Source organism: Ciconia boyciana, chromosome 7, assembly GCF_034638445.1.
Source record: "Ciconia boyciana chromosome 7, ASM3463844v1, whole genome shotgun sequence".
Lineage (NCBI taxonomy): Eukaryota > Metazoa > Chordata > Aves > Ciconiiformes > Ciconiidae > Ciconia > Ciconia boyciana.
Window position 1 is genome coordinate 46,915,944 of NC_132940.1, and position 144,179 is coordinate 47,060,122.

Genomic DNA, 144,179 nt, shown 5'->3' on the forward strand with positions numbered 1-144,179 from the left:
GTAAAGAGTCCGGTGATAGTTTTTGTTGGTGTGTGTGTTTATTTTTGCTCAGGGGATGAGCTAGAGAGGAGGCAAATAACTACCCCCAGAAAGCAAGGTGGTGCCAGGCAGGTGGTACAAGAAGTGGTGCGGAGTCACCTGCCCTCCTGCAGGCAAGGATGTCAGTGATTAGCACGCAGAGTAGTGTCTGAAATGAGGCTGCTGTGCCTCCGTGGCTGGGATCCAGCTATGCAAAGAGGCACACAGGGCACGTCACCCTCCCAGGTATTTACCCACATACCTATGGCCAGGCTGTGAATTCTTCACTTCAGCAGGAGCCAACGCCCACCGAAGCCAGCAGGAGTCTGGCTCAAGCGAGGGATGTAATTTTGCTTTTTAGTTACCAAGTATTGCATCTAACTGAACCTGCTGCAGGGGAGAAAGGCTGATCTTAAGCTGCTAATTCCTTGTTTAGATGTGACTTAAAATAACTGGCTTTGGGGAGCAGCAGTGCCTTCACTGATGCCAGTGAGAATTGTCCTCCTGCCAACGCTGGCTGCAGGTCCCAGAATTACCACTGAGAATGACATCAAAGGCCCACTATCCCATCTTTTCCGTCACGTGTTGAAGGACCGAATGAAAACCAACAGCAAGAGCTGCTCTGAGCCACCAAGAGCTGGAGAAGCAGACTCGGTTTTAACTCCCCTCCCTGTCTCATTTCAGCACAAGCGGTCAGTTACTGGTTAGCCGAGCTAAGGGGCAGGGAATGCAGCCGTTGAGAGGTGATCATTAAACATGTCACGAAGAGGGGCTATTACCACAATTAGTGCCGATGAGATGGGATATGGACGCATGAGCTTCCCATTGTTTTTTAAATATATCCGGTTTTCGGTGGATAACCACTTGTTTGTCAGCTCAGGACATCCATAACTAGCTCTTACTGTCACATTTTGAAATTTTAGCTCATGATGGAAAATAAAAGCACGTAGGGGGAGGTGTCACTAAAAGCAAGTGATGAATCCTGGCACTGTCAGCATTTCGGATGGCGTGAACACATCTCCATGCACTCAAGAGCTAGTAATCTGTATCCTCGTTACTCATCATCATGTGTCTAACCATAACTATGGTTTTAGTTACGTGGCAGCAGAAGCATGCATGTTGTTTTTCAAGTATGAAAAGGCCTTTTCCTTGTGGCTGGAGTCTCCTACGCTAATTTGCCAGCCTCTAAACTTTGATCCTAGTCTAGTGTAACTGCTGTAAGAACAAGGGCTATGTTCCATGTACCACAACAAGCGATGAAGACAAAGAAAAAGGGCAAAGGTGATGGAGAGCAGGGGTTACAGCAGCTGAGTTGGAGCATTTGAGTTATGTCTTGGGAACAGCCTGCTCCAGATAAAGTTGTTCATGAGGACTACAGTTCTTGCAGGAGGGGAAAAATGAGAATTTTCAGGGGACACCGAAGGTTTAGTTAAACAGGAGGATTACCTGTGTGTTGGCCTCTCCTGCCTTGGCACCAGTTTTGTTGTGCTCTCTTAAAAGAGCTGTTGTTGAAATGTCGCACCTTCTTCTTGAAATGGCAGTGGCAGTTCTCCTGCCTGCATTTCCAGCTGGGCACAGCTGGGCCGCTCCGCAGACGGCACTTCAAACATGACTTCTCTGGGACTTCTGTTAGCCAATTCCCATGATATCATAGCATATATATATTTCCTAAATCAAGGACTGGGTTCTGTAGGCAATAAGTGTCTCTCAAAAGCCACATTGTAAGCCTAAATTTTTTAAAAAATCTTTACTTGCGCCACAGAAAATCTAAAAAACGTTAATAGCAAATCGAAGATTGCATCCTCTGCATTCTGGATTCGGACCCTGTCAAGATTTCAGGCTTTGTTTATACAAGCACTGATGTCTTATTTGCTGGGGTTTTTTTAGATGAAGAATAGTTTTTCTTTTGTACTTGTCTCTGGTAAATGAAACGTAGGAAAACCACAGGTTCCCCCAAGGCTGACTGTGAGGGCTAGAAGCGCTTTGGGAGCAGTGTTTTTCAGCAGGTTGGGAGATCATTTGGTGCCTTAGAATTAAGAGTGTGGCTATTTAGTATTCCTCCAGGCAAAAGATATTACTAAATATAATATCAAACTATTAAATAAGGGTGATGGGGTGTAATCTGTTCCACAATGCATGATTCTTTGTATGTTTGCAGAATAGTACTAGTCGACTTCTAAAATCAAACTGCAAGCTGGATTTTTTCCTCGCTTAAAAAATAACTGCTCTTTTCATAGTGTAATGACCATGATGTTGATCTTCAGTCATTACACATTACCTTCAGTGCTGTGTACTGAGGAGGAGATGGATGGAGTAATAAAAAATTATAAAGGGCTTCATGAATTGGTGTTGCAAACTGGTAAAGATAGAAATAAAGATGGATCAGTTAAGCATCTTTTTTTCCAGGAGTTTTGTTCTTTGAGATAGTCAGAGGAAACTTAATAGTGCTATAAAATCTGGTATCCCTTGCACAAGAAAAATAAGGAGGTAATAAGGAGAGTTTAAAGCTTTTTAAAATAAGTTTCTTAATAAATATTAGTTCTCAATGCTTTGTATCATGCTTTCTTTGCCTCATCAGGAACAAAGCAAATGACACCTAATGACAGTTCTTCTAGCTGATCATATCCTAAAGGCAGCCAGATTACACACATTGATTAGACATTCCACAATATACTTTCAGTAACTACATTCATTATTCACTATTACATTTACATCACTGTTAATTACAGTATCACCAGAGTAGTCTAGTTGTCTATTACAGATTTAAAATCTTAAAAAAATAGTGCTCTAATTTATTCTAAGAATACTGTATGCTAAACCAGCCCTATAGTTTGCAGATATTTCTAGCACATCAGCGTACTACAAAATGAATTGCTTTTATTGCTTTAACTTAAGAGATGCAATAGAACAGTAAGTGTATGATGACTTAGTATTTATCAGGCACAAGGTTTTACATCTATGCATATTTTCAATAAATTAACAAGACTTTTATTTAGGCCTCCAGAAAACATCATTCATTTCTACTTGTTTACATAAGAAGCAATTATTGCCAAAGCCTCCCATGGTAAACAGCAATACCTTACTACAAGCAAAAATAATGCTGTTGCCTCTGTTAACATCCTATTCTGGAAGAAAAGGGAGCTGACTCAGTACGTGCAATTGAGCTCTCAGAACTGTCTCCCAGGAGCAAAACAGGTTATTTGAGAACATGACCTTGGTGAGCTGTGCTAATGACTATGATTTAAATTTCCAGGCTTTTGTCTCAACTAGAGAAATAGATGAGACAAAATGCCTTTAAAAACAACCCAAGTAACACTAAACAAAGTGCAGATACAGTTTAAAAATTTTACAGTGAGTAACTAGGTGATCACTAGCTAAAGTATGTCCATTTTTTCCCAAGCTGGCATAAGGATGAAAGCTTAATATATTAAAAACACACTTTTTTTGTTCGTTTGTTTATAGGAGGTCTCTGTGAATACCTGCATTATTGTGTTGTCAGTTGACAGCTGGCTGCACAGGAATGCAATGGTCCTTGTCCGCACTGAGTACTGAGCATATTGTGTCCTTCTTATGCTTAATTGGCTCGCAAAGACCAGCCCAAAATGTATTTTGTGAGTTATTTATGGTTTGAGAGGATAAATTAATGTTCGTTGTCTTCTTGCCAAAGGTAATGGATACTTGGACTGGGATTAGAACTCCTTGGCATGGGCCGTCTCCAGAAAGGTCCAGCATACAGTATTCAGGAGGAAATACTGCTCGTGTTTAAGCTGGATCACCCTTTCAGGACTTAAGACTTCTTTGAATTATGATGTTCTCCTGCAAATGTAATAGAGTTTTGGTCTCCTAAGGGAAAGATTTAGGGAACAATCCCTTAAAAATATTCACTGCACATACAAAGTATTTGTTGTTTCTAATTTTTATAGGCATTTGCATATATTCTACTTTCATTTCTTAGAAATACTCATGTCTTAGAAATTTCAGAGGAGAGAAGAGGTACAGAATGCAGTGTTTTGAAGAACCTGCATATGATCCATTAGCTGATCAAGCAACCATTTTGCAGTGATGCAGATCCGGGTACACAGATGTCCTCTTTATGTGCGGCTAAGCAAGCATGGATGTAGTCTTCCTCACGCATGAACTGTCTTCCTTAATCTTAATCCTTCTAATCCTTAGACCTTTCCTGTGTCAGGTGAGGATGAATGCTCCATGTGCTCCCAAATATTACCGGCCTATTTTCCCTAAACCCAAACCACCCTATATCTGAACTCAGAGTGTTGTATCACTTTAATCATCAAAGAGATCACACTGTCTTTGGTTATTTATGCCTTCTTTGATTTACTTCAGAATAATGCCAAGATGTAGGAGGATTTTAAAATCATACTTGCATTATTCCACCTTCAGCTATGAATTCGTGAATGAGACCTTTCTCTTAAATCCTCCCATCTTTATTGTCTGCATATTTTCTTTTTATTCTCTGTACATTTTCTGATTTTACTTGTTACTGTGAGTGCTCAGGTTTATATGCTTTCTAATGCTTTCTATATGCTTTTTATGCTTTCTAATATGTTTTCTAATATGCTTTTATAACACAGAATAGAATGTTAGTTTGTATTTAAGTACATTAGTATTTGATTTAGAATTTATTTTTCTTTGTTTTTAAACCAGTGATCCCTTTCTCTGGTCTTGCAGTGAGATAGCCTTAAAATGTATTGAATTTTGCAATTACTTTTTAATAGGCATATAAAATCTAGCTGCTAGCGAAGCTCTGTTTCGTTGCCTGCTGTTTCTGATACCAGATTTTCAATATCTAAGTAATTGCTATGCAGCAAAGGAGTATGTCCCTCACTCAAAACTTAAATAAACCTCCTCTTATCATTACGGAGGGGTAACTTGAAGAGCAAAGGTTCCCTTGAGCAGTAGGTTGTATGGATTGTCTGATGCAATCAGTAAGGAACAATGTAGATGTATAATTGAGCAGATCTGACATTCTGCTCAGTATTGCCCAGAAGAACCCAAGGATGTATAAGCCCCTGAATAATCCCTGTTTTTACACATGTACAAATGTCATAAATGAGGCTTTAAGGAAATAGTTACCTTTTTTTCCCCTTCCATCCACTACCAGCATGTCTCGGGTCTACTACTCCGCTGCTGCGTAGCTGCAGTGTCTCCAAAGCGCTCTGCAGAAGTGTGATGGACAATCTGCACTAAATACAACAAACCATTGCCTTGCAGGTGTCAAGCAGCAGACAGCCTGGCAGTGATCAGCATGGCCTACAAAGCTATATCCCTAACTTTTTGAAGGATTCACTATTTCAGCTTAGTGAAATCAGCAGGATGGCTTCCTTTCCATATCTCTGGCAGGGGGAAAGGAGTTGCTCCCTCCTATACAAAGCACGCTGAAAGCCATTCTTTTGAAGTTTCACAATTTTATCGAAGCATTGCTGTACTGCACTACAAAGGAAACCTAAGTGTGTTCAAGGAACTTAATTTTTGCAGACTAAATTTCACGGGTATTAAAATGATTGATTTGTTATGCCAAAATGAAATCAGATGCAGGTGTTAAGATGCAAACAGCCCCAGATTCAAAATCAATTTCATGTATGAATTCATATTGCAGTTTGAATAATCAGACTCTCAGTGGATTGATCAACAGCACCTTGGTGTCTGTGAGTCACAAAACACTTGATTTTTACACACCAGACCTGGGACTTACTGCAATAGCTTTCTTTTTCAAAATATATTCTATACTTTTGGTTCTTACACATCACAAGATAGACAGTACAACTGCCTGTTTGTATACAGAATTCGCCCTTGTTTTTTTCCAGGAATAATTTCTCTATAGTTAAAGGTTCATCTTCTGATGAACCTGCACTGTATGCATCCATTGCTTGAACAATTTCACAGCTTTCTTCATAGTTTAGGCAAGACTCCAAATCGTTTCACTCCTACCTTTATAATTCTATATTAATTTCCAGTATAACCAAGTTCAGTATAAATTAATTCAGTACTGTTACGCTTAGTCACAACTTTGTGTCTGTGTCGTGGTTTAGCTTCAGTCGGCAACTAAGCCCCACACAGCCGCTTGCTCACCCTCCCCCCTGGTGGGATGGCGGAGAGAATCGGAAGAGCAAAAGTAAGAGAACTCGTGGGTTGAGATAAGAACAGTTTAATAATTGGAAAAAAAAAATTGTAATGAAAACAACAGGAGAGAGAGAGAACAAAACACAGGGAAAAAAAGTGATGTAACCGCTCACCACCCACCAACTGATGCCCAGCCAGTCCCCAAGCAGCGATCGCTGCCCCCAGCCAACTCCCCCAGTTTCTATACTGAGCATGACGCCATATGGTATGGAATAGCCCTTTGGCCAGTCTGGGTCAGCTGTCCTGGCTGTGCCCCCTCCCAGCTTCTTGTGCACCTGGCAGAGCATGGGAAGCTGAGAAGTCCCTGACCAGTGTAAGCACTGCTTAGCAACAACTAAAACATCAGTGTGTTATCAACATTATTCTCATCCTAAATCCAAAACACAGCACTATGCCAGCTACTAGGAAGAAAATTAACTCTATCCCAGCTGAAACCAGGACAGTCTGAAATTTGGTCTGCTCTGAAGCATCTTTGTTATTTATCTCTACCTAATATCCCAGAGAAAGAAAATGCATTCATTCACCCTCTCGCTCCTTCTCAGCTTGGAACTTTTCCTGCTGGTTAGGATTCTCAGATTTAAATGTTGGAAGTAATGTTATACAAATGTGATGGGGTAGTAGTGACTAATTTCATGAAATTGTTAAACAGCCTTAGACCCTCTCAAGACAAAAAAGCAAATGTGAGGGAGAAGTTCCACCATGAATGTGGTTTGCACAGGAGACAGGTAAATGGGGGACTTTTTCCCAGAAGACGTCTCGGCTACATTCAGGCACCTAATTATGTCATGGTGTTTCCCAAACGGCCAAATACTAGGTAGTTTACCTCAATTTTCTCAAATAACCCCAAACATCCAACACACACAAAAGCCCGAATTTAAGCTTCTGTTTTGGAAACCCTTGGCCACATTTGTTTCCTGGTTGAAGCCTTAGACTGTAAAATGGTTTTGTTTTATGAAAACTTTGCACAGTAGTTGACTAAACAAAACCCATTAAATAAAAGCAAACTATCAGAAGCCTTTGCAGCATTCACCTGCTACAGCAGGAAAGTGCTCTTGGATTGCTTTAGCCACTCACTGTCACATTACAGGGTTTATAACTACCGGCTCTATCTGTAACACTACTTTACTGTGTTTATTTATTCAGAATTGCAGAAGAAAGTAAGTCTGTCCTGGGAAGTGGCTTTTTTCCTTCTTCCTTCTCAAATATCAGGTGGACACAGGGTAATCCAGACAAATGTGGTGAGTCTTACTATGGTGGTCTACAAAGCAAAAGGGCTCTGTGGCCAGTGGTGCTTTAATGAAGAAGCAATCTTAAATCTGTGGTGTGCCCAGGAGACCCAAGGCTGGAAGGTGTGTGGGTGGACTGGGCTGCAGCATGCCCAAAGCATCCGTGCCCATGGAGCAAAGCCCAGGCGCACAGCGAGGTGCCAGGGAGCCTGGCCTGGGTGGCCACTGGTGTACAAGCAGTGTGGAGGGCTCAGACATGGACTTGGACCTGGACTTGGATGTTTTTATGGTCTATTTGATTATTAAATTGTATTGTAAGACACTGGTTGCTCAGGACATCACTGTCTTTGGAGCCCATAGGGATCACCCCAGGTCACTGTTCATTCTTTGATGCTTTTGATTCCTCTTGGCTGCTTTTGACACTGTCTGCTCCACTGTAACGTTTCGTTGGCCTAGAAAATGACAGGCGGCTTTTGAGCAAGAAAGTTCAAGAGCAGAAATAAATTCTATTTTTAATCCTGTCTCTGATTTTCCATGGGCGACACAATTTCTCATAGCGTGGCGGTTCCAGGGTGCGGCAGTGTTGCAGTGTGCCTTGCAGCTTGTTTTACAGATCCTAACCCATTTACATCCATTTACATGCTTTCCCTCAAGTTGGAAATTTTAGTTTTGGGGAAGTTATCATACTATTAATACCTGAATGGCACTCTGATTTATCGCAGTAGGTTGGCAACGTATCTGTGGTATGAGAAAATACAAGAGAGGAATTTAGAGAAGTACTCAAGCATTGACAAAGCTGAACTGTGTCAAGTGGTGATAAATTTTACACTGCAGCCTTGATGACCTTATTATTAATGTCATCAATCTCTCTCTGTGAAAAGTGGCTCTGGGCATGCCCATATTACCAAATGTTCTACTAAATAATTAATCATTTGGGGCATGTTGCCATAGTTTGCTGCTTTCCAATTTAATCTTAGCAACTTATTCATTTGTTCCTTTATTTGGAAACAAAAAGCTTCATGGATAAAAATTAGTCAAATGTACTGATATGTACGTGGAGACTATATGTATGTGTACTATTTAGCATTGAAACCTCATGCTGCTTGCTGTAGAAATGTTTTTCCATCTTTTAAAACAACACCCCAAAATTAACAGTTCTGGGAATGATCACTTCGGAAACACAAGCTGTTTCTGCTGCCAGCACCCGCATCCCAGCTGGCTCTCCCTGCCCCTTCAGTATTAGCTCAGCCCTCTCTATGTTTGAAGAGGGCATTGAAAATGCCACACTACCAGGATGTCTTTAGAAATAGAACATTACAATGCCAGTTTGGTTGTTTAATTAAAAACGTTCAGGGATATGAGTCCCTTTGTTGAACTGGTTATTTTTTGTAGCTAAAGCAAAGTAAGTGTAATCAAACAGTTTAAAAATGTTATCTTCTTTTTAGTTAAAATTCATTTAATTTAGAGTAATACTGTATTAATTTGCAGCATTCACTTATTTAATGAGTCATGGAGAAAGTTTGCTAATCATAGAGTCATTTATTTTTCACAAGTTTGAAGGCTACAATGAAATATATTCTAGCCAGACCACGAGCTTTGTCCTACCCAAGCCCTTCTTTAATTGCCTCTGTTATTTCACATAAGAAGTCAATTTGGTTTTAGTTTAACCATATGTACCTTCTTGAAGCACTTAATTTTGTTTGTGACCCTCCAGGGATTTTTAGCTAAAAGCTCTCACATCTGTTATATCTATGACACTGTTGGTTTTTTTCTCCCCTCTAGCTTCTTCCCGAGTATCAGCAGGCAGCAGCCTGCTCATCAAAGATTAATGCCAACCTTCCACACATATTTACCCATTCATAGACGCTCCTCTTTCAGTGTGGCTCGTAGTTTTGTTTTTATTAATTCCCCCTGGATATTAGTTAGAAATGGCCAAATATAACATTGGCTTTCTGTTCTCTTTCCTGGTGAGTCAGTTGACTGTACTTCCAAAACAGTATTTTCATAAGATCACTTGCAATCTTCCCTGCTATTTACTACTTGCCATTCATTCCCTGTTGCTGATCAAAACATATGGCAGTGGTTTTTTTTCCCCTTGACTGGATGCCTGAAACTTTTTAAAAGGGAAAGTGAGAATAGCTAATGAGCTTTTCCTTCCAGAAATTAAAAAAAAAATAAACAAGTATTTGTGAATACATTAATGTGGTTAGTAGGAGCCATGAATGTTTTCACAGCTACTCCTTCCCTGCCTGAATGCTCTAGGGTGATACAAGAACTTCTTTCCTGCCTTTAATTGTGCTATTGTGCCTTTTTATTTAAAATATAAACCAGCTACTATTTTAACTTGTCATTTCCTATCAACGTGCGTAGCTTGTATAGGAAAGGTCACCATCTCCCACAGTCACTAGCGTATGTGTCTTGTGGAGTTTAAATTTCCAGTTATAAACATAGCTTATCAATCATTTTATAGCTGACTATTGTGTCTACTATAAATCCCCAAATTCTTTGGTTTCCTTATGGGATGCTCAGCATAGACTCATACAAGAAAAGTGTTACAGTGTAAATGACACATTACAGCAGTATCTTCCAAAGACCTGCTCTGGAAAAAACTACATTTAAGCAAAAAGATGTGGTAAAATTCCTGATATCATGAAAAGTTTTGCCTATGCTATATGTAAACATCAGGAATCTATAAAGAAGCTCAATACTGAATACATGTAGGAATCTGTTTAAATCAGTATGTTGTTGTTTGTTTATATATGTATATATTTTAAAATATTAGGTGTCTCTAAATTTGAAGTTGTTTAATCAGTGTGGACTGCAGATAATCTTTCACCTCTGATGCTCAGCTGAAGTAGGAGCCACGGGGATTGCCAGGGACCAGGCTATCCAGCCTGGGGTACCATCTCCAGCAGCCGCCAGCACGAAACAGTACAGGGGAAAATGGAATAAATGTCGTTGTAGACTAATGGATTGGACACAGTTTAGTCTTTTTAATCATAACTCCTTAGATATTGGTTTAAACACTAATGCATGAAAGCTTCAAAACCTGTTAGGATTTACTAGTTCGTTCTCAGTATTTTTGTTGTTATTGGAATGGCTTACCCCTATCTAAATTATCTTCAGATAAGGAATGCACTGGGCAGCATTTTGGGACATAAATGCTCTGTGATGAATGTCTGATTCGTGGTCCAGCACACAGGAAGATCCTGGTGGGCTTGGTCGGTCGGTATTTGCAGGGCAATGAAAGTATTTCAGCGGCTTTGGTGTCTGTAACAAGCTTGCAAGCTCCTCAGTAACAGGCATGGAGTACTAGTTTGGATAACATGGCTGTTATCTCACTCCAGACAGTGTCAGTAAGAACTGGGGCACATCAACACCGAAGGCTTTACAATTTTTCAAAAAACATCTTGCTGGGGTGGTATTTCATCATGAACTCCTCATTTACCCTGAAGACTATTAGGGATACAGCCAATAGCTGTGTCTATTTGGAATAAATATAGCTAGTTACACAGTTAGCTTTGGGATTTCAAATAACTCAAAAGTTCAGGCAAACTTAAAACGTGCACATTGATGCACCCTGTAATAAAGGTAAGGCTGAAATACAAAGTTTACAACAAATCCATATTTGGAGTTAAAGTTTCTTTGGAATCTCCTGCTCATAAAACTTGATAGTATTCAGATCTAGCAGTTTAATAAGGGTCACATTTAATTTCAAGTTGTGGGTTCCATGCATTTCTCAAAGTGAGACTTTTGCCAAGGTATTTTACTGCTTAGCCGCTGGTGATTACCTGGGAGCAAACAAGAGAACAGGGAGTTCAACATGAGATCTGATGCTGAGCAGATGAGCTCTGCACTGTCTGGTGCTTTATCTCCCATCCTCCTGTATGTAAAATCGCTTTTGTAGTTTTATCCTGAACCTTCCTTGCCTTGAATGAAATGTGAAAGATTGCACGGCACAAATCTAGGACTCCTTTCCTTGTGCTAATATTCACATTGTATTTGTTAAGTTTACTCCGTCTCTACTGATCTAAGTGAATCCTTTGGCAGAAAGCCACCTCAATTCCCTCCTGTTGCAGAAACACCTACATTTTCCATCTTTGAAAAATGAGCTTCTCCCCCTTCCAAGTCTGCTTATCCTTTTTCACTTTTTCCTGTGGGTGTGAAACTGTTTTAAACATAACCTCTCCATACTCCTACCCATATCTCAGTTAGCATCACTCTTGCTTGGGTAGCTCATGACCTTTACAGCTCAGATAACTCCTGTGGATAACGTTTTCCTGCTTTTCAGAACTGTCAGCGGCCATCTCTTCTGCTCCAGTTCTAAACACTTGGAAGCATTTTTTCCAGTGACTGAGGTGACTGATTTAGTTGGTCTTTGGATTAGAAGTACGTAACCTGTTAATTTGCTTTCAGTAAGAGTCAGCCCCACTCGAGGGCTCTGCAGATGACCATAGATGTCAGCAGCGCTTCTTCCTCTGAAACGTTGTTATCTGTGAGGGGAAAGGAGGAAGGGCCGTTTGTGGGATATACGCTATGTGTGGTGGTCAGCTGCATAGTTTATAAGTGGTACAAAGTAACTCACTGCCTGATGTAGGTAAGGTTGCGTTCAGACTACTGCCTTTAGCATTGCAACCTACTCTCCCCTTCCTTGCACCGTGCAGTTCAGATCGCTGGGCTGCTCAGCCCTAAGGGCTGTGCGAGAGGAGCGCTTGACCTGCACGTAGGGAGGAAAACAAACCTAGCCCTTCTGGCAGTGGTGGCTGCCACCACTGCAGATACAACCACACCACCCGCTGTAATTAAATCTTTCTTCTGGGCTTTGAAACATTCTTCACATATGTTGTTTTTATTTTACTTATCTTTGACAGGTGCTCATTTATTTTGTCTTTCAGTATTGCATTATGCTGGTTAAATTAAAACCTTTAATTCTGAAGGAACATTTGCAGCATCTGGATGAGTCAATATTGATAGAAGAGGTCCTCAGTAATTGTTAAATAGGAACCTAGCTTCGAGCAGTACTAACCAAAAACTTGCTCCAAGTGATGCCAGCTTTGATGACAGTCAATGTGAAATGAGCGGTCTTTGTTCAGTTCTGTCAGCAGAGATCCACGTCACAAACCTCTGCAGCAACTGCCACTAATTAAACCTTCCTTTAAAACCTCAAACCTTAACAGCAACCTCAAACTCTGAAGTTCTTGCAGCATTTTAGAACAATGTCGCAAGCAGCTGGGCAGGCAGAGGAAGACAGCTCTCCCCAGCATGCAGGGGTAGCGGTAGGGACCGGCTCTCCGGTGTGTTGTCTCACCGTGGCCTGCATCCTCCAGAGCTCCCCGGTGCTTGCAGCAGATGGGGTCCGACCTTGTACTGCCAGGGGGACCCTGCTCACAGCCCAGGCACACGCCTCTGGCCGCCCGCCACTGCCGCAATTCTGACTGACTCTTCAGAAGGAGCTCTAGAAATTCAACACTTGACATAAAAATAAGTCAATCACGAGGCTGGTAAAAAAAATATGTATTAATGTGCATCAGGGCTCCAGCCAAAATCTGGTAACAGTGCATATTCCTGCACCCAGGGCAAAATTAACTTTTTACATAATCCCGACGGTTCCGCAGTTACCCATCACTGTGGGAGCTCGTCTCAAAGTAATGAAATTTATGGCGGACTAGAGGTAATTAACAGGCGTTTTAATAGAGATGAAGAACACCCAGATTCAGGTAGGAGGAGGCCGGGTGATTTCCAGTTGCGGTGATCCCGGCAGCCCCCGCCCAGGGCTCGCCGTGCCCAGCCCCGGTGGCCGCCGCGCCCCGGCTGCCCCTCGCCTCACATCTGCGGGAGAGCGGGGCGGCAGCCGCGCAGGCGCAGTGGGGCTGAAGCGCGGAAGGGTGCCGCGGATGACGCAGCCCGGCACAGGGGGCGGGCCCCTCCCCGCCCCAATGGTCGGCCCCGCACCCTCGCCCCGCCCACCGCCGCGGGTGACCTGTAGTAACCCCGGTCCGGCGTGGGCTCCCCCCTCACCATTCCTCGGGAGCCCGGCCCCGCGCGCCACCCCGCGCTGGCCAACCAGGAGGTGCCGTGCCGCATACGGAATGAGGGCGCCCGGCGGCGGCGGGCTGCCGAGCCGCCGCTGAGCCCAGCCACTGGCGCGGCGCGGCGCGGCCGGGGGCGCGCACTCGGGCCGCGGCGGCAGGAGCGGCCGCGCCGGGCGGATAGAGGCGGCCGGCAGCGTGCGGGCGCCGGCCGCGGGCGTCCTCTGCGCCGGGGCCCGGTGAGTGCGGGGCTGCGGGGCGTGGGGAGGCCGGTGCGGGGGGTGGCTGCGTGGCCCTGCGCCGCCGGGAGCGCGCCTGGCCCCGTTGTGGTGCGGGGCCGCCGGAACGGGCGGGCGGGCGGCGCCCCGCCGGGCCTCCCGGGGCCGCAAGGCGGGGCGGGGTGGCCTCCTGCCGCCTCCGCGGGGTCGTCCGGGCCGCGGTGGTGCTGAAGGGGCCCCGGCGGGGTGGGGAAGCGGGGGGGCAGCGAGAGCCGCCCTCGGCTCGGCTTGCGGTGAGGGGCGGCCCGGCTGCGCACCGCCGGGTCCCCCTGCGGCGGCTGGTCGGCCTCGCTTGCCGCTGTGAGGTGATTACTGCCCTCGCAGGGCGCCGGGGCGCACGGGAGCGGCTTGCCGGCTAATTAGTGAAATAATAGGCGCTTTTTTCTTCTGCTTTTCTTTGTCTTTTGGCTGTTACGTACGAGGAGGTGGAGAAAGCACGCCGTGAGTCACCTAGCCGGCCGGGGCTGGGGCGAGAGGGCTGCCCGCCGCGGCCTCGGCCCGCCCGGCAGGTAACCGCCCGCCGGTGCAGCGTCGGGGGACGCCGTGTCCCAGCCGCTTAATTGGAATATCCCAGATTTTGGGTTTTGCTACCGAATGGGCGTTTGTGCGTAGTCTTCAGTCTCGACGTGCAGTTTATGGTCTGTAAGTGCGTGTAATGCGAAACCAGCACAGTTGAAGGAGGTACGGATCAGAGTTTCCGGTCATATTTTACTATTTTCATTCTGATTTCTAGGGGTTTGATGCTAGATTTAGTGCTGAGGTACGTTCCCTTCGTGGACTTGCTCGGGAAAGGTAGCAGAAGAACATTCTTCACTTGAAGCGTATGGGAGAGGAGCAAACGTTAAAAGATTATTTTAGATAGTCCCATAAACAGCATGAGGTTCAGTTTGTGGGACCCATGCAAAATCTTTGGGAAATAAGCAAACAGTAACCTTCAGAAAAATTAAAACGGTGACTTGAATAAAAATAGTTGTAAGGTAGTTTATGAGCACTGCTAGATTTCATTTAACTTGCTGAAGAAATAACCCCCACAAAACATGTAATAATTATGTACAACAACTGGTATATAATTTTTTTAAAATGAAAAGTACTGCCTTTTGTTTAGAAGTACCAGATTCTAGAACGTGTCTTTTTTTGGCCTATGAAATGGATTTGATAACGCCAAATGTGAAATTTTTGTATTTAAATAGCCTCACTCTCTAAATTTAAAAGTGCTGTTATCAATACAGGATTTGTAAAAAAGAGCAAAACCAATGATAAATTATTTTGAGTACTTTTAAAAGTTTATTAAGGGTAAGGGCACTCATTTTTACTGAAAATATTTTTACTGAAAATATTTTAGAATATTATGGAAGTCTTAAGGAATATTTGAGTTGACATGAAGTTCTTTTATTATATTGTTCTAAGCATCACGTAAAGAAAAAGCACAGAATGAAACCAAAAAGGCTTAGTGGGACTTTTGTCTGGTTACATTCTGGTGTAGAAATAGTCTTTCTCCAGAGTGGACTTAGCATCTCATTGTGCAAAAATTCACTGTGACATATGATTTTTTTTTTTTTCCTTCCTGGGGGTAAAACGTAAAAGTCAGAAATGGTAGATGTGTTATCAGGTCTTAATTATGTCCTAAGAGAAAGATAATAATCTGGGTGCACTCATAAGACTTTATACTCATAACCATCTGCACCACTGAGGGAGCAAGCACATCTCATTGTATTTGCCTGTCCTGTGTGCTTTGAAAAATTAAGGAAAGGCATTGTTAAGCCTCGTAATTCCTCCTTGTCCTGTGGATTTATGCTTCAGGAATGGTTGAAGCTAAACATTGTGACTGAAAGAATAATTTTCTTTGTAGTTGTTCAGCATGTTTGTTATTGTTAGTCCCTAGAAACAGGAGGTAGGTCCAAATTTCATGTTTTGTTCAGTTTTGATGGCTGGCTGACAAACTCGAGTGAATCTGATGGATCTGCTGATCGAGGTGGTCAAGACTTCTGAAACGTGTAACACGTTCAGCCTGTGGTATGGATCCAGTCCCTATTGGCTGGTTAGGAAAGCAAGCTTCTTACTAATGGAAACAGAATCCCTTGTAGAGAAGGAAACCTACCGAATTTATTCTAAAATAGCCTGTTTGATTCTCAATAAGCTGTCACTCTGTTCTGAAAGTTGTGCCATCTCCAAGTGTCCCATTCCACTCAAAGTGATTGTGAAGATGATAAACCTCAGCCTCAATATTATTATGTGTATTTCACAGTCGTGTATCTGTTGGTGTACTGTGATATTTGGAGAGACATCTAGCTTACAGCTGTGGACAAGGGTAGGCTGTCCATACCTGAGCATGTGGAGTGCTCTGGGGCTTTGACAAAAGCACTATTAATGTCGTGAAGTGAGGTGTCAGGACTGTGGTGTGTTGAATCTAGTTCCTCTTTTCAGAAGTGCTGATGGGTAGTTCCTGTCTTCCCCACTCCATCTCTCTTGCTTGGAGGATCCTCATTACGTAAGACCCCTGAGTAGAGCTTGTTGGGCTGAGTATGCTGCTATGTGTAACTTTGCAATTTGTGACACTTATCATAATGAGAAATGCCTATGAGAAATAATTTCTCCAGTCAAGAGATCTGGTTCAGCCTGAAGCCTAAGAAAATCAGAATGGTATTTCTTGCTGAGCCAGTGAGCATTTAAGCCATTGATTCCCCTAGTCTACATTTAGTGCCCATGTAGGACTTTTAGTCCCCCTTTCTGTAGACCAGTGAATGGTTTGAGCCACAGTCATACTAAAGACCAAATTTTTATCAGTGAATCATCAAGACATCTGGAACAAAGCAGCACACAGGGCTCTGGACAAAATACAAGAGAACTATGGATAAAGCATTCTTGTTCAAGGAGATCCAGCTATGGGGTAAATTTCCAGAAGGTAGCAGGAAGAACTGGATCCCGAATTATTTAGAAATCTACATTTTCTGTAAAAATGTATGTTCCAGTGGAAGAGTAACTAAACTAAAACCTGCCCTGACAAACAAGCTGCTACTTAGACTGCTGTGGTGACAAAACCAAACGAATAATGCAGTCTGATGCTGCAATGTTACCAGACCTTACAGACTAAGTGTAGGTGGCCTGAATTCCACTCAAGCCCCTTTTCTCAGTCAGTGGAGAAATCTAGGTGGTTTTGGAGAGCAGTTAGGAGAATTTACGTAAGATGCTGAATGGGGAGCTGCCTGAAAGCCAGCTAATAAGAAATGGGAGGCAGAAGGATTTATGTGGAATTTAGGCCATCTGAATATGGCCCTAAGATGCGACTTAGTACTACTAAGTAAGGTGTATTAACACTAAGAAGACTTGGCTTCAATTTCTATCCATTTCATCTGCTGCTGATTACTAAGCAAATTTACCATTTAAACAGCTGTTTAAGGGTGGGGGCTTCCTGGCTTTGTTTCCTGGCAGGAGTGACCCCTTGCACCAGCACAGCCTGGGGCCAGCCTGGCTGGGGAACAGCTCTGCCGAGATTGCCCTGCCGGTCGTGGTGGACAGCAAGCCGAGCACGAGGCAGCCGTGTGCCCTGTATTAACAGGAGCACAGCCAGTAGGTCAAGTGAAGCGATTATCCCTTTCCACTTGGCACTCGTTAGACAACATCTAGAACACAGCATCCAGTTGTACAGCCCCCCAGGACAAGGGAAATGTTGATAAACTGGGGTGAGTTCAGTGGAGAGCTACCAAGATTGTCTTGAGGTGTGAGCTTTTACCTTGTGAGGAGAGGCAGAGGAACTGTGCCTGTTGATGAGCCTGGAGAAGGGAAGGCTTGGGGGGCCCTTCCAGCACCTATGGGGAGGTTTTCAAGAGTGTGAAGCCAGGTTCTTCACTGTGGTGCGTGGTGGGAGGACAAGAGACAGCAGGTGTGAATTGAAGTCAGAGGGGTCCATGTCTATAAGGCATTTTTCACCCTGAGGTCAGCCAAGCAGTGGCACTTGCTGCCCAGAGAGGTTGTGCAGTCTCCTTCCATGGAGGTTTTCAAAATCCAACTGAATAAAGCCCTGAGAAGGCAGGTGTGATCTCATGGGTTGACCCTGCTTTGAGTTGGAGGTTGAACCAGAGGCCCCCTGAGGTAATTTCCCACCTGAATTATCCCGTGGCTCTATTTAGTTTCTACCCACGGAGCAGTCGCAGTGGAAGTTTCTGAGCCAGCTTATTTAGGACTGCATGCGGTCTGGCAGTGCAGGTTTACTCACCATACTTGAAGGAATATAGCAAGCACTCAAGCCAATCTTAAGCAGCTCTCAAATGGCAGGACTTTGTTTAGCTATGCAGTTAGAGTTGGAAGAACTGCTCTTCATCTCGAGATCCTGATCTACATCAGGGTTTGCCATGTAGTAAGGCCTGAAGGGCTCTTGAAGGTTTCAGTACTCTGCTTCGAGATACAGTTTGGGATCTAACGATTTTGAGGATGTTGAAGGAAATTACCGGGACAAGGCCATATCCTAATCACACCTCCTGAATGGTTATTACTAAATCCAGGACTATAGGGGAGGGGGGAAAGTGCAGCTCTCTGAAGGAAGCTCAAATCTTATTCTATGTTACCTTCTAAATCAATTAGAGAAAAGTTGTTCAAAATTCAAAATGGTTTTAGAATCAGCCCGTTTCAAAACTTGCAACAGTCTTTACTGACCCTTGGGAAGGAATTACTCACCTTAAGAGAGCCTGCAGCTCACGGGAAGTCAAGGTGCTGACCCAGTGCCTGTAATCCCGTAGGAGGAGGTGGCAGCGGTGGCAGTTTGTCAACACGTGTGCATTGGGAAGTCATGTTTCTCTCAGTGGTTGTCAGTCTTGTTAATTACGAAGATGTGCTAGTTAATTACAATATCTGAAATGGGACAAGCTGGCTTCTCAGTTTTATGGGTTTCCTGGATAGGGAAGATAGGGTTATTGAAAGTTACTGATTTACGGATTTTCACTGTTGATAGTGGAAAACAGCAATAACAAACTGCAAGCCTTTTTCCATTTCACTGAAAAATTGGAAACCTAGTGCTTTGTTTTTTTAGGTACTGTGTAAATATCATCCTTACCCTGAATGCTTGTGTTTACTAGATGAAACCAGTATGAGACCTGGAAGGGGAAAATCGATAATAAAGATTAGAAGTGGCTTGCTGAAGATTAAGTAGCAGAGTAGCAGTAGTACTGCACTGCCAGGTCTAGTTCCCCATCTATTTGCTGTGTTATGTTACTGTCCGTGCAGAACATTCTCTCCTCCTGTGATAAACTGATAAGGATACTGGGAACTGAAAACTATGTAAAAACAGTTTTTCTGCATCTTTAGAGGAAAGACTTTTCTGCCTTTCCCTTACTGTTGACCAGGACAGGGTGTGGAATGTGCCTCGTTCAGGTTGACTACTGAGACACATGAGAAACCTTGACCACCTGCAGGAAGGTTTTGCATGGGTTCTTTGCATCTTGACCAGAAGACTTCAGAGCACTTAGTGCAGTATCATACATCAGTGTGCATGATGACATAAGGTTTATTGGTTTGGACATACAGTATGATTTCTACCAATCAAAGTTTTAAGACAGTATCAGAATATAGTCTGTGAAACAGTGGAGCATGGTCTGCAGTTGTTTCACCAAACAATTATTAAAATCAAAGTTTATAGTCTCATTCTGTGAGAGCCTATGAAAAATGTGGAAAGTTGAGCATCTGTGGTTAGTTTTTAAAAGTTAGACGTGTGTGTAATTTGTATTTGGTAAAGAGGATGTCTGTAGTCTGCGTTTTAAGTGTGTGGGTATGGAGAAACGCGGGAGGGAACAGGAGAAGCAGGAAGTGACAGCTTTGCATGAGGATTTAAGTGGTTATGTAGAGATGCCTCTGCTTTTTTTTGTAAGGTTTTTGCAGATTTTGTAAGGATTTATATGTTTGGTGAGTGCTGAAGAGGAGAGAGGTAAGACAACAGGCATAGGAGGGAGACAGTGGTCCCAGTAATGCTTGGGCAGGGAACTTGATTGTCTATATGGCAAAATATGGGTTCAGTCTGTTCCACAGCAGTAAGTCCACAAACTGCTTGGAAGGTTCTGTTGCCAGGGCTTGTCAGTCATTTTTAGCTGTGGTTTAATTGTTCTGATGAAGTATTGCTGCACTGTATTGTTCTAGGGAAGCTGTGAATAGAGAAATGATTTTCCTAATGGACAGCTTTGAGATGCCTAGAAAATATTTTCCAGTTCTGCAGTGCTGGTAACTGTGTAGATCTTCCCCCGCCCCCCCTCCTTGAGGGGGAAGATGCTTATGGAGTTTTTTATCTGGTTCTCTTACAATCCGCACAAATAGCGTAACCTGATAACATCCAATACTTTCAAGAACAAAGTACAAATCCACTTCCCAATCAAGCGTAGCAGGGCTGTGACCCTAGTGTGTGAGTGTCCTAGCCACAAAGCCAAGGCTGTTAGTGGGTGTTGGAAGGTGGTATGAGGGTTTTTGATCAGGAACGCTAACTAAAATAGACATTCATAAAGAAACTTGTGACAACTTTTGTTTTCAAAAATCTGTCATTTACCAATAAAATAAGTTTTACTTAAAAAAAAAACAAAAACAAAAACCAACTCTGTCCACATTGTGTTACGCATTCACATACGCAGTTGGGGCCAGGTCCAGGGTGTGAAAGAATGGAGAGATCTGCTAGCCTGACTTTTTTTTTTCCGCTATGCATCCGTAGATGCATATATATCTAAGATAACAGAGTCTAAGAGTACAGTGGTTGAAGTTGTATATATTTTAATTACATACTTAGCTTAATCTTTCATGATCTTTTCGGGGATCTTTTTAAAATGCAAGACATAATTCTTTTGGTTTTTGAAATGTTAGTGGCTTATGAAACAAATGAAATATTTTATTTATATTCTTCTTCTAGAAATATTTAATAGTTTATTCTGAACTTCTGATGTGTCAACTTGTATTAATATAATGTGACCATCTGTATAACACAGGCAAAATAATTTTGCCTGAGAATATTCACCAAATTCCTGCAAATGCTGTTGGTACTATGGCACCTTTCTTTTTAAAAAAGATCAATGTTCTTGTTTTAAAAACTTAGTGGTGAAGGTTCTACCCAGCCAGGTACTTCAATAATTTGGTCAGGTGTACATAATCAGAGTCTAAGGGTGTGTTTGTTTTCCCTGAATAGAAAAACAGGATTCCCTTCTGCCAAAAACTTCATTTACCTACATAGTATTTGTACACTGATTCTGAACTACTGGCTTGAATTACCTTCTGTGAGGACTTAGTTACCTCCTCACCTTCATCCCCCTCAGTCCGTATCTGTAGGCACTGGATGTTGTCCTCTGATTTTCAACACCTGTGTTTGTAAGTTTTATTTTTAAGGGTGACACATAAGGACTTGGAGCTGAGGACCACGCTTCTTTAATGCTTCTTCACATAGAATAAAATGGCCTCTGATTTAATGAGTTCTTTTACGTTTGTTTAATGTTATGCAATTGTTGGGCATGTTCATAACCGATCCTGCCTTGCTTTGCTTACAAAAAGAGAGAGAAGAATAAAAAGAGAGAAAAGGATATTCGTTCCAGTGTGATGGAGGAGAGAGGTTGTCCGGATACTCTGTTCCTTCTAAGGTTAGAAAATAGGATGATAACTCAAATGAGCAGGGTGGGCATCCTTACGCGGTTCTTAAATAAATTCCAGTGCTGGATTTTGAACAAAGGAGTCATTTCCCCAAGCAGTATAGAGATAAAACCTAGATAAAGTAGCTCTTTAGAAAAACACTGAATTTGAAATATTCTCTTTTTCCTTTACTATTTCTTTCTTTTGTAATACTGTATTCCCCACTGCCCCTAGAATTTCAGAGCAGCCAAGAGAAATAAAAACCTTATAAAGTGGTTTGCAGTAAAACAGCCTGCTAGTCTTTCTGTAACTTAAGCTTTTGTGTGACTCCCTGCGGGTCACCCCCCCCCACCCCCCACCCCCCACTATTTGAGTGCAAAGAAAGAGTGCTGTCTGCCCATAAATACATGGGGGAATGAGGTTGAAGCAGTAGCAGCTGAAACCTGCTTCTGTGGTAGCCTTCCCTGGACTTCATAAAGTGCTTAGTTCAGGAACCATTTTGGCCAGCTTTGATGTTGCAGAGAACAGGACTGTGCATCTGTGACAAAGGCGGAAAAGTTCCTAAGTAAGTGGCTTCCAGATGACATTCCTTTTGGCAACTTGGTGTTTATAGTGTCATGCTTATATCCATAGGAAACAGTTGTTTAAGTCCTGTTTCTCCTGATTGACTGTGTGTGCAGCATTCCTAGTGTCTTATAAATTACAGTTTGGTTTAGTTTGAGCCTTTTTGAAATCTGGAGTTAAATAAGCCAAGTAATTTTTTAGTGTTAGGTTCTGAAAAATACTAGGAGAAAGGCAGTTTCTGTGCATTGCAGTACAATTGGGGTATATGTTCAAATATACCTAATCTTAAACAAAGTATTTCTGTTAAAACAGTTTAGGAGTCAAGGGTAATCATCTGTAAACCTGTGTGTTTAGGTGATGGGATTTCACAGATACTAATGTCAGCAGTCTAAGAAACAGAAGACTATGCTTTTGAGCATAGATTTATAACTTGTGGCAGAGGTAAGATTACTAAAAGTGTACTTGAAAATTGCATATTCACAGATCTTTGAGCGAATTTCATTTCTCCCTTTCTATTTGTGCTCAGGAAAAGCTCCACAAGTTATTTTCTGCATTTATATAGTTGCTGGAGTGAAGTAGTGCTTTCGATATGTCTGTCTTAGTTGTTGCGGAGAGGCTCACTTCATGAGGTATAAAACACCCAGTGAGTCTTGTGCAAGTGTTGCCTTGAGGCAACACTTCCTGGGTCTGTGATTTTTATAAATTGCATTCCTGTTGCTTTTTTGCTGTGTGGCTTGGAGGGGAATCTCTTCGTTATATTGAGAGTGAATGTTGCAAAACACAGTCTGGAGCATGCACGTGGGTTTGGGAACAGCAGTCTTTCCCTGAAAAGGTGGCAGTCCCCTCTGAGGGACTTGTGACTTCCATCACTGGCCAGAGGAGAGGGATTGCCCCTGTTCTGGAGATGCAGTCACCACAGTGGAAAGTGGTGGAGGAGAAAAGCAGATGTTCCTGTGGAAACTTCTTCATTACATTTTTTTTTGGTAGTAAATCCCTGTAGGTGACTAGACACAATGTTGTTAAAAACAAAACAAAAAAACCCCAAAAAAACCCAAACAACAACAACAAAACCCCCACCAAACCCCAAGCAATTGGAACCTGAAAATGTATTTATCCTTCAAAAGAGAAAGTTTATTGAAAATGTCGACAGCTCAGCCTTTCAAATTAAGTGGTGAAACATCCCACACTATCACTTTGATAGCTTTGATCACACTGTGGGTGTCCTTATTCCTTTGAAATGTATTGTAAAATTCCTCTTGAAAGTATTGTTCATCTGGCTGATGTTTTTCTTGTGAGGAACTTCTTTAAAGACTTGAATAAGTCCTTTACTTTTTCTTCTGAAGCCTATATAATGATTTTGTTCTCTCAGATTTGCTTTGTTACTTGAGTGTATTAATCTGCTGCTTGGTCTTTAAAGAGGTTCTGGCTTAAGGTTATCCCTAACAAAAGCCTGTCAAATATAGAAGAAATCTTACAGAAAGAAGGCAAAGACAAAATACATGGGCTTACCAGATTTTGGAGCTGGCCACCTGGTATTTTTTGAAAAATGAATATAGGGTGGTAATAATGGGTAATAATTTTTACTGTCATACTACATGAACTCTAATTCATCTAAAAGTAAATGAGAACATTTTTATGCATGTATAGCTTCTGCTAGAGAAAAAAACAAAAGCACCTTTACTGCTAAAAATATCAGGTATTGTTATGTTAGATTTTTGTTCTGATCTGACAAATACATGACTAGAATACAGCACGCAACCAGATTGAATATAGGGCAACAGAACATCTATTTCTGCTTTGATTTCTAAGAAACAAACAAACCAAATCTGTTCACTCCTTAGCATTTCAGATTTCCCAGAAATTAGAGAACTGATCTAAGGCTGTATTTTGTAGTAGAAAATGCCATATCAAACCATTCTGGTCGTTCCCTTCCATTCAAATGGAAAGCAGAGTCTGCCTCCCAGTGGAAGTACTTAGGAGGATTGTCTTAAACATTTGGAAAATGATTGTAGGAACTTGGGCAGTGATAAACTGGCAGCGATAACCGGGCTGTTGCTCCACTTCTCCAGTAGCCAAAGGTTGGGGGTAATGATGAGGCTTTTGGGGTTTTTTTTATGCAGACTTTTTTCATACTGTGTGTGTAGTGGTATTTGTGTTCTTGTTTAAGTGCTCTTCCATGTTTAATTAGTATCTGTGGTTTAAAAATCTAACAGTATACTTGGGAAATTGGTGGTTTTGTCTCTGATGGTTAATTTACAGATACCAAAGTTACTCTGAGGTCTTCTCCAGTAGTAAGGTACTTTATCCATTAATTTCTTTGTTTCTCTGACACAAACGTGAAAACGTTTAATTTAGTTTGGCATTAAATAAATCTCTTAAATGCTCTAATACTGCTTATGAGAAGGAATGGAAGCAATGTATTGACAATATCTGATAAATCAAAGTGCCCGAAACGAGTAAGACACTTGTTTGCCATGAAGCAGTATTATGTAGTGGGAAGACAAAGAGACAAAGACGTAGCAGCACTGGATTGTCTTCCTGGCATAGCCATTAGTTTATTGAATGACTTTGAATACTAGTTTTTATCATACTGTTTTCTTCTCTGTATTAGTAGTAACAGTGATGTTAACTTCTTGGGAAGTGCTTTCAGGTTTGCGGACAACAATTGTTACCTTAGAGCTGTGTTTTATTACTCTTGCTAACAGAAGATGTATTAATCCATTAAATATTTAATCTCTTGTATAAGTTAAAAAATCAACTTATTTAAGGAAAATAAGTTTTAAAATGTTTTGAATAGGGAAATTTCTAAGATGCAGAATTGCACCAGGGTTTGCATTTTTGGCTGATTTTAGTATCTTGGAAGGGTATTTGTGTCGTAGGTAATGATAGCTTTAGGAGTGCCTGTTTAAGCATTGCTTCTGAATTACTACTGAACCCATTTTGATTTAGTTTTACTTTTCACCTGTAGCAAAGGTTTAAACTTCGGTTTGTAGCCCATGCAGTCAGACTGTGCATTAAAAGTCCCATAGTTTTTTTGGGAAAAATAAAGCTGTTTCTCTACTTTGTGATTGTCACTTTAGCTTTCAGGTCCTCATAAATATTACTGTTTGTGTTTTGTTAGAAAGCAGAAGATAGATTTATGAACCTGAGCCTCTCACTCTCCTGCAACATGCAGTGATATTTCATACAGGTGGGGCATGGAAGTATGTAGAAGAGATTGATGGCAAACTGACCATTACCTTTTTAAAATAACGGGATATGCCAAGGATCTATTTAAGAGAAAGCGCAGGTCTTTGCCCTCAAGAAATGTCAGCTGCTTCTATCTAATTTAGTTCTGTGCTACCACATTTGTCTCCCTGTTGTCTGCCACCACTAGGTGTGATTTTTTTTTTCACATTGGTGTAAATGGGCCTACTAAGAGGAAAAGAAAATGTTAATGTTTTGCAAACTTTTCTAGATAATAAAACTATTTCCTTTGTTTCAAAATTTAGTTAATATAGTAGAAAGTCTTTCTTTAGGTAAAGGACTTCTTTGGTACATGTAATTTCTACCGTTGTAGTATCTTGGTGTCTACAAGTACGTAATAATATATTTATCCTAATAACATGCCTTCTGGCTACCTCCTAAGGAAATATGAGTATCATGTTCCAAATGTAGCGTTGAGATGTGAAGGATGTAAATTAAACCCCTTTGTATTTATAGCAATATTTAATAGCCTACATCCAAATTTTAAAGGTATTTAGGCTGTAGCACTTGAAACCACCAAGGGTGAGCTCCAAAAAAAGCAAGCATCGAGACCATTAGTAGTGAGAGCTGAAGGTTAATCCTCCAGATCACAGCTCTTCTCTGATCCCACAGGGTACTGGTGATGACCAAGTCACAAGGTGTTTCGTGTATTGGTCTATGCTGATCTTGGTTCTCCCACAGCCGTGTGGAGGTTTGATTTACAGCATGACTGCCAGGCTCCTTCCCTCTCCTCCTCCAGCTGTGTGTTCCCTCTTTGCCGTGGCATTAACGCCTGTCCATTCATGGTTACCCAGTTTGAGATAGCAGAAGAATAACTTCTTTTGTAGTGCTAATTTTCTGTCGATTTAGGTGCCTGCAATGACTCGCCCTAGGCTCAAGTAAGTACCAAAGTTGATACAAACGAAAATCCACCCTTCTGCCCTGAGAAGGAGAGGGTTTAAACTGGATCAGCAAGCTAATCTGACTCATTCCTAGCCACACAGGCACTCCTGTGTTGGTACAATGGAGGGAAAGAGCTGGATTACATTTGGGAGATGAACAGTCTGTTTTTATTAGCAGCCCAGCGTTAAATCTGCTTGAGCCAAACTGAAGCCATACCCTCAGGCCTTGCACTTCATGAGCAATCTTGGCTGCCTCAGCGGTCTGTTAAACACTTACCTTGGAAACTGGTTTCTTCCAGGGCATGATGTGTCTTTCCTAATGGTCTGTGTGCTCTCGTGTACTTTTCAGAAACACACTCGTGCACAGAAGCGCCTGAGTTGCCGTCAGGACTGAAGTTCAGTTGTGGATTTGCTTATGCTGAAGCCTCCCGGGGGGGTGAGTTGTGGGAGTGGAGTGCTTTAGGTGGCTCCGGGAGTCCGCCTGCACGTGATCCGCAGCAGAGCAACGGGAAGCATTTAAAGGGCCCAGGGTTGTCCGAGAGGTGGGACACAGCTGGAGGCTCCAGGGTGATCTGAGCAAGGTAGTTCAAAATTACCCTAGGTGTGCATGCAGAGAGTAGTTCGTCTCCCCACATCCAGAAAAATCTGTGTCCTTTTGAGAGAAAAGCTGTAACTGGTAATTTTGGTCTTGCACTATACCTGTGCAAGCTAATAGCAGTTCACAAGATGTGTAGTGTCGAGGAGGGCAAAGTCCACAAAGAGACAGATAGTTGGAGTGAGAAATCAAGGACTGGAGGTGATGTGGGAATTAAGTTCAGTCTGGGTCTGCCTGCTTGAAAAAGTTTCATGAAAACTTCTAGCTGAGTGTAGGTAAGGCTGTTACAGCTATGCAGTCCTGTTCTCCTAGACCTTTATTTAGCAAAGGCTTTTTAATAACCATAACAAATCCTCCATGGTCAGGTAGAGCTTTTGAGGAAGGTACTGCTGCTAGGTTTGTTTCCAGTGGGTGGTGGTAACCAAAGGGTTGGTGCACGGAGCATTTTTTTTCCTCGCTGTTGCAAGCAGATATTCTTTTGGACAGAGCTGTGGATCTGTTCCTGACTTGACTCAATAGAGGCAGTCCATTTTCACCAGGTCTGCCTGGTGGAGGGCTTTGTGAATGTTTGAGAGGCACGTGGAAGGTCTCCCTTGGTCTAGAAGTGATGCTGAGACCTAGGCACCAGCCTCAGGAACGGTGGCATGGAGGGATGGAGAGGCTGGAAAATAAGCAAGCAGGGGACAAGGACAGTGTTTGCGCTTGCATGGAAACCACTGGGCTTGGGAGAGAGGGGACCACCAGGATGGCTTGGAGGGAGTTGGGCCCTGGGGAGTGACACAGGTCCTGCGAGCAGTCCCGGGGCAGTGGCCCTCTGGGGATGTGGGAGGTGGTGTGGAAAGCAGCAGGGAGGGTGAGTTGGGGAGCTGAGGTGGGTCCTTGTGCTCACTCTGCAGTTGCTTCAAATTCAGGAAAAAGTGCTGAGCACCAACTCTTCTCTGGGGACCAAAGCATCATTTCTGCCATTTTCTAGGGCTTGCTGGGATTTCTGTCTTAAGAAATGTGTGAAAACACTTCTACTGTAGCTGTGAGGAATGTCTCTTTTCAAATATAACGATGCCTTAAATCCATATTTCAAAACAGATCTTCCACTTAGATGGCTATTTAGGATTTTCTCCTCAGTACTCTACCTCGCTTCATAGTCAAGGGAGTTTCCTTGTGAAGCATAGGCTGTTGCTGTGTACATTTGGTTTTCTTTTCTACTTTTATATAGATGAGTACATGACTATTCATAAATGAATAATAGTAATTTTTTTTTGTAAAAGAAAAGCTCACTTGCTGAATGCTAGCAAAGAAATGTTCCCATTGGCAGCTCTAATAGCAAATTCCAGATGTAGTAAAAAACCTGCTTCCTTAGGGTTGTTAATGTTGCTTTTTAAGTCCAAATGTAAACTAGTAGAGGCTAATTTCTGAGACAGTTAAAATTTTATATTACGGGCTTTGTTCTATTGTCTTGAGTACTTGGATTGTTAGTTTTTATAATGAAGATATCAGGCAATACATGAAGATACTCAGTTATTTTGTCCAGTAAAGCCTAACCCTGTAAATAACCTCTTTATCCTTTCTGTGAATGTTAACAAATCCGTTTCTTTTTGCAAGATTCGCTGATAAGAGAGCTCTAATGTGTGTTCCTGCGACTATAAATTGTTGACGGAAATGGTTTTTTGCAACTGTATCTTGGAATCTCTGGGTTTGAGTTTGGTTTTGTTTAATTAGTATGTGTGAAATCATGGAAGTCAAGAAATGGGGCAGTGAGCACCCTGGGTACTTTACTCAAGCAGCAAATAGTCAATCCACTGAAACTGTTTTCTGGAAAAGATTATCTGCATAAGAACTGAATGGGTGTGTAAGTAATAATGTTTGCAGACAGGTAATAGGTATGAAATGTTCACATTTGCTGCATATTTTATATGTGAGTTGCTGGCACGGGTTTTTAAGTAAGATGACTTTCTGCAAAGAACAATAAATAAAACCTTGATGTATAGTAGAGCAAAGTCAATAAATGTAATGATCACTATTTTATGTAGTCTTTTTATAAAGTGTCCAGGAATATTCATACTCAGGCTGAAATGTAGTCTCTGCATAGATAGATATACAAGATAGGTACATTGTTTTCCACCCCAAATGGTAGAACCAGTGTTACACTGAAAGGCACTGGGGAGTTAGAGTTTGTCGGGGAAGCAAGTAGCAAGAGCTGCTGAATTTAACTAATGCTCTTCCAGCCACCTTGATTATACTGGACTTGAGTACGAACCATGACTACGTTGTGTGTTACGGTTGGCTTTATTTTCACTTAGATGTAGTGGGCCTAGACTCTCCGAGGTGATACAGTGCAGTATTAGATGAGCAAAATGTTTTATTTATTTATTATAAAAGACAAGTGAAAGAATGGAGGATGTGTTTTATAATTGCCATATTTAATGGGGATTTTCCATTTTTAGATTTCACGCAGTTGCCTGTGACAGCTCCTGTTGAGTAAATTGAGACGGGAACATCTTGTATCAGCTGTTGTACCTGCACCTGCCATGATGAGAAGTTGCATAAGGTTTCTTTTTCTTGTTAATTCATGCTTTTATTGTAGTGTAATTATTATAAGCAGGTCAATTAGTAAATGCATTCCTTTAAGGATTTTTTTTTTTCCCCTCATTTAACAAAAGTTTTCTTCTAAAACTAAGGGGTATAACAGTATTAGTATAAGTAGTGTATCAGGCCAAATCGCTGATTATGTATTAAGCAGGATCAGTTCTGAAAACTGCTGGTTTACTTCTCCAGACTCATGAATGAGTATGCTGGTTGCTTCTTCTTTTTGCTGTTGAAAAAAGTATATAACTTTTTACTTGTGATCTTACCCTTTCCCATTTGGTGACTACTTAATGAAACAGGATTACATATAAACTCAACAGCTATTATGTGTGTGCAGAAACATTCGCTTGCACAGTTTTTCTATAAGTTGTTTTCTTGCATAAATTAGCAGCTCTTTCCTCCAGGATTTAATCTGCCAGCCTTCCCTGTATCACTAGTCAGGTTTGGAACAGTGATTCCTCAAAAACCCCAACAGGATTATGTGAAACCAGAATGGATCCATGTTCTATAAGAACCTGAGTGTTCACAGCTAATCCGCAGACAAAACCACTAAGTTAAAGATATTTTCACGTGTCATGTATTTTTATTTGTCAGTGATTAAGCAGGAGTTACCTAAGAACAAAATTCTGGTATTGTAAAGGCAGTGGACTTTCTTGCAGTGTCACAGTCTGTCTAATACTTACTAAAACTGCTTAGGATCCTGTTGTCCTCTGCTTTCCATTCCCTGCCCCAAAATGTTGGGTTTACTTACCCTCTGTTTATGGTCAAAAGCAGTCATATACTTCCAAAATTAATGAGGTGACCACAGATTGTATTTCAATGAAATTTTAAAGCTCCAGTATAGTATTTCACTAGGTCTTTCAGAGGTGTTTTTTTTGTTTGGTACTTTTTAAAGGCAGAATATTAAACAGCAAACACTGCATCCCTTTCAAGCCTTTCAAATTTTATATCACCTTGAGAATTTCCCTAAAAAAGTTTCATTTTCAGATTAGTTCTGCAAATTGCTTATTAATTATGTATTTTTGAGTTTTTAAAATACCATACATTAAAGGTTCAAAATAGCAATTGTTATAGAGAAATGCATATACAAACATTGTATCTTAATGAAAACAATCTTTTTCTTTTACAAAGTCATTAAAACAGGTTTTTTGGGGAGGTTAAATGACCTTTTATTTAAAAAAAACAAAACAAAAATGTACTGTTATGTTCAGCTGCATTGGTTTTGCTTGCAGTAAAAGAAAAAGATAATTGTCCTACTGCTAGCACTCCAGTCTCAAGTTAGGGTTAAGTTTTGCTTCTACATTGTCATTAAAATGTTTGGTTTTTTAATTGGATGCTTAGTGGTCCATTTAGGTGATTTCGATGTTGTTCTGCTGGGAATAGCAATGATAAATCTGTTGGATGAAGGCATTTTAAACTGAAACAATGCATCTCGTTTGTTTACCTGGAATTTTTATTTTCAGCAACATAGCAAACGAATAAATGAAATGATGAGTTAAAATGCATCTTGTGTTCTTCAGTTATACAAGGAAAGAGGTGGAGCCTTTACACTGCCACCAAGAAACTTCCTTTGTGTCGTGGCTCAGCTCTCTTTAGAACCATCACCCTACAAAGATATTGGAACTTATCCTTCTAATGAGAATACTAGAATATATTTTTCTTGCTTGTTCAGAAAGGGACCGTGCTTTTCCCGCTCCCAATTACAATTGTAATTGTGATTACAATTAGTTACAAGCATAGATGCTCTGTAAATATCACAGTCTGAAATCAATTGCCAAATTGTTAGAGACTGGCACAGGAGCACTCTCTCTTGCTGAAGTTTGCTATCTCCTAATTATAAGATTTTAAAGAAAGAAAAATGCAGTCCTATTTGGCCTTTAAGGCAAGAAACTGCATTTGCAAAATATACTTTTTTATGCTTAAAAAATTGCATTTTAAGTGAAAAATACTTTTGTAAATGTTAATTTTTAAAATAAACTGTTTGAAATAGATTACTTGTAGCAGCCTCACTTTACTGAAGGAGAAACTGAAATAATTAGCAATTTAGTCAGGGTAAAAGATGTACATCAGAATAGAGTTCTAGAGCTGGGCACTTACTTTTCTGAACCAGGGTGACATTCCAAAATATTTCCCCTTAGTCTGTCCTGTTGGAATGTTCCTTAGACCCTTTCTTGTGATGCAGCCTTTATGAAATGGTGGGCATAGCACAATTTATGATTTGCAATTCAAAGCAAACATTTCCAGGTTTGGGGGTTATGTGCAAGTCTTCAGGTAAGCCAGAAGAGAGAGCTTGACGTGAGACCTTGGTGTGGTTATTTTAGAAATGGTGGAAAAGGTTCCTCTCTACTTCTGAGGTAGGAATAAAGCTGTTGGGATAACTGCAAAATCAAATGGGAAGCTGCTATTCTGGAGGGGCTCAGTGCCTTTCTAACCAAGGAAAGTTATGAAACCCAGAGAAAATATTTTTGAACAGGCTCAGTTGTTTGTCAGACAGGGAATTTCTTTAGAGAACAATTTTCCAAAAGGTATTAAATCAGTTGCCTTCATTTTTGCTTGTAACAGTGTTTGGTTAAATTCTGTTTCTGCTTTGTAGGCACAGAGAAGTTCTCCAGCTTTATAAGGAGGAAAAAAAAGTGTCCCCCCTGAATTGGGCCAGACAAAATTATAGTACAATGTATAACTTTTTGAAAAATGGGTAAACTTTTGTTGTGTGAACTTTGGATTCAGCTTTAAAACATCATGTTCTGTGCTGCTATCAACAACAGCATAATTTTTCTGGACTGCAGTAGCTTACTGGCTGGCACATGATTATTTCCATTAAGTATCCTTCAGTGACAGCCTAAGAACATAAGTCTCTTCAAATGATTACTGAATTTGCCCTTTAGCCTATTTAAGTGTTTTTTTTATTTGTCATAACTTTTTTGCCTTTGATCTGAAAATGAAAATATATACACTTCTCTCTCTTTGTTTTAAATTCCTTTCCCCCTCTGCTGCTTGATTCAGTAAGTCCCTACTAGGAAGAGCTCCTGTACTTTATTTGAATACATGTCTCTGGGTGCTTTGCAGAATAGACCTTGATGTTGCATGGTTCCTTCAAACTGCTTGTAACGATGCAGTGTTAACGATGAGGTGACAGCAGCTTGTTAGGGAAGAAGTTGATGGTGAAATAGTTTTGCTTGGGGATTTAAGAAATTGTATGGTTTAGGGAAATATGGAATTAATCTTACCCTGCAAATGAAGGATACTGGATTGATCTGTTCCCAAAAGGACCTACAAATCTAAGATTAATGAAGCAAGGTTTCTTTCCGTTACTACTGAAGGATCTTATATGATTTAAACATTACTTTTTCAACTAAAATTTCTTTTCATTAGGCTTTTCAAAGAGTCAATGAATGTAAGATATCAGCGAAGAATAATATGGTATTGGCACTGTATCTTATGAATGAAAATCTACTTAATTTAGAAAGAATTATCAAAGTTGTGCATCTTGTGTACACATCATTATTAGTTGCTTGATTTATGGTATTGCTTTTAATACAGTTGTATCAATACATTTGAAGAGTTAAGTGGGTGAAGTGTATTTATAGTTCATTTTGCTTTTATGCACAAAACACTGATTTTTATAACTGGTGGCTCATTCACCGTTGCAGAAATTCATCTTCAGCCATTACGACAAGTGTCCGTGTTGTCCATAATGATTTTAATTATTCTGTTGATTTTTTTTATCTTTTAGATAGATGGCATAATTTCTTGCTTCCACCGTAGAATACATTAGAAAGTTGCATCATTGTGTTCTTTAGATATGATAAATGATGCTTTAGAAGAAGTCAAAGTGAATATCCTGGCAACATTAGAGACCCTGGAAAAAGTTACACATCTCTTCATAGTGCTGTTGCTAGGATTTTGGGGATATTTCTAAGCTATTTTCCAGTATTTACCAAATATTAGTTAACTTATTGTCATATTTATTTATATGACAAGTGTGCCCATTGCATGCTGGTACTGAGGCTGAAATCATAGGACTGATGGAAAATCCCTAGGTATAAAAGAACCAGAAAAGTTCTATTGCATACAGGGCCTTCATGGAGGAAGGTTACAGTTTCCTTCTCTTACGTAGGTGTCGCAGTCTGTGTATCATTTGGAAAGCATTTCAACAAACTTAGTGATCAGGGTTCCCACATACAGAGTGGTGGCATTACTTGTGTTCTTAGCGCTTGTGTGGAGGTTGATGATTTACAGTCAAAGGTCTTAAAGATTGCTAGTGAAGATATGCATGTAAGTATTCTGATGTGGTTGGAGAGAATTTTTGAAATTGTATAATCATATAACATTTTCAGATAAATACATGCCATTCACATGTCATTTAATTAAAAACCCAGCTCCTGAATTCCGTAGGTTCTGTGTTTGTGTTCTGTAGTGTCCAAAGAAATAAAAATATTAGTAAGTACTGAAGTCTGTTAAATGGGAATGGAAGAATTTTTCCTCATGTATTGGTGCCTTGTTTCGTTTGTGTTAGGGGCTAAGACTTTTAGCCTAATTTCTGTATAAAAAGACCTACTTTGATATGGATTGCAGTAATATGTTTGAAAATAACCCCCTTGCCAACAGCTATAGAGTTTACCACTAAAATTTTCTTGTCCCTTTTCAGATCTTTTTGGATCCCTAATTGATCCATGTTTCCGAACTCTTCCTTGTAACCTTCGCAAGCAGCCAAAATGAAGTTGAAGCATAACATCAACCCTGTTCTTCTACAGTTTATAAACTTTATAATCTTGGTGTACTCCTTTGTAACGTACATTCCATGGTACATATTTTCAGGATCAAGGCAGGCTATAGCAAAAGCCAAGCAGGTTAAAGCTAAACCTGTGAATAACAAGCCTGGGGGTGCGTACAGATCTGTTAACAGTCTACATTGCTTAGCTTCGGTTTTATATCCTGGGTGTGATACACTTGACAAAGTTTTTAAATACGCTAAAACTAAATTTAAGGACAACAAACTCTTGGGAACACGTGAAATCCTAAAAGAGGAAGATGAAATCCAGCCATCAGGAAAAGTTTTTAAAAAGGTAAGTCTTTTTGCAGTCTGCCTTCAAGAATTTTTTCAAAGTGTGTTTACTTTCTCTTGCAACACTTATAGTCCAGTAAAGCAAATCGGGGGGGGGGGATTCTCTACTTAGATTAAGTAGTCATGAAAAGAGTTAAATTATCTAATTCCTAACCTTTCATTACTCGGCATTTAAAACAGATCTAAACCTTCTTTTTGCATTCCTGAGTAGATATCCTTTTTTATGGTTTGAGCCAAAGAAAAAACACAAATGTGTTTTAGGTATTTGTTTTTGATATTAAGATGGTGATGTAACTGGCTTTAAAGGAAAAAGTCTCCTTTTGTGTTATTTTGAACTATAATCAGATATAGAAAAATCACTAGATGCCTATACTCAGATGTGCCTTTCCATTAAACTTAATTGTAACTTAAGGATTTACTGTTTTGCCCTGTGAATTCAGGGTTTAAATTAAATTTTTGTTTGGAAAAGGATTGCACAGACTTTACTTGGAAGAGTCTTTTTTTTTTTTTTCTTTTTTCTTCTCTCTCAGTTTCCTTTGAGGTGAACTACTTCTCTGCTAATCTATAATCATGGGGTGTGTGTGTGAGATGTAATTTCAATATAAAACTGTGTTGTTTCAAGTGACTGACTTTTTATAGTCTTTTAAGTTCAAGCCTGTATTGTCAGTTGCTGCTTTGTGTTTGTTCAGAGGCATTTAAAAATGCAGTTTTGCCTGAAGAAGCAAGTCAAGATACCATTAACAGGATACATGTATATATGTGGATATGTGTTAAAAGTCTGCAGTTCTGTATTAAAGTTGTTAATTACACGCTATAAAGACAATTTTTAGTTAAGGTTAATTTTCCTGCAGAAGAAAAATTTATCTCTTCATATAACAAAGGATTCCTTAAATACCGCTAGCTTTAATTGTGATATAGGAATATAATGTCTAAAGCAGAATATGGTTAATATCACAATACATGGCAAAGTTTAGTTCTGTTAAAGTCTTTATAGAAACTTTAGTTGTTAGTGAAACTTCCTCCCAGCTATGGAGTTAATTTTTCAGTATGAAGGAAATGCTAGGAGAAATGGGTACAAATAATCTATCTTGATGAACGTTTTCCTGCCTCATTGCCCTATAAAGAAACAGAAAGTTCATGTTGTACGAAGTGGGCTTCTGAGCACAAATCAGAATTTTGGCTGCTCATGATCTCTGCTCTGTATTTTAAACATACTTAGTAATGTAAGGCTTAAGAACTTAGGAGTTTTAGCCTTTTCCATTAAGCAAGCAAAGTGTTCTGAATATTGGAAAGCTGAAGAATGTTGGTGTTGACCTACTTAAATTACTTGTTTCTAAGTATTTAGACTTAGAAATTACCTAAGTTAGGTAATTTTGTCTAAGCTTGACACAACAGTTCATTATGGTCGATTGCCATACTTGCCCTTGTGATATTTTGTTCCAGGTTGTGGCATTATCACATAAATCTACTTTTAAACTGTTTTTTTCATCAAGGAGTACAGTGTTTCTTAATACCTCATGACATGTTTTAGCAAGTGAAGAAAATAGGAAAATTTCACAAGATACTTTGTTGATTCTAAATATCAAGGCTCTTTTCCTTTGATTTTTGTCTTTCATAACATGCATCTTTTTATTGCCTGGTTCCCTTTAGTAAAGGCAACTTGTTGAGGTTTATTTGGTGCAATTTTTCGAAAAGGTGCATGACAATTTTAATTCTCACATATAATGCATATAATTTCTATACCTTACAGGAGTTGCAAAACTTGTTAATTATTTTTTCCCTTTCAGAAATTGAACACAGTGATGGGAATCACTGCATTTTTCTGAGGTCAGCTGCAAGTCAGGGGCAGATCTGATCGTAGACCATGGGTCTGTGTACTGAATTGCATTACCTGTTAGAAGATGTGTGTCTGTGCAAATTGCAATGGGCTAGATTAGCCTAATTAATGATTCATTAATGGGGTAAATATATATCTCAAAGTAAAATATTAAGCTTCTGATTCTTAGGAGAACTAAGCATGCTCACTCTTCTAGCAAAATTATTTAAAGCTAGGTATTTAACATCTTTAAGATCAGATACTACATTAATTTATTCTGAGAACAATGATATCCCAGATGATCTCTAATTTCTTGATTTTTTTTTTATGATGTTATATTGTTCAAAAGATTTATTTATTCCTGTTTAGTTGCCAAAGTAGCAGAAATTCATGGATGTTAATAAAATACAAATACTTGCTTCTGCTCACTTTGTTGTATTTTATAATATTTCATATGCAGTTAGTTTTTCTGTTGCCTTCTGTAGTGTCCTTTAATACATGGTTTGGAGAGCATACCTAATACTAATTTCATCAAATATGTGTTTAAATCAGGATAAAATAATGTTGAAAATACTTCAGAGATTAAGATATAATTAATTGGAAAAATAAATTAATTTAAGCAGAGCTTAAATTTTATGATGCCCAAAAGATGAACTTTATTCTGCTGATTGATTATTTTATGTCATCTTAGTTATAGGTTATACTGTCATGTGCTTGCTTTTATATATGTTGGTATGTGGATTTTGCTTTGTTTGTGTGTGTTCTTTTGTTGTTTTTTGGGGGCGGGGGGTGGTGTTTGGTTGGTTGGTTTGGAGGTTGTTGATTTGTCTTGTTCTGTTTTAAAAAGGGTTTGTAACCAAGAACAGAATTAATGGAAACATAATAAATAAGACAGTGGGGAAAAGTAAACACGACTTCGGTAGGGGAAAGTGATGGATGCATCTAAAGCCTGTGAGACTTACGTGAAACAGGAAGCACATGGGCAAGCACTTGGGAATTCAGAATGTTACTCATAGCTGATACTGAAACTTATTGTGAAGTGGCAGGAAGGTTCTTGCCATGCCAACTCATTGAGCAGTAAAAGAGTAGCTTATGATGATGAAAAACATAGGGTGCTACGTAAATAATATTTTAGGGTGGGGTTTTTCAGAAGTGTTCAGCTGCAATCCATGTTTTCATGTGAAAAAGGCTGAAAATGGGCATTTCAAATAACCTCCTTTGTATTATTTTTAATATACTTTCAACAAGGAAATGTACTTAATTTGTGATCACTGGTTTCCATATTGTAGTCAAGGTTCTTCAAGCCTTATAAGCTACTTTTAGGAAGACCTTGAAAGGTAACTGAGGTCGGGCGGTTTAATGACTCTCAAAAAATCTGCAGGCACATGTAGAATATTTTGACACCTTCACACTAAAAATTTGAATGTGGTTGCCCTAAAATCCAGATTAAAGAAATCTTCACTGTGCAGCAAGTATTTAGTCTCTCTACTTAGCTGGATTTCCAAATATTAATACACTACTGATATTTAATAATATTTTCCAATGCACTAAATAAATATTTTTAATAACTTGCACTTTATGTTTAAAAGCTGGTGCACTAGAGGGCAGTATTTTTCTATTTAATGTAGTATTTCAAAGTAAACATTCAGAGGTGCTGTCTCTTCTGATTTAGTGTTTGGTTTTATGTGTCAGTTTAATCAATTATCAATAATCTTGACTTCTTGGGTCCTTTTCTTGCAAACTCTTGGACAGTTACTTTCTTTACATGTGTAAGTAGCTATCTAGTAGAAATAAATTCTGAAAGTTGTAAAATTAAACACGTCTGAATGTTTAAAAGATGATGGCATGTAACATCAGTCTTAACAGCTGTTTACAGTAGAAACTGTACATTGGAAAATATTAGCGAAAGCTACTGAGGGAAGGGCCAAGAAGGGAGGTGGATTTGGAGACATACTCAAACATAAGGAAGGATGAGAGAAACCATAACCTACTCTGTGTCCTGAAAAAGAAGCATATAGGGAAGTGCAGAAGAAAGGGACATACGGACAGAGACAGTATATTAATATGTCATAAGCGTATGTCATAAGCTTGTCAAGAATTTCCAAGTCTGCCAAAAATACTGCATTTGGGGGAAAAATGTCCCAAATTGGAATTAAAATTCCAAATTACTGAAATTTGGATGGACAGGAGGAGGTGCAATATTTTCTTTGGAAGGAGTAAAAGTTTTCTATACCAGAAATATCTTGGTGTGTTGAAACAGAAAGGAACTCCCAGGTCTTTCTCCTTGGGGGGCCATACCTTTGGGTGCAGGTAGCGTGTGAGCGCTCTGCCCCGCGGTGCTGTGGCTGTGGTCAGCCAGCAATTCTGCTGTGATTCTCTCGCCAGGTACAGCAGAGAAATTCAGTGTGATCTTTCTTCTCCAGTAAGGTTTTTGGCTCTGTAACAGCCTATTTGCCAATGAAGCTGAGTTTCTGTAAATATAACAGGAAAACCTGAGCAGATATTTGTGTGAGAAATGTTTATTTTTCTGATGAAATTGCTAAGTATTGCTATTGTTGGCAAGTATTGTTTTTTGGTTTTGTTAAATGATATTTTCCCATGAAAACATTTGTGAAATTTCCAAGCAGCTGCACATATACCTGTCCTAAGTTAAGAAGGGTTTCTGCTGCTGAACAAGTAGATTAATGAGCAACATGCAGCAAGGGCTGAGTAGGTACAACTCAGTTACCCAGTAGTAAACTTCAGCAGTTTGAAAAAGTGTTTTGATAAAATAAATCTATTAGATTTTATTTTTCTATTAGAATTTGAGAGAGATTTTCAAATTAATTTTATTAAGGAAGTGGACGTGGAAATACAGACTCATTAGAAATGTAGTTACATGCCAAAAAGTTTTTAGATTTTACAGCCCACAAGTTTGAAATTTAGTTAAAGGTGATAAATAAAATCTGGAAAACACAATGGAAGGAGGAGGCAGAAGTTTGCTTTTCTAGCTTTTTTTTTTATTGTTTGCTTACATTTATTACTAATGCTGTGTAGCCAAAGGAAATGTCCGAAATACTTGACTAATAAAAATTAGTTTTCAAAATTGTCAAGGTGCTTGTATAACTAGACAGGTAAGGTATAAGAATTTGAGTCTGGCTTTTCAGTGCAAAACATCTTCTTTGTACTATATCTGTATATGAAAATTTCTAGGATATCGTCAAAGAAATAATCTATCACTTGGTGAGAAAATAGTACTCTAAGGTGCAAGTGCACACATAGAAATCTCTGACAGATAGTGAACTGTAAATTCAGATCCAATTTTCTGTGCACCAGCTTTCCCATATAGAAGAAAAGTGAGATTGCTTAACTTTTTCCACATGACTTTTCAGTGCTGAGACTTGCCAGTAATGTCCAGTCCAGTCTTCTGTCCCACTTTTGTTTAGCAGTAAAAAAGGGCAAAAAGATTACTCATCTTCCCCCTGACATTTGTTTCGGAACAAAGGGAGAGGGATTTCACAATTTCTGACCCATTGTTATACTGCTTTCTTGATTCCGGTTTCCCTGTTTGGTGTGTTTTGTTTTGTTTTGGTTTTTTTTAAGAACTAACACCTGAGTATCATATTTGTGTAGGAGAATTGTAGCCCAAATATCCAAGAAAGTAAATATAGATTATGTATTGTACTAGCTAGTGCTTGTCACCCTTTATTTAAAATAAAACAAACCTTTGAAAAAAAAAATCTAAAAGCATATGGGTCAGATAACCATGGCCTTTTGGAGGTCTTCTGAAGCTACGAAATACGGTGGGAATCATTTGCTTTCCTAATGCGAAAACAGAAACTGAGGTGATTACATGCGTGGAGATATTGCAGTATTTGTGTTGGAACGTCCACAGTCCCTGTAGTTTTTGGCAAGAATATTATTTGTTATCTTGAATAAACTGCTTTTAGAATTTAAGCAACTTTTACTTCAGACATTTGTGGTTTCTTCACGTGGATAAAGATGTAGTAGGACACGTGTTAAGGATTTTCATTTTATAAATTGAATTTATTATTCTTATTAGGTCATCCTTGGCAAGTACACCTGGCTTTCATATGAAGATGTATATATTAAAGCTGTTAATTTTGGAAACGGCTTAGCAGTACTGGGTCAGCAACCAAAGACTAACATTGCTATCTTTTGTGAGACTAGAGCTGAGTGGATGATTGCAGCACAGGCCTGCTTTATGTGCAACTACCAACGTAAGTATGCATCTTTCCTAAATATTCATGTCTTTTGATCTTACACCACAATCTGAAAACAACCCTTTTTCTTACTTCACTTTACACACTAAGAAAACTTTATATAAAGTTTATACAGAGTGTTTAAAACTACAAATAAAAAATACTGCATAAGGTAGAGACTGTGCACTTTGTAGTGTTTTGCCTTACTGAATGGAGAAATGTGTATCTGTTTGCAGCTGGAGTATGGTTTTGGTAAGTATATCTTGTTCAATGAATTTGTGAGAGGTTTATTTTCTTTTAATCTCAAATGGGTACAGATTCCCAAGTTTCTAAAAAGCAACAAACAAAAATCACAAATGAATTAATTGACTCAGTTTCAGGAATTGATGTGAAACCTTCATCTGTGCCTGTAAGTTTTGTTTTAACTGGATATTTTGTCAACTGTTCAATTTTGATTTTGGTTAGAGTTTATTGTATTGTTATCTCTAAAAAGTGAAAATGAATGAGTAAGTCCTGAACTTATTTTGGACAGCTCTTTCAAATTAAAAAGTTGCTTAGTAACTCCTTTACCAAACTGTAAGTCATTCCTTAACTCAAATCTTAGGCTGAGCCTGATATATTTGTTATATTTTAATATTTTTCTTTCTTTTCTCTGCCTCTTGACTTTCTCGTAGTCCATTGCATGTCATTTAATACATCCTAATTTAACCTGAATGCTGATTTGAGACTATGCTCAAGGACAAGCTTGAGTCTTAGTTATTACTTCAGAAACCTTAAGACTGGGTTTAGTTTTGGTGAGCTATTTAAAGTCAGTCTCACTCTCATTCATAGTATCAGATTTAGTCATACACTAACTGGATCCTTAGCCCTAGCAGTGGACTGAGACTAGGTTCTCTGACCTGGACGATACTCCTCATTTTCTCATGGAGTGGCCGTAAGAGAAGCGTCTTTTGGCCTGTTCTGTCCGATGACAGTCTTAGTCCCATTCTGTAACTTCTAGTTACTTATCCTTTAGTCTTCTCCTATTTTATTGTGGAGACCACTAGCTGCGTTGGGGCGGAGCTGAGTCTGCTCAAGGAGGAGAAGATGCTTTCTTGGCAGGATGTGTACACTGGGCAGTTGCACACTGTGTTGGAGGTGCCTTTGAGGAGTGGCAGAATAGGACAGACTGGCTGGAGGTGTCCTTGCATAGCTTCACGTCACAGTGCAGGGCAGAGACAAATGCAAAGCCAAGTCTGTTCCCTTTTCACTCAAGTCATGTAGAGGGTCACAACTGTGTCCGAGGTACATCTCTGCCACAGTGGAAAGTCTGCTGTATACCCTAACCTACTCTGAGCCTAGGCACAAGGATATGAGTAGGAACTCTAGGCCTGTTTTTCTTTCTGAGAAACCTGTTGAGTGCTGATCCCAACTTGGTATAGGAATTGTTTTCAAATGTCTGTTTCATCATCACTCGTTAATATGTCATTCACCTGACTGTAAGCCCAGCCTGGCTGGGTTCTGTGGTGTTCTCCGGGGGGACATTTCTCATTTTCCCATAGGGCACTCTGGAAGCTGCTGTTCCTCACAGGCTTTGGCCTCTTCTCTCCCATGTCACGTTTACCCTCCTTCAGTAAGAGATAAGCTGTAAAAGCCAGATGGGCAGAAATTCCTGATTTACTACTTACCTACACTAAAGATGTATATCAATTGGACTTTTTTCAGATTTTGGAAGCAAGCCTAACACGAAAATTGTATCTTAAATGATCCCTCTCTTCTCTAAGCACAAGTCTGTTTCAGTTTGAGAAGCCATATGTTCATGAGTATATAGCTGTTTTCATTTAAATAAGACTTTACTGCAGGTCTGTGTGGTTATTTTGTGTATACCTTTACGCTGTATTATTCCCTCAGTTTTAAGGGTGGAGTTGGTTAGAAGATGTACTGCCCTAGCCCATACCATTTCAAAATCAGCCTGCTTGCCTTGTATGATGTCTGGCTCTGCGGACAAGAAGAGAGTGGATGTTGTATACTGTGACTTTAGTGAGGCCTTTGATGTGGTGTCCTGTCATATCTGTACATCCAAACTATTTAGATAGAGACTGGATAAGTAGTTGGTAAGATGGATGGAAAATTCATTGGTCCGTTGGCTGAAAGGATTGTGATCGGCAGGACCAAGTTAGCTGCCAGTCCTCGGGGATTGATACTGAGTCCAGTACTGTTTAATGTCTTTACTGAAGATCTGGGTGATGGGACAGAGTGTAAAGACAGCAGGTCACAGCCTGTAGCAAGTTGGCAGGAGCAGCCAGTACACTGGAGGGCAGGGCTGATGCTCAGAGGGTCCTGTCAGCTGGAAAAGTGGGCTGTTGGGAACCTCATGGAGTTCAATGAAGGCAATTACAAATTCCTGTGTGTGTGCTGAAATAACCTCATGCACCAGTATAGGCTGGGGGACAACTGGATAGAGAGCAGCTTTGCAGAAAAGGACCTGGGGGTCCTGGTGGATAGTGAGTCAACCATGAGCACACAGTGCCTTCTTGCAGTGAAGGCCAACGGCATCCTGGGTGGTAGTAACATGATTGTAGCAGGTAGGTCCAGGGAAGTGGTCCTTCTCCTGCATTTGGACACTGGTGAGACCACATCTAGAGTACTGTGTCCAGTTTTGGGCTTCTCAGTAGAAAAAAAGACCTTGACTTACTGGAGTGAGTCCAGTGGAGGGCTGCCAAGATGCTGAAGGAGTTGGAGAACATGACATACGAGAAGAGGCTGACAGAGCGGGATCTCTTCAGCATTAAGATGAGTGAGTTGAGATCTTACTGCTATCTAAGTGGTTGAATTACCATCCCTGGAGGTATTTAAAAGATGTGTAGATGTGGTGCTTAAGGACGTGGTTTAGAGGTGGACTTGGCAGTGCTAGGTTAACAGTGGGACTTGATGACCTTAAAGGTCTTTTCCAACCTGAACGATTCTATGATTCTAAAACTATCTAATGGGAGTGTACAGAGAGAATGAAGCCAGACTCTGCTCAAAGGTGTGTGTCGTGGTTTAGCCCCAGATGGCAACTAATCAGAAGAGTAAAAGTGAGAACACTCGTGGGTTGAGATAAGGACAGTTTAATAGGGAAAGCAAAAGCTGTGCGTGCGAGCAAAGTGAAGCAAGGAATTCCTTTACTACTTCCCATGGGCAGGCAGGTGTTCAGCCATCTCCAAGAAAGCAGGGCTCCCTGACGCGTAACGGTTACTTGGGAAGACAAACACCATCACTCCGAACGTCCCCCCCTTCCGCTTCCCCAGCTGTATATACTGCGCATGACGTCATATGGTATGGAATAGCTCTTTGGTCAGTTTGGATCAACAATCCTGGCTGTGTCCCCTCCCAGCTTCTTGGGCACCTGGCAGAGCATGGGGACCTGAAAAAAGTCCTTGACCAGTGTGAATACCGCTTAGCAACAGCCAAAACATCAGCGTGTTATCAATATTACTCTCATACTAAAGCCCAAAACACAGCACTACACCAGCCACTAGGAAGGAAATCAACTCTATCCCAGCCGAAACCAGGACAGTGTGTTTTGATAAGACTGGAGGCAACAGGCAGAAGTTGAAACACAGGAAAATTTGATGAGCTATTAGGACAAATGTCTTCATTGTGAGGATAGTTAAATACCAGAACAGGAGCCTAGAATGGGTGTGAAATCTCCATCTTTGGAGATACTTAATACCGGAGTGGCCATGGCCCTGAGCACTCTGCTCAAGGAACTGTTTTGTGCAGGTGATCTTCCCAGGTGCCTTCCAACCTAAATTCGGTGATCTTTTTGCTCCTTTCTTCAGTGAGTGACTGCTGCTAACTTGCCTGCTGGAGCAGAGATCTGCACAGGCTGTTCTCAGATGAGATGCCTGTGTTGCTTTTAAACTACATGTCTCATAATACATGGTGTCAGTTCCCTTTTGTCGCTTTTGGGATCTGCTAGATTCCTAGTGAACTATCCTGGGAATAAAATGCAAAGGCTTGTATCAATTATTTTTTCTTTGGAAGTGAAGTACACTTCCAAGCCTAGGAAGATTTCATAATTTGAGGGGAAAAAAAATAAATCTGAGATAGTGGATGGATGTCGTGTGTAGAATGGTATGCATGTGTTTTTTGGTTTTGTTGGATTAATGTTTTAAATTCCCTTACTGAGACATGCTTCGGCACACTGTCTGACGTGGTATTTAGCATCTAAGCTGTATGTCATCTTACATGAACTTGGCTGACTTGTGTGTTGGCAGATGATGATGATATCATGCAGTATTCCCGTAGTCAGTTTGCTGAATGAATTATAACATTCAGATGATGTTGAAGTAGTGTGGCAAGATATTGCAAATGACTTACATTAGCATTTTATAGTTTACAGGTTTCACAAGAGCTAACTGCTGTGGTAGTGTTGTGACAATCTTTCCGAATGTGAAATGTATTAAATCTGATGGTACATGTCCAGAACCGATGCCAGGGGAGCAGGCAGGTTCATCTGCTTCATACCTGGTGTTGGAGAGAATGCCTTTTGTACTACAGAATTAAAATGGGGAAAGTAATTTTTACGTTATGGATTACTTGCACAAACAAGTGGTTTTATGATTACAAATACTTGCTTAATTGTTTGAAGCTATCTAAGTCTTGTATTGGCAGGAGGTAGAGTGGGATTGCTAGTTCAAAAATGGAAAAAAAAGTACTAACATGAAAACAGATTTTCTTCCAAAGTATCTCTTCTTCATCTGTGTGAAGAGCTCTTCACCAGTGTGGGCAGATAAAACACCTGAGTGTATAAACAAATAACGAAATAAATAGGGAAGGTTATGTTTCATTTTTCAGTCATGCCTTCCTGAAGCTTGAGCAGAACTGGTTTTGTCAGAATTGATTTGGCTGAAGCCTTTGAAAGTATACTTTGCTTTTTATTTTTTATGTATTATGGATGCTGAAATACTCGGTTTAACATTTTAGTTACATTGAAATAGATGGCAAAAGTTCTATTTGGTTCTTTAGGGCAAGGCTTTGTTCTTGTATGTTAGCTGGCAAATTTAGTGGTGTTGAGATTTTTCTTGTTGTCAGACTTTTAGAGCAGTATTGCTAGAAGTCCAGATATCAAAGACTCACTTGTACTGTTGCATGTGCAAAGATGAACACAAAAGATAATCCCTTCTCAGTATGTCTTCAAGAGAGGAAGGAGAGAAAAAAAATTACTAAACTTTCAGATTTGCCTGAAAAAGTTTTAGGTGCCATTGTGGAGAAGTGAGAATTTCATCGATCAGAGTCGTTGCTCAGTTTTTTTCTCTCCATGACATCAGTACACCATCATATAAATGGTATATCTCTCTTTCTCTTTGGCTCTGTCATATAGCTCTAAGTTGTCCTTGATGTACTTGTTTGTAAATGAGTAATTAACTACATAAACGGTTATTTCAGAGATTATACTTTTCTTTCCGGGCAGTGTGTCATCTTGGTTGTGCTTGTTGGCTCGGGGAATCTGAATCTCTGCTAGATGTTTATATAACAGGGGTCACTGCAGTAAGTAGAGAGAGCTCGTGGGAACTAGTAGAGGCACTCTTCTGGACTTTGCTCCCACCAAATTAAAGAAAACACAGTGCATGTGCATTTGCCCTGCAACAGTTCTGAACTATGATGGACTGTTTTAACAAGGAAAAAATAAGTAGAGGCCAACTATTTACTTTTCTGTGCAAGAAAACTGCTTTTGAGTTCTTCCTTAGTATGCTGCACTGGGTTAGTAACTCCCTGGATTTCAAATCTTAGAATACAACAGGGTTTGATTTTACTTTATTTTTATTTTTTATTTTTGCTGCAGTGAACGCAGTATAGTTACAGCCTTAGTGTACAATGAGGTGTCTTGTTTTAATAATTACGTTTTAAGTATTCAGCTAAATCCAGACTAAAATACAAAAGAAATTCAGATACCTAATGTGAACAAAACTTCCAGCACTGATGTTGTAATTATTGATTGCGTTAATTGACCTTACAACTTTTTTGAGATGCTCCTCTTTAGCATTCTGCTTGGAAAATAGGAAATTATTATTTTTTTGAGAGCAATACCTCTCTACCTTTTTGAGCTACCTTTTTCTTCCCCAGTCTTTTCCTGTCTTTTCTCATGCAGCTCCCATAAAAATGACAGGAAATTAAATATGATTTTAAAATTGTTAATATGAAATATGTGTGATTTAACACTCTATTGCTAATAAGCTGTCCTTAAATACAGGAAACAGTGCTTCTAATAGTCAATTTTCTAAATATTTTCTTTCCTTGCTGTTCTGTATTCTCATTATGTCAGTTCAATGTCTGATGATAGTGATGATTAAGCCTTTATAATGTTGTTTTAAATAGGTGGGAGAATATGATAGTCACAGATTTATTACTGTGTGTGAGATTTAATCTGCTGATTACATATATTACAGTGTTATAATAATTTCTTATTAGCAGTCAATAGTAAAAGGCTAGTAAGAGAGCATGTGAATTCTGAAAAGAGAAGTCACGTAAATGAAAGCTCTTTCTTTCCTGTGTACAAGAGGACTGTTAAACAGTGTATTAAACTGAGAACAGATGCCTGCTTTTAAAATGGTGAAAGCCATGAAGGTACAAGAGTAGAGCTAGAAGAGAATTACATAGGGTAATGTGGTTTTGGTCTCTAGTTAGACCTTGAAAAATGGGTTGAAAAATGGTTGAAAAATAGTAAACAGTCACGGAGACAGTGGTTGTTCCTTATTCCTTCTGGGAGTAACTGAAAATTATGCTGTATTTAAATCCATGTAATATGTATTTTTTAAAGCACAAAACTATACCACCTTTATATTAATTGACAAATATTTTTACTGTTTTGCTTTAGAATAGGTTAATCTCAGCCCTTTATTGTAAACTATACTTGAAAGTGTAAAATAGAGATTCACCTTCCCCCCCCCCCCCTTTTTCCGTTTCAGTTGTTACTCTGTATGCTACTCTGGGAGGCCCAGCAATAGTACATGGGCTAAATGAAACGGAGGTGACCACCATCATTACTAGTAAAGAATTGATGCAAACAAAATTGAAGGTCAGAAAACTGTTCTTTGTCTATCTCTTTCCAGTGTATCTGTTCATTATTGTTAAAAGGCCTGGTTCCATTGTAAAGAACAACGATTTATTGCCTTTCTATAGGGCAGACACTTCTTTTAGAATAAGATTTATGTATCTGTCTTCAGGTACAGAAAAAAACATAGTTAGGCTTCAGTGGGATTTAGGCCCCTCAATGACTTTGGAGAACAGGATGAGCAATTTGCACCATGGAAGACTATGGAAGGTTTCTGGGTGGATTTACTGCCTATAAATTTAACAGTTGAAGCAAATGGGAAGAACAGAAAAATGTATAAGCTGTATATGAATAGCTAAATGTGATCATCCTCCTGATTTATTGTTGGATGTTTTCCCAGCAGAGAATGGCTCTTAACTCTAAAGATGGGTGGTCCAAGAGTTAGAGCTGTTTTCCAGTGCCGGGGAAAGCTTATTAAACATTGAGAACAGTCAAAAAACTTTTTTGACTTACTGACCCAGATTGAATACACAAGTGGAACAACTAATCTGCATGATTTTCATCATGATGTGTTTTGGGGGAACTAGACCTTTCACATAAGGGAATTGTTTTAATTAAAACTGTTTGCTGTTGCTGAATTTTGAATGAGAATTTCCCAAACATTTTTTTTTAAAGTTACTAGAATGACAGTATATATACAATGCACATTTATTTCAGCTTGTAGTAAGATAATTTCTTCTGCTAGAGATGATAATAATCTCTTCTTCCGCTGGAACACTGATAATTGTTTTAGAACTCACATTTTGTTTGAAGTGCTTAACTAGTGCTTAACTAATAATTTTCTGTATTTTTGCTAGCTGTTGCTTATTTTAAATAGCATAGTAATCAAGGAGCAACATAAGAATTATTGTGAGCTCAGTGTCGCCAGCTGCCCAGGACCTTTTCCTCTCAGTGTTCTATGAGAGTGGAAAGTCAATTATCTCCACAAATCTTTGCAGTCTTATTTGTGGACTTTTCTCGAAATAAGACCCAGATCAGTAAATGGTTGAAGAGTTTTTGGACTTTTGAGTGGAAAGTTCAATTAGTCCTGTGAATCTAAATGTGGAAAGTTTCAAGCTTTGCAGCCGTTTGAGCTGGACAAGTTTATCTGCTGATACTTCAAATCCTCAGATATTTTGTCAATGCTTTTTTTTTTAATGTATTCAGTAGATAGTGGGTTCCCCCCCCCCCCCCCCCCCCTCTTCTTGGCACAACAAAATTCATATTTGATTTCTGAACACATTTTCATTTCCACAGGAAATTGTTTCTCAAGTTCCACTGCTGCGACATATTATTACAGTGGACGGCAAACCAACAACATGGTCAGAGTTTCCCAAGGGTGTCATTGTTCACACTATGGCTTCTGTGCAAGCTATGGGGGCCAAGGCAGGTACTGGTAGGTTATCTCTTCTTTCTATTTGGATCGTCTCATTTGTTGTCCTACTTTGACCCTGTTGAGTAAGCTTGGGGAAATTGCAGATCTCAAAAAAAAAAAAAAAAAAAAATTATGCAGTGATTAACCTTTCATCACCTGCTTTTTCTTTAAATAAAATCTGGGGTTTTTTTTTATTTGGTTGTGGTTGGGTTTTGGGGTGTGGTTTTTTGTTTTGTTTTTCAACAGAGTAAAATGCTTTTAGTAAAAACTGTCTTCTCCACAACAAGTGTCACATGTTGAAGAATAATTTTTAGGATAAGCATTTAGGCCAGGATAGAAACTTAGAAAGCATTCTTATGATCAGACATATTAAAACCAGGTTATTTAGTGCACACAGAGAAAATTATTGGGCATTGTATAGCAAAAGACATCGGTAATTTGCTACCATTAAGTTTTGTTAAATTCACAAATAACAAAATGTAAAATAGCTATTTAAATCTGATAGAATGTGGTCACTTTTATTGCATTTCTGAAAGTGTCAATCTGCTGTGTAAATTTCTTGAAATCTATTTCCAATCTATGTACCATTTTTAGAATTAGAATTCAGAATTTCAGCACGTTTTAACTATTATCATAACAAATTTGTATTCTTGGCTCTGAAGAGCTGCTAAACCTAGTATGTTAAGATTTCATTATATTCAGTAGTTGCTTTCTTTTGTTCTTATTCTTTGTGTTTTCAGAATCTTTTAACCACTGAAGGCACATGAATGTTGGATTGAATTTTGTTTTAGGAGTAGGGGGGGTGGTTAATCCATCTGCTGTTGATGTTCAGGGGAATGGCAGGTTTGGTCCCAACATTGTGACCTCTCAATTTCTTTAAAAGATGGTTTTCCCTTTTTGATGTACCTGTTTTATGTACTATTAAAACTGTTTCGGACAACACCAACAGAAAAAATTATGGCTATAATTCATTAGCTCCTTGAGATTTGTTAATATATGTGCTATGTAAAAAGGTGTCTAGTCCTTCTTCAGTCTTTTAAATATCACATACTATACACTATAATAAAGGAACATTATCTTTGTCAAGTTAACCATTATAAATTGTGGAATACTACAATGAATTGTTTATGGTCAAGCATGTTCAATTAATATTATATTAAGTACACGAGCTGCTGCTTATGTTTTTTTCCTCTGTGGTGTTCACAGTGCAGGATGGACAGGATTTAGTGAGTGAGAAATTATTAAATACGCTTTCACTCTTCTCATTCAGCATGTATGTTGTACCGCATGTATTGCGCATTATGCAGTTTTTCCTCTAATAAACACAATTGTTTTTGTATTTTCTTGCTCTCAGTGCAAGTATTTAAAAAACACTTTAATCCTATTACAGCTATTGAACTTCCTTTAAATATTTATAGACATTGGACCTCATGTTGGCTCAGCAGTGCCTTGCTGGAGGTGCTGCAAATGAGGCAGTGTGGTGCTCCCCTGCCGAGGAGCACGTGAGAAAGTAGCTTTGCAAACAGGGATTGACCCTGCGGCAGTATGGAACCAGTGCAGCATACCTTCCTAAGGATGTGAAGCTCAGTGGCATTTTGGAGAAGCCAAAGCTCTGCCCATTCTTCTCTCCTCTGAAGGAATATGGGAAACCTAACAGAAAAAGTGTTGTTGTGGTAGACTAGGGCAATCACTCGAAGTATTGCTCAGCTAATACAAAGAAGTTCCTACTCTTTGTGAAGGCGCTTAAGCTTGACCACAGTCTTTTTAACAGAAAGCAAAATGTAATAGCAATAGTCATGCAGTGTTATATTGGAATGACTGCTGAAATACGATAGTATATCAGATCTCCCAGTCTGATATGCTCTCCACACATTATATGTTCTCTTTTTTTAACACAAATGACAGGAAACAAGCAGCAGGCAAGGCCTGTGCCCTCAGATATTGCAGTGATCATGTACACAAGTGGATCCACAGGAGTTCCCAAAGGAGTTATGATCTCACATTGCAACATAATTGCTGGGATAACTGGAATGGCTGAGAGGATTCCAAATCTGGGGTACGTACCAACAGTTACTTACCAGCAAATAAACAAGTCATGTAGTTGCACATAATTTTAGATTAATTACTGTGTAAAATAATAACTGTTTTATATAGCTTTGTCTGTGACACATCATACTATGCACTGATGTCTGAGCATCTTCCAGTACTGCATTAAATGACATGACAACTTCATGTGCTGTTTGTTCTTTCATCTTCTGTATGTGGGCAAGACCAGGACACAAAAGCCTGTGAGGCCGCCTTGCACTAGAGTGGTTGAAAGCTTCCCTAAGCAGTACTTCCTTTGGTTAGTGTTAAATTCTGTGGTTTCTTTCTGTTTGGTGCAGTTTTTAATCATGTTCACAGAATTGCCTTTGCAACCATAATACATGGTTAATTTTCTTGAGATGAGTAAACATCACACTTTGTTGAGGCCTTAACCTACAGTATGTAGTACACAACTTTTGAAACAAAACTCGTGTTATTTGAAATATGTTCTCAAGCTCAAAGGCTTTTTTCCACTTTCGTTAGTTCTGCAGTAAGCTCTGTGTAAATTTAGCTTAATGACTCGTCTAACATCTCCAATTGTACAACATAAACCTATCTTTTAAAAATTTTTTACAGGGAAAAAGATATCTATATTGGCTATTTGCCTCTTGCCCATGTTCTGGAGCTGAGTGCTGAACTTGTGTGTCTGTCTCATGGATGCCGCATTGGTTACTCTTCGCCTCAGACACTAGCTGACCAGGTATGTTGTAGATGTAAGCTCTTATGGTAAAAAAACAACAACAACAAAACCAACTCACATCAGATCTTTGTAATATTTCTTAAAAAAATATTTCAACAAATCTTCTTTTCTACAATTCATGTAACAGGGTATTGGTGGTTATGACTGGTACTCTTGACTAGTTTTAATTGCTAAAATATAATCTAAATGAAAATGATTGTTTGAAAGCTGTGCTATCTCATTTTGTTTCTCATGTTAAAAATCTTGAATGTGTCTGCTAGTAAACTTGTTCTTCGCTTTAGTCCTCTAAAATAAAGAAAGGAAGCAAAGGCGATGTTACTACACTTAAGCCAACCCTAATGGCAGCTGTCCCGGTAAGTAACTGAAGGATAAATAATTTTAAAAATTATTTAAAAAATATAATTCATAATTCAAATTTTTAACCACAAGATTAATGCAATGGTCATTTCAATAAGAAAGGTAGAACTTTTGATGTTAAGCTAGCTTAAAAGAATAGTTTTGGTATTTATTTGTAATGTTGGGGATAAACGTTCATCATATGAGTGTCAACATTTTTCAAAGTTTAAATAGCTGTGGAGATTAGATTGCCATTTTAATTAGTCATCTATGTGTTCGTCATAGTAAATTAATAGAATAAAGATAGTTGGCAGCAGGCAGCTTGGTGTTAACTAGTGCTCCTGCTCAGATGTTTGTCTTCCTCGTTTTCTGTGAACTTCTTGCTATCTGTTAGCAATGGGAAGAGGAAGCAACCTGGGAGTAGGTTGTTACCTGAAATGTACTAGAATTTCTAGATCGTATTTCCTTTTTTTTTGTACTGAATTTAGGATTTCTGTTTCTTTGAGTTAAAGTTAATCTTTTTATGTAACTAGGAAATTATGGATCGGATCTACAAAAATGTCATGAATAAAGTGAATGAAATGACTAGTTTCCAGCGGAATCTATTTATATTGGCCTATAACTACAAAATGGAACAGATTTCCAAAGGTTACACTACCCCACTCTGCGATAGGTAATTTTAATTTTATCTTTAATGACACAAAAAAATTGCTTATCAAAGTCTTACCACATAAGCAGTATCTGATTTTTTTTTTTGGTGCTTTTCTTTGTTTTAATGTTGACACTCTGAACATGAACAAGCCTGTAAGTGTAAATTGAAACAACAAATCAGTAGTTTGTGTGATGGCTGTAAATATTTACTGATGTAATTTAAGTGAGTGTTATTTAACTTGAAACTGATTGGAGATTTATATTCATTGCGTTATTTTCATGGGGACTTTAATAATGGATTTATACAATTCTTGGGTAAGATGAGAAGTCTATTCCTATAGATAACTGTAAACTTCACATTTTCACAGAAGTGAATCATAGAATATCTCAAGTTGGAAGGAACCCATAAGGATCATCGAGTCCAACTCCCAGCTTTAGTGAGACTAAAGGATAATATAATTGCAAAATTTGTACAGCTTATTTAAATTATTTTTGAGGAGAAAATTACAGAACTTTACTGTCTTACTAAATCTACGTTCTCAAAACATTTAATCCATCTTCAAATTAGAACGTGGAAACAAGCTTAGAAATCTGCGCCTGTGTTTTTGAAAACTTCAATGTGCTCCTTCAGAGTTTTCCATGAATGCCATAAATGTTTATTTGAAGATGGTGGAAACTTTCAGTTCAGATACAAAATTAGGTACTCTCTTGTTTTGTTTTTAAGCAACAAATATATATACTCTTATCTCTCTGCATTTTAGCCTTATTTTCCGGAAAGTACGAATGCTGCTAGGTGGAAAAATTCGCATCCTGCTTTGTGGAGGAGCTCCACTTTCTGCAGCAACTCAGCGGTTTATGAACATTTGTTTCTGTTGCCCTGTAGGACAGGGGTATGGACTAACTGAATCAGCTGGAGCTGGAACAATCACTGAAGGTTGGTGTCAGTGTATCCCACTGAGTGCTGTGATCCATGCTGAGCACTCTGCGTGTATCATCTTTGACAGTCTATTCATTTGGTGTATGCCACCAAACGTAATTGGGGAATCCTGGGATTTACTTGTAATCATAAATACATAAAACAGTAGGAGTACTAACTTTGACACATGTACTAAAGCTGGTGACCTACATATAAAATGAATGTTCTCATTTGTGACAGAGAAACCTGTAATAGTGTGAATGGAATCTTGGCATTATTGCACTTACTAGTTGAACTGAATAAATTATTTCTAATTTTGGTGCGTATATTGAGATGTTAGGAAAATAAAAAATGGAATGCAGAAGCCTGCACCAGATTTTAATTTTATATAACAGAACTTAATGGTTTCAGTTGCCTTTTAGTCCTAAAATTTCACTTGTTTTCAGTGGTGGTAGAAACAGTCAGAGCTGCTATTTTTTGGCAATAGTGTGATCTACCTAGGAATCATATGAGGAGCATCTAAGGTTCATTGTTAGATTATGCCAGACTGTAGAACATGTATTATGTTCCTTGGTGATCCACAAACTGCTGTGATGTGGTTTTTATTCAAAGGGGTCTTTGGAAGTGGCTTCTTCAGGAGCTTGGGGGGGAAAAAAAAAATAGTGGAACTGTAATACAAATTATGTAGTCTCCAGTGATGCTCTTTTGGGAAGGTGCCCAGATGCAGAAGTGTTTGGGATTGAGCCTTCAGGAAAGTGAATCAAAATATAGAATCCTTGAATTGTTAAGAAATATTGCTACTTATTTCAGAGTCCAGCAAACACTGTTTAAAGTTGTTGTGCCACTTCTGAAGCATGATCCCACATGGACAGCTTACTATCAAAGCTGTGTTGGTATGACTGGAGGTATCTGTAAATACAGCCATCTATTCTCTTTGCAGGATAAGGATTTTATCTGCATTGCCTTGATAGATCAATTGGTTTTCTTGGAAGTTCTGTTCTATGAATTAAAGTTCAGAAATAAATAGCAGTTAATTTTCACTAAATAAGATGCCTGATAACAAAGAATTTTCTAATCAGTTTTGGTGATTTTTTTTTTTCCTGAAAAATGCTCTTTTTAAAATTCTAGTATGGGACTACACTACAGGAAGAGTGGGAGCACCTTTGGTCTGTTGTGAAATCAAATTAATGAACTGGGAAGAAGGTGAGAATTTCTGTACGTGATTAAATGATAGTGTGTTTGTAAGAACTTTAGCTGTTTTTCTGTCGGGCTTTGCTCAGTAGTAGTAATTAGAAGACTATTTATTGGCTTTTTAAATTTGAAATGCTACTTTTACCTATAAAAGCTTGATCTTGGGGGAGCAAAAAGGTAAATTAAATTCCTCAGTGGTTTTTAAACTTAGAAATATCTAGACAGAAGCTATCAATGCAAGTGGCCTTTTGACGAGGTTGTATTATGACTCTGGCTTTTTTTCTTATTCCAGGCTTATTTCTTTTATTCCAGTCACTATAATTGTATATACATACTGTGTAAATGTATACAGCATTGTACCTCTTTCTGATTTAGATCAGTATTCTTGCAGGACAGGGTGCAGGTCTTGTATGTTGTGTCTTAGAGGTGCTGGATTCAGGAGACTTCAACTGAAGTGCATGCATGATACTTCTGTTGCCATCAAGAAATTATTTGAAAATAGTCTTCATAATATTATTATTAATAAAATCATTAAAAATCGGTATATGGAATGGAAGCTTAATGGAAGCTATATAAAATATATTTAATGAAGTTTGGAACGTATTTAGGTGATTTCCTTTGACTGTAGGTTTTTGTGTATTGTAGAGTAGAAATACATAATACTTAAGGGTGTTTTGGGCTAATGTGAAACCTTATAGTTTTTTTCTTTCCTAAAATATGAGGCTAAATTTATCTTTTTTTTTTTTTTATTCAAGCCTGTATGAAACTGATAGAGCATGTTAGTCCTGGCAGAAAGATTGCATAGATTGCATTTGCCCTCTGCATGTGTGTGAATTTCACTGTTTGTAAATGCACATGTTAAATAGGTATATATATGCAGAAAAGAATAGGAACCACCTCTTCCCTTAATGAACTATTTAGGCAAGTGGTAACTTTGGGTAAGGACTTCCTGAAGTGTTTAGTTCTATGTTTAAATAGTGAAAATAATTGGAATTCTTGCTTTGGGATATATTTTAATTCTTGTTAACTTAATAAAAACTGTACTTTTAGGTGGATATTACAACACTGATAAACCATATCCTAGAGGTGAGATTCTTATTGGAGGGCAAAATGTGACTGTGGGCTACTACAAAAATGAAGTACGAACCAAAAAAGATTTCACAGTTGATGAGAATGGGCAGAGGTGGCTCCATACTGGAGACATTGGAGAGTTTCATCACGATGGATGTCTAAAAATTATTGGTGAGTTAATAAATTCAGGTGAACATATATATAAATTTTTCAGGGCTGCTAAATACTGTAATTAACAAAAAAAAAATCTCCATATCTTGGCATGCAGTCTTAGACCCTGCCATGTGTCCCAGGGAAATTCTGATATGTTAATGTAAACTTGATTGTGTGTTTTAAAAGCTGTTTTTTAAAAAAATTGCTTCCTTTTAAAACAATCTTAACATTGACTCCACTCTGTTAGTGAGACTGGGTAGTAATTAAAGGGTTAAATATAGGCTAATTGAGCTAGATAAGCTGCCTTAGATTTTATAATTTTGTAAGTGCGGAATTTGATTCAGTGAAAGGGCTCTTTTGGTAATATGTGCTCGGGAATTAAATAAGCCTTTTTTTATCTTGCCATTCTTTATAATAAGAATATCCCTTTATCATAAAGGAACTAAGGGAAAAATATACTAAGGTAAAGTTGTTATACATAAGCCTGTGATAGGCTCATAATTCTTTAACACCTGTAGGCACAAAAATAGGTGGCCTATAAACTACCAGGTGTGTCTCTTTAAGTCAGTGGGTGATTCAGGGTGCTCTTTCATCCTGAAAACTAAGCTGATTTGGTTTATTATATGAGAAAAATCTTAGGTCCCATTGCAGCTGCCTTGCACTGGTCAAACAGGTCAGCTACAAAACTACCTTGCCTGGTTGCACAAAGCAGCATGAAGGTATATAGCAAAGGAGAGGTACTCTTGGCTGCCATCACAGCTAGGTGGGTATGACCTGTAGTCACTTTTGCCTTCTTTGGGCTATATACAATAAGCTCAAGTAATTTGGCCTTAATTTTTGCTTCCTATTGTTGTGTTTCAAATAATAGGTGGACAGTTGCTCTTTAAATTCGGATTTAGCCTGGGAATAAATAACAAAATGTCACCAAATGGTGCATCTCCTGCCTTAAGTGTTCTGGACCAGACAGCACAAAATGTGTGCTTCTAGCAAAACACTGGCTTTTGCATAATCTTAGTTGTCTTCCATTCACATGACAGTGCTGTCATATAGGAAACACTGTTCTAAAGGCAGAAAATGCGTGGAATTGAAATGTGTCTCATTTCTATGTGAGGGACAGATTGATAAAACGCGAAGTCTGGAAACCTGATATTAAATGTTTCTGGTACGTTCACCAAACAAGAGTCAGCTTACCTTTTGGCATTTACACATACATTTCAGAAAAGTATAAAATCAATGTCTACAGTTTTGTGTTCTGAATTAACATTTAATTCCTTTTTTCCTCAATAGATCGTAAAAAAGATCTTGTAAAACTTCAGGCAGGAGAATATGTTTCTCTTGGCAAAGTAGAAGCAGCTCTAAAGAATCTTCCACTGGTAGATAATATTTGTGTGTATGCAAGCAGGTAAGAGGCAGCTGATACTTTGTTATTGCTGTATTCTTTGTCTGTCCTACTGAAGCCGTGAGCAAAATCTTTTGCTGCTCAATGTGTGGAGTTTTTTTAAACCAGTTGAAAAAGAATTTTACTTATAATACAATGGAATAACTTTCTCTATCAAAACTAAGACATCTGAAATGTATGGTTTTTTTTCCTTTCCCATTTTTTAAATCATTCGTTCGAAAATGCCAAGAATGAGTCTCTTTCATTCCATTTTCCTCAATCTGAAAAGCAGCTAAGCTCTGCATTCATAACAGACATCACTCAAGCACTGTAGAGATTTATTACCTATAGAAGCCCTAGGACACCTTGTTCCTTGCTATATTTAGCTGTGATTTGTTCTTCAGAGGAAGTACTGTTGTACTTCAGAGGAAAGTGGGGGGGAAAAAACCACCAACAGCCCAGAAGCTGGCTTGCGCATTAAAAATACTTTTCTTTAACCCCTGCAGTACACTAGCAGAAGCCTTGAAGCTTGAGAGAAAACACTCTGTAAATACTAGGCAAGCACACAATTAATAAATGATGATCAAACCTCCTTTCTGTTTGCTTTCTACATGTACTATTGAATTAGGCATGTAAGGTCTCCAACATGTCTTAAGTTTCTATTTCTAGAATTTCCTACCTGTGCATAATGTAGACGTACACGTATAAATATACTTAAGGTGGTCTTTGTTTCCTGTTGCCATTTTGATGTTTGGAAAGTCATTTTGGAGCTTCTGAACAACCAGAAATATTCTGATTTCCAGTATGGCCAAAAAAGCCCCACTTGATAACTTTGATTGAAATAGGCCAGGACAAGCATACCAGAGAATTGCTCAGTGGTAATAAATAGAAAATTAACTTTTGGTTTGTTCACCTGGTTCTCTGTGGTAATTTTTTTGTGTTAAGTAATGGTCGTCATCCTGTTAACTTCAGTTTTGGATCAATAGGCTAACACGCATTGGGCGTGCCACTGCTGAGAAAACTTCCATTATATTAAGCTTTCTTTGTAGTTTTGACCCGTTGGGTGGGTCTCATGTTTGCTTGCTTTGAGTGCCTGAGGTTATGTGCCTGTTCTGAGCACCCTCTGTAGTCTATGGAGGAAGAGATTCCTAGAGATGGTGATTTCTGCTGTTCTAGGATTGAAGTTCAGTATTGGAATTGTACTATCAAATTTTGTGTTAATTTTGCCAGGTCAACATAACATTGGAGGCTAAAATGCACTTGCCTCTTATAGTCTGTGTCTTGCCTATTACTTAAAAATAGGAAAACCTATGAGCAATTTTTAAAGGTAATTTATAAACAGAGTCCAAGTACATTCCAGATTGGTATTTCTGCTGCTGCTGTATTTCTTCTTAATACTTTAATGTGTGTAATTTGGCATAAGTAGCCATGTAACACAGATTCTCTGAATGATTGTCCATATGCACATTTCATTGTGGGTATATACTCACCTCAGCAGTGTGAGCTTGGAGACTTTTTCGTTAGCAGTGCCTATGATGTCTCTTATATCCTGTCTCTCTTTACACTTTGCCTGGGTGATCTCATATGCAAGAGGAGTCCTTCATTTGTAGCTGGTTTATCTCCCACATGCAAAAGGACAAGGAGGACAGACATTTACAAATGGATTAAATCTGTGATTTGACCTTAGAGCTTGGGGTGCAAAGGTTCTCTGAGTAGGGAATCAAAAGTGCTTGCACAATATCTCTGCTTCAAAAGCTATATTAATTGATCACTTCGGACAAAATACTCAGTGAGATAAGGAACAAAATGTTTGCCAAAAGGAATAATGATTTGAGCTCCTTCAGAGGAGTCTCCTACTGCTTTATCAGCACTTCACCCATCCAAGATGCATTCAGTGGGTCTCAAGCATCATGTCAGGAAATTGAGTAGTTCAGTTACCTGAGGAATGAGCAAACGTGCCAAAAAAACTCAGCAGGAAGCTCAAGGAGAGCTGATAAGGACCAGACTTTACAGAATAGAAGTGGCAGTATCGACATGTAGTGCCACTGTATATATCTCTTACCATAGGTCTGAGGGCCGTACTCAGGTAGGATCTCAAGCACAGCAAGGGAATGAGGATGCCTAGCGTAGGAGATGTTTCGGCAAAATCTCTTAGCATGGAGGAGATGACTAAGGAGGTCCTGAGGACCAAATTCTGAAAATTTCTTCCTTCATGCTGTTGTTATGACCTCCAAGACTGAAGAAGCTAGCAAATTTAAAAGATCTGCAGAAGGAACAGTAGTGGAGAGGGAAGTAGCTGCTCCAGAGAGAAGATGTAATCGTCAGGATACTTCTGAAAACACAGTGCTTTAGCATTTGAACTGCAACAAGTGAAGATTTAACTTAGCGGTACAGAATGGAAAGCTACATGTTCTGGGAGCTGTGAGGTCCAAGGTGCTCTTTCCAGGAAAAAGCATAGCTGGATGAACCCGCTGTCCAGAGGAAGTATGCCTCTACTCAAGAGGCTGAATTTTAGATGAACTGAAAGTTTGAGGCTTAGCCAGACAACTGATTACTTCTATATGCTGTTTATCCCTGGAGACACTGGTGATATTACTGGACATGACCTTAAGCATGTCAAAAGACTACAGGAACCAGGGATGAAAGTGCCAGAGTCCTTTGTGTTCTGGATGCCTTCATACATAATACATACACATTACAGAGTAGACCCTAGACAAAGTTACGAGGGTTCAATACAGAGTATAGCACGAGTGTGTGTGGGGAAAAAAAAAATCGGAGAGAGGCAAAGACAGAAGGTGAGATGCAAGCAGTAAGTGATACTGAGGCTAATCTGAAGACTTTCTCTAAGTACGTTCTTAGTAAGAGAAAAATGAGAACGGTTTCAAGTCAGCTAACAGGCAGAGCTTGTTGACAGATGATGCCAGGGAAGCCTGTGTTTGTAATGGACTTTTGTGCAGTCTTCACAGCTGCTGTCAGATGCCCATTATAATTCATACCAGTAACAAAGGAGAAAATTGCAATGTACAGTAACCAAAATGGTATTTAGAGTTCGTATTTTAAAATTATCTTGGAGACCTTAAAGGATAAGCTAAAGTAATCTCCATACCAGGGCTAAGGTTCTGTGTTTTGCATTAATGATCTGTCTGGTGAAAGAGAGAGTTGAAAAGATATAATAAATCTGTAGATAGTTAAGGTGGGACAGGACCAAAGGTACTGTGGAGGACAGGATTAGAATTCAGAGCAAGCTTGACTAGATGGAGATTTGCTTGAAAACAGCAGTCAGTTTAAAGAGGGGAAATGTAAATTATACTTACACCTAAATAAACTGCAAAAATACAGGATGAGGATCACCAGCTGGTAGCAGTTCTGTAGGAGCTGACATGAGTTAACAAGTGCTATGCTGTTACAAGAAGGTAAATAATATGGCATAATCAGATATATAGCCTACAAGATGCACAATGATCTCTTTGCTCTACCAAGCATTAAAGGGTCCGAGTTCCATATGCAACGCTTCAGAAAAGGTGGACCTCTTGAAAATAGTCCAGAAAGTCTTTGAAAAGAAAAATGGGAACGTCTGGGCAGAGATCTGTAATGCATGACTGAGGAGGAAAGGGCATTGCTAAAATTCCTAAAGAAACTTAAGAAAGGAAAGAAGACTAGAAAGGTGAGAAGGAAAAAGAATAGTACCAGTCTGTGAACAAATAAATGGCTTCTGTGGAAAGGAGAGGACCATCTGACTATTGGCTGTATGAAAATACAGCTGATGTAAACTGCAGAGAGGAAGAGTCAGGAATAGCCATCAGGAACAGCTTACCGATGCCAAGAATAATGAAGCATTGGCATTAGCGTTTGCCTGATGTTTAAGAACAGGTTAGACAAACATCTGTTAGATGTAGCTGACCTTGCTTTGAGGCAAGTGAATGAATTAGCTTTCAGCTCTCTGATTCTGTGATCCGCTTTGTTAGAATGTGTAGAGTTGCTATGTGAAGTTCTGTCACGTTTTCCCTAAAATTTACACCGTCTGAAAAATCATGAATACCTGTTTCAGGGCGAATTGTGCTTCGGTGTTTTCCAAAGACTTTGAGATCACAGCTTTGTACATTCTAGGCATGTCAGGAGCAGACAAAGATTGCCAACAGCAGAGTGAGTGTATGGACAATCACTTGAAAGAGGAAGAGAAGTCACTTCCCTTACAGAAGCAGGCGTTCTTTGAGATGTGTTGTGCATATGCTCATTCCACAACCTGCTCTCCAACCCCTCTTCACTGCAGTCCTCTACTCCTCTACAGTAACTGGATTCTGCAGTTGAGAGGAAACTGAGGTAGGGAAGCTGCACACCAGTCTTCATACCGCGATGCAAAACATGAGGAGAGGCAGGGTGCATTGACATCGTACGGGTACTGCTTCCCCAAAGCTTTGAGCATGAGACACAGTGGAATATGCATATGGACAGCACACCTTGAAGCAATCCAGTTGCTGTAAGGTAAGTAGCTTCTCTTTCCTACTTACTTTTAAGCAGGCAAACGTAATTTGTATACTATGTCAGAAAGATTATCAGGTGAACAAAAGCCAACTGTTAAGAGCAATATCTCTGTATGAAGTTCAAATCCCCAACTTGAAATGTTATTTTTGAAGACTTGTTAACTTCACAAAATTCATACTAAAGTACATTATACTTCTCAGTTTCCATTCTTATGTCATTGGATTTGTTGTGCCAAATCAAAAGGAGCTTGCAGAACTAGCTCGAAAGAAAGGATTTAAAGGAACCTGGGAAGAGATCTGTAACAGTCCTGAGATGGAAAAAGAGGTACTGAAGGTGCTAGCTGAGGCTGCCATGGCAGGTGAGTAGCTGGGTAGATAGTATTAACCTTGTGGACCCTAATGTCTGTCAAACAGATAAGCATAGGCCCTAAAAATACTTCCTTGAGCATGTACATTTCATAGAACATATATGAAGTGAAATTTTCATACAAAAAAACCCAACAACAAAACATAAGTTGAGTCAGTCCTTTTGGTTCATGTAACTTTTTTTTTTACCATGGCCAATAGCTAAGGAAAGAATATAAAAACAAACTTAACAAGCTCAGTTCAGTTCCCTGTATATATATATATATATATATATATATATGTGTGTGTGTGTGTGTGTCTGGCAGTCTTTAAGATTTCCTGTAGTGTCTTTTTGGCCTTAGCTGCTGGTTCAAAAGAATGTGGGTCATCTGTAGATCCATGATATGTGTGTTGGGTATCATACAGTCTCACATGCTACATACCTATGCATAGTTGAAATAAGTCCATGGTGACAGGGGCTCTCCTAGCTTCCAGTGACTTGCATCTGAGGGATTTCCTAAATTGAAAGCAGTGTCTTTGTAGTTAATAACTTTCAGTAAACTTTTCCATTAACTCTTCTAGTTGCATTTTAAAGTTACGTAAATATTCTGTATCGGTATCCATACTACCTTGTGCAGAGTTGCACAGCTCAGCTATGTTCGTGTGAAGAAATGCCTCGTTTGTTTTAACTCTGCTGTCTGCTAGTTCAATTTGGTTCTGCCAAGCTCTTGTATGGGAAGAGGCAGTGAACAGTCACAATGGGAGTTGTGATGCTTTTCAGTGTTTGTTATACTTCTCCCTCAGGTGTATCTTTTTCATGCTAATTGCTTGTAGTCTACTTAGCTATTCTGCTGCAGAATTAGAGTGGCACAGTGATATTTTGTTCTTTCATAATAATTTCTGCCTTGTTTTTGCTTTTGACTGTTACTAAGCACTTGAGCTTTTTTCATAAAGCTGTCAGTTATGGCCACAGAATGTTTTTTAAATGGTCATTGTGGATGTTAAATTTGTTTTATATGCATTCTCTTTTACACTTTTCTGCAATGAATGCTTTCTGCTGTCTGTTTTGCAGTTGCTCAGTATCATGATGTCCTTCTGCACCTCTTAGCAATTTGTCCTCATCTTTTCTATCCTGGATAACTTTATGCTTCCAACAATCTTTGTCTTGTTAAACTTAATCTCTTCTCCATATTACTTGTGAATATATTAACCTCTGTGATTAGTATATTTGCAGACTTCTGTTACAGGAGCATACTCTTATGATGAGTGCAGTCTTAATACTGCAGCAGACTCTTTTTTTTTGGTTTTTTGTTTTTTTTTTTTTCTTGCCCCATGTCCCTAGTCCATTTTTCTTCACTGCATGGAACATATGGGCAAAGTCATTCTAAGAAGCTGCTGCAGTGGGGAGATGTATGAAGTCACTTTCCTCTTCTTTTTTGTGCAGCACTAACTATTGTAAAGAGAATTAATTATGTTGTTAAAATTGATGAAATAGAATATTTTATTTAATCCTGAGGCATTTTTACACATTTTGATGTTATTTTATATTTGGTTTTGTTTTACACTTTGGTATCATAGGCTTTACTTTTAAAGTAATACTATGGTTTTTTTAGTGCTAAATTGCAAAAAACCCCCAAGCCCAGTGATTTAATGTCGAGGGAGTAAAAGGTGCAAGAAAATCTAAAAATGGCAGGTTGCACAGGATAATTATACATTTGTGGATTTATTTTTTTAATTTAACCTGAAAATAGATTATTTTTTCTTAATATTGCCCATCTGTTGATTACTTTTCTTAAGAGTTATTTGTTTTTCTTCTCTCATGTCTGGAACTATAGCAGAAGCTCTTGCAAATGATATAGTGTTTTGTGCTGAAGATATAACATGCAGAGCACTGTTCTGTTTCAGTAAGGGGAACAGCTACGATATGACCTTACTTTCCTTGAACAATTTAGCACTATCAGGAAAAAACAGAAACCCCCTGTTTTGTTTTGGTTTTTTTCCAAGCTTAAGTAGTACGGATTTTAAGACTTTCTCTCCAGAAGATGAGTATAATAACACTGATACAATAGTGTATATTTTGAGGATGTCACTTCCATGCACTGAGGCTTTTCTGAAGTTAGGGAGCAGCAAAGATACCCAAACAGCTGGGTTTTATTTCAGTATTTCTGTGGAAACTGGAGAACAAGTTACTGGTGGATCCTGTAACTCTACTTGTGACCACACGGGTTTTCAAAGCTAGCCATGGGGGTGGGGTTTGAGGGGTGCTTCTTCATTTATGTCACATGCTTTTCTATGTGAGAATACGGTTCCTCCTTTTGTGCTTAGTTGTAGAAAAATGATTGCATTTATGTTTTGTATTAAAAATGTTTATTTTTACAGCTAATCTGGAGAAGTTTGAAATACCAGTAAAAATTCGTTTGAGCCCTGATCCTTGGACCCCTGAGACTGGTCTAGTGACAGATGCGTTCAAACTAAAACGCAAAGAGCTTACGGCATACTATCAAATGGACATTGATCGAATGTATGGAAAAAATGTAAAATAATTTTTTTCTGCGCCACTTTGCTACAATGAGCTTGGATCAAATACAAAATACTTGAATTGCCTGTCTCGACACTTGAGATCAACACACAAAACCACCATTCCTCATTTGTAGCTTAAACTGTTATTTCTGATAACATCACCATGATGACTGGCAAGTTTAGTAAAATGTTACGGCAGAAAACTTGTGTCTGTCTCCTTTTTTCCAGTTTTCTCTGCTACCTTGTCAGTCTGTTGATTTTCCCGAGTCTTTTTGGGAAACCATGATTCTGAAGCCTCAAGTTTTTAAACATTTATAAATCCTGTATAATGTTTTATTTGTATCTTTAAAATTTGGATGTATATAGAGAGAACTTGGCTATATAAGAAATGGTTATACTGGGGGCCTTTTTTACCTAATTATTTAAAGAAAAGGTGTTGATGTTGTGACATTATGTACATTGAAAATGCTTGTAACAAGATCATTGTTGAACAGAGGACCAGGTTATTTGCTGCTGTGCTATTTTTCTGTTTAAATCTGAGGGGGGAAATGTTTGGCATTCCAGCTTGTGTAATACATGTTCAATATGTGCCTAATGGTTACTTTTATTTTTATCTGAAAATGAGATGGCACAGCTCTGCATAAAGGCAGGTACTCTTGCAGGTGTTAGTTAAAGCTTGTTTAATACAAAAGATGCTATTAACACAGCAGAAGTTAAACCTAAGAATAATCTCTCAAATACAGAAGCTCCTTTTTTAAATAGCTCATGACCATTTCATCCAGTAGTTGAACTGTGTAGAGCTAATAAGAACTCTCAGCATTAATTTCACTTAACACTTTGTAAGTTTGGCGGTGTCCTTTTAGCAGAGGGACTGTAACAACTTTTGTCTTTTCTCGTTAGGTTTGGACATTACACTGGGTTTGTTCTTTTGTTGTTTGTGAAAGTCTGGCAAGACCCCTGTTCTGCCCTAGTTGCAACCCAAATCTTACTGGGGGGGATTTTTAAAGTCATAATGACAGTTATGTTCTCAGCTCACACAGTGCCTAGCTGCCCTTTGTGCCATTAAAAATCTCCCTTTAATTCTGTGTTCTTTTGTTTAGCATTTTTTTGCTTTAAAAACAGATATTTGAAGTATTTGTCAGCCAGAGTTATTTATGTTGCTTGGTTTGTTACACCCAATTCTTTCTTTGGGAAGGAGTCTCAATTTCTGTTTTACTATAGATAGGTGAATATTGTTTGAAGAACTATGGGGGATCTTTTCTTCAGTGAGAGTGTTTAAGTTTGTTTCAGATGTGAATTTTATTTTCAAAATATTTCTAGAAAGAATATTTTAATCAGGGTTACATGAGAATGTGAAAAGGCATAAATCAGTCAACTTTGTGATGGAGCAAATATTAAAATGGCTTTAATTTGGAGATGATTCTCTCGTGTATTATTTACTTGTATTACTAAAAGTCAAGGTCTTGATGCTCACTTAGTACCCTACTGTGGTAGCATATAGCAATTCAGAATGGCAGAAGCTTTGTTTGGGGGAGGGAGTTCCTGCTGTTAGCATTTGTGACATGGGAGTTTTGGGAGATGTTTGATACACAAATTATCATTTTAAAAAATTCTGACATATTATTGAAATTAACGCTTTCCATTGATTATAGAAAGCAGTTTCATAGGAGTCGAAAGTTATAAAGTAGGTTCCCTGTACTTTTTGATGAAATGATGAGAAGGTTTGTGCTGTATTTTGTTAAATTACCATCTCTCCCACTGTTCATGGATTTCCCTTGCTGCTGTCTATGACAAACTGTTACTATTTGGTGAGTTTTGGTGTAACTAGTCAAATAGAAATATAAGCAACAAAAAGAAATCAGAACCGCATTTATGAGATTAATGCCTTCAGATATCTAAATCATAAATGAAAACCTTCTGACAAATAGAGATAAGACTAATGTTGGAAAATGACTGAGGAATCCGAATGTAGAAATTGCCAAGTTTGTAGGGAAGTGTCACACGATATATTAGACGTTACTAATACCTAAATTTGTATCTGTGCTCCATCAACAGGTTCTTAAATAGTTTGCACTCAGCACAGGATGTACGTTGTTCAAATATTTTTTTGTGATTTTTAGTGAAAATTAATAAATTGCTGAAGTACTAGGTATATCACTTGGTACATTGTGCAGCAGATTTAAGAAAATCTGCTTTTGGTTTAATTCAGAAGAAATCTGAAGTTAGTATTTTATTCTGCTAGGGATTAAATCCACTTTTGGATAAATTGCATACATGAAACTCTTAAAATGGTTTGGAAATAGTAGTTTTAATTCTAATCCAGTCACAACATTGGGTTGCAGTCTTAACTGTGCATTTGATTTTACAGTTCTGTTTTTTTATATTTAAAATGGATGTCAATATATATAGTTCCTCCCTCTTTAGACATCAGATTCATTGTGGACATTTATTTCTTCTACAGAATGTGAAAATAAAGCAGTTTGTTAATTTTAGCCTCAGTATTGAAGATAGGAAGACTTTGTATGGGCTTAAAATATTTGTGATGAGTATGGTTTTTTTTCTTTTGATTTATAACAAAAGACAGACTTTAATACTGCTAGATTCTGAGTACTTCCATGTCCCGTTGAGGCCACTTGCCCCGTGGGTGCCCACGCTTCTCATTAATCGGCCAGGGCTATAATGGGACAGTAAGTCACAGGTGCTGTTGAGATGGAGGGCTTCCTTGCTCCAGCAGTCTTAGTCCTGTAGACTGCTATGCCTGTCAGATACTTTTGGCTGCCACCATGTTCTCACCCTGTGCTCTTTTGCATTGCTGAGCAAAAAGACAACTTTAGGGGAGTTTGAAACCCTGTGTAGATGCAGTACAGGCCAGCCAGGAATTTACCTGGTCTCTCCTTTTTCTCCCTTTTTTTTTTTTTTCTTTTTGTGTCCACCCGTGCCCAGTGTAACAACAACAACAAAAGTACCTGCTGGAATGGATGCACGTGTCCCAAAGGCTGTGGACAACTGTAGAGTAAATTAGGAAAAGTGCATGTTGGAGGTAACCGTCTCCGTCACGAGGGGAATTTTGTAATGGAAAGAGCTGTAACTTTTCAACAGTCTTTCAGAGTTCAAACTAAGAACAAGGGGCATATACCTCACCTGAGGGGCCCCAAAAGGGGTGGGGGTGTTTAACAAAGCTTTTGTAAATATAAACTTCCCAGGACTCTGAATCATTGGAAATTGTTGCTACTTATTCTGTTGTGAAAATTTACATAGTTCATTATAAAAAAAATGACTGACCAAGAAATTCCAAGGATGCTGTGAATCTCCTTTAAATTCCTACAATTATTTAAAAACATTTCAGGACTTTAGCCTAAAATTCAATTTAGATGTCATAAGTGTTCTTTGCAGAGAATAGTTTCTGGAATAGGTTAGGAAATTAGAAAATTACATGTCAGAAAAGACCTTGCAAGTTTGCTGCTGCTACTGCAGTTTATTCACAAGCAGGACCATACCTCAATGGGAAGCTGTATCTTAGCAGTAAAATATTTTGCTGAAATGAAAGCAAAAAACAATGTGCAACTGAAACTAAGAACATAATGCATACCTACGTCCTACTGGTTTTAAAGATAGGATGCAGAGAAGGGTATGGAATTGAAACCGTACATTAAAAACGTCCTGTAAAGCTTGTAAGTTTATGCAGAAATTGCTATAGGACATAAGACTCCTTTGCAATAACCTTTATCCTGCTAAAATTCACAAGCTTTTATTCTGTATTAAAACTACATTTAGGTGATGCAATGCAGCATTTTAATTTTTATTAATGTGATGTATTAACTACTTTGGACTCAGTATAAAATTGCGTACATCTGTTTCTTTACTGGTAAGAGGAACAATCTTCAACTCGCATACACCTTGGGCCAGGCTGAAACATTAATTGAATGACCAGTTGTATATTATTGTAATGGGTTATTTAATGTAAACTCATTTTCAGTGTGATCTTGGTTGTTACTATGAACTGCCTGAACATTGTATATCCTAATTGAGTTATATTGTATGAATTATTTATTTGTAATTGGATATCATGTTTCAAAAATAAAATTAATTTCACAAATCAGGCCCCAAACGTCCAGTTTTTTAAGTGGCATTTCATTTTTTATCTATCTGAGCCTAGATAATTTATGGTTGTAAATTAGTGAATTTAAATCACCTTAGTCGAGTACGTGGCTGTTTAGGAAGGGTAGTGGGTTAGAATAGTTCAAAATGTTGCATTGCCAGGGAAACCTGTTTGATGGTGGGCAAGTCCTTTTGTTTTGCTCCCTGCCTCACGTTGCAAAAGGTTCAAGCCCTGCATTGCTCGTGTTTGGTATCTTGACAGTTTTCTATGTTAATAGCTATGTGCTTGTGCTTTGCAGGTAGTGAATATTCCGGTTGACTACTTGGCCATTTGTGCTATACAGATATTGCTGATGTATTTTTCTGTATGTTAATGTTGTTGGTAGTAAGTTTATGTATCTGGACTGGGTAGTAATCACTCTTATGTGCAAGGCTTGCTAATTCAGGAGCAGAGGTGATACCTGGTAGAGTGGGAATTTAGCCAACTCACGCCTTTTGAAACTGTAATTTTAAGTCTTGTCAAACATTCAAAATAAATGTGTCAGTTTCAACTAGTGTTCCTGCATTACCTTATCAGGTTAGCCTGGGTTTCCACTACAGGAAAGTTACCATCCTGCTTTGTCTATTTTATTTGCATATGATCTGCTATTTACCCTTTAAGAGCACTGGCTATGGTAGTACCTTATGTAAAGCTGTAAGCTTCTGACTTTTTTTTTTCTACTATCTAGGTGTACTAGGACTTAGATTTGGTGTTTAATTTTCCATAAGTTTGTGGGCTTGAAGGGTCAGATCCCAAAGAGATGTTAGATGCTTGCAACTGGACTTCTTAAGAGCTTTTGAGCACTTAAAATTCAAGGTTTTGATTACAAGCTCACAAACTGTTGCTGGTAACCATCCAACCTGGAGGCATCTCAACTTAACAGGTGCCTTTTTTTGGGTCTGTATTTACAGGTTCCCCAGATGCCTAGGGTCATAGTGCTGGCTAAATGTCAAACCTTCCCTGCTACATAGCTGATCTTTATTTTTATCCCTTTAATCAGCCATGAGAAGACTCCAGCTTCCTTCTTATTTTCAGTTGTATTCAAAGTAGTTTGTTTTCTTTCCTTCAAAAATAGTGGGTTTTTTAAGACTGAAAATTATTTATTTCCAATTCATTTACGATAATATGACACACTTTAATTGACACACACACACACACACCCCGCTGGCATCCACAGCTGCTAAAATGCCTTTAGGGGTCCCTTTAATAAAGGGAAGTAAACAAGTTCTGAACTATTATAGTAGGTAATTTATTATAGCAACTAATTTCAGAAAGGATAAACATGTAACCATTTTAGGAGCCTTAGTTTTCAGAAAGTACTATGTTAAGGAAGCCATTGGAGAGGCACAGGATCCAAAATAATAGGTACAATAAAATTACAAATAAAAACATTGAAGTCCTGAGTTGCCATTGTTATCTATACCAGAAAAATCTAGGGGAGACAGGAGGGAAAGGGAGTACCCAAATAGTTAAAAAGTGAATGATTTGTTAAAAAAAATTAGAATTTTAATTCTTAGGAATAATATTTTGAAAATCTTTTAATATTTCTGTGTATATACAATTTCTGTCTTGGCAACAAAAGCTAAACCAAGAGCAATGCCAGTGCTACAGTTCTGCAGCTGTAGCTGTTCTCATGTGCCATCGCATGGTGAAACGGCCTTGCTCTTTACTGAGCAGGGGCTGCCGCTGGGTGTCCTGGCCAGCTGTAGCCAGGTGGAGGGAATCTGCCTGCCCTCCCATTTTAAAAGTTTTCTTGCAGGCAAGAGCAGATGAGAGGCAAATGGTGCAGAAAATTGCCCCTGTTTTTCCCTAGAAATCATATGAATAAAGTGGATTTGTCTGCACTCCGCAAGCTAGGGGAACAGATGATAAGTATGCCTTTTCTTTGTGCTAGGGGAGGCAATGGTAGAAATACTTCTTTTTTGGGATGAAAGAGTTGAGTAGTTTTAACCTGTCTTCTGAGGTGCCAGTGAAAATTGGGGAAGTACTAAATGTTCCTAGGAGGGATAGCTTTTGCACATGGCTAACTGAAGCTGAACTTCTGGGCTGGAACAGAAGTCGGTGTGCATCCCTGTGCCTGTCCGGGTGGGATCCAGCTGCTGTGGCTGGAGGGACAGCAGGTGCAGGTAGCTCAAATTTCAGAGAGAACTTGTAAATGTTTTCTCTGCTGAAGCTGCTAAGTATTAAAACAGTCGCCTGTAACTTTCAGTGAGTAGCTAAGATTTGAATCCCAAATATTATAAATCTGTTTAAACCAAGCATTTCAGCACTTAGTTCCTCTTTACGTGGCAAACACGGCTTAGCTTTAACTGTCTCCCTGATGTAAAGACCTTGCAGCCTTCGCAGGGGGCTGGGTGTTGGACCACTTGCATCAGCGTGTGGTCCTGGACGGGCATCCCCAAACTGCTGCCTGGTCCCCCGTATGAGATGGCTGATAGAAAAGCAACCATCGTTTTCCTTTTGGGGTAGGTGGGTTATGTTGGCTGTGAACACACCTACCTGAAAGAGTGGCACAGCTGTCTATAATGGAATATTCCATGCATGTAATGTCAAAAAGATGCTTTATTGCAGACCTGAGGGTTATGCAGCACTGCTAAGTGCAAGAGCAGGAAAAAGCCACATCCACATTTTAATCCCTAGCCCCTGAATATCCATACATTCTGATACGCCTTTTCCCACTTTATTGTAAGTGTGTGTTTAGTTGTTGGGGTTTTTCTGCTCTAAAACTGTAATGCTTTCTATTAGTGGCAGGGTTGATTTTTTTTTTGGTGGTAATTATTTCCAGGTAATTGAGAGACAACTTCACAATGTCAATGGTTTTAATGGAAAAGTTCATATGGCTTTCCGTTGGTATGCAATCACAGTAACTGTGTTTGGCAACAGGCCTGGTGGATAGTGTCCTTTAATCCCTCTGAAATGGCAAGATCTTGATATAGATCCTTATGTTTCCATAGTTTCTGCTACTTCAGGCTCCTAGAGAGGGTAAGGGAGAAAGTACCATTGTTTTGAAATATGAAAATATTAATAGCAAAAGTGAGTGTCTATTGTATTAAATGCCCATAAAATTCACTGTATCACAACCTGGTGAAAAGTCCTGGATGGTTAGCTAATTAATACAGACTTTGATTTAGAGATTTACCTTAATGACCCTGCTCAGATGCAGTTCAGTTTTTTCTAAATAAGATTTACATCAAAGATCTTGCTGCAAACTCAGTAATTTTGATACTATTCCTAGTACCATATGTATCTATAGTTGTTTTTAAAGCTTAAGTATAATTTGTAAGATTTAAGAATTACTTGGAAAGCATAGTCTCCATTATTTGATATAGTTGGAAGGTCGGTTGTGGATGCTTAACAAGCTGTAAGGAAACTAGTTGCTAAAACTCGTTAAGAATTTTACGTCTCATCAGTTCGCTTCTCTGCTTCTCACCCACATTTACTGAGTATTACTGCCAGGTTTCTTGGAATGAAACTGTTTTGCTTAATTTTGTTGCAATTCACGACTTGGTCTGTTCCAGCTAAAGTAGCATAACAAAATTATCAGGAAAACTGAGAATGCCAATGAGCAATCTGGGCTATTCAGCATCGCATCCACTTTCTTCCCCCTTCTTGCCAAAGTTGCATAAGAGCCGTATAACAATGCGGGAGGGAAAGGTAGATTTTCAAGAATAATTTCTGTATCAAAATGGGCTGAAAAATTTGTGATTTAGTGCAGCTCTACTACGATCCTTGCATGTGTGTATGCACTCACGCTCACTGATATGCCCAAGCAAATGCTGTGTAGGTGACTTGCAACAGGGCAGGAAGGTGGAATAGAGCTGGTATTTAGGGCCAGAAGATTTTGGGTTGTCCCTGGCTGGTGCAGACTAGCATGGAGTTTCTGGGGTATGGTGGTTTCTGAGAGGTCAACCTGTGGTCGGCCTGTGCTTGGGCAGCAGTGGTTTCTGCCTAACTGCTTTACATCTCACCAAGGATGTTATGACCAACATGTGCTAATAATTCTTTGAGACCTATTTTTATTTGTTTGAAGTCTTGATAAACCTGATAAATATTTATTTGAAAACATCTCCCATGTAGTTATTCCGCCATGTGTCTAATAATGGATTATGTGATATTTTCCAGGAATGGCAGGTGATGGGTCTCTTGTGTTGCTGATGGGGTGTGCTTCCCCAGGGCTGGCTTCCTTCAGAGCCCAATAAGCCACTGTGGGCTCTGGATAGAGCTTTGATTTAGTTAAATTTAAGCTAACTTTAATTTGCTCAAATTTAGTTGTCCTTCCAGTTGCAATTATGGTGTTTCCACTGAGCAAGCAGAAAAGTTTCTGTGCCCTCACATGCTCTCCACTACCTGGGATTTACTTGTTCTGTATTTGCTTCTGTTTATATTCGTTGAGGGGCCACTGATAATATGTTTTGCAGTGTTTTTCCTAATGTTTTCATAAATAAATGAGATTTGGGACTCTCTCCAGAATTTTTCTCAGTGGTACAAAGGGATACTTGCTTTTAAATAATTTTTCCATTTACTTCTATCAGCTTTATTTTCTGCCAGTAACTTTTCATTATACCACACACCGATCAGATCTTTCTGGCATGGTCTCTTCCGTAACTGATGTTTTATCCTTGTTAATTGTTTTACAAAATGTGGACTATGTTAGATGTAGATACAATGGATTGGTTGCAAAGGAGGCGTGATGCTCTCTGTAAATCTTGACTGGCAGAGATTTCTAGGTAAGTTTTTCTAAAATCCTGGAACGGTGGGGCTGTGACTGACGTCTGGAGCAGACCGTGCTCAGGGGGCTGCGCAGGTGTGTGCTCCCCCCGCCTTTGCTGGTCCTTGTGGAAGGGTGGAGACAAAGGACCCCCTTGGGGAAGTGCCTGCAGTGGAAGCAAAGGCTCGCTGTCCTCAGCCTCTGGTTTGAGGGTCTGTGAATAGCCAGTGCTGCTGGACTGCAGCAGCCCCCGGCTCAGTGGGAAATGGAAAACCTGATTAAAAAACCCAAACAAACACACCAAATTTTACATTATCTTCACCCCTTTCTTTTTGCATGAGTCTAAATATTCCATAGTTAAATTAAACAAGGGAAGGAGTTGCCATGTGCTGTCTCACATGAGCAGCAGCCTCGATGGGTTTGATAAACCACTGCACTTGCCCCTGCCCTTCCGTACCGCAGCAAACGCGTGGTTAATCGCCTCCAGAACGCTGTCGAGCCGCTCCGCTCCCCGGGCGCAAGGGATGATGCTGCCCCGGGGCCCCGCCGGCTTCGCCGCCTGACGGCTTGCTCCCAGCCTGTGTATCGTGTTTCCTCCTGCCCTAGAGCCTTTCCTTGCCCCAGCGCTGCCGTACGTCTCCTTTTCTCCCGCCCTGGGCCGCTCCCAGCCGCGCTGTCCGGCTGCGCCGGGGGCGGGGGCCGCCGGCGGGCGGCCGGTCTGGCGGCGGGCGGCCGGTCTGGCAGCGCCGGGCCTGCCCTGCTCACGCCTTCCCCCGCGTTTTGCTGTGCCCGGTGTACGCGGGGCACGGCAAGCAGAGGGCACTCCAGCCTTACCGCTCCGCCGGGCCGAGCGGGGCGGGGGCGGGCGCGGGCGGCCCCGGCGCCTCAGGGCGGGGGCAGCAGGGGCGGAGGGCCGCGGCCTGGCGGGGCCGAGCCTTCCGGCGCCCGGGCGAGGCCGGCCGGCCGCGGCGCGGTGCCGGCCCCGCGTTGCTCCTCGCCGGGCGCGGTGCCGGCCCCGCGGCTGCGCTCAGATGCCCAGCGGGGAAGCGAAGGCTCAGCAAGGAGGCGAAGCCCCACGCCCGTGTTTATCGGCCGGCTGCGCGGGGCGCGCGTGTGCCGGGCGGTGCGGTGCTGAGAGCCGCGTTTCGCTCCGCTGGCCTCTCGTGAAAAGCCCTTTCGGCCTCAGCCGTGCTCCGCCCGCGGCACTTGGGGGCGGGCTGGGACACGCTGCCACCGGCCGTGACGGCAGCCGGGAGTCAGGCGGCCACGCAGCCTCCCCCGTGGGTCAGATACCCTGGGAAGAAGGAGCTGCTGATACGTCCCAGATAGGAGCTGCTGTTGCCATCTTTCCACAAAGATCTTCTCTTCTTCCTCTAGCCGAAAAGGGTACATACGGAAAATTGCTCTGCTGTGAACCTCTGGGCCTGCTGTCACAGGGTGCTGTTTATTTAAATCACTGTAACATGACAGGCTCTTGCACAAGAATGATGTGGACAAATTGGAAAGTGCCAGGTAGGCAAGGTATTAAGTTGTAATAAGTAGCCAGACACACGCTCCTGCCCTCCGCCCCAGTCTTTCAGAGCTTCTCTGTGTTTTCCACAATGGAAAATATGCCTAAATAAACCTTTCAATATTTATAATTAGATCAGCTACAGGTTTTTTCTTTTCTTTTTTTTTTTTTTTTTTAAAGAAAGTGGAGAGTTAGCGGAAGACAGTTATCCAGTCTTAAGCAGCTTGGAAATTCCCTACCCTGACAGAGCTCTTTGAAGGGAAGGGTTGGCCAAGGTGCAAGAAGAAACGTATTTTACATCGACTCTCTTTTCCTTAGGGAAGAAGAAGCTGAGATACTTTGAACAATAGAGAAATCTGTCTAATCCCGCCTGCTGGGCATGTGCTTTGAGTCCCCCGGCGTGCCCCTGCCCTGGGCCAGGGCCCTGTGCGGTGGCTCGGCTGTGGCCTGGGGCAGGGCTGCCTGGAGCAAGCGCAGGGATGCGCCGGGGAGGGATGCTGAGCCCAGGACGAGCTTCACAGGGGCGCACAGACATCACGCTCCTCAAAGCTTCGGGCGTGGGGAGCTGCAGGGCTGGTGGCACTGGCCAGCTCTTGGGGGCTGGAGGGCCCAGAGCAGAGCAGCTGCGGTCAGTTGGTGCTGCTCACGGGCTTCTACCATGAAACACAAAACCCCCACCCCAATGCAGATCAACAGCAAGCCATCAGGCATGTGTCCAATTCTCTCTCTTTTTAAGAGTTACTTGCTACCTGACGATAGCTGTGCCTTTGTGGAAATGCCACACAAAATCACTCGTGTCTTGGATGGCTTCTGGAACTGGTGTCATTGGCGACAGCAGCAACAGCAGTGGGCACCCTGGAGGTGACTGGTTTGGGTGAGAAATCTGCAACTCAGGGGTTTTTTCCTTGCATATGGGAAGAAGTTTCATGGTGTTTTTTTTTTTTAAACTTTTATTATTAGCAGTTTATTTTTAACTTTTATTTTTTTAAGTAAGAATTCCCTACTTGATACAGCTGAAGGAAATGTAGTGAGATAACTTCTCGGTCCTCCTCCAGGGGTGACCAGCAGGCAGGAGGAGCCCCCAGCCAGGGAGTGTTTGCCAGAACTTCTCCTGCGGTACCCAGCGCGGCCACCCCAGTTTGGCTCACCCTGCGCAGGGAGCAACGTCCTGGTCCGTGGCCTCGGCCCTACTGTGAGGCTGGGAGTGCTGGGCTGTGCCACACGGGCTCGCAGCACGCTCCTCTGCAGCCCCGTGGGTGCCGGCATCGGTGCCCGTGCAGAAGCCCCACGTGCGTGCATGGTGGGTTTTGCTGCTGCTACCAGCTCTTGGCCAGGGGCCTCGCTGGCGTTTGAGAGGCCAGGAGCCTCCCACCTGCTCACACCAGCAGTGAATTTTTTTTCCTCTTTTGTAGCTTTAGCTGCTTGGATGGGTTTTTAGGGCCCAGGCTAATCTGGGATAATTGAAAACTGCACTCCAACAATCTCAAGCATTCGGGTTGTAATTACTTCCATCTGTCTGTCTTTGTTTATTTACTTTTTCAAGAAAGCTCCAGTAGTACTTAGAACAGTTTTATTGTGCTAGAAATTTCTAGCCCACTGTGATTTGCAGGTTCCTGTGCTGATTCAGTGCAGCAAAGCCTTAGAAAGTCTATTTGAGACCACAAGCTGACACCATTTAACGTCTCCTTTCTCACCTCGGGTTGAGACTACAGTGTACTCCCCGGCTTCTTTCAATTTTTGTTTAAGACTTATTTCTAAAAGTGTTTGGTTGTTTCTCTTCCATGCTCTTATTTTTCTCTTTGCATCTGGCTGTACCTCCAGGTTTCCTATGGTGTTCCCTTTGCCTTCTGGGTCCGACTGGAGCCAGCCGCATTGGCAATGTCACGGGGAACACCGGCAACCGATGGACTCCCAGTCCTCTCTTTTCAAGGAGTTTGCCCATGCGTTTGCCCTCCATCGCCGCCGAGAGTGGCTGTGTGCGGTGACGCCAGCTTTCTGGCGGGGAGAGCGAGCCGTGGCGTGCTTTCCCATTCAAAGCGCCGCGGTCTGTGCCACCACGTGCAGCCAGCTGCTGAGTCAGCCCAGCAAGACTTTGCGCCAAAGCCCAGCAAGGCAAAGGGAGCTTTTCCTCCTGGCATCGGGAGCCTTTGGATTAAGCTCTGTAAGGGCTCCTTACTCATAAACACTGACTTTATACAGTGAAGGACACTGGTGCGGTAACCTTTAGCAGAGGCTTCAGAAAATCATACCCAGCTTCCACTGTTAAATAGTCCAGCTTTGGTTTTCATCCCAGCTCCACTTAAGAAACCTATTAGTATCTTGTTTGCCCTATTTTTTTTTCCTTACTATGTTTTTTAAATTATGTTGCCAAGGCCTTTCTCGTAGTTTTCGGAGACAAATAGCTTTAAAGATTGATACATCTGAAACACTTGTAGCATCTCCACGTCTGGTATCTTACCCATAATTTACAAATCTTTTGAAATTAGGAAGGGTGTGTGGACTGCAGCAAAAGACCTTCTGTATTAACCGAGCAGACAGAACTCTTATCAATGTTTTTTCGTGAGTATAGTGAAACTTTGATTCTCTTCATTACTCCCTTTCTTCATCTGCTGACCTGTTTTATTCCGGAGCTGATACCTCAAACTGTCTCTGGGAGTTTGGTGACATGACTGGGCATCACTTCTGGAGGTGGCTGCAGATGCAGGAGCTGTGGGCTGGAGCCTTACTTGTTGGGGTCCCCCACCAGCACGTGATGCTGGAGGGATCAGCAAGTAACTACCACAGAACCCCTTGTCAGTGCAGCTCCTCTGGGAGTGGATAGTCCTGTGGCACTGGAGGCAATCAATGACTCAGCCCATCTGAGGTTGGGATAATTAACTTGATTTTTTTTTTTTTTTTAAATTTCCCAGGCAAATACACTGAAGTGTTGGTAGTTTCAAAGCAAAAATCTCTGCTGATTTTTCTCTTCTGGTCTGCGTGATGATCTTACATTAATATCTTAGGGCACAATCTGAGTATTTTCATATCCTCAAACTCCAGTGTAAGAGAATATGGCTGACAATAGGTATGAAGGATGGCAATAGATATTTATACTATTTAAATATAATTTAAGTGATATTTAAAATGTTACTTGGGGGGGTAATTTTCATGTTGCTTTCTTCACAGCTTTGTCCTGATTTTGGCCTCAGCTGTGTGAGAGGAGGTGTGCGTGCAGTGGGACGTACCGGTGTCCCCATGCCGGGGGCTGGCAGCCCCGGGGAGCCGCTCGCTGCGGCGCCTGGGAAGCAGTGACTGCCTTTGCCCTGTTCCCATGCATAGCATAATGCTCAGTGCTTATCTTCCGCCTTGTTTCTTCTGGTTTGTTTTACTTCTAAGGACAGTGTCTGTCCTGCTTTCACCTTGCAGTGTTGCCCAGCTGCGGGGCCGTCCTGGGGAGTGTGGCAGATGTGCGGCAGAGCAGGGTCCGTGCCCTGGCCCCAGCCCGCGCCACGGCCGCAGCCTTGCTGCAGGTCCTGCCATCTGCCCAGACCCTTGCAGGCAGGAGCTCTGCTGCCCTGCCACGTCCCACCTGCCTCTGTAGAGCCCTGCTGCTGAGTACCAAGATTACTACTTTCATTGTTGACCTATTCAAATAGTATTTGCTTTTCTTCTGGGTAAGATCTCAGTTTCTTTGCTAATGTCACTTTGGGGTAGGATCTTTGCAAATTACCTGTTTATTTATTAATATGTCAATACACACACTGTCCTAAAAAACTTACTCTGTATTTCAAGGTTCAGGGGGGCTTATGCATACGTAAATAAGTCGTCTTTGTATTCAACTTTAGCTTAAAATGCCTGTAAACTAAATACTCCAATAGTTGCAAGTTACCCATGAGACAGAGCCCTCAGGACTCAACGATCATCCCCAGAGCACCTCCGGGAAGACCTGGGTGTGGAGCATAACCAGCACTTCTGCAGGTGAGACTTCTGCTGCAGGAAGGGAGCCTGGGTGGCACAGGCTTCGAGAAGGGCATGATTCTCTGGGGGCAAAGGAAAATGCCTGTCAGCCACACCGCGTACGGAGGGAACTGGCTAGTGGGGTTGTATCAATTGGGATGCGGGAGTTGTTTTTAACCAGTGATGCCAGAGAGTGCAGGAGAATCCATGTGGGAGGATGAATCATGCCCGTGATGGGGAAGGGAAAGGGTGGGCAAGGCTGGTGAGCTGATGCTCCCCAGGCATAAAAAACACTCCCAGGTGCCTAGCCCCTTCAAACCAGCCAACTTCCCGCAATCCCACCAAGTGTGCTCTTGGGAGTGGAGGAATGTATCTAAATATTAAAAGTACATCAACACCCAGAAAAAATAAAATATCTTGAGAAGTTCTGGATGATTCAGAGTCTCGTAGGGAGACGGCTGAGCAAGAAAGGCTGCTAACTACGCAGGCAACAACTTAATCGCTTCTAGAAAAATAGGCTTTAAGAATTGCCATCAAGGCAAGCAGAGTGTATCAAGGGAGAGAGGAGATTTGCACCCATGGAGCATGATTCTCTCTCCACCGCTGGTGGAAGCGGGTGGTGGGGCTGTCCCGGAGCTGTGAGCCTGTTGTAAGAAAGGGAAGACTTGGGCACAACCAACATGGACCTTCTCATCCAGACCTGGTAGGTCCCACTTACGTGGGTCTGCTTAGGAGGGCAGCCGAGTGAGTGACTCTCCTGTAGAGGAAAGATGCTTTATGCCGCTGCAGCCCAACCTGTAAAACCTAATCCTTGGTGGTTTAGGTGAGTAGAGAGAAGTAAAGCAAACTCTGCCCGGCTGCGCGGATGGATACAGGCAGCTCCATTCTCTCTCCAGCCAAATTTGCACACTGCATCGCTGGTGTGAAGCTGCACCCAGCCAGTGCTCACGGCCTGTCCGGCAAAGGGATCATGGTCCTCGGCACCTGCCGTTGCAGAGCTGTAGACCTACCTTCTCAGGGTAAATCAGAAAACCCCACAAGGGCCTAAATCTCATCCCATTCACCAGTGTTTGAAGAGTAGATTTTTGTGCCGGAGCTGACTCAGTTTTTTTCTTTTCAGCCACTAGAGAAAAAAAAACAACCTTAGAGGACTAATAAATTGTGGCAAATGTTTGTAATTTGTCAATGACTCAGTTACAGTCACACTTGTGTGCAACAGATGACTTGGTGAACAGCAGTGATATTTGTTTTCCTGTAAATTTGAGAAGCTTGTACAAGAGCAGAGACCCGTGGTTCTGACCTGATTCCCTTGCATTTTGGATCTAGAAAAAAGCTATACCTCTAAGTATTGTAAAGAATCATCTCCCCAGTCCTACTTTATTTATTTTTAAAATATTTTGAGTGTCTTCACAATAGCAAAACAAAGTAAAAAAATCTTTCTCTTTTTAATCCATCCTTTGTAGTTTTCCTGCTGTAGAGAGGAACTCCTGCCCTCCCTGGAGGCCATCTCCCTCCTAGGCAGTGACCCAGAATGAAGGGCACAAATCAGAAATCTCCACTTCTCAAGCCCAGGTATCTTCACACCAACCTCAGAACAAAATGTATTGGCTTGGGGTTCTCATGCCTCTTTCATCTGTCTGCAATATTGTTTTCATAGATGTAAGGATTTCTTTTAAACTGTTTTGAAGGCTAATATCAAGTTAAGCTGAAATAAGATCTGAAACAAATCTCTACCTGAGGATAAGGATAGTCTCGTTGCTACAGTAGAGGTTGGGCAGCTGGACATTTATTGTGTCATTGGCTTCCTCCTAGCCTTGGCGTTAATCTCTCTCTGCCACCGTTACGTTCCTTGCCGAGTGGTAAACACACGTATCGAGTGTTACACCAATGCAAAGCCTAGAATATACAGCCCTATAAACATGGTGATTACTAAATGTGTTTAGCTTTCGCTCAGGCTCTGAGATCTATGGGACCGATTTCGCCACTGTGGATTTACTGTTGCAGAAGCAGCAGCATTTCAGAAGTGCTTTGATAGCATCCTTGAAGGAGAGTAGGGTCAAAGATAACAGTGTCTCTGTTTCAGGCAGAGCAAAATAATGGGGTGAGATCAGGCTGGCTGGAATTTTTCAGTGTCTCTGACCTCGTCCATGCCAACCCTGCCATCTGCGTGCGGCAGCAGCACCGGCTGGCCTCTGCAGCAGGGCTTCCCCCAGCCCCGGCACTGGGACGCGGGGCTCCCCGAAGCTTTGCCCAGGATGAACAATTTCTGCGCCCTTGTCTGAACCTCTGCTCAAATCATCTATGTTTTGAACAACATGGGAAAGTGGCTGAGAAATGTAAGGGCTGTGTTGTGGGCTTCCAGGGAAGCAGGAGGGACCCAGCTACGGATGTAAGCAGAGAGAAAGCTTGCTTAACACTTGAGGGAGAAGAGGGTGGAAACCGGGGAACTTGTAGTCATGTCTGTTTTTTTAAAGTTTTATTGCTCTTGCTAACTCCAAGCAAGTTGTTATTCAAAAATCACAACTCAGATCCCCAAATGATTAGACTTAAGAAAGTAATGGATTTGGGGTTTTATTTTCCGGTTTCCTGGTTATCTGAGGCATGCAAAAGCCATGGGCTATACTTCTTTTGACTGCAAGAACAAGCAGCTTTTCTCTCTTGCCTTGTTATTTTCTTGTAGCAGCTTTGAATCCTTCTGGAGCTTGTTGAAAACCAGCCAGCAGAGGATTATTAGCCGATGCTAATGGGGAGTCAGAAGTGTGAATGGTGTCTTGGCAACAACTGAATAGCATGAGATGAGTAGCTCAGTACCGCAGGGTACCCAGTAAGATGGGGGGAGTTGATAATATGGGCCCTGCTTAAGGGTGCTTGTGCATCGCACAGGCTGAGTCCTGTACACCCCCAGTCATGGACAAGTTTCCAGTATTAAAAATCCTGGTAGAGAGGAGTTTGCTTCTTGCTTGGTTTCTCTTGCACTGCAATTGACTCCTGGGAAGCCTTTACCCTTCATCCTTAGAAAGGCAGTAGTATGTAGTTAATACAGATGTAAGGGATCCTAATTTGTTTTTTGCTTATGTTTAGTGCATATTAATTGTTTCCACTTTATTGTTATAACAATAGAAATTGAATATATTTTGTCCCTAATTTGTTTTGTTAACAAGACCTTGCATTTTTGCCATTTGTTTTTAAAGCGAGATTAAAACCTCTCCTAAGTTTAATTCAACAGAAATGCTACTAAAGTCCTGCATTACCTAAGTGGCTACATTATATTTCCTTATTAATTAAAATTATGACATCCAGTATTTGGAGCGTTGCCTGCCCAGCGTAGCCTCCTGCTTGCCTCGGTGTCGTGGCGATCTCATCTCCATGGAAGTGTTGGTTTCTGAGCATTGCTCGTAGCCATGGCAACATGGGGTGACAGGGAAGTCCGAGCTGGCCCGCGTTAGGGATGTGGCACCTCACTCCTGCTGTAGTTATTATTTTTAAGGGCACTAGTGCAGTTTATAGCACTAGTCTAGCACATGGTTTTTTCCATGTGATAATGAACCCATTTGGTTGAAACTTGACCGGTTCTGAAATGAAGGGTTGAGGAAGATAAGAGAAATGAAATGAAACTGCTAATAAATTAGGGAGCAAAGCCTTGGCTCGCTTTACTCATAAGACTTCTAAAATCTTTAATTTAGCAAATTGGCTGCTTTCCTGAGCTAAATTACAGAGAGGAGCTGGGCAATTTATTTGACGTGTCTGAGCCTGGGATACCTGAATCAATGTCTGTATCTTTTATTCCTTTTTGAGATTGATCAGATCCTGAAACCAGTCATGAGGGGGAAGGGAAAAAAACCCCAAACACCAAAAAACCTAAAAGGACAACTCAGTGTTTTGGCGGTGACCTAGGCTTCTCCCCACTGAGCTTTCCAACGAGACAGGACTTTTTACAACTTTATTCTGTACGAAGTATTGAAGCCTGTTGCGGTTTGCTGGGTACCGAAGAGAGGGTCTGGATGAGTTGTGTTTAAGAGGGAGGTGATGGCAGGGCTGTACCAGAGACTGGCAATCATTAAGCCATGAGACCTGGAGGTGCTACAGCGATATCTGCACAGGGGACAGATTTGTAGTAACACAGATACAGTGTTTTTGGGCACTGTGAAGAGGTGGCCAACCCTCATTGATATTGATGTCGATGGGATATGAGATTATGAGGCTGGCAACTTACAGGGCTGAGTTAGTGGGAATCTTATCTAGAAAAGGATTTAGGTATTAAGCCTAAAGGGCAGAATATGATTCACCTTATAGAAAAACAAACAAACCCAGTGACTTCAGTGGGAAACTGAACCTCTGTGAGGATTTGCTGTGTCTAACGGAAATGAGCAGTTCAGAGGCTGAGCCTGTGCTTGTTGACTGGCTGTAATAGAACAGATACTTTCTTTCCTTGAAATCAAGCGTAGTGGGAGTCTGCAAGAGAGCACAGGGGCTGTGAGCTTCCTACCGGGAGCTTTCAGGATCCAGTAAGGTCCGTCAGCCCGGCCCTGCCTCCAGAGAGAGCCGCGGGAGCTGGTGCGGGCCGCAGCAGAGGCAGGGCAGAGCCCCGCCAGCGCCGAAGGTCATCGGCCTCTGCAGCGACCATTAAATCTGCCCCGCTTCTCTGGCAACTGAGCTCCCAATTTAGTAGCGTGCTTTTCAAGTTCAACAGTCAGCGACAACAAAAGTCTGACTCCTGCAGAATTTCTAGAAACTGTGATTCAGAAAAAGTGGTGTGGCATCCTCGGGGGTTTCCGATCTGTGCCCTGTCCTGAATGATTTTGCAGCTGCTTTTTATCCTTCTCGTAACTGGAAGAGATTAATTTTGTTTTATTCACTCCCACATCATGCAGGAGACCAGAACAAGGTTCTTCTGCCCTCGCTGCCTCAAACTTGCAGCCTGGCACAGCTTGTCACCCTGTTTCATGGTGATTTAGTGCTGCCTACTCTTTAGTTATCTTCTGCTGTGGTCTTCAGACAGTCAGCTTGATATTTAATAAAAGACTTTATAATGGACCAAAACATTGATGGGAATTTGTTTTATCTCACTAGTTCTTGGGTTTAGGAAAAAATAATTACATATTTTAGACTTGTTGGTTGGTTCAGCAGCAAATGGTAAAGCTTAATTGTCAAGACTCCTACATCCCAGGTAACTGTGGGTTTTTTGTTTTTTGGTTTGTTTGGTTGGTTGGTTTTTGTTTGCTTGTTTTGTTTTGTTTTGGCTTATGCTGCTAGCTAATCCTAATGCTGAGATTATTATATCCACAGCAATTAAATCTGCATGCAGTTTTTCATTTTAATCTGTTATTTACAAACACAAATTATTTTGGATGAACATTTTCTAGGTCTGGGCTCTAATCCAAGTAAGATATACCAGGTGATGAGGACTTGGGCAGGGAACCTTCCAGAATAGATGCACCTGTCTCTGCTTGAGAATGAGCAACTATTAAAAAAAAAAAAAAGAAAAAAATTAAGTCTGGCTAAACCATGGCTGAACATTTAGGAAAAGGAGGAGAGTTAGAAGCACAGGGTGTACTGGCTGGAAGCATTCCTGGAATGCGCCTTGCACCAGCCCCAGCGCCGCTGGCGGCGGGGGGCAAGGGGCTGAGCTGCACCCCCAGGGAGATGCGGCAAAGAGAGTTTATCTTTTGGGAGAAGGAAGGAACTGTTTCTGGCAGCTTTTTCTTGGAGGGAGATATTGGGAAACCACTCAGAGCTTTGCAGAGCTGTCTCAGCGGAGCGTGTTTCACAAATGTATGGGGTGTTATTGCTCTTTCAGGGCTCAGAAAAATGCAAGGTATCTTGCTAAAGACACAGTCCTGCCCCAGCAAAAACACAGCAATGTGGTTTGATATGACATGGTAAGTATGTTTATAAACAGAAGTGTCAGAGACAAGCTATAGGGAACATGAACAAGTAATATGGATGTGTGGTGCTGAGTAATGTGCATGTGGGTATTTTTCATTGTCTTTTATTTAGACGTTCCTTAAAATCTCTTTCTCCCTTTCCCCCTCCCTACAGCCAAGTAGGTGGGTTTCAGAGGGTTTTGAAGGAGATGCTTTGGCAAACTGGTTTGTGAAGGACATTGATGGTGAAAATGAGATAACATGGGAGAAATCAAAGGAGGACAAGAGTCATGGATGGAGGAGGCAAACCCTGAAATGTAGGTAAGGACTACAGGAGTTCCAGCTTTCAAAGCAACAGCTTCCAGTTTGTGTTTTCAGTTCACAGTTGCAGGACTTGATATGAGAGTAGCCTGTGCCCTCTTGCCCGTGCGATACACAGAGCATGGACCTGAGCCCGTGGAGCAGAGGGAGCGAGCAAAATTACGTGGTGGTAGCAAACCTCTCCTGGGTTTTGGCTGAGCTGGACTGAATGGCTTGGCGGGGTGGAGGTCAAGACCATGCGGAGGAAGAGTCAGAGAGATGGGGACATGGACGGGTCATGCAGAAGAGAAGTTGTGTGGTAGGGAAAGGGAGCGAGCAGTTGGAAAACACGTTGAGTAAATGGTTTGTGTGCGTCCCCTGCTGTGACGGGTGTAGGCAGGGTGTGCTGGGGTCGAGTGAGCAAGTGACGGTTAAGAAAACCAACACGAACTTTCCACTCCCCCATACTCATTTGAAAATGGGTACTAGTGTGTTAAACAGTCATCGTTCTTCAGGATCCTTGCCTGCAGTGCAACAGCAAAGGGAACACAGGCCCTGCTGGGCTGAGTCCTTTCATCTGCCGGAGCACTATTTCTCTTCCCTAAGTGGATGATTCATATGAGCAAGCACTGCACATCATGAACTATATTTACAAATAATACAGCAGTTATGCTGCTTTCAGGAACTCCTTTAACACTTCAGTTTAAGAATTGATTAGTACTCCATTGACGGGTAAACATTCAAATGCTTGTGAAATTTTGTGAATATGGCTACATCAAAATTCTTCCATTGTGTGACTCAAAGGAGTATTAATTCATCCTATGTGTCTAGATGATTTTTTTTTTGAGTGTTTCCCATCTGGAACAGCAATATGTTTTCCCCAAACAGGCTGCATTTCCCGAGCTTGTTAAGAAAGCACAGGATCTCCTGTATCTGTGCAGAAATCCCCACTTCCTGTCGCTTCCTAGATTCGAGCAGAATACCAGCCTCATATGAAGTGCAAAAAGACCACACAAGCCCACATGTTGTTTACTTTGGGCTGATTATTCACGTTATGAGCAGCCAAGAGAGGAAACTGTTTTCCCCTAAGTTCTGAAAGCATAATTCCATCAAACCAATGGTTGTCTTTGCTTTAACAAAATACATTCAAGAAGGGATGATGTCTCCCTGCTGAGATACAAATGCCTCCACTTGAAAAATACATCCCTTCGGGTTTCTTTATCATTTGCAAGTAAGCTGCCCCTGCTTAAAGTAGGCATTTACGTGTTACTAAGTTTCTTTTCTTTGGTATCACTTTTTAAAAATTAATTTGGGAAGTGAATTTTGAGTCCTTCGATCAAGCTTATTGTTGCACTGTTGAAGTGTGCTCTCTCCCCTCTTTCTGTTCCGCACACAGCGCAGGGAGAGTTTTCCATGGGATGGCGTGGCTGTGGACGCCATGGGGAACACGACAGTGGTTCCCAGAGGGCTGCACGCTTTCTGTCTCTTCAGTTTGATGCCATGTGCACCCATGGGGTGCACCTAATCTGCAGGGTGCAAATTCGCTGTGCTGATGAGGGAAATGTCAGGAAGGCTTCTCCCGCCAGGCTTCTCCTTGGGCTTTTCCAGGTCTCTTGGAGCTCTTTTGAGATTTCTTTCATGCAGGAGGTATGGGCGGGTGTGGGGGGCTGTTACATCAATCAGGGTCCTGGTAATGGAAGATTACATCATTTGAGCTCCATCAGTTGTCCACACAAGGCTGGATTACGAGTGCTTTTGTTAACTGAAAGAAATGAAGTTTTTCTATCAGTTGAGAAGGAAGAAATCCTGTTCTGTTAAAGCTGGCGTGACCCTGCATTATGTACAACCCATTCTCTGCATTATGCATTTAGGGACTTCTCCTCTGCATACTCCTATCTGTGGCTCCATGGACTAATACTGAAATACAGAAATACAGGAACAGATCTCTGCTCATTTTCAGGAATCATCTTAACTTCTTGTATCCAGACACTAAAGGGGAAATCCAGACCTTACAGGACCCAAAGGCAAACTGTAGATGGGTTCATCATTTGAGACTGGGAGTTTGGCCTCGCGTTTCATAAATCACAGCTTTGTGCTTTCCCTCCTTTGCCATGCAGAATCCCTCCCTTCGGAGAGGATGCATGTGCTGTTGCTGCCTCTTTTGTATACTTTCTGTCCTCTTTGCTGTACACCTGAGGTTCATCCAGTTGATGCTATTTACACCCCAGATTGCTATTTTGTGCCTTCTGTTGTGTTTTCCAAAGCAGACTTTTGGAATAAGAATACAAATAGCTGTTTTGAGTATTTTATGCTCTAAAAGTGAGTACAGTCAACAGATGCCAAGATGTAATAAATCAAACTGAAATGCTGTCTTTGTTGCTTCAGCCTGAAAGGGGACTGCTGTAGAAAAAGGCAGTGATGAAATCTAAACTGCATTTTCAATCCCATGAAGATTCAGGTCAACAGGGTTGAGAGCAGAAATTAATGGAGTGTGATGTTTGCTGCAACAGCTACAGTAAATGTGGAGGTTTCACAACAAAAACTGGAAGGGAGTGTTACAAACGCACATGATGCTGAGTCCCTGATGTTGTACAAAAGCCCAAGGGCCTTGAACATCAGAGGGAGACTGGGCTTAACATCTGGTATCCATGTGAGAGTGAAAAATCCCGTATGCGCTGAAGGTCACAGTGACCTGGGATGCTACGCTGACATGGCTGTGAAACAGCATGGGCTGCTTTTTACTTTGCGAATGAATTTTCCAGGATTGGAAAAAACAATAATGAAGAGAAATGTGGCTTGGTCCTCTAAGGCCTTGCAAGTGCTTTCACTTCAGCTGGACTGGATGTGTGCCACTGAGAAAGCACTGTCTGTCCGCTTGATTTCTGCTGCACACTGCTTTCTGGGAGAGTGAACTTACCTCTGCATGTGTTTTCTCTCCTCGGAAGAGATGGAAGATCACTGTGACACTTGCGTTGTATTATTTACGGTATGCTGTCGTGAGTTCCTAAAGGGGTAGAATTGCTTTTGTTGTAAATGTCATGATGGTCTCCCTCCCTTTTTTCAATCTCTCTTGAAGACTTTGTATTCAACCCTGTCCTCAGAAGCAGTGTTAGGAGAGATTAATATGAAATGCCCATTATATACTGGCAAGTACTTTAATCTCAGGGCAGAAAACTCGACATGGCCCATGCAGGCAGCCAGACTGGTACCTTGCTCTGTATTAGTGGTTGTATTCTTCACACTCAGCAAAATCCCACTGGATTCAGTGGGAGTTCAGGGCACGTATCTGAGGCAGAGCTCACTTACCTAAATGTTGGGGTCTTCACCATTTCTTGATGTATGAAAATGAAAACTGCAATGCTGCAGCTTAGCAAGGCTAAGCAACAACTGTCTCCTTGACTTCAGAGTCTGTGGTTTCCCCAGTGGTTAAATTTTAGTCCGTCTGTTTTTCTTCTCAAATTCTTCCAAGTGCGGTGGACTTTGAGAACTGTTACACCTCTGTGCCAGTGCAGGGGAAGTCACTGGGTGTGTGAACCCTGCCCTGTTCATTTCATGAGACAGCATCCTGCTCCCCTGTTCTTCTTGGTTTCCAAATACTGTTTTCAAAAAAGCTCAAAGCAAAATGACCGAACTCTGCTGGCTTCCACGTAGCCAGCAGAACTGAGAAGCAGAGAGAGAGTAACTAGAGGGAGGCATGAACTTGCACGAGTGACAGTAAGTAGTGGGTCGCTGCTCCTTGTGAAGAAGGCAGCAGAGTCCCAACTAAAGTGAATGCAACCTAACAAAATGCTTCCTGGCGCGAGGGGATGAATGCATGCTTTCGTATTTGAACTTCAGTTACGTTTAACTGGATAGCCAGACATTTATCAATGTCTGTATAAGCTTTCTGCCTTACGTTGTGCAAGCACCTCTTAACTTTTCCCAAAGATCTTTAATTTCTGATCTGTAGTCAGGTGAGTGTTCAAGTCAAGCACTTGAATGTTTTCAGTGGTTTTGTCCCCTTTATTTCTTATGCTTCGCAATTACTGGCATATGCAATCATGAAGAATCTTAAAATGAACAAAAAAGAAAGGTGAGGAGAGATCTTCATGCTGTGTGCAGAGGAATTTTTCAAAAACCCTCTAAATAGGCATTCATATCCCTTCACCTACAATTTGTTTGTTAGAAGCCTTCTCTAATGTAAATCAAAGTGCTAATTCTGAGCTGATTAGAGTCAGAATCAGTTCAAAGAGAAGATGAATGGTCCTTTGCAAGGCACCTTTCCATAGTTGGAAGAGTAAGCACTGTCTCTTCATTGAAGAAACAGAAATGTGTGTTTGGATTTGTCAGTGAATTTCTTCTGAATGCTGCTAATAAAATTTAGAGGTTTTTGATTTATTTTTTAATGGCATCCAAAAATTGGTATGTTGCTAACTGTTTTAAATCCCAAATAGAAGTAAATACGTTGAACGCTGTTGATTGCATACAATGCAACTGAATCTAGCATTTGACACTGAGAGCAAAGAAAGCTTTTAATTTATTTCATTTTTAAAGGTAGTGCATGCTACAGGTAATTCTGTTTGGAAAAAAAAAAAGGAAAAAGAAAAGAAAAAGCATTTTCAAATCAAACATACCTACATCCTCTGTGCCACATCAAAAGAAAAAGATAAGGCAATATGAAGTGTAAGTTTCATTTTATTGTATAGAAATATATATTGATAAAATAACTTTGTAACATGTCTCAGCTACAGGAAAGAGAAATGAGGATGTGATGACTTTGGACTCAGATTCTTATATCAGCCACTGAAAAATCTTTATTTTTTAAATGTAATTTCTTGTTATTGCTATCATGAGAGTTACCTGTTTCCATTCTATTTGTTTCCAGTCACTCATAGCTTTCTGAAATTCAGTTTAGGATTTGAAAAGAAATGCCTATCCCAAAACTCCAAGACTCCCACAACACCTGCTTTACAGTAAATGCTAAATTTAGGGTGAACTGTTATTACAGATATCACTAAGATTTTCTGTGGTTTGTCATCTCTGAGGAGCAGAAACCCATTTGCCTTACAGATCTCTACTGTGTGCTTGGAGGGCAATTGCAATACTCTGGACATGAATTCTGGGAAATCTCTTGCCACTGCTAGAGCTGAGAGCAGTAGGGCACCTTGGCTATGAGGTGCTTCTGAACCCCGTATTTGCTGCTATTGATAGAGTGGTTTTGCTGCTCTGGGTGCAGGGAACATCTGAGAAACTTGAAGTTTCATGATATGGGGATCTGCTACGAAGGTTAAATAAAATTTGAATTAAAGCAAACTAAATGCTGAAGTTGGAAAGAAGGCTGATGCATGCATCTTCTAGACTTATATTTGCATGCTTTCACTACTGAAGATTGTAAGGCAGCGCTGAGCATTTTACTAAGTTTTTCACAGTTAATAACTAGGCAGAGTGTTACTTCCTTTTGGTATCCAGATGGTAACATCGTATATATTGTGGATGACACTGAGAAAATTGCCACCTTCCTCTAGAGGTTTATTGCGTGAAGCATATAAAAAAAGTCCTCGATTTCTGCAGCATCAAAAATAAGGAAGAGTGATGGAAAATGACACCAAACCTAGAGCTGTGTGAGAATGGTTCAGATGCCAGCCCAGGCATGTGGTAATGCTGTTGCGCTTGCGAACACAACGGTTATTACATTTTCAGGTAGTCATCTGCAGGTGCATTACTATGCTGTACCCTCACAGCATGTGTAACTTGTAGGTCTTATTAGATTCATTTTACAAGCAAGTGAACTGAGGCATAGAAGTGTTAAGAGCATATAGTAAAGCTCATAAATTTCATACTGTGAGTAGCCTTGTTAGCAAGGAGGCACGTGGCTTGTGTCGGGCTGCTACTCATTCCCTACTCTGGGAATGAGTGCATGACTTGCTTGCTGCTTTTGACCTAGCTCTTGTATTCCAACACACTCACAAGCTTCACTGAAAATTGACTCTGAGTTGCACAGAACTTGAAAGGAGCAGGTGCCATTCCTGATCTGACACTCACTTTAGGTGAGGCACTGACATTAACTTTAAGAGACTTTGACTTCAAGGAGGTTTGGATCAGGTCCTCTGTGAGGCATGTGTTTTGCAGTGGGACCAAAAGTCAGTACGTACATCCCAGCATGGCAGGTCTTTAAATGCAAGACCAAGTCAAGGGCACAGACATCCCTTTTCATTGTGTCTTCCTTTATGGTGTCAAACCCAGCTCTTGATCTCTAATTTTACTTTAACTGAAATCATATATGTGAGTGAAAAATATTGATCACCTTTGCTATCCTTTCCCAACTGCAGTGTCTGGAAGATCTAAGTAATCACTAAGTCAGTATTTGCATGGCAAAACTCTCCCCCTTTTTCTCCCTAGTGGTCAATTCCCAATCATTACTTCCATTAAAGGTCCACGTGCAGGAAGAAAAACCCCCAACCCCTCTGTCCTTCCCATTTCTCTTTTCTTTCACTTTTTTTCAGGTTTTCAGATGATTACTTCCAAAAATGCACATGCTCAGATACTCTTTAAAGTCGTACTGTTAGCGTGCACTTATCAAACAGGCTCAGCTTCCCCTAGGAGCTAGCCCTTTAACAGTTGTGTCTTGTATCTTTAGTCTTATTAACGCACTAAGTGGAAAAAGAAAGATAAATGCAGCATCAGACCATGGATTATGCCCGTAATGAAGGGTTAGGCATATATTTTCCATAGCAGCCTGCAGAGAGTCTCTAAGGAGGTTTCATGTTGTCTTCATAATGGATTCTGTCTTTGTTCAGTTTTCTGACTGTCCTCAAATTTTTATTTGGAGAAAGGGTTCAAATTATACTATCCCTTAAGCCATGTTGTGAAGAATTCCTGCCCCATGGGATGCCTCAAGCCTCAACTTTTGCGTCCTCTGGTGACGGAGGTTGCTGCCACAAAAGGCTCGCTAAAAGACGGGGACCTTGAGAAAAAAAATCTGGCATCAGCAACTATGTTGTGGCCTTTTCATCGTTGGAGTGCCTGGCTGTTGCTCTGCTTTGTTAGTCTGAATGTTTTCCAAAGGGGGAATCTGGAAGGTGGGAGCAACAGCATGCCAATTATTCTTAGATGTAATAGCCTAGGTTGGGAGTGATGCAAATGTGAAGAGGAACATGTGAGAGGCAATTGCTGAAAGCGTAAGAGACCTCTAAGTGAAATTTCAGGGGAAATTTTGTGAAGTTTGGGGGAAAAAAACTGATCTGGAAGGAAGAAAGAAACCTCAAACAAGAAACAGCTAGTAACCTTAATTCCAAAAAATAAATTACTTCAAATTAAGCAAGTATTTTTGCCATGATCAATGGTTTTACATTATGCAATGCGTAATATAATTTGCAACAAGCGTAATTTTGAAACACAAAATAAGGCTCAAATTTTCAATTTTCTAGGTCTTGTTTTTAGACAAAAATACAGTTTCTACAGGGTACAGCTTGAGAAAGCTGACTTACGGCACCAGGACGCAAATGGCATATGCTTTTCAGGTGGTTATTCCCCAGTGTCTTCCTATGCCTCCTCTTCATGTCTATAGAAGGCTCAGGGATTCCTTCCAGGCCTTTTTAAAATAAAACTGTTTTTCAGAATCATGGGCTAACAGATGGAGAAGAGTTGTTGTCATCAGCTAGCCAAAGTAAATACAGTTGCAAAGAGTTTTCAGCAAGAACTATGCATAATTATGCAATTCAGTCATCTTTCAGTTGGACTTCGGGGGATTGCATAAATCTATGGATGTACCTGACCAGTCTTCCTGTCCTCTTGTTGGGTGCGGCAGTTCATTGTGGTAACTTTGTACAGAGCTTCACCTACATGAAAAATATGAGTCTTTGGAGCAAGTAAGAGACCCTGTTCGCACCTGAAGGCGCCTGCAGAAGAGCCAGTCTGCCTCTGCTCTGCTGGCTCACTGGTGGGAGCTGCGGGGTGTCGGTGCCTCTGGACGCCTGAAAGCGCTCTCTGTGTCGAGGTGGGTGATGACGTGTATATAGCACTGACAACAGGAGGTAGCAGGACAGGCTTTAGATCTTCTTGTTCCCAGGATCAAGCAGCTTCAGAGCTGGTTTCCTAGGGTGTCATGGGCACAGAGAAAGGATTTCTCCTTGTACTGAACCAATTTTCATTGACGCAACAATGCCGGGCATTTCCTCACCATTCTGTGAAAGTCCTGCATAAAAGGGTATTGGTAAAGCCTGAGGTATTGTGTTTAATTTTTCAAATTCCAAATTTCTGGAGCTGAATGGGGGAGCAAATATTGCATGGAGCTGAGAAAGATGTGAAATAAAGTTCCCCAGAGTTAGCTAGAAAATCCAGAGACTTGCTCTGGGTTATGGTTTAGCCTACCAGTTAATATGCTCTTGCTGCCTGCTCAGTAATTTGTCGGGAACAGGGAAGAAGAATCCAGACTTGGCAAGCTGGTGCTGCAGACAGATTTTGTCAGATGAAATCCCAGTAGACGTTAGTCCAACATCAACAGCTCCTGAGCTATCACATGGGAATGTGCAAGGAGATAAAACGAACATCCTAAAGGGTGGATCCTCTATTTTAAGGGGCAGAGAAGGGAATCTGTCTAATGTAATTTTTTTTTTCCTTTTCCTTGTGGAGTTGTTCACAGAAATGATGGAAAATGCTGGTTCCAAACACAGATACAATTCTGTCTTTTCTTGAATTCTTCACTTCATTTTAAGTTGCTTAACTCCTCTCTCTTGCTTTTTCCTACATGTGAAGAGAGGTTAATCCTATCTGCCTTTACCTCAGAGGGATTGTGAGGGCAGAGTTTGGAAAAGAATTTGCCATCTATGCAAAGAATCCACAAGTGACTGCAGGGAAAAAATCCGCAGACCTACCGGTGGGAAACTCCAGCACCAGTCAACTACTTTCTGGAAGTGGAGTGTCCTGTTACATAAACATCCTTGAAGCTTTGCAGAAGGGGTGACATTCACATCACATATGTGGGGCCTGACTAATTGGGCTTTGTGTGTGAAGAATGGGGATGGAGAGGATAAGGAAGTGAAATCCCCAAGGTGCAAGCTGGGCCTCCTTCTTCCCATGGCCTGTACTGTTGCTTACGTGTTGAAAAGGGGTCTCGGAGCCTCCTGTACCACTGAGCTGATGACTGGGAACTCTGCGGGCCCCGCAACCCAGCCTGCAATCCTAACTCTGCCCTCCCCAGCGGTCTGGGAGGTGTCCTGCTCAGCCAGGCAGCCAGCTGCAATAGCCTCCAGCAGTCACTCCGAGAGCATCCCTCTGCCCAGAAGTTGTTAACGTCCCTTCATACTAAAATCTGCACTAACTCGGTGGTCCTGGTCTATGTACAAACAGCATGCAGACCATATAACTCTTGGCTGCTTCTACAGACTGGCAGAAGGGGGCTGCTGGCCTCAGGAGCTCCAAGTTACCCCCTGGAGGAGTCTGTACCTTTCCACTGATTATGTGGGGAACCAAAATCCCATAGTTGCTGTTTTGATGGCCGAAGTTAGGTGGCACCAGCACCCCTCCATCCAAAGCTCACTTGAGACCCAGGGCCCAGTTCTCCACAGCCCCACACCTTGCGGCAAAGTGGAGCTGCAGCATGAGTTGAAAGTCACCACTTTGGTTTTGCACACACTTTGTAAAGCTTTGTCACTACTCCTAGGCAAAGAAAATAACCTGTTTCCTCCCCCATCTCTTCAGGGAAAACTATGTATAGCAGGCATGTAAATAACTTGATAGCTTGATATAAAATTCACATGTATATTTTTCTATATTTTATGACAGACACAGAATAATGGTTTGCAGGTTTTCCATTCTGCACAGCAGCTCTCAGGGTAACAGGTCAGATTTAGCAATTGGGGTGGCTGTGAAAGAAAAAGATTCACAAGCTGAAAGAGCCACTGCTGAACTGGTTAGGAAAGAGTAAAATCTGAATTCCCATCTCTTTTTCTTTTCACAGCTGTTAAGAGTTCAGTGGGTTGAACTGCAATCCTTCAAGTTCATCTGTTGACTCCAACACAAAACTATTATAAACTGTGCCTCTAAAGCACGTGATGAAACATTTCTTGAGAGCTATTTATTCCAACTGCAGCAGAGGAAAGTTTTCAGAACACCCGGCATTTGGTAGAGGAAAGGTCTCTTGAGCTTTGCAAAAGGAGGAATTATTTGCATACCGACGTAAGTTGCTTTTTGATTTTTTTTTTCCCTGCACCATTGAATAAAATAATACTTCTAGCTTTTCTCCCTCCTATGGAAACATGGTAAAGTAGCACAAAACTCTGTTTAAGTGCCTTGCAGAGTATTTCTATATAGTTTTCTTTCTTTAATCATGTGGATTGGGCGTTTTATAATTCAGCATAGAACTCAACATGATTTAATATTATGTATTTTCTTTCCTCTAATGTTTTCTGTATCTGAATAACAGTTCATTCAGTTACAATATTAATGCAGAAGTATGATACACTGCAAGCTTCAATCAAGTGTGTCCTGCAAGCTTACAAATTACAAGTAGGAAGGAATAGTTTGGGGGTATCTTTTTTCAGATATTTCTTTTACATCTTTGATCTGAAGTTTGATCTTATGTATCCACACACATTCTCCTCCAGGCTTTAGCTGTGGTAAAACACTTTCCATGCTGAAAATGGACCATGCAAACATGACCCAAGCCATGCTTGATGCTGAATCCCACAACACAGAGAAGAACAACAGCAACGAGTATTTTTACATTCTGATCGTCATGTCTTTCTACGGGATCTTCCTGATAGGGATAATGCTGGGCTACATGAAATCCAAAAGAAAAGAGAAGAAGTCCAATTTGCTTCTGCTCTACAAAGATGAGGAAAGAGAATGGGGGGAAGCTGTGAAGCCTCTACCAACCATATCGGGGCTGAAATCTGTCCAGATCCCCATGATGCTGAACATGCTGCAGGAGAGCATGGTGCCATCCCTGTCCTGCGCCATCTGCTCGATGGAAGGCAGCAGTGTCAGCTCGGAATCCTCCTCCCCAGACGTGCACTTCACCATCCAGGAGGAAGTGCTGGATACTGAACTGGGGGAAGTGTCAGAAACGCTCCTCAATGAGAGCAGCGAGGGATCTGCGGAAAACATCCACAAGAACTCCTAGCACTTGCAGGGCTCCCTTGATCAGCTGCCAAAGTGTGAGTGGAGCTCCCACTAAGAACTTGTGGTTCTACTTTCCTGCTCTCCAATGAACTCTCAACAGGTATCTGTGCCCCCCGGCCTGAGGTGTTCCTGAGAGCTGGCAGGACAAGGAAGCAGTGGTACCCAACACCAACGTGTAACTTGCACATAATTGGGATGTTTAATTTTAATTATTCCATTATAATTTCTTACCATAAGAGCTGAGAACAAGGAGAACATATATATATTTTCTAATGAGGTAACTATTACTGGCATGTCTCTGCATATTTCAGAATTCTGCAAATATCTGGGAAATGTTTAGGGATGTTACCCTAATGCAAGTGCTTGGTTGTTAAAAATGATGGATAATGCTCATTCATGCAAAACTGTGATAGACTAGAAATACTTTTACTGTGGTTTTCTTATAACAAACCACAACCAACAGCAGATTTGCTCAATGAGGCCTCCAAAGCTGAAAATTTGTTGATGCTATAGTTGAAGGGAGATTGTAGCATGGCTGGAGACTGATTTTAGGCACAGAGAGAATGAAAGAAAAAAAAAAAGAGGCACCGAATTTCTAGGAGGTTTGCAAAGCCCAGTTTCAGATCCATGCCACTATATCTATCTTCGCTTAAGTTGTACCTGTACTGGCTGGGTCACGTTCACTAACTTCTGCTGCAATCCAGCCTTTGACTGAGTTACTAGTAGGAAAAGTGGGTTTGTTTTTTGCTTTTGTATTTTTTAAAGACATGTACATTTGATCACTAAAGGCAGAGATCTATAAGTTAAAAAAAGACATTAAAAGATCTTTGTTACAAAGTGTAAGACATAGAAAAGGCTTGAACAAATGCTGCTCTGTTACGCCCCCTTGAAAAATAGGTGGAATTCAGGATAGAATTTAACCTAACAAGGGTGAAATCCTGGCCCCACTGAAGTCACCAGCTGAGTCCTCCTGACTTCAGGGGACATGCACAAGATTTTGTGCTTCTCTGTTGGAGTTAAATTCTCCATTTGAGGTCAGTAAAACTGTACCCATTTACATTATTAATGAATCTGGCCTTTCTGCTCTATTTAAGCCAGTGTAGATAAACATTGCATTACATCCTTCTTTTTTTTTATATCAGCTCGCATGTGACACATGCATTTCTATAAAGTCATTAGTAACTAGTTTTTAAAACCACCACAAACTTCCCCCCCTAATTTAATGGTACTGTGATTTTTTTCAAATGCTCATGAAATTAGTTACTAAATTATTGCACTGTTAAAAGAAGTAATGTTAATATTGTAGCAAAGTATGATTATTTCAATCATACCTTATATTTTATAATAATTTATTACAATGTTTGGATTAGTTCTGAACCATAAGGGCTGAAAAGCCTGAATCTAAAGCATTGCACAGCAAAATGTTTGCAAAATGTCTCCACATATTTCCTGCGCTAAAATAGCTCTGTGATTTATCCACTGGCATTAGAGCTTGAGAGACAGCTTGAAAAATATGAACGCTGAACAGCAGAAATGAACTGAGGCAAGAGTCTGCTGTACTTCTGCCGTTTAGAAGGGAGAACTCTGTTTTTGGCTTGGAGGGTTAATACGACGTGATGTAGCCTGCAGAGGTATTACTATCTCTCTAAACACAGCAGAACAAAGGCTCCATTGTGCTCAGAAAGAGACTGATTCAGTTCAGACTGAAGGCAGTGGGAGTTTTTCCATCGACTTCAGTGAACTTTGGATCAGACCATATAAAGCTTTTTGGTAGATTTACTCCAAAAGGGGCTGTTTTAAGTTTGAAAGAAGCCAAATTAAGTTTGGCACTTTGCCTGGAATCACTTGAATCCTGAAACTTTCCAAATGAGACTGACATGCGCGAGTTGTCACATTTTCCATTGCTTTCTCCTTCGTCCTTTACTTTGGGTATAAATGTATTTGTATCTGTAAAAAACTGATGTATATAATTCCTAACATTGAGTTGTATATAATTGTCTCATGTATTTAAAGTTTATTGTTTCTACTGGCACTAATTTTTATTTAAATAAAGAAACACGTTTCCTGGAAAAGTTTGAATGTCTGTTCACTACGTCAAATAGATTTCCAGTAACGGGACTGCGCAAAATTTCTACAGGATCCTTTTCTTAGCCTCTTTTTGAAATGATTCCTTGTGTTTGACAGGACCGCAGCGTTGCGGGCAGACTGCAGGGCTGAGCCAGGTGCTCCAGATCTGCCTCGGGTCCGTACTGGCTCTTCGGGGCACTGGGCAACTTCCTCGCCCTCAGCTCCTGTGTAGGCAGGGCTGCAGGGATACCCAGAGTCCTCCTGCAAAGAGCTGGGGGTGCTGGCGAGCCATTGAGGAGGCTGGAAAAACTGACCAGCTGCTATGAAAACTTTTTTGTCACTTATTCAGCCTCTTGAAAAGTCTGCATTTTGAGTTTTGGGTTTAAATTTGCATTGTAGCAAATTGGGTGGGATAGGGTTGAGGTTATGGGTAAGTGTCTGACACAGGTCTCTGTTCCCACTGGATTTCCAGTACTTGGCCATGGTACGTAGCTGGCTTTGTCACAAGCTTTGACCCTGGGTCCCATTGCTGCTCTGTCATTTCCAGCGTTAGGGATAGGGGAGGTTTTGGGATTCTGGCTCCCAATGCAGAGTGGAAGTGTGTAGAGGCAACTTTGCACTTCCACGTCTCCTTCAAGCTGTGACAGTTATGTGCAGGGTCACTGGCTGAGACCTACTTGCATGGGGTGATTTGAGGTTGTTTCGAAAACCAGGTTGCTATGAAGTTATATCTGCTCGCTTTCCCACAAAGCCTGTTCCCCTGTGCTCTGCTCTCTTCACTCACTCCCTATTAAATAATTCTGGGGCCTGTTCACAAGCTTCTGTGGACCTAAAGCTACTCATCAGCAAGACTGCGTTTCCCTCCAGCAATGTAATCTCCTGGGACACCCACGGTGTCCTGGAGTAGCGGGTCAGTAATGTTGAATCTTCCACATTTACCCGTGCTGCTGTCTCAGTGTTTCAGCGTTTCCATTGCCACAATAATGAATCAAGAGACTTCTGACAGCGCTGGTGATAAGAAGGAAAACCAGAACAAAATGTAAATTACAGATCTGCTTTATGGACCAAAAAGCTAGCTTATTCCAGCGGTTTCTTGTGTTAAATTGAGCTGCTATAAAGGGAAACACCATGTGCTTTGGGGTCTATTTAGACTGAAGTGAGCTAGTAAGCACAAAAGTGTGGCCACCTTCTTGCAGACTGTGATGGAGCTATCCTTGGCCCATGGGGTTCAAGAAAGCATGCGTGATAGTTTGGTGTGTATTTGTTTTTGTCCAAATTAGTATTGGGGAAAAAAAAAGAAGCAAAAATATATTTTAGCTATAAAAGTTAATTGGATGTGCAACTGAGTGCATTGATGCCTTGAAGACAGCCCAGTGACCCCAGGTCTACCCAGTGACCCCAAGACTACCAGGTAGCTATTATTCCAAAATAAAAGAAGGATTGTTAATCTTGAAAAGCTACAGATGGAAGGAAGAAAATTGCCCCCATTAAGCTTGTTTCAAAATCCTTTTGACTACTAAGGAGTAAAAGGTAATAATAATATCTTTTTTCCCCAAAATGACAGGCATTTCCAGTGTGCTTCAGTAACTGAGTTAAACCAGATCCAGAGTTAATAGATCTTGGCTTGTGGGCAATGATAATTGACTGTAATTTGACTGAATGGAGATGATTTTATTTTTACAAATGCATTCTTTCTTAAAAGAACACAGCAATTAGGCTCCCATTTCTTGGCAGTACTATACCTCCTATGTTTGCTGGAATAGTTAATGCATATCACCTTTGATAGAACAGGAAAAGATGGCCACGTGTGGCGTGTACACATGGCCTGGCTCCAGGACCTACTGTAAATATAAGTGCCAGCTCTCAAGTTTACCACACTGGGATCTGTGATAGTAGCTGCCTGATTTACAATCCTAAATCCTTCCGGTGGATTGCATACAGACGCACCTGTGAGGTTACGCATTCAACAGACTGAACCTGCTGAATAACTGGAGTGGAAATGCAGAACCTGTCTCTTCCCCAGGCACAGGATCTCCCAGGACTGCTGTGCTCTCGACCAGGGAAAGAGTTAACCAAGGAGGGAAGGTTAGCAAATACGAGACAGTCCACTTTCCCAGGGCTGGAGCACAGGTCACAGATCATGGTAAGTAAGGCCGGGAGCCTCATGTGTTACAACTCATTGGAAAACTTCTATCCCCAGCTTGGCCCTCTCACAGTGGGTTCCCCTGGATCTGTCCCTTTCTCAAACATGCACCCACACCTACCCAAATAATCAAATCAATTCTCACAGGGTTGGAAAGGAAGGAAACTGATAAACTATAACAGTCATTTCTGTTTCTAAGTCCTCAGTGCATGATGTTGGACAAGGATAGGTGTACTGCTCAAGGACAAGGAGCACACAGGTCCCCAACGAAGGCTGCAGTTTTATCACAGCCATCTCACAGAAGATTAAACCACCTGCCTTTAATTTTCATCTCAAAATTTCAAGACCCTGCAAAGACAGAAGGAGTCCCCGCCACGTGGTAGATGAGCATTCTCAGAGATGCTCAAAGTGGGGTGCTGGACAGTATAGTTGGTTGCCCCAGATGCAATTGTGCCAAAGCTGGACTACGCTCTCCTGTGGCTGTCAACCCACCATGCTTGTGTTACAATCTTTTCTAGAATCTTGTTCTAGTGGGAAGATTATTTCTCTCTGAGTTCACAGTTGCATTTTAGATTTAAAATACAGGTTTGTATCTAAGAGGCATAGAAATTAATAAAATTATTTAGACTATTGATTTTTAAGCACTGATCATATTTGCCTCTGTATATTTGGTGGATTTGCTTTCATATTCTTTCCATTTTCACATGCCTCTGCAGTTCCTACTGCATACGGCCAAAAATAGCTGCGAGATGAGCCGCCGCCTTAGTATATTGACACTTCGGTATCCATCTCAACTAGGGAAGAAAATGGGAAAATAACACAAAATCAATGAGCACCAGAGTTTTTCACAGCTTGATTTTGTTTTAGTTTGGGTTTGGGTAGGGTTCCAGTTTATGTTAGACCAGGTTAGACTGAGACTTTTGCCATCCAAATAAGTGACTAAAAGGAGGATAATAAAGGCTATTGCACAGTGCGTTATAGGCTATGTTCCCATCTCTGTCCCTGGGTGCTCTGTTTAATTGTTCTGTGCTTCACTTGATTACCAGATGATGCTACTTATATTCCTGTCTGTGAGAATATGATATGTCCTTGACAGACATGAAATGCTTGTGATTCTCAGATGAAAGATACGGTATAAATACAAAGCATTTGCCCACCTAGGAATAACAAACTGTTTTGCCCCCCTTAATACTATTAGATGCTAGGGTAGCTAGTGGCAACAAATGACCATTGCTAGCATCTGTGACTATGTGGAAGAGTGCAGCTGATCCCACTGGACTTCCTCAGGTCGGCAGAGGCCACGTAACGGGGCCTTTTCGCTCGGTTGATATGAGAGAGGAGGTGCTGGTGAGCAGGGCAGGAGCCCTGGGAGACTAAATTCAGTTCCCTCTTCTGCTCCAGGTTCACTGTGGTACTCTGGAAAATTACTTGCTTTGGCTAAGACTCTCATTTATAAACTGTAAAGAAGAGCGCATCTTTGCTGCCTAAGGCTGATGTGAGAATAACTATGCTGAGAATCTCAGGGTGCTGAGCTCTGATGGAAAGTGAGAAAAGACAGATGATTTGTTACTCTTTGTACTCGGAGAAGGAAACACAAAATTAAAGAACTTCCTCTGGTGTGAACTCCAGCTGTTTAGCTGGGGCCAGCATGTGATATCTCCATCCCCTGCAGCTTACCTACGACTGCTGGGCCTGGAGCAAGCCTGCTGTGGGGCTGCTCCCCAGCCTAGCCCTCCCTGGGACAGCTGTGTCTCATCCCAGCAATGAAACTCAGCTGAACAGCTGAGGCAAGAGGATGTGAGATGCACAACGTTCGCGAGAGGTTTTGAATTCTGTCCTAGAGAATACACAAAAGACGAGACTTTCCTTCTCTTCAGGAGGAAATGTAAACCATGTGCCTCTCAGGATGTATATCCCCCTTCTCTCTCTTCAGAACACGATAAACTGATCAAGCAAGGTTTCCTGTAAGAGGGAAGAGAGGAAGAGAAAAAGAGTGTTGCTGCTACTATTTTTTAATAATAGGTATGGAGCTATGTAGTAGCAGCCAGACTACCCTGGAATGTCACACAGACAAGCCCCAGTGGTGCCTCTTTCAAGGCCTTAACGGGGCACCATCTCATCATTTTCCTTACAAATGCCTGATGCTACAAAACGACCCATTGCTATTGCCGATCCTGTCAGCAACAGCAGGCTAATGAGTGTCATTAATTGCTTTTCAGCACGCTAGCACTGTGCTTCTGCCGCACTGGGAAGCAAGGAACACTCCTGACACTTGTAGAAGCATGGAGCGGTGCTGGGACTGCTGAAAGCCGAAGCACCACTGGGACATTTCTCCAGATGTGACTTTCCGCACAGAGCACTGTATGAGAGCCCTGTGGAAAGTCTGGGGTTGTACATGCATCCTGTGCATATGTGTTAATTTTGATCAGTTGCACAGGATTTAACACCAAGGGATGTTGTTGACTTTGGTTAGAAGGGTGAGTGTTATCTAACAAATACCAGTGAGGCACATGGGTGATGTGATGGGAGCACCTACCCATATTTACCGAGGAACTGCTCGTTGTGCCTTCACCAAATGAAACAGCAGCAACAGGTCTGTCACATTCTGTTGCTCGGGGTCTAGCTGTTCAGTGTTAAACATAATTAACTTCAGTCACATCTAATTAGCTGCTTTTTGGCCAGGATGTGTATCTCAGATGGATTCTGACTGCAAATGTTTTGTCTCCTATATTCATCAAGAATGAAACACCAGATTAAAAGGATTGTGCAGCTTGCGTCTGCGGGGAGCCATCGTTAGGGAGGTGCAAATGGCCGCTGACAGAGCTAGCTGTCATGGGTGGTCATTGTGCCGCAGGGGCAAGCAAAAATGTTGCCTTAGGGCTCGCTGCTCAAGGTTTTTACTGCTTCAGGTGAGCTATAGATACTGTACTTAGTGTTTGGGTGGATATTTACATATTTAGTTAGGCACTGCTATTATAATAAAACTCATGAAGGACATTCAAAATATCAGGATTCTTTTTGTCAGTGAAAAGAATTTTTTTCCACAGCTTCTCCTCCATGACCTTTAGTTTGCCTTGTGAAGTACTATCATCAGGAACAAGAAGAACATTATATTCATATGAAGGACGAGAACATAACATTCATATGAAATAGGCAGAGCTTTGGGATTAGAAGTGTCCTGTATAGGAATATTTGTGAGATACATGTGTGCCAGGGAAGGATCACAGACCCAGGAGTTTAGAGTAAAAGTACTAGACTCTTTGAGCTCTTGTATTTATGATGTCTAGACAGACAGTGAATTTTCCCTCATTGTTGTGTTGAGAGCTTTGCCAGTTTGAACTGGGAGAGGCCAGTAAATGGACTTCTATCTCTGTGTATGTTCCTGATGTGCCTATTTTTTTGCCCCCCACTACATTTTGCTACAGGACTGTAGCCCAGGGAATTTATTTTTTCAGGCCTCTTCTTATCTTCTTTTTCTTTTCTGCATAAAAGACATAGCTTAGAGCACTTAAGTCAGGTTGAACATGATTTTTTCTATTCCTTCGCACTTTCTAATGCTGACTGCTACCATCTCTTTTGAGTAGCACAGTACGTGCTTTCCTAACAGCTATACACAATTCACACACTGACATATGGTTAACATCAATTTTATAGGGGCCTGGAAGCGCAAGAGATTGTGTTAATTTTTCCTTTTATAAAGTGGGGCACAGAATTTGTTACTTTTACTGTGGGTCACCAGTTCAAATGCAAACCCAGGACAGGACTAGCCAAGCTTGACGTGGGGATTTGACGGCTTTCACGACACTGGCTCTGTGAGACTGGTACCCTCAGCACACCAAAAGGAAGTAGTTTGAAGACAAAGAGGAGACATTTTATGCTTCAGTCTGCAAAAGCAGCAAGCCTATAAAAAGGGTGATGTGAGGTAGCTAGTGAAATTGCTGGCTGGTGGGGAACTGGTGGAGTCCCCTCCCCACTGACCTCCCAGCCAGGTCTGGCGGGCTGGGGGAGCAGTGATGAGCACTGACTCGCCCCAGCTGGTATCTGCTCGCCAAAGCACAGTCCCAGGCGGCACCGCTCACAAAAGGCTCCTGGGCCATCAGGGTGGAAGGTACACGGGGGGACCAGCCCCTTTCTTACGCTGACCCTGATTTTGGAGGGGTAGACCTTCTTCTCACAAATGTTACAGGCCAAGTGGCATCAGGGTTTGGGGAGGGGAGGGGCAGGCTCCAGGTAGGATTTGGGGAGATAACCCTGCCCGACCCCCCCTCCGAGCCAGGAAGTTGTCTTTCAAAAACAATGTCACTCCCTTTCACTTTTTTTTCTTTTTGTTCCCTCTGGGCTCTGGAAACATGCACTTTATTGCTACACAGCAACTTCCCTGAACTCTATCTGGGAGATTAATAGTTTATTGAAGAACAGGCAGGATTTAGATTGTCATCAAGAGACCCATAAAAGTAAGCATGTAAAAAGTGTTATGGAAACAGAGCATGGCCCCTTGGAGTTTTCAAGGGTGGAAGCGGGGCTATACACATGCCCTGCATCCAGCTCCTGCACCCCTTTGCTGGGGGCACGCATGGAAGGGCAGTGGCAGTCATTATTTGTCCTGGAAATTAATGAGTCCCTTGTGATGTAATTTGCTTTAAGTGCACCTTTGCACACAAGCTGATTTTTTTTCCAGGCTAGCTGCTGCTTTCTTTGTGCGTGTGTGTGTGTGCGTGCACGTGTGCATCTTGTACGTCACTGGGAACACATTAATGGCTGTCAGGAACACTTTTTTGGAATCCTCACAGATATCCCTAGTGATCCAATTTGAAGCATTGCCTGGAAAATGATTAATTCCTTTCTTTGGTCTATAAGGGATAGGATTACACAAATCTGCTCCGCCGCTTCAGGCCACAGCCAGCTCATTCCAGTAGACATCCTCATGTTCCTCTCCAGGGACCTGCGCTTTTAGGGAGTCCTGCACGTAAGCTATTGTTGCATCTTAAGGCCAAACTGTTCCATTTAAGCACGGGTCCATAAAAGCGGCTGTACTACAAAGCCCTAGGGAAAGACTGGGTTGCAAACAGCCAGCGGAGCCGTGACACAGTGAAAACAGCGCCCTGCTCTAACGTCAGCTACCCCCCTCGGCCTTTCTTTTCCATGCGCTCCTGATCTTTTTCACGAGATTCATTATTGGTGATATTTTTTGTGTGTGGAAGTAATGACTTCATATATAACCCAAGTGTTGTGAGGTTAGCTATGCGGTTAACATGCACAATTGTCATTGTTCCCCTAATTATTGACAATTGGCTGAAGTTCACTATTTCCCCATGCAATCACAGGACCTGCATGTTAAAGCACAGACAGAGCTGAAAAATGAATGCTAGAGTTGTAATCCCACAGCTTGCTTGTTTAGGAATGGGTTTCTTTGGTTAAGGGTTTAAAATAGAAGCTCTGAAGATTTGTTAGGACAGCTCATCCTCACACACGTAACCGTTTGCTCCATTACCTTCGATCCAGCATCTTCCTCCCCATACTCCAGTTTCCATGGGCTCCCCTGCCCTCCCCAGCACCATGAGTCTCTTTCTGTATATAATAGTAGAAGTAAAAGTAAAGTAGTAAAATAAAACCTATTTCTTTAGCTTTGTATACTTCTTGTCAACCTGATAAAAGGAGCGGGTTTGCTCTTGGCTCATCTCACTGGAGGGGGTTCCCCTATCAACGGCCCCAAAAAAGCTCCAGTGGCCCTGGACCCCCCAGTGTTTCAGGCATGCCGGTGGGGTCTCCTCACCCTGAACCTGGGGTTTTTTTGTCCAATTCACACCAGTTTCCTTGCCTTCAGTCACAGACATCCCCGAGGGCGGGTTAAGCTGCAGCCTGCCTCTAACTTGCCTTTCACTGATGCTTTTTTTTGCACTTTTCTCCCCACTCTGCCCTGGCTCAGCGGGACAGGGATGGGGCCGCCCTGACACCAGAGCCCTGCCCAACGTGGGGTGGGCCCCAACACCCCCTTCCACCCACCATGGGGGATGAATCTGTGGGGGATGAAGAAAAGCACTACAGAGACAGGGCTGACACGTGTCATGGCCACGTAGTTGCCTTCGCACAGTTGTTTCTGTGCGGCCTGCCGGATGTTTTGTTTACGTGCACGGAGTGACTGGCAGTTATTGAAACACTCTCTCTTAATTATGCCAATAGAGTCTCAGAAGAAACTGACAGGTGATAAAAGCCATAAAATGAGAATTACTGCCTCCAAGCAAGGGTAGCGAGCAGCGTGCAGCTCGACGAGGGGCTGCAAGTGCCGCAGAGGGCTCGCAGCCCCCCATGGGGTATCTCTGAGAGGTTTTTGTGCGGAGGAGCCTGCACCAGTGGTTTTTTCAGGCCCACGGCAGTCCCAATGTCCCCACCTGAGGCTGTTTGCCTCAGGGGAGGCCGGGGATGGCGGAGGGCCTGGGGCCATAGCATGGGGCGGTGGCGGAGGCCTCCCCATGGGGCTGAGGGAAGGTCCTGCCAGGCCGGGCTGGGGCGGAGGGCGTCCTGCGGGCCCACCAGCGGCCAGGCTCACAAGAAGAATAACAAACCCTGGTATTTTTCTCTGTAATTGCACCTCTCAGGTGCTGTTGCTCACAGCTTTATGCTTTTTCACACCCCCTGAGGCACGTTATTACTCCCCAGCAGCCACGGCGTGGTACACTTTATTGCTTAATTACATATCCCTGGTCTGAGTAATGTCTCCGGTTGCTAGGCTTGTCAAGCCCTATTAACTGATAGCATTTGCCTTCCAGCTCTGAAAAGCCTGGTGAAAGACGCGCTGAGTTTATCCAACGGATATTTTATCATTGCTGCGTCTTTAATACAAATAGCTCTGATGTCTACTTGTCCTTTACAAAGCTCCTTTTTGAAGGATAAAAATGAGCGTGGAGAAGTTTGGTGAATGCCTTCCTGTTGTGGGGGTTTTATTGCCTGGCGGCCATGCCCATGGAGGCGGAGGAGGGATGTGACCAGTCTGTGGTGGCGGTGGCGATCACAGCCGTGGTCTCAAGTGCAGGGTATTTGAAAGCAATTCCTTCCCACAGACCGAGGTCTGCTTCAACTTTGCCTTGTCGATATTTGTGAAACCTCTAATTAGGTGCCCTTTCATTTTGCTTTGTGTCTGAGGATGATACCATGTCATCCTCTGTTCTCAGGAGTTTTAATATTTCCAGTGACTTATGAAAAGGGCAATTCTGTTAGGCATTTTGTGACCTTTAATTTGGGAGAATGTTGTTCTTGAGGATGACTGTGGTCATTTTATCTGCTGTGTTCCTTGCAATGATAATTTTGCAATGATGGCCATTCTAGAAAACCACACTACAACTTTCTAAGTGTGGACTAAGGAAGTGCATATTGAGTTCCTTTCTATCCAAGCTGTATAAAAAGAAAACCTTACTTTCTTAAGGTTACTGTTGCTCAGTGCCTATAGTGAGGTACCCCAGGCAAGGCAACTGGGCTGCAAAATCAGAAGAACAAAATTTGGTGAATAGTAAGTTTGTTGGGAAAATTATATTTAGCTCATCCTGAAACTATTTTTGAATTCAGGTCAAATTGTCTAACTAGTTACTCCTGGGATTTTATTTTTTTCCAAGAGTGGATTTTTCTTGACAGTCATTTTTCGCTTTTACTTAACTCAGGGGTTAATGCATTTGCCCAGAAACTGGGAATCCCTCAGCCAGTTCCAGTCCGTGCTTGGGTGGAGCTGGATGATCCAGTCCCACTGAATTACCAGCACTTTTTGATCTTAGGACGAAAGGGCACCACACTCACAATTTCTCCCATTGGACCTCTGTCCCCACAGTATAAAATATGTATTTCCTGAGCCAGAGAAAAAGCAATGACAAATACTCCCTAGCCCAGTGGTTAGCAAATACACAGAGGCAAGAACATATTGGATTTCAGTTCCTGCTCCAGTGACTGTAACTTGTATAAAATTGTACAATAACATCATGATATTGTAAGATTTGGCTGTCCTGTAGCCTGGCAGCCATAATGCTGTCATATGAGATGTGAAATTCCCTCAGGGCCCAGGTAGAAATCAGCCTGCATCCATTGGTTCTTGGATTTAACTGGGGAATTAAATACCCTATCCTCTCCTTTCTTTTGCTGTTTATGAGAAGCAAATGTTTTGTTGAAACAACTGTGTTTCAAGTCAAAGCCATGTTGGTTTTGCTTACTTCGGTGAGGAAACATCAACTAATTTAAATTTGTAAATCATCTTTTTGACTAAAAGCAGTTACTCTCATGAATCTGCAGGGTGGGGCCTCATTTGCTAGCTGCTAAAGGAAGGGATAAAAAAAGCAGCTCAACTCACAGAGATTGCAGTCTAGGAGAGGAGATGTGGTACACAGAGGGAAGAGGCAAAGTAATCTGGTATGCAATTTGGGTGACATGGGTCATGTAGGCAATGGACTACAGGCAGGCATCAGTCATTTGGCCACTGTGTCAATATTTGAAAACAACCTGAAGACAATAATTGGATCTCACTCACTACTTCAATGTGCTTTTTAAAGGTGCTGCTAGCTACTACAAACTTTTCTAGTGCAAGCATAAGGGAAATATTCAGCTCATGAGACAGAAAGAACCATTTGACCTCTTTTCTTCTCAGTCTGTCCCGTGTATAGAAGAAAAGGTGGGGCTAGGCTGACATTTATTTTTCTGAGAAGAAACCAGCCTGTCTTTAAATTGTTCTTTCGGTTTTTCCATCTGATTTTATAAATGACATGTTATTTTACTGCACCCTTAACTGGAAACAGACCTAAGAGTTTTGATGAGAATATGTCGTGGTTTTTTCTTAGTAGCTGCTAGTACTGGAGAAGGTGCAGTGGATAGAGTGTCAGGAGAAAAATCCTATGAAACACCAACTGTTAAACTAAGGCTTTTGGACAAGTTTAGGAAAGAGAGATTGCTCACAATGGTCTCTGCAATTTTGCTCATTTCCTTGTAGATCTGTTTTTACCAGGGAAAAAGAAAATTCCTTTCAAAGTGAGGAAGGATGAAAATACTGGGCGTAACCTATAAGAAGGCTTGAATTCCAGCTGCACCTCTACAGGTGTTTCTAGTTAGCTAAGGGGGCCAGCTAATAGGGCTGCAGTAACATCTCAAAGTGTTAGTACTTTTCTCCCCCATCCAGCCTGATCCATGCAGCAAACAGCTGAAAAGTTGCCCCATGACAGGTATAGTAGAGACTGAATGGAAACTTCACAAGCAGATTTTAAGAGGACTGTTGCATCCCTGCAGGGTCTGCCTGCACACTATCATACTGGGAAGAAGAGGCAGAATGGCCCAGAGCATGGTGGCAAAGCAAACGGGACACTATATGGTGGGTTATATACTCTGCATCCCTGTATGAAGGACAAAGACACTAAATCTCACCATGGGATAGAAAGGAAGATGCTGGTCTGAGCTGCCAGATCTGGAAAGAAGATGGGGCACCTGTGAGGAGGTGGACCCCATGATTGTGAATTGGTGGTGGGGCATAACACAAAAGCAGAAGTGTGAGAGAAGCAGTTAGGAAATCTGCTCTCATTTTACAACATTTTGCTTCATTTTGAGGTCTCCTATACAAGTGCTGACCCCTTCTAGCTTGATCAGCTGTAGTGATCAGGACAAAAAGGGGTCTTCTTGGTTTGGACATCTCTGGTTGAGACTTTGAAACATCTCAGTCTTTCATCAAAGTCAAGTCTGATCACTAGAGAAACCGGGAAGTTGAACCAGAGCCAACAGAAGTAGACTTCAGTTTAAACAGCTTCTGCTCTGTCCTTGATAGTTAACGAGAAACAGAGGTCTTCTGTACGCGTCAGGAGCAGAATCATCTTATCCCCACAGCGTACACAGGTCTGTGTCTGACATAAACAGTTCATTGAGATACTAAGATGGTCCAGAGCTCATCAGTTTGGATATTTTGCATGTGAATGTCTTCAAGGAAACTATTACACAGTTTTAGCCTTAGTGGAAGTAACAGGTGCCTAATCATCCCCCATGCGCACACGGGTGTCTGCCTGAATTTTGCATAGTAATTAATATCTACTATTTGCTACCTCAGATTTGTTGCAGGTTAATGCCCAGCCATTGAACTCTAGTTCCTGTGTATGTTAGGATGTGCTGATGTTTGAAGGGAAACACGTAATATTCTGGCTTTGCATCTGTAAATGCACGGGCAGCTTTCTTTAGTTGCTGGTTGACGGAGAGAATGCAGGAGCCAGCATAACCAGCAGTTCCAGGATTTCTCTGTAAACAAATATAGGCAAGAGAAAAGCAGCAGCTTGCACTGGAGATACTCTCATAAATTCAGTGAGTAAACGCACAGGATTTGCCTTATGAGCTGCCAGACCACTGACAGTACTCGGTCCTGTGGTACCGCAGAAGTGTCAAAGTTCGCTAAATGCATTTACCCGCTAGCACTGTGTAGCTAATATTCCTGTCTGATTAAAAGTACAAACCCCATTGGACAAGTGCATTGCAAAGATTGCATGAGATTTTTTTTAATTTTTTAAATTCAAGAGAAGCCTAGAATAACAAGCTAGTCAAAAGGCAATTTTAACGGGATCTGTCTCAATAGAAGAGTTTAACTAAGACACATGGCTCAGAGACAACATCAACAGATGAGATCCTTTCCTTATTGTCTTCCAGAGGCCACAGCTGCTTTTCTCCTTCCAGGGCCCCAGGGCACTAATCACCCCTAATCTCCCCAACCAGCCTCCCTGGGGGCCTTCCCCCTCCACCCCTGCCCAGGATCCCCCTCAGTGCAGCCCCAGCTGGGACCACCAGTTTCTGCAGAGCTCTGGGCCAGGCTGTGGGTGCTGGGCTCAGGGCCTGGGACAGCCTGAGCCAACCGTGGGGGCTTGTCCCTGTGGTGTGCTCAGGGACCGATGGCCCCAGCCAAGGCTGCAAGGGAGCTCCTGGGCCATGGACGCAGGTGTGGGTGAGACCCCAGGTGAGGCTGGCTGAGATCTCCCACAGCTCTCCTGTTTGCTCTCAGAAGATGGAAGGGAGGAAGGCATTACTTTAAGTACTGCTTCTGTGGCTGGAAGGTATCCAGCATTACAAGTATTTCTTGTATCCTACATTTGCAAATTTTTTTTATCCTATGTGGACTGGAATATCCTGTTGCAGTAAGAAAGCACTCAGGCTCTTCTGGTGGAGGAATTTGTAAGTGTGGTGAGACATGTTGTGGCATCTTAGCAGGTAATAAACCATCTCTGTGGGACAAGAGCTTTGCAGATTCCCAGTCCTGCTCAGCTTTAGGGACATTTGTCTGTAGATGCCTGTGAGACATCAGGAAATGTGCCTTCCATCTCGTGGGCTACTCAGAGTGGGTGGAAGGGGTTGCCCTAGTAGCTTGTTTAGGATGGGTCAAGCCTAGGAGATCATGGAACTTGAATTCTGTTGCTGGTTTGTCTGGCGTGTCTGGGAAGTTTCTAGTGTTTTGCGTGGCAATGTGTTCTTCGTGCTGTGAACCCATGGTTTGAAAACTGTGATCTGACTCACCACATTCAAACATTGCATTCAGTCGTTCGTCCCACATATTTGCTGGGTGACCTATGGACCAGTGTGTGGGTGTGTTATGTAGTGTGTATCCCCAGCTGTGCCCAGTTCACAGAGGATGTGTGCATATGGGACACATTTTCTTGAGAGCCTGGTGTTTTAGCAGGAAAAGCTCATGCTTTTGAGCTTTGTGGGTCACTACTTCAATCCTTGATTTGGCCAAAACGTCCCATGGTGGTGCACTCAAAGCTCTGAGGTTTGCTTCACTTGAGTAGTGAAGTGCAGGGAAAGAAGGAGCAGGAGGCAGACTTGCAGATACCACAACACAGGCACAGTAACCCCTGTTGCCACAACTGCACTAGCTTAAGTCCAGCTTCCAGAAATATAAGATAAACCTTAGCTGGGGTTATTTTTGGTGCTTTTTTGTTTGGTTGGGTTTTTTTCTGGAAAGCCATAAGGACATGCAAACTCACTGACAGGAGTTCCCTTTCACTGACAATCCCTGGTATCATCACTAAACCTGGACAGAGGCTTTGCGGATAAATATTTCACTAGTCTTTAAAAGGGCATTAAATGTTCTAAGCAGAAAAGTCAGTGAAAGGTGTTACAGTCATTCAGATTCTTCAGTAAATTTGGCTTATATGTGTCTGTCTACGTGCATGTGTGTGCACTTGTCTATATGTATGTATGGTCATATAGTGCAAGAATATAACCTTTGTCTGATAGCAGGGAAGGTTGCATCAAAAAGCTGAAGGGTGATCTGAGAACCAAGGTGGCAAGTTAAGTATGCTGCTTTGTTCTGATATTTCATATGGAATATCAGTGTCTGTGAGAATGGTTGTTCTGTGGCAGAGTGCAATTTTTTGAGTCTCTAGTACATGCTTCCAACACCTCCCAAAGGCAGTAAAAGTCTTCTGGAGCACAATGAGCAGAGACGCCAAGACATGGCAAACTGAAGGTAGAAAGAATGCATAGCTTTATTTTTCAAGGTTCTGTTCTTTGGAAGCTATGGGGAATATTAACGGGTCCTTCCATTGCTTTGCTTCCCAGGCTTTTGTGTTGCTTGCTGTCTCAGGGCAGCAGCTGCCACCTGGAACTGGAGGGAGAAATTGCAAAGGACAGTCATGATCAGTGGATTGGCCTTTGGGCACTGTTTTTATAAAAGATATATGAAAAGTTCCCTGGAAAAAAGCATAATTATTACCTGGGGATCTGCCCGTGAAAAGCAATGCGTAGGCAGAGACCAAGTCTCAGAGTTACTGGCAAAAGAGGCTCAAGGAAATGTGGAAATTCACTAAAAATTTCCCAAAGCTGTTTTTCATCAGAAGTTATGAAAATGGCAAATTCTGTTCAAAGTTCATATTGTCTTGCTTTTTATTTGTTGTTCATGTTGCCATAGCACTGGAGCAGTATGTGGAGGTAAAAGGCATACACTGTACTGCCCTTGCTGATGCGAGCGAGCCCAGTGCCACCACCTTCCCCCCCAAGTCCCTGCAGATAGGAGAGCTGCTCCTTCATGCAGGTATAAGCTGGCATCAAGGTGTGCTAGAGATGATTAAGAAAAATTGGCTGCTGCTGTTGTTACCTCCCTGTTCCTTGTCCCTTTCACTGTGTAATGGCAGCACAGCCCTGGCTGCCATTTTGTCCATGTCTGAAGTAGGAGATGCTGCCAAGACTTTGCAGTCTGCGAAACTACTGCTTCTCACAGAGGCCAGGTGCTATGCAGGTCCTGGTGCTCCTCCTGACTTGTATTCATAGTTTTCCTCTCATTTTCAGGCACTGATTAGTTTTTGGCAACCATGATCACTGCTGAAATTCCACTTTGCTAGGGGCACATTCTCTGCTTTTATTTTGTAATCAGATTTTTATTAAGGTTTGAAGTTATTAAACTGACTGCTGTGGTCTCTGGCTGAGAAAGGTGCTGAACAACAAATACCAGGATGCTGAGAGACTATTCTGGGCAGGTATTATTCTGTGCTTCCCTTGCTTTTATTCTCTCTTGTATGCATCCATTATAGGGTATTCTTGGAAATACTGTGCTAGATGGCTCTTCTGGTCTATCAGGTAACAGCCATTTTTATCTTCCTAAGCTTTACAGACATACCTTATCTAGGGGAAAAAAAACTACTTACACAGAAAAAGCTTATTAAAATATTTACAATAATGACGAAGATATTGTGTTACTGATGTTGTAAACTGCTAAAATTTCTTTGATAATCACATTATGGTATTACACTTAGACTTTGAAGGGATTATTCTCTGCTAGTGCAGTTTGCATCCTTCTGTTCCACAAAAGTAGAAGGAAACGTTTATTCTTCATGTTGTACTGCTAAGCTGAGCAGAACTTGGTGGCTGAAATTCTTGAGCTGATAGGCGTGGAAACACAGAATGACGACCTTTTGAGTCACTCTCAAAAAGGCTGAAGGTTCAGCACGCGTGAGGCAGTAAAATTTTATCTCCATGAGAAGAAAGTAGCTCGTGCAATCACTGCTGTGCATGAGCCAGAGACTTGCAAGCTGTTCCTGGCTTTGCAAATGAGTGTTTATCTGAGTAAGCCATGTCTTTCAAACAGTTTGACCTTTTGCAGGTATACAGAAATGCAGATGGAACAAAAAACAGGTCATGGGGAGAAAAAAGCTAGTCACACTTGTAGTGAAAGCAGGTAGTCTGTGACACTGCTAGAGTTTAGCCCACTGCTAGGCCTGTGGATAAAGGTTTTTCAGATAAAGAACTTTAGAGGTAGGAAGAGTACTGTCTGAATTAAGAACTGATTTTTAGCTTGTCTATATTATGAGGACTGCCTAAATTGTTAAGTTCCTTTTTAGCCACTTGTTTCTAAAAAGGGATGCAGTTCCTTGTGATGTGCCACCTTCAAAAATAGGTCAGTTCCTAGAGATGCAAGTCATAACGGGTAGCTGAAGCTTATTGCCCTCAGCATGACTGAAATAATTGTTTAAAAGTGAAGAAGGAGGACTGTTTGGGTTTGTGTATCGTGGATGTGTAAATAAAGGACCTAGATATCTATCTTTTATAGAAAAGGGGTTTATATCACTACAGTCAAAACCTTCAGGTCTGCTTAAGGACAGAATTTAAGGAGCTCTGCCTCCACAAAGGCTCTGAAATTGCTGGTCAGGTTATTTTTAGATCTTGTCTTGCTCAGACTACCATAGCAATGAGTACTGCTAAAATCTGCCCTCTGTCACAACTTTCATGTTGCCTGGGTCTGTTTGCCAAGTGCTTGGTGTGTCCTGGCACCACTGCAAACCATGGCATGCTGAGAGATGTTCTGTGTGGTCCTCTGGGAAGGCTCTCAGTTGAGGAACGAGGCTGAATTTAGGTGGCCATGACCTCTCCAAGCTCTGGATAACTCCAACAGGTTATTGTTCTGTGGGTATAAATGGTGCCAAACAAGCAGGATGCACTGACTGTACACTGTGTAAGCGCAAGGCAGAATTGGGGAAGGGCTGCTCAAAGTGGTATTCACTAATAGTAACTTAAGGCTTATGCAATAGGTCCCTGGTGTACTGGTTTAGTACTTCTAAGATCGCCCCAAAGCCAGTGTTTGTGAAATTGCTCTGCTTGTGTGCAGCAGTCCTGAAGAATTTGATTTTCTGGGTCTGACGAGAGTGGCTCTGATTGTTACATGCATCTGATAAAGACCAAGTTTCCCTGTTCGTGTGGGATGGGGTCACTGCACATGAGCAGCAAAGCAGGCTCTTCAGACCTTCAGCGCTCATGGAGAGCAATCAGGCTCACTGCACGCACAGTGAAAAGGACCTTTCTGACTTGTCAGGTATGTGACTGTGGATGCCAAGGCCCCATGCCCTCTTAAGATGTCTCTAGTATTCTCTATAAATAAGTGGTATTGAGAGCCCAGATCTATGAAACGTAAGGATGATGTTGAGAGAGTGACTCTTTTTTTGGTTTCCTGGTGCTCTCCAATGATAGGGAACACTAACACGCATTTTCTGCAGTCCTATCAGATCTTAAAAATGTAGTTCTAATCTTAAAATTCTGGTTCAATCCCAAAGCACTCTAAATTTGAATTCCAGTCTGTTAAAGTTCCTTATGCTTCTATCATTTCTTCTCTGACTACGCAAAATCCTTCAGTTCATTTTATTCTTAATAATGACCCATATGGCCTAATTGTTCAGTCACGTAGTAGACTATGTATATATAGACTTTATATCCTGCTAACCTGTGTGATGTGATTTGTGTGTCCTGAGACAAAGCTGCACTTCTGGTGTATTTTATGGCTATAACTTAAAGATTGTTGTAATTTATGCCTATCTATCTGACTTTTTCTTAGCTGAGCAGAAAGTCTGAGCAAAAATAACTAAAAAAAATCCCAGTAGCTTTATCTTTCAGGGTGGAAAAGAAGAGCGTGTTAATAGGTGCAGAGACACTGCTGCCTTATTTCATTGGCCTGGATGCTGCTTTTAGACTTGCTAGTTCCTGCTGCAATTTAAAATTGAACTGTCTCTGCAAATACGTTTTTCTTTATTTATTCTATTGTATTATAACTCAGAGACTTGATTAAAGAAAACCTATAGATCACCTAAGTCAATCAAGACAGGATTGTAGGTATTTAAATGCCTAACCTATAGAGAATTCAACAGGAATTAAGCATGCTAACATATATGAAGGTCTGAGTCTTGGTGCTAATGAAAGGAGCTGGATGATGCTTTTTTTTATTTCCAGGTTGGAATAGAAAGGTATTTTGAGTTTTCCCTTGCTCGCTCAGTTCCTGGCCTGACCGCTGATTTCCCAAGGGAGGGATAGAGAAGTGCGTTGTGCATGTCATGGGAACACACATTGCCGAAACAACGGCCTGATCACCTGTTCACTGCCAGCTAGTCCCTGTAGAGCTGTAAGATGGCAGCTCTTCAGGTTGATGTAATGCTCGTAGAGTCAAACTTGAGCCTTCGTCTCACCAGGCTTGGTACGTGAGAGCAATGAGAAGGAATAAGTCTGGTTGGCTTGTGGCACTCTGTACTCCCTGGCTGTTGTCTTTTACAGCCCCTCTGATAGAGGAGATGGATTCTGTTTGGGGGTGGGATGTTGGTTAGTGTTGAGTTGCTGTAGCTTTAGCTCTGGGTTTTGTGAACCCTTGTATGATGCAATTTATTTGGGGCTCTAGGTTTTAGAAACCCACCAGGGAAGACAATGAGAGTGTATGAACTAGAGGAGGAGATGGTGCTCTTTATGCAGCAGCGATTTAAAGAAGCTACATCAGGCTGAGGATAGTAAATACCTTTAGCATATGTACATGCCTGATAGGATGGGATATTCAGTGATATTAATGTTTAAAAGATACTTTTTGTTCTCATGAACTGTCTGGCTCTTTTTCCCTTGGAGCTCTTGGTGTTCACTGTCTGAATTGATGATGTGGGTAAGATCAAATTCAACCTGACAAAATAAGTCAGAGGATGTGAAATCCTCCCTTTTCCCAGCCTCCCCTGTGGGCAAACAAATGTCATTTCACCTTAGCGAAAAGTTATTTTGCTAAGGATTGAGACTTTTAGATTTAGTGAAATTATGCAGTTTTCTGCACGTGGAGATAGTTTTGGGGTTTGTTTGTGTGGGTTTGTTTGTTTGTTTTTCTTGCATGGATCTACTTGTGATCCTTAAGATAATATATTAAGAACGGATTAGTCAGTGGTGGCAACCCATTCTTTCCTGCCCTTCCTGGCAGTTGCCTTCCTCTGAAGACTAGGAATCACTGGCCATGGGATCAGGCAGAGCAGCAGTGCTTGAAAGTCGTTTTGCTTCAGGCAGGGATACTATGACATTTGGAGAACAAATATGTAGATTAAGGGATAAACCCCACTGCTCTTTTTGCTTCTAGATACTTAACCATTACCTGTTAGCTAGGTTATCCTCATCAGGCTTTTTTCTTAGTCTCATACAAAGACAGAGCTAATGGCCATGCCTGTTGATGAGGAGCATGATAGCTACCAGAGTAAGTAACTAAAACATCAGTTTTAGCAATTGACTAAAACATCGGTTAAACGGCAGCAACAACACTAAACTGGAGTGTTAAACTGGAGGATCTGTTGGGAAAACAGGGGCGCTAACAGGAACTGTTCCATTAATCAAAACTCTGCAATAAGCATAGTCATTGCTCTGGTTGTGCTGGTTCTTTCTGTCCAAACCCCATGACTAAGTAAAGAAACAACCTTGAGATATGTTTGTCAGCAGAAGGAACTTAAATGAAAAATAGAAGGAGGTGGAAAGAATGGAGTGTCAGAAAAAGAAAGATGCCTGTGGGAACAGAGCTCAATTTTTAATTTCTTGCCTGAAATACTCCTCATTATATAACCTTAAGAAACTCTGCTTTCATATTATAAGACATACATTACATGTTGTATTGCATTACAACATAAACTTAGACCTGAAAATGTGTGGTCTTTGGCTTTGCTATGATGTTTTAGGTAACACACTGTTTAAGCATAGCAACCTTTTAAAAACAAACAAACAAAGAAACCCCGAGGACAAACCAGTTTGTTGTTTGCTTACCTTTGGAAAGGTATTGCATCCAATCTTGATGTTCTGTACTTTCCCTAGCCCCAAGTAATGTGATCCTACTAGGTATTGCTTATAGCTAAATGTAATGTTTAGTCTTCAAACTTTCATAGCACATAGGACTAGCAAAAGGTTTTACCGTTCAGCTTGGAAATTTCTTCTGGTGAGTTATAAATGGTGTCAGCATTAATATTTGCGTGAGTGAAGGGAAAGATCCTTGACTCTTTCCAAATCTGGCATTTACACTTCCAAGGTTAATGCTGTCTTTTAATTGCATAATTTGGCATTTACACTTCTAAGGTTAATGGTGTCTTTTAATTGCATAATACATCATAATGGCTCTAAGCCCTCTCTGCGTATCCTTTTGCGTGGGACAATCTCCGTTCTTTCTTGCGTGTGTGCTGGTGTGACATGGTCTAACTGACCTGAACTATTTCTCACAAAGGTTTTGTGATGCTTTCAAACTGAGATGTCAGTAGAAGTTTTTGGAACAAACCCATAAAAATAAGTAGTAACAAATTGTCAAGGCCAAATGGTATAACCCAGGTGTTTTGAAGGAATTCACACATGAAATTACTGATCTGCTAACTGTGGTGTGTAATATATGACTTAAATTAGCCTTTGTGCCAAAGGAATAGCAGGTAGCAAACGGATGCCAGTTCTTAAGGGGATCTGGGAAGCTTACAATGGGTAAGGATGACTTTCTACAGGGGAAAACTATTAGGCAAATATAATAAATAATAGAATTAGTAGACCTATGGATACGCTGAAGAGGAGAGGTTCACACAGCCTTTACACAAAGAAGCCATGCCTCACATCTATCATATTTTTGTAAAGTCCCAATAATTAAGTGCCTAAGTATCTGTCTGACTTATGTCAGAGTACTAGAACTTCTAAAAAAAAAACAAAACCCAAACCAACCAAACAAAAAGCCCCAAAACACACACTCAAAATTCTTCACTGAGATTGAGCTGGGAGTAAAGCATTAGTTTTTCACAGTGGAGTGGTTGGCAGTAATAAAAAAGGCAAAAAATATATTAGGAAAAATACTTGGAAAACAAAAGAGAAAGCATCATCATGCCAGTAACTTCACAGTTTGTTCTTGTCTTGCTTAGTTTGTGTGGTTTTGGTGTTCTCATAGTGTTCAGAATTTTATGTGAAGATGTAGGAAATAGTGACAAGCAATTCTTAAACTCGGAAGATATGATGCGAGTTAGAGGGTGGGAAAGGCAGATCATAGCAGTTTAAAATCGGAGGAGGTATGGAAAAGGTGACTAGTGAAAGCATATTCAATATTTCTCATAACACGAGGACTAGAAGTACATAATGAAATAATCAGCTGACAAGTTTAAAACAAACAAAAAACCCCTTACTTTTTCCATAGAAACATAATTAAACGAGGCATGCCTTCCCACAGGATGTTTTGAAGGCCAAACGATTCAAACCATGATTACACAAATCAATGGAAGAAAAAATCCATGAAGGGCTCCTGAACAGTAGATACAGTCTCTGGTTGAGGAAGTTCAGAGCTGGGAGGATACGCTAGGGAAATATTATTGTATACTTGCGCTACTTTCTCTAGGCATCCCAGCTGCTGCGAGGGAAAATCGGCAGATTAGATGGATCTTTGACCTGACCCTGTATGTGCAGTGTTGCTGGGGAATCTCCCTGGTATATTCCAAGGAAGCCTCTGTCCTCCTCCAGGTTTCTGCCATGTGAAAGTCTGACTCCTGTGGACATATGTAAAGACAAGAGAGTAAAAGCAATTTTCTTATTTCCTGCAAGAGATTTTCACTGTCCTCTGCCAGGTCTCCTCACGCATCAGGACAAAAGAAGGCAGCTCATCTCACCTCTTGGTTTCTTAACACAAGGCGATAAAGTAGACTAAGCCTGCTGGAACTTCCCTTAGTCCAGTAGCTGCACAGCCAACCTGTTTGCTTCTCAGTTTGCTCCTGCAGCATGTTTGCTTACTTCAGTAATGTACCCTTTTAAGAGAGGTTATGCTGTCGGCTGATTTTTCAAATTTTTTTATCCCCAAGTTATAGATTCTTTGAGATATATATCCTAGGAGTGAGGCCCAGCACAACAAACATGCCAAAAGCTTATTATCTGTCTTAATAATAAAATTAAACTATTAGCTGAAGATATTTCAGTTGTTTATGTTGCTGTTGTTGTATCCAGCATAATTTAAAAGGGGTATTTTTGTGGGCAGTTGAGTGTGTCTGGGGTTTTTTTGGTTTTGGTTGGGTGGGTTTGTTTGTTTGTTTTTTTAAACAGGGGAATTTAATTCCCACATGTTTCGGAAACAGCTGAAAGGAGTTTTCTCAGACTTTCCAGAAAAAGTTCTGCCTCAATATCCAAAAATGGAAAATTTCAGCAAAAAGGGTTGTTTGAGCAAAGTTAAGCATGGGTGAATACAGAGATTTTGCAATCTTCATATAGTAATGGTGTGTTTATATATATGATAGCAGCATGTAGCAAAGTGGGGACTTCTGAGAGTCCATTACTTTTAATGTTTTCATGCACACTAGTGATAATTAGTTATGCAGATTCATTGAGGCAGGTGACTAATTAGACTGCTTTTTGTCCCTGACTTTTGAGGAAATTAGCTTTTATTTCCTATGTGCTATTCCTAAAAAGCCCTACTAATATTCAAATATCCCAGCTTCAAACTAAAAGAATCCAAGCTGTGCAGTTGGATACTGTATGGAAAATGTTTAAGTTGGTAGCTTAAAATTCATCTGTGCTCTGTGGCTAGAACCTTGGTGAGCAGCTGTGGAAATCAAAAACAGATGAGTAATTGGATCTGCTATCTTTGGGAACAGAATCCAATACACTGTTTTAATTTACTATACATTTGAATGCTTAGCATGATGTTGATGGGAATGCAGCTAAGACAATGAGCAGGAGTTGTAATGAGTGCGGTACTTCTGCCGCCTTTCCAGTCTGGTGGCATCCCTCCCAGGTAGTCTTTGATACATTGGTCAGAGTTGGGCTGAGGAAATCTATGCTACCGCTGTTCTTTCTGAAGTTCCCCTGGGCAAATACCCCAAATTTCTAAAGAATATTAGCCAACAGGAAGAGAATATGGTTTTGATTGTCTGTGTGGACTAGCTCAGTATGTGACTGTGCCTTCAGATGGCAGCTTTCAGGTGCTGTTGCCTGGAAGCTGTGTTCCTCCTGCAAAGGGCAAATTCTGTGCTTGGGGTCTCAAGCTGGAATGGGCAGGCTAAGCCGTACGTGTCGTGCCCGCCTCTTGGGTGGGAGGCTATGGAAACTCTGGGCAGGTGTAAACTAGGGAAGCCTGGCTGTACCACTCACCACAGAAATCAACTGACTTAGCAGTGAAAGGCTCTACTTGCTGGGTTCTAACTGAAATTATAAATGTCGTGGTTTTGGAGCTTAAGGGGAAATGAATCAAGCAGAGCAGGGTTTTCTTTTGGAAGCAAAACAAACTTTAAAAGTTTTTACTTTGTATAGCTTTTGTTTATACAGCATCTCTAAGAAATATTTTCTCACTGATTATTTGACGGGGTTTTGTAAAGAATGATGCTTATTTAAGAAGATATCTAAATTGCAGGTTGTTTTCCCTAGTGAGGTGTATTTATGCATGAAATTTCTGCTGTACCCTGAGACACGGTCTGCATACAAAGTGTGCTTTGGGGGAAAATGGACAGCCTTGCCTTCCTTGTGTCTGTCTTCCTAGCTGTATGCTTGAAGGTAAAGGGAAAAGATACTGGTCTCCTTTGTTTGTCAGGCACTCCCATTTTATATTTCTGTGTCTTGAATTCAAGAGCTGTGGCCCCTGGCTTACTGCTGCTGCTGCTTCATAGCTCTCCCTCCTGTATTTGGCTAGATGAAAGGGGGAGTGAGTACCTCTCCAAAGGATGTGAGAGGTGACTGATCTGTAATCATGCTTTGCCAGTAGGTAAGCATGGTGGTGCAAGAGATCTGGCTGTAATCACGTTTGGGCAGCAGGTAAACACACCTGTGCAAATGAGCTGGCAAATGGCCATTTTTAGTCCTCCAGGTCTAGGGATTGCATGAAAGGTGAACAAAAGTTTCCCAGCAAAAAGTCTGTCGTTGTGTGTTACTCCCTCCCCACCCATCTCGCGTACAGTCATAGCAGACCCTTGATGAGATGCCTGAACACAAAGGTTCATGTTTCAAATCTGTTCTGACTTTTATATCACAATCATCATGGCTTTGGGTGCTCTGAGGTGTATTTTAGCAATAAGACTCGTATTTGCCATGTCTCTCACTCTTGTTTTTGGTATGCAGAGGGAGGGAGCTAAGCTGGATGTATTCTGTGCTACTGTACCTCTGTTAGTAGTATTTGCAGATTAAATAAAAATGAAGTCTCCTTAACAGATATTTCTGTTAATAGGATTCATTTGAGAAGATCTGGTGTATTTTGACTCTCTATTGGTGGTGTGGAAAAGTGATGTTTTAGAGAACTTCATTTGAAGAGGGACAGCCACTGGGAGAGTTGCTGCACCGATGCTGTGGCTTGGACCCAGCTGAGCTGGGGGCTTCTGGAGAGACTTGGGAGAAGAAAGGAGTTGGCTCCAAGCACTTGAGGTTTTGCTCAAATTTCTGAGTGTTTCTGGCTCCAGTATGAGAAAGTTCATGGGGCAGGAATGAAGCTGTAATTGTCTCTGAGGACCGTAATAAACCTGATTTTTCTCAGCTAGGTTTGGTGGTGGTCAAACAGCTGTCTTGGATCTGGGAAGAGATGCATGGATTGGTACTTCTCTAAGTGGGATTTGGTGGGGCTGTGATGTGATGTAGCTCAGGAATAGTTGCTTGTGGACAGCAAGAAAGCCTGCTGCCAAGTTTTTTGAGGAAAGGGCAAGTTATCTGTGTATCTATCTGCTATACTGCTGCAGTTTTCCAAAATTAAGGCTGTGTTCCCTTTCCCCTATTTAAGATTTTCTTGTTTGTTCCTCATCCAAAGATGCTTATGAATTAGAAATGCTGAGCTTGTTCAGGGAAATAGAGCTTTTGTGGACAGTGCTTTTGTGATTTCCAAGATTTTTTGGCTGGTATCTTGCACTGCTTTGTTTATTTACACCAAAATGCTACAGGAGTTGGTTTGTTTGGACATGGTAGTAACTGCTACCACATAAATGGTGGCAACTGCTTTTGGCTCTGTGCTGTATGAGTTGCAGTTTGTGTATAAAAGATGGTAATATTTGATGAAATGCACTGTTTTTGATATTGCTGAGAACCTCTCAGAAAATGGTTGTTTGTATATAAAGACACCCCACCTCACAAAAAATCTTCCTCACAAAAACTTCTTGTGCACCCCCAGCCTCCTCGTGGGTGGGGTGGGGTGAGGAGCAGAAAAGGCCTTGACTCTGTGTAAGCACTGCTCAGCAGGAACTAAAACATCCCTGTGTTATCAACACTGTTTTCAGCACAAATCCAAAACATAGCCCCATACTAGTTTCTATGAAGAAAATTAACTTTATCCCAGCCAAAACCAGCACAGAGTCTTAGTGAAGTCCAACAGTGCAGCCACCAAAGAAAGATGTTGAGATGTTTTTGCAAGGCTACAGAGACTGGCTGTCTGCCCTAGTCATAAGTAACATTTTGGTATGGTGAAAAGAGGTTTTTAGAACCCGTGCAAACAATATCTGCTGAGAGAATTCACCTCTTGCCTTTTTTTTTTTTTTTTTGAGAAATATTTGAATTCACAGATTACATCAAAGAGCAGCAAGTACCTACTTAAATGCAGTGCAAGTGGAGCCTATTAATCTCATGGTAGATGAGGCATATTTATTTGCTCAAAAGTGCATTGAGTCAGAGAGAGGCCTTGTACTGAACTCATATTTCAGTTTGCTCAGTCACCCTTAACATAAGAATCTGGTAAATAACAAAAATGCATTAATAAAAGTAAAAAGAAGGAATTACTTTCTTGACACCCTCCACCTCCCCCTGGAAGATGTATTTGGCCAAACCAGGGCTGTGGACCTGGTCATACCTGTGTGCATGATCCAGAAAACAAAAGCAGGGCATAGGAACTGCCATAGAGAACCAGAACCAGTCAGCCTTGCCTGGTATCCTCTGATGACTGGAGGGAATAAATGTCTGTGGAAGTAGTATGTAAAAACACACCAAACCACCACCACCAAAAAATCCAAAAACCAAAACAACAACAAAACCATCCCACCCCCAGGCATGTATCGGGTCATCCTTCATCTGAAATGCTCTCCAATTCCTTTTCCAATTCTCCTGTCTCCTTTTTGAGATAGGGGAGAGTAAAAAGGAAAGAGAATACTGAATTAAATATAATGTGCAACATGCGGACAGTGAGTTTTGAATAGAACACATTTTCCACCTCTTTATTTCAAAAAAATTCCTAACACTTGACTGGGTATTTTAGCTACTTTCTGACAACCTATCTGCTATTTTAGGTGTTACCGGCAGCAAAATTTGGATAACAGATGTGAATACTAACAGCAAAACAGAGCTCATCACTGCACAGGAACAGTTAAGGCTGGTTTTCCCCATGTGCATTACTTTCTTTTTATTGACAATAAATTCTATCTTCCATTTAATGACCTAATTAGCTAACACTGGGAAATTTGTGATCCTTCATAGTTAGGCTTAGGTTTTAACTATCCAGAATGAGGATTTCTTCTTTCTTTTTCGTTTTTTGATCAGCAAACTCTCTTGCTCTGTGCTTCTCTCCCCATTTCACCTTTTGACATTAAGAGAATGTTGAGTAGCACAGGTCCAAGTAGAGATTCTTGGAGGACCCCTCTTATAACTTCTTTCAATTCTGAAAACTAAATCTTTGTTTCTGTCATTTAACAACTTATTAATTCTTGAAAGACACTGCTTTATGCTATAGCAAAGTCAGAGAGCCCACAGAAAGGTAGTGGCTGTCAAAGCCATTCAGAAATCGAAGTCAGCATCTTTGGGGGAAAATCCTAGTACACCATATACTGTGGGTTACCTTTATTAACACACTGATGAATTCTTCAAAGCATTCTGAAAGATTTACGACGCATCACTTTGTGTTAGGAAAGCTCATTGACTCTTCCCCCATTAAATCATGTTTATCCAAGTATCTATTGATTCTGATCTTTACTATATATTTTACTGGCCTACACAAGCAGAAGTTAAATTCCTTGGTCTTTTATTTGCACCCTTCAGTCATTTTACAAGATTTGTGAGACATTTGCCCCCTGCACTCCACTGCAAGTGAGGGAGATTTACGTGACAAGTTTCGTACCGTAGTAGCTTGGCAAAATTTCATATTAGAGTTCCCTTAGAACTCCTGGGTGAATACTCTGTGGTCTCAGCAATTTATGGATGTTCATTTTACAGAGCTGGGAAAAAGCCGCCTCTTTAACACTTCAATTTGAGGCCATTCCTCAGACTCATTCCTCAGGAAGACTGGCTTAGTGGGTGAACCTGCCTGACCTCCTCTGTACTGCACACAAATGGAAAGAATTCGTTAGCTTTTCTGAAATGGGCTTATCTTCTTAAGTGTAAAAATCTTTATGATCTGTTGGTTTCAGAAAATTTCTGGCAGGCTTCTGGCCTCCAGTATGTTTGAAAAAGTTTTTATTAGTAGTCTTTATAGCTATAGCAAGTTGTACTTTATGCCAACGAAAAAAGTAAAAACATATTAAAAATCTTTTCAACTTGACAGAATTAATTCCTTTTTCTGTGTTCTCCATCTAGCTGTATCTTCCACATTTTGAAATGTCTTTTTTACTTCTAATAGCAGTCCTTACTCAGATGTTTAACCACACCATCTGTCTTCTTATTGCTACTTTCAGAGTCTTTTTTTCTGTCAGGTGGCTGTGAACTGAGCGCCTTTATGTAATACTCTTGAATAGCCTCTCTGCTGCATGCAATCACCCTACTCTTGTAGCTCCTCTTTTGAATTTTCTTTTAACTGTTATTTTGATTTTTCTGTAACTTCCTTTATAAACTTTAACATTCCTGTGGTGGAATTCTGAAGTGTTTTCTCTCTTGTAATATTATTAGAATTGCTTATATTTTGGTCATCAAACAGCAATTTTTTTGTGAACCAGATCTTGTGCGGATTTGAGAATCACTTTTTATGAGTTTTCTGAGGTTATTTAAAAGGTTATTTCTAAGCTTATTTAAAGCTCTGAATCATGCTACCACATGAGTTTTATCCAGTCAGTATGGAGGTAGCCGAAGTTTGCCCATCTTGTCAGTCTTTGTAGCCTCTCTAGTCCTCAGCACCATTCTGTGGTCAGTTTTGCCATCCTGACTGGGTTTGACGTATACTTTAGTTAGATACTGTAGGCAAAGCCTATATAGGAGTAGTGTTTCAAACAAGAGATACCCTGTGGCATGGATGGAAACATCCGTTTTCTTTGATTTCCGTAAAAGTTTAAAATATATTGTGAACTCCTCCCTGAGGAAGATTTGTCGTCATCCTTAGAAAACATGTCACCTTAATATTATAGTGTCCCAAAATGCTTCTGAAATATAATGTCCTGCTTTAAATATGATAAATATTGCATATCAAGTTTGAAGTTTTGAAGCTGACTTCAATATCTGCAAAGGAAAAACCCCAAAGTCTCAGATTGGAAAATGCCCGAGCTTTTGAGAAAGCTCAGATCAATGCATCGAAGCTAACCCCATCTAATGGGGACAGTTCTGCTAGTGTTTATCAGTTAAGTAAAGCAGAAATAGAACTTCTTTAGTGGAGAAAATGAAAGGCATTTTAGAAAGCCACAGTTAGCTGCTTGTCTTATGATCTCTGGCAAACGGTTCCTGCTGGAGAGGCCATTGCAAACAAAGGCCAATTTGCTCGCTGACTTTCTAGCATAGAATAACTAATTTACATCATTCAACAGAGCTGAAAGCAGCTGCTGTTATTAGGAAGAAGGAGAAATAAACAATTGTTGTTGTGAAATGAATTTAACAGTGTCTTTTGCCAGGGATAACGAGACTGAACTTTGACACTTCTCAGGCAGAATTACAGTGATAGTAATGAAAATTGCATAATGAACTAAAGTACTGTGCAAAACATGAAACATTTCTAGCTTTTATGGTAGACATTGTGTAGCTGAATTGTCCATTATTGGCTAGCTCAATTTTCTGCAATCTTGGAAAGGCACATGCATGGTTTCGTATTATGTATACTGTCTGAAGTAGAGTCCAGGAATAACATCTGTAGATACTGCTTTTCATTATTTCCTGATTGGGACTTGCATATAGGTCTATAAAATAGTTTGATAATATACTATAGTGATTATATACCCAATGGTCATCATATATGCAACAGTTAAATGCAGAAGCCTCTGAGAGGAATGTAGTTTTTTAGTATATAATGGCAGTAAACAACAGCTTAAGAAAACAGCAGGTGAAGAAATCCCAGTCTATGAGAAACAAGAATATAAGAACCTTAATTTCATTCCAAAGACCTACCCAGCCCAGCATCTTGTTTCTGACAGTGACTGAAAATGGATGACTGCCTAGGGAGGAGTGTGGGAGCAAAATGAACGTGTACAATTTCCCTGTGAGCGCTCTCCCAGGCTCCCACCATTTTCAGCTCAGAGACTTCCTGAGCCAGACAGAGCTTCTATGTATTTAGTAACATTCAATAAGTCTCTCTCTCATTAACATGTCTAGTTTTCCTTAAACACTGCCAAACTTTTAGCATCCATTATATCCCACAGTAGTGTTCCTCAGCTTGCGCTGTTGTTCACATGAAGAATAGTTCATTTTGTTTAATCTATGGAGGAAAACCCTGAAATTTATTTTCCAAAACTGTGACCTCTCAGCAGATCTATGACTAGAATGACTAGAGTTCTAAAATTCAATAGCAGAGAGGTGTTATGGAGTGCACATGCACGTACACTGAATGCGCATGCTGAAGGTGAAGCTGGAATAGGAAACAAGATAATTACCTTCTATGCATTCAGAAAGTGTCACATAACCACGGTTACCCCTGACTGACATTTTGTCATTCAGAGGAGTTGTTAAGTAGTCAGTGCATTTGCATTAATTGCCCTGGTACTGTTGGGCATTCCTTGGAGGTCAGCCTGCCTACCAGATTTAAACTTGGTCTGGCAGGTCAGGAACACAATCTAATCAGGTTGTGAACTGTGGCAAGCACATGTTACATACTCCTGCCCTTCTCCCATTTCCAGGTGTGAAATGAGCTAATCTGCAACTCTGCAGGAAAGCAGAATTATTTTTATATTACGTTGAATTAGACTAGTCATCAAACTTTTGTATGGCAGGAAATCAATATAGTCTGTAGACTTGGAAACCAGTTGTTTTGCATGTGCCTTTTCTTCTGTTTTCTGTGTCCATGATTGCCTGTGGGTGGTGGTCCCAAAGCTGTTCAGCTGGTGCTCTGTGCCTGGTTCTCTGGACCCTGCTGTTGGATCTTGACTTGATCATCAATTTGTAACTCTTCAGGTAGGCTTATTTTTTCTAGTCAGTGGTAGCTAACCCATCTGGAGTCATAGTCTATGACTAGACTCTAAGCTTAATTAGTAATAAAATAAAAAATGTAAAAAAAAAAAAAAAAGCTGTCCCACAGTGAATGAACTTGCATATTCTCTGTTGGTTTGGAATCTGAATGAAAAGGTATATCCACATTGCATAGGTGAAAAAGTAATTGATAAACTAGCAGAGGAGATAAGATTGCCTGTGTTTAAAATCTGCCTCCCTCTTACCTTGAATGCAATCCACTAACTCAAGTATTTTGTCTTAACTAATATTTGACTTGAGTTAGTTGGCTTACTGTATACCCAGAGGAGCTAACTAGGATGATATACCCTCTTTTATACCTTTTTTTTCTCTATAATATAGACATGGACAATATCTAAAAATTAAGGAGGAAGTAGCAAAACTTGACTGCACAAACAGCAAAGGAAACTTTATCTCCATTAAGAAATTACTCCAGCTGATTTCTGAATATTTTCTTTGGCAATAGTGCATGGGCTCATGTGTGTGAAAGAGGGAATTTAACTAAGGGGACTGGTTGCATGGGGTAGCACTACAGAAACAATGCTTGTTATATTAACATTTTCTGTGCTTTCAGACTTAGCTAAAACTAGTACTAAATACAGTTTCGGCAAGAACGCTGCACTACTGTCCAACTCTGAATCAGTAACAAAGTTTGACTTCCATGTTTCTTGATTGAGTATATACATGTTTTGACATTATTTTATATTTTTTAAGGCAGAAGGGAGTAAAGATTTTCACATAAGGTCTACTGGTATCTGATTGTCAGCAAATTTCTTCAAATCCCTGTTTGCAATTACCTAAGAAAGAAGTGTTTCCTCTTAAGAAGAAAGCAAGAAAGAAGTATTTGTCTGAAGAAACAACAGAACTAAATAGCTGGCAGGAAAAAAAAAATCAATAAAAATACTAAATGATAAAAAAAAATGGCTGGGCTATCCTAGAAGTTCTATTTATATCTTATTTATCTTAGGCTGCACTTTTTATTTAGTATACTAATATATTTTTAAGTAGAATTAAATCAGTAGCTAGTGTCTTTGTTTTCAGTGAAAATATGTAAAATTGACTAAACTGTCAGCATGATTTAATATTTGATTTCCTGGCTGTAGTTTTTTATTTTGATTGGTTCTTGCATAAAATGTTTTCACTGAGCAAGAGAGAGTGATACCATTTTTCAGTGTCAAAATTTTGAAACCTTTATCTTGGTTTAGGAAAATGTTTGCATTGTAATTTATTACATACAACTCCTTAACAAAAGGTAAAGAAGAGAAGATTTCTTTGTCATAAGCTTATCTATCTCATCCAGGAAAATGTTTTCTGCTGCCAAAAAGTACCTCACTCCATCTGTATGGAAGCCAGTGGAGTTACTTAGGGCAAGCAGGCTGAAGCACTGCACTATTGAAGAGTGTCATGCCAAAAGCTGAGAGGTTTATGAAATTTTAGGGAAAACAAGAATCTTGGACCTAATCATCCTCCCACACTGAATTTGGATGCGTGTCCAAATCTTTTTTTTCAGTAATGCACAGAGTCGTAACTCCTCAGTTTCAAATTGCATCAGGCGTTATTTCTGGACTTAAAACTTCTCAACCTTCACCACCTAAACTCAATTCAAATTACTAGTGCAGAGAAAGGATCAGGCTTTCAGCTGGTTTGAACAAGCCTATCTCCACTTCCTGTTACCCAGACTTGCAACAGCCCAGAGTGCTCAAATCCTGGTCTTGGAAGACAAAAGTATTGACCATGTAGGCCAAGCGAAGAGAGGAACAAATTTAGGTTTCTTGTAAAGCTAGAGGAAAGGCTAACTTAACTTGTGTTAAACAAACTTTTCTTAGACCTCAGCAGTTGTTCAAGACGCGCCTGGGTTGTTGCCCCAGTAGCAGGACAATCTCAAAGGGGTAAAGGACACTCTTGTTTGTGTGAACAATCATTGAAGTTTGACAGCTGGAAAGAATTCTTATACAGATCAAATTTGCTTTGAAATATCTTGATATTTAGTTGCCAAAACAATAATTCTTTTCTTTCCTTTTGATTCAAAGGTCTCAAATGAAAACACTTCTGAAATAAGGACTAAGTTAAGATAATTGTCTCCCCATGATGGTTGTGGAGATCTTAAAAGGAACTGCTCTTCCCCTTTTTGTCCCCCCCACTCAAGTTCAGTTCACAACTCTTCTGAAGGAGTTGAGCTCAAATCATACATTGCAGCTCCTTGACCCTCAAGAGAATTATGCTTTTTGTTTTTCTAAGTATGTTATACAAAGCAACTTGGCTCCTATGGGAAGGACTGAAGGAGGTGTAGAATACTTTGTAATGTTTGGGAAACTTTTTTGGAAGTTCAGATCCCCTCAGTCAGCTGAAGAAGTTAAACATGGGTCCCTTATAAGGTGGCAGAATGGTCTAGCTAATCCTTGAACTTCCAGCTATCACCAATGTGAAAAAAGCAAGTTTAGCATTCCACCTTCTCCAAACATTTTTCCAGTCAAAACTGTTCTGCAAGTAAGTGACCCGCATATAAAGCAGCATCTTCTATCTGATAAGATTCTATAGCAATGGTTGTACCTTGTAATGGCAATTGATACCTGGAAAAAAGCTCTACTTTTGAGGGCTTTCTTCATCAGAAACTGAAGTACTGTTTGACTGTTTCCAGATACTTATATCTATGCAGTAAAGACAGAAAGTTCATTTCCTAGATCAGTAGCCCGATCCAAGAAAAAAAAAGAAACAGTTTATCAACAAAGAAAGAAGTATACATGTCCAGAACTTTGTGTATCAGTTATAAAAGAATAGAAATTTTTATTCCCTGGGAATAGAAAAAATGCATATTGCAACTTTTAATGAGTCATTTAATCTCCTTCCTTACAAGCTGTTTTCCTCCAAGAAGATCAAGTAGTTTTGACTGTACAGTAAACACATCTCTTCCGTTAGTAAACAATTTGTATGAATTCTAAATGCATGTTTAGCTTCAGAAATGCTCCTCCCATCCACGAGTCACTCATCCCTGATTAGAGAAGGTCAAACTATCTGAAACAATATTGACGTATTATCTATGTGGAATTTAAAGCCACAGGTTATTTTTAGCCTTATTTTGAGAAGTTGGTTTACAGTTGGTAAAATAAGTAAAATAATAGGTAAAAATTACTATCGCCAACGAGTTAGAAAATAAGATGTAGCTTTATAGTCTGCATACAGCAGGTGGTCAGTGATTAGAACTGCTGTCATCAAGCAGACTGTGTACCTGTCTGGAGTTCAGTAGTCTTGGACTGTGCTTGAGTAGCTGGAAAAGATCCACACCAGGCAAATAATGGCCACAGAGAATTTGGCAATTCAGTGGGCAAGGAGTCTGAACTGTCACTCCCTTAAAGTCTCTGGACCGGGGTTGATGTGTGCTGGTTTGTCAGCAGAAAAGAGCACATGGGACTACACCAGATCTAGGGAGGAAAAAATGAATGGTCTTGCAGGAAGTAATGGTATCTGCCTTTTTCATTTCACATGATAGTCATGCTTCCCTTTATAGCTTATCATACCATATGCAGGAATATCTCAGCGTCTTCCAGTAGTACATTAAATAATATGACTACCATATGCCACATGATAGTGTGTCTGTTATCCTCTTCCCAAAGGGAGACATCTATGATGTGAAGTGTCTTGGTTGTTTTTGTCCTTATTAAATACACATCGCTCTACGCATTTGTGTTAAAAAAGGAATAATGAGAAAAGTGGTCAAAATAAAAAGGTGTGAGCCTTGTCATGATCCTGTGTTCCTAGGGGAATTTTCTCCCTGGTCTCTAACTGTCCCTGACAGAATTCTGACTCAGAGAAGATGAGCTCTAGACTTTATTGTAGAGAGCTCTACTATGCCCGAGGAATGAATATGTTGACCACAGTCCTTCTTACAAGAGCTAAATAACCTTTTAGACATTCTGGGCGAAAACCATGGAGGGTCTGAAAGCAAGTATTGAGACTCTAACACCTTCAATGCATGTTTCTCAGTTAAACATCACACTAACGTGTACATGCACGCACATGCAGAGATGGTAGTTTACTGTTGAAATACCATGGATTTTCAACCGTCATTGCTCACTAATTGCCAGCATCACTTTCAGTGGTTCACAATTTGTGAACCACATATGTGGTCACACTACATTCTGTTGCCATGAAAGAATTGGTTTAGCTGTTTAGAAATTGATGCAATTCTTGTTGGAGGACCAATGTTTTTCAAAGACAACAGCAACCATTTGAGGGGGGGGGGGAGGAAAGGCAGAGTTTTAAAAAAAATAGTAGTAGTAGTAATGATAAGTAGCATGTACAATATTGGTATTATCAGCAAGTATATAATCGGTCCTTTTATTGATCATTAAAATCACTAGTGTGCTACAACATGTATTCAAAACCAGGTTCCTGAAAATCCTTCAGTCAAGCTGAGGTTGCCTTTGAGGTGTGAACTAGTAAGTTTGGAGCTGCTAGCTTGTTGTGCTCAGTGCTGCGGCAGAATTCAGTTCTTAAGCCCAAAACACCCTGTTGTGAGATACCTCTCTCCAAACCTTTTAAAGTGGGTTTCTAAGCGCAGTTTTGTTCCTTGAATAATCTGTCTTTTTGTAATGAGAAAGGCAATTGATATGAGGGACTATTTATAGGAGATAGCTGTAGCCAGTCTCCTGTTTCAGGCTAACTCTTTGGTTTATTGTTTTTAAGCAATGTGGAGGTCTGTGGTTTAAAGGTTGGTTTGGTTTTTTTGGTCTGAAATCCTTAGGGACCTATTTTTGAGGTAGTTGAAGTGAGAAATGTCACTTAGCAACTTCCTTTATGCTGCAGGACATTTAAAGAGAGCAGAGGGTGCAGGAGCCATGCTTTCATGCTCCTGGGTTGAACTCTGAGCCAACGCTTTCCTATATGATGCAATAAGACAACTTTTACTTATGCTGTGGAAGTAATGCAGCATTTTCCCCCTTTCAACCTAGTGTACTTCTCACCATTCATGCTTGTATCAAGTTGCTGTAAAGTCTGTAAATAAAAATGAGTATATGTACCATGTGAGAATTTGTATGTAGTCCTTTGATGTGAACAAAAGGCTGCTTTCCCATGCCTAGTCATCCGTCTCCTATGTAAATAGTTCTGATTGCCAAAATGTTACTGTTGAATTTTATAAGCCATTTGTGAGCAGAGAGAGAATGCATACTTATTGCAGAATGTTTTCCCATCGTACTAATTTGACATGACTTTTAAAGGAAATATTAAAAAGTATTCTTAAAGAAATTAAAATAACATAGAAATAATAAAAATGCAATTAAAATATATTATACACTTTTTTTAGGTGATGATATTTTACATATTAAACTGAGAAGGGAAAATATTGCTGTAGTTCAGACTCTCCTTTCTTTGGCTCAACATATAGCCAGTTTATTTGGTTGGATCCTGGTGCAGTTCTCGGAGAATGTTGGGCTAGATGAACTGAATGATTTAGTGTGTTTCGAGCTCTGTCCAGGATTCTTTACTTGAATAAAATTTCCTTGGATGATGCCTGGGCTCCTGCACACATTCCAAATTGAACATCTCCCTGCCAGTCCCCACACCTTTACTGTAATGTTCTCTGTTCACAGGCAGGCACATGTTACTCTGCTGAGGAGCCTGTACTCAGGAGAAAGAAAATGGGGCTAGAATATAGCACAAATGAAATTCCAGGGCTAAAATCTCCATCTGATGATGAACTGCCAGTATACTTTGATGTGTTCAGAATGCTACCCGTACAATGTAGGGACCTGAACCAAATTCCTCTGCTTGACTCCCGTTCTTGAATTTGTATGTGGAGTGATGGCTCCACATGTCTCTCTTGTCAGTAGTTTTCCAGTCCAAAACCCTTTAAACTTTCAAAATATTTTGAGATGTGGATCTAGACTTGAATTTTCAGTATGTAGGCCAGTTTGTGAGTGGTCGGGGTTAGCTGCTTTGTTTGCTTTAAAATCATACAGTTATCTAGCTCTCTCTCTATCCTGAGGGGAGACCACTTTTATTTCATGATCTAAGTTCAGAGCCGGAACAGATTAACAGCTTCCAGGAAGCCCTGAGTGTGGTAAACCCAGACCTCTAATAAACTGATTCCAACTATAGTAAGAAAATCCTGGACATTCAAACTGTCACTAGTGTAAAAAGATATCCACTTCACTTAGCTGCAAAGTGGCTTTGGATACTGTGTGGGCATATGACCCTGTAGGACTATTCTATTTCCATAGATCATCAGTGGAGCAGCACATCTACTTACAATGCTGATGTTCTCTGCTTCTCTGCAGACTGTTGATCAAATTACTCCAAATGTGCACCCTCAACTCAGCACCAGCAAAGCAAATCTGATCACTCAGATGTCATCTTTTTAATGAATGGGTGATATGATGCTAATGAGACTTCTGAGACTTTTTTTTTCCCTCTCTCTAGAAAGCCACTCTCTGCAGGCACTGTGAGCATTGTAGAGTTTCCTGTATTATTTGTATACATTTCTTCAATGTTTGAAAATGCTGCCACTCTTTGTGCCTGGTTTTGCTTCTTGTTAAGAAACCAGACTGTTTCTGGGTCCCCTTCTCTAATATTCCCTCCCATAATGAATTGTGTCAAAAGGACTTACTTATTCTGCATAGATAAGGTCTGACTACAGCACCAGGAAATTTTAGCTTTGTTCTGCTTTCTATCCAGTTTTATATCTAAATTGACTGAAGGCATACAGAAATCAGATTAAGTGACTTCCTTGAAGTCACGCAGTGAGCAGCTCATTTTGGATAGGATCCCAAGAGGATACTTGTGGTTCCCAGCCCTCTTCTGTAACCTCCAGACCACATTGTCTCCCCAATGCACACTGCAATGAATTCAGTCTGAACATTAAATTACAGCTCTGGCAATGTAGTAAGAGTTCCCTGGGCTCCCATATTTGCTGTAACTTGAACTTTCCAGAAGAGTTTCTCATTGTGGTTTCTACAGCCTTCAGTATTGAGCATGCCCATCACAGTGGGGCCTAGTATATCTAGAGAGGGTTTCAAGGGCCACTGCAACTCGGTTGCCAGTTCTCAAGTTAGCTACCCAACAAAGTAAAATCTCTGGTTCTTTGTTACTAAAAGAGGATGGCAAGTCATTGTAGTGATTTATTCCATTTTTCCTGGCTTTGTCAGTCATCAAAGTCAACATAGGCAAGTTGATGGTGGGCTGCAGTCCTCAGAACAAATTTTTATGTGAGACCCTCTAGTGGGCAGCTCTGTAATCTTGTTGTGGCAAAGGAGATGGTGAGAGGGAAACTTAAGACCACAGAAAGGTCTCTCTTGAGGGAGGCTTTGCAAATAAATGCAAAATGCCTTTGGCTGTTTCTGTGGCCATGCAATCCTTCCCATTAATTGTCATAAACATTAGATGGGAAGATGCCTGTCTAGATCACCTGGAGTCAATACCTCACTTTATATCCATACAGACCTCTGAGGCCTTTGATGCATCATGCTCCCTCTTGTGAATTGGCAAGAGCTGGGAAAACCAACCACTTGTATGTTCTCTATACTGTCTAGTTTTTAAAACTCGCTTTCAGAACCAGAAGAGAAATACTGCAATTTGGATTTTCAAATGTTCTTTGGACTTCTGTAGCTTGCAGATCACTGAAAAGGGTCTCCTGGCTTGTATGTGATAAGAATTATGTTCAAAACTCAATGCCTGTGTGTAAGCAGGGCAAATTCAAATATACATATGTGAAAACTTGAGCTTTCCATTGCAAAATGGAAAGATGTACCAGCTATGCATTGCCTATGTGAAAGTCTTAAAGGCTGTTTGTCTCTTCTGAAATAAAATTAGTATAAGGCTAATGAACAGAATAGCAAAACCAGTCAGGACAGGTTCTGCTCTCCCTTGTACTAGAGAAAACCTATTGCAGCTTCACTAATTTACTATGGAAATCTGTGGAGCAGAATAGAAATGGCCCACCATGAAAGGCTGTATTGCAAAAAGCTCCCCTTTCCTCAGCAAAAAGTCATTGAAGTTGCTCCAAATTTGCCCTAGAAGAATAATAGATCTGTCTTCATGTTACTTTATTTGGTGGTTTAGTCCTCTTATATAGTGAATCATAAATTTTTAGTGGATTTCCTTTTCTAACTTTTTCATGCCTGAATAGAACAGAATTGTCTTTCTCTCTTTTGTTGTGCCTAAAAATGATGTCAAGCTGCCCTAGAATTGTCACCCAAAATGTAATTCAGCTCTTTTATGGAGAACTAGGAGGAAAATTAGCTTCAAGCTAAATGGGAATAACTTACTCCATCAGATGAAGATAAATCATTTCCCTGACATAGCACCATTTTGTACTCTTAGTCTAATATCTCTCTAGTTTTCCTTTTTTCTTGTTCTGCTTTCCCTTCATATCATCTAATAGAAATTGTAAAGATGCATTAGAATTTTTTTAAAAACAAACATACCAACTCCCTCAAAACTGCAGCTAATAATATCCTCAAATGCTCCTAATGGGTAGACTGGGAGCCAGAATTAATCCTTTATGCGAAGACAAGAAGTTCCCACACTGAGTGTTGAGTATCATTTCTGTGTCTCTGATGTCACACCACAAATATCTTTTTTGTGCAGTCTGTATAATTAACACATTCCTTTATTCACTGTCGTCTTCCTTCTCCTTCCCCCCTCCCTCCGCCCCCGTTAGCTCAGGATTGGCAATGAGGCAGAGTGGAGTTTACCAGCTCATCTGGCTCCTGTGGTCTTATGTTTGCCAACTGCTGACCTGCTTGGCTTGTGCATAAGGTACCCAGGATTTTAGCAGTCTCCCAGCCAAATATTATTAAATTCCTAAAACCAGACAAGATTTAGAGAATCCTGCCTAATGTAGATGAGCCTGTCCATAGCTTAACAAACACAAATTTATCTTCCTTAAATTTGATCTCTATTAAACCATAGCATACAGTGCTATAATATGACTGTATAGAGTTCTATAAATAATAATTTAAAAAAAATCAGAAAAGAAAAGCTTCTATATAATGTTGGAGTTTATTGAAACTACTCTGTTTATCAAAATCAACATGCTTTACCAAAAGCAAGGCATTTTGGTATAAGCATCATAGTTTCTTGAACCTCTTTTTTCTGTTCCACTTGAGACTATTAATGTTTATACAAAGGAGACAGAAAGCATACCGTTTAGTCACAGTAAGTACAATGTGAGCTTGTCTGTTAGCTAGCCTCTAGAATGGGAAGGAGTTGCCTCTATTTTCCTCCTTCTTGTTCACTTACTTTAAATAGTTTAACTTTTTTTGAATGCTAGAAGGCAGGAACAGAATCCATATTTATTAGTTCCTAAACAATTTGATGGTGAGGTAATGGGCCAGAGACATTTTTGTCTCCATGTTTCCAGCCCTTCCCCACAGCCAACCTGAAGGACAGATAAATTTGTACTAATGGAAAAGTTTTTGTTTTCAAGGCTGAGCAGCCTAAACCATGGCACAGAAATGGATTCTGTCAAGCTGGGAGCAGATTGTTTCGGAGGTAGAAGAAAAACCGTGTTGTAACCCTGGCAATTCTTTGTGTACATACAAATGAGCATGATCTTCAGAGAATACAGGCATCTGTCTGCTGTTTTAGCTCAGGCCCATCTCCAGATCGAGATCCCAAGTGGAGCATTATCATAACTTGAACCATTACTTCCTGGAGGGTGCACGTTTCACACACTGTCCTGCTGTGGCTGGGAATGCGAGAGGCTTGCGTCACCGCAGAGATCGCGCTGTTATGTAAGTGATATCCTAAGGAAAGGCCATGGCAACAACACATCCCTCTCAGGGAAGATGTCTGTGAAAGCCTGACTGTGACTTAGAAAAGACGCTGATAGGAGGACTTGTTTACAACAAGTCTTCATTGAATTAGGAATCTGAATACTGGTGAAGTTTTACAAGAGAACTACGTCTAAAAGAATACAGCAAAGGTGGGGAGTCTTGTGTACCCCTTGGCCAGCAGCAACCGGTACTAATAATTCCTAAATAAACAAAAACCCTCCAGCTCTTATGCCAAGGCAAAGGCTTGATCTCTGGGTTTGTGAGTTCTTACAAAATCAATAGAGCCAGAGCTTTGCCTGAGAGATCAATGTAAGTTACTGCTACTCAGCAATTGGAGTAAAATACTGTAGCAGAGCACAACTCTAACAAAACTAGACTGAGAAAGAGGACGAAAAAGGCATGCACAGCTTATAAAATCTTTCTAGTTAATTTATAAGTTTTTCCCAAAATTTTGAAACTTGGAAAAAGTTCAAGCTGTTCTAGTAAGCCTAAGTCAAGACTTCAGTTTGGAATTTAATTGTGCCTCAGACCCCTTTCACAGAGGAATTAATTATTCCATAAGTCAGGAAACACTGGTGCATCAAGCTTTTAATAACTATGCAGTGACATGGTGCAGTATAGAGGGGTTTTTAAAAGGTGAATTTTCATTGATTTGGGGGGAAGGATTAAGGATTTCTTTTATCACAGTACCTGTATTGCTTTCCCTGCCCCTCAAGATACCATGCATCATGCCATGTTAGTTAAGGGGTTTCCTTCCTTGTGTGTTTTTAATTGGAATTGAATTGTGAAAAGAGGATCAAGCTTATCTGAACAGGAACTTTATTATCCACTTCTATTCATTTAAAGGCAAATTGAAAATTAACTTAGAGTGGCTCCCAATTTCTCCAGCTATCCTATCCTTTTCTTTTGATTGAGGACATCACCGGCTCCTCGTGGTCTTTCTCTATGAAGTTCTAGTCATTAATTCTGTTGTCCTTGCCTTTAGTAACAATAACAAGTTGTTTTGCTTGCAACCAATTCTAGGCCTGTAATTCAAAGAGACTTGCGTCTTAACCCACTTTGTATGTCCACGACTCCATCTCTCAGCAGCTCGTTCCGCCACTTAACTTTTTCAAGTCTCAAATGTGTCTTGTCAGTGCCCTCTGATGATAATGTGATATGAGGCCTATGAAAGAAGAGAACATTATTCAAAACTTTTCTCAGCTAAAACTTTCTGCAGATTTAGCAACTGTTGAGCATCTTATGTGTCACACCAGTCCTGGGTAGATAAATTCAAGCATCCCTACGCATATTGTTTTGAGACATAAAACACAGAGATTGTCTAATACAAAGCAAACAAATAGCTTGCTTGCTTTTTCTTTCTGTTGTTTGAAATTCCTTTTTGGCACAGTGTATACATACTTCTTTTGGCCACATAGCAATGCAGCTGAAAAAATTGTCACAAAGTTCAACAAAGGGAAAGTGAGAGTCAGGGCTGAGTCATTGCATGTATGAGAGCTGGGAGGAGGAATCGTTGGACTGTACTGACAGAGATTCAGAAAATGCTGAGGAATAATCTATCCCAGAGGACGCTGGCAAGCTATCAAGAAACAAAACAAGAAACAAAATAAACCATGGCTCCACAAAGGGATGGAAACCACCCCCCACAAAGTCAGCCGAAGAACTTTCCATCACAACATGAACATCAGTCCAACTCTCTAGTTTTCCCAAGATGAGGCAACCACAGCATTGACACTCTTAGCAGTTCACTTAAAATATTGATCCAGCAAATGTTTAATGCTGGGCTGTTCACATGAGCTGGTACACAGGTGCTGTTCAGCAGACACTTGGAAGAGCCATGGTGAAATGTCGTGTGTATCAGGGAGCCAGGTACCTGGCAAGGGAAGGGGAGCCAGGGGTGACAGTGTGGCAAGCAGGCAGCAACCTCTCTGACAAGGGTCCAGTCCCATGGCACCTGAACTAGCCAGGTCTAGACAAGAGTCCAGTGATCACCAGACAAGTCTGGTGACAAGACAGCTCCAAGGTCAAGAGAAGAAGTCAAGGCAACGTGAAAAATCAGGAAGGTACAAAGCCAGGTACAGTGTACCTACCATATAGTTCAGAGAAAGACCAAATGCATCTCTCAATCCAATGGGCAGAGGGAGCCTAAGTGGAAGGCTCAGATGAGACTTTGCACAGCCCTGCTTCTCACACCATCCCTGTTTTTATGGAACTCTGATCTAAGCTTATACAGCTGTGTGGTATCAGAGCAGACTTTGGACATAAGCAAATGAACCTTTAAAGAAGGGAAGAGGTTGTAGAAGAGGATTATAGAGGAAGGTGATTATGGAGACATCTCAAGACATCAGTGTATCCTGTACTCAACAGAAGGAGATACTTTGCAGCTTAAGAAATCTGGAACTTTGTCCTATAATATCCTGCCTAAATTTACAAGATAGCGTGGCTTTTTGGCCTCCTGCTATCCTTGTAAGTATTCATGCTAGGGGCACATCTTTACATCTATGCATAAAGAGATAGTTGTAGCTCCCTGTAGCAGGCAGCTCCCTCTCTCAAATGGTAGGACCATCTGAGCGTCTTCAAAGGAAGACACAAGGAACCCTCTAGTAGATGGCTATAATACAGTTTTATTTACTGAGCAAGTTCCTTTCTTGTCTGTTACTTTTTGCACAAACTTCCCATTGCTTTAGAAAATAAACTCTTCTCTTATACACTAGACTATGTATTTTCAAATTGTATGCCTGAGAGTCAGGTTCATAAACTTATCGATAACTGTCTCTTTTTTTATGTCCTTTTCAAGTTCATGTGTGCCTTAAAGTACCTGCTAGACTATTCTTGGCTATGTCAGTATATAACTGGTCAAACTGAGCTTCAGTCTATCACACCCTGGACAACCTAGCTGAACAACCAAAGGAGATATTAGCACTTGGGACTTTACAGGATTAGAGGGAACTTCATTTAATATTGAAGTTTTATGATAATCATGTTCTTCTGGATCACTGCCTGCGAGTCATGTGGAATAGTTTGGCCTTAATTATCAGTCAATTTATTTCTCGTTTCTAGTTTACTTCAGGTTACTGTGCAGCTGGGGTTGGATTTCACTTTTCTAATGGATGGATTTTTGATTCAAACAAATCAAGAGCAACATCTTTGCTAAGTACCCAAATTTGTATATTTACAGTTCAGGGTGTCTTTAACAAAAGTAAGTTTTGAAAAAATTCTTCTTTCTAGAGTTTAGTGTCACTCTGCTAGATTGAATGTTCCTTTGATATATTTCCCCCCCACCGCGGTGATTTCTTCCTCAAGGACATTGCATTTGATTATATAGTGGTAACTGCTCATTAGCAGCTCCACTAGAGCTGCTTCTTGAGCTGCGCCAAGCCAGGCTCATATGTTTTCAGGACAAGCGTCAGAACATCCTCTCCCCTGTGTGCTCCAGAACTACTTGTTCCAAGAAACAATCCTCCAAAGGTCAAATCTTCTGATATAAGACAAATTTAGAAGAGAGCAGTGGAAATCCTACATTATGATTTTATTAGATTCTGTTGTCCCTTTCATCTCCCAGCATTTTGTGCTCAGTAGTGTTCTTTGTAGAGATCAGTGGCAAGTAATTCTCATGAAAGGTACTGTATGGTTCCAGCTGCACAAAATTCTGATAAGATTCCCTGAATCTCTGAAATGTTCCTTATCTCTATAATCCCCATTATCCTTTTGGCTTCCATTAAGGAGTTTCACAAAGAATAACTACAGCTGAGCGAATATAGGGGTTCCCTCATTCTCTAGTCAGTGGAGAGAGAGAGAGAGAGAGAAGGTGTTTTTCAGTAGGAAACTGATGGCTAAGATGGAGAGGAAGAAGCTTTTCTAGAGGAATAGCTTTTGGCCGTGGAGGGAGTCTAATATTGACTTGAAGGGATTCACGTCATTGCAGTGGTGCTTTTCTTTGTTACAGTCAGACTGTGATTCTTCGTATAATGGTCATCCTGTGGGTCTGAAGTTTCACAGTGTCTTAAGAGCTCAAAAATATTTTGCTCCAGCCCCTCTGAGATAGCCATAAGGGAATGTCTTTGAGTTCTAGGAGGAAAGGTAAGGATCCAGAATACTGGAAAAGGGCAAGCATGAAAGCCTACCTCAAGAAAGAGATACAAAGGAAAAGGAGGAACTGTCAATTAAGCCACTGTATTTTGAATGCCATGTTAGAAGTTGCAGGTCCTATTGCTAGGACAAGCAACTAGTAAGTTGTTTGATACTATTTGAAAATTGATATGGCAATTTTCAGATATATAATGGACTTACTAGTACTTCCTAGCCTACATCTCAGCTGCATGCTGAGTGTTGCACATTTGTGGGATGCTTTCCCAGATACAGGCCAGTGGATTATTAACTATATATAACTCCATTACAGTAATTCCCATTATTACATCTTTTAGTGCATCTAAATGACAAAACACGATCTAATTGCAAAACAAAGCCAGAAACTGAATTTTTGTAGGAAATTTCAGTTATTTAAGTTAATAGTATGCTGTCCTTAGTTGGTATTTGAATTTACCTTTCTCTTTATTTTGAAAGTTTAAACTTCTCCTGTCCCACCAAGGCTAGTGGGCAGCTGGTTCGAATTCTGGGGCACCAGAGTCAAATGCTCCCTGCAAGATGACTTGCTTAGTGAGCAGTCAAATCCACTTTCCAAAAGCTGCACTGAATGCCTGTCTTATAGAGACATCCAAAGTCACCACCGATTTGAAAACACTTAATGCCTGTAATAGCAGGAGCTGGCATTGTCTCTGGCTTGCTTAGGTTGAGCATCAGCCACTTGGCGCTCCTGTAGCCCCCTGTTGCTGCTGGCTCCAGCCCTGAATAGAATTGTCCAAATTAAATAAAGTGCGAATATAGAGCTGGATTTCTTGGCATGCTGAGAATTGTTCAGTCCTCTGCGGAGCAGGGAACAATGACCGAATAGCAGTCTGTGATGGCCTAGTGCCCTGAGAAGTACTTATGCATCAGAAGACCTGGTGAGGTAAAAGGAAAGTTGTTCATAAGGATCTGCTGAGCAGGTGTGCTCTCACCTGAGTACTGGCTGGCAGATCTCATCACCATAACATGGACACCACTTCTGTGTTTATTAGCAAGATGAGATCATCCTTTAGTGCAAGCCCTTTGCCATAGGGTCTGTATCTAGATTAATAGTCAGCTAGATTTTGAGACCTGTCTTGTCATGACCTTCCCTGCAAATTTTGTTCCACAAGTTATGGTTACCCAGCTGCAAGCTTCAAGCAGTAATCTTTTCAGCCAAGTCTCATTCTTGCTTCTATCAGCGCAAGTGAGTGCACCGATGTTCACAGGGGTGGTGAGGAGGATGATCATACTTCTGGGGTTTCCAGAACTGTGTGTGGCAAGTTCAAGACCTGGGCCCATTTCAGGGTGACTAAGCACCTGCAGCTCCCTGATGTATGAGTTTTGGGATTTTTGTGGTACTTGGAGCTATGCTTACATTTGATATATTTGAATGGTCCTTTCAATTACTTTTATTAATTTAATATTTAATAACATTTCCCCACTTGACAGAAATACCAAATATTCTTCAGTTTGGGGAGAAGATCTCTCTCTGGCACTTTAAGCATTTAATGGTAAAAAGAACGGGTCTGAGTGTCCAAAT

General features: G+C 40.9%; 2 protein-coding genes across 9 annotated transcripts; both read left to right on the top strand.

The window, feature by feature from the left end:
- Nucleotides 1-13,455: 13,455 nt before the first annotated feature.
- Nucleotides 13,456-65,902, top strand: ACSL3 (acyl-CoA synthetase long chain family member 3). 8 transcript variants are annotated; one of them, XM_072866340.1, is made up of 18 exons: nt 13,457-13,653; nt 14,115-14,373; nt 26,317-26,403; nt 29,004-29,107; nt 33,794-34,211; nt 40,069-40,246; nt 47,161-47,270; nt 48,543-48,681; nt 50,566-50,716; nt 51,322-51,445; nt 51,727-51,798; nt 52,315-52,454; nt 53,194-53,366; nt 54,477-54,551; nt 55,590-55,781; nt 57,051-57,165; nt 61,824-61,981; nt 64,347-65,902. In XM_072866340.1, exons 5-18 carry the CDS (start codon nt 33,861-33,863, stop codon nt 64,508-64,510), a joined length of 2,142 nt encoding a protein of 713 aa, XP_072722441.1. In that variant the 5' UTR covers nt 13,457-13,653; nt 14,115-14,373; nt 26,317-26,403; nt 29,004-29,107; nt 33,794-33,860; the 3' UTR covers nt 64,511-65,902. The 8 variants fall into 8 exon arrangements, with proteins under 8 accessions (XP_072722446.1, XP_072722447.1, XP_072722441.1 ...); XM_072866345.1 differs by lacking the exon at nt 26,317-26,403 and having other exon boundaries at nt 13,456-13,653; nt 48,543-48,675; XM_072866339.1 differs by lacking the exon at nt 26,317-26,403.
- Nucleotides 65,903-92,660: 26,758 nt separating this feature from the next.
- KCNE4 (potassium voltage-gated channel subfamily E regulatory subunit 4) lies at nt 92,661-98,090 on the top strand. Its single transcript, XM_072867372.1, has 3 exons — nt 92,661-92,918; nt 94,881-95,098; nt 95,527-98,090. The coding sequence occupies exon 3, from the start codon at nt 95,553-95,555 to the stop codon at nt 96,042-96,044; it is 492 nt and encodes a 163-aa protein (XP_072723473.1). The 5' UTR covers nt 92,661-92,918; nt 94,881-95,098; nt 95,527-95,552; the 3' UTR covers nt 96,045-98,090.
- The last annotated feature ends 46,089 nt before the right edge of the window (nt 98,091-144,179 follow it).

Bases quoted from the DNA above. Each gene is read 5' to 3' on its own strand.
- KCNE4 (XM_072867372.1), top strand. From the start codon at position 95,553: ATGCTGAAAATGGACCATGCAAACATGACCCAAGCCATGCTTGATGCT.
- ACSL3 (XM_072866340.1), top strand. From the start codon at position 33,861: ATGAAGTTGAAGCATAACATCAACCCTGTTCTTCTACAGTTTATAAAC. The intron at 34,212-40,068 runs GTAAGTCTTTTT...TATTCTTATTAG, and splicing joins CAGGAAAAGTTTTTAAAAAG to GTCATCCTTGGCAAGTACAC. The intron at 55,782-57,050 runs GTGAGTTAATAA...TTTCCTCAATAG, and splicing joins TGGATGTCTAAAAATTATTG to ATCGTAAAAAAGATCTTGTA.